Source organism: Stomoxys calcitrans, chromosome 5 (assembly GCF_963082655.1).
Source record: "Stomoxys calcitrans chromosome 5, idStoCalc2.1, whole genome shotgun sequence".
In the NCBI taxonomy this organism is placed as follows: domain Eukaryota; kingdom Metazoa; phylum Arthropoda; class Insecta; order Diptera; family Muscidae; genus Stomoxys; species Stomoxys calcitrans.
Genome location: NC_081556.1, coordinates 39,967,487 through 40,094,359, shown reverse-complemented (window position 1 = coordinate 40,094,359; position 126,873 = coordinate 39,967,487). Strand labels below are relative to the sequence as shown.

Here is a 126,873-nt window from a genome sequence, read left to right as displayed (position 1 = left end):
GCAATCAACCGGAGAATGAGAAACCCGGCCTTAAAATAATTATCACAGGCGTTAATTATATTATGTACAAAATTGCAGGTTAAAATGCTCCGGGCGCTACAAATGTTGGTTCTGGCTGCGAAAGGCTCATATGTGGTCCGATTTTTAAACTTTTTGTTTAATGGTGATTGAAAAACTACAAAAATATTGTTTCAACTCTTCTGGCAAATAAAATTTCATTCTCAAATCATGGTATCCCTTGTCAGAGATGGCATTACACACTACGTTTGCGATAGAATTGTTTAGTAAAACATATGGCAACTATTTGGATTTTGGCAATTTTCTTTTAAAATAATAACGGCACTTTGCAAATTTCCAGAAGTTACTGTTGTCACTGTAGTTGTTAGTGGAAAAAAATAACAAATATACATGAAACAGAAACAAATAATACTAAGCAAACCAAACAAAAAGTTGTCGAATTATTGAATATGTTGCTAAAAGAAACCCTAAAAATTGGTTCAGAAGTAGTAAATGAAAAAATGAGTTAACAAAAGGTAAGCTAGTCGTTATTGTCTGCCTATTCAATGCCCGATTGATTAGTTTATAGTAACAGTCTACAACCTTACAATTAGTCTAACTTACCGAAGAGTTCTGTCCAATTCAAATGGTAACTCAATAAGAGACCACCATTGTATAGCCAATACCAACAGATTGCTACAGATTGACACTATTTAGTGGTAGGTTAAAATTTTTCGAAGTTTAAAGTCATAGGTCATGTTTACCTTTGGCCTCTAAGACAAGTCTTAATAAACAAAACCTTAAGTGAATTTCTGCTAATTGCTTCTAAAGGGCACGCATACAGCAGATGTTCTATAGTTTCTTTGAAGTCCTCACAGTTTTTGCAGCAATCTTTACTTGCAACCTTAAGTCTGCCAGCACATTTTGCAATAAGACAGTGACATGTAATGACGGATACCATAAGTGAGATTTTTGTTCTACTCACCGTAATATAGGAGGATTTACGGCGTGCAGTTCCAATCGGCTTTATCAGTTATATTGCTGCAGTATTTCATAGGTACTCAGATGATTCAGAGACTTTCGGGGCCGATATGTGTGGTTTTCATTGATGTCACGTGAAGCTTAGTCGCGTCCACAGGTTGCGAATAGTGGAATGCTTAATAGGTAGTAGCTGCAACGGCAATCAGCGGTATCGAGCGGAGAGTCATAGTGAGAGGTCGGGTGGCACCGGCTCTTGCACAAATACTGAGTGCCTACGATGCTCAATATGACAAGGCGAGTTATTGGCGCCTTTAAATGACCAATAGTTTCGCGGCGATCGGTCCTGTGGACCGGAACGAGCTTGTTCACCTACAGGAGGTTGACAAGGATCATCACCTCCACACGAAAATGTGGCTACAACAACAACAACATTGCCAGATAAAGTTTGTAAATAAGTCGGTGGCCCAATATGGGGACATGGTGATTTAAATAGGTCGAGACTTTTAATAGTCCAAATGATTCTGATCTCAGTCACCAAACTAGACTAATGCATCTTGTTTGTTATTGTCAGAGTATGTTGTGTCTTCATCCTTAATTCGTTTGCTAAATGTACAGAATCCCCTCCCCTTGTGACTTGAAGGTACAGAGGTATATAGTAGTAAGTCGAGTAGGATTGGCTAGTTGGATAAACAGGTGATAGGTTGTGTGATCTCAGATCACTCACGGAAAACACAACCAACACGTTGGCATAAATTATAGCCCACTAGCCAGAACTACTCTAGCGTTGGAGATTAAGCTCCTCACGTGCTATGGTCAGCTCGGTATATGTTCAACCCTAGCGTATCTTGGTGAATGCTACTTAGGCCTCCCTCATACGCAATCTACAGGTTATCTCTTGAAACGCTTCATTTCTTGGTCTAGATTATATAGATCTTGTTGTTGTCGTTGTGACAGTGCGTCGTGGAGTCCTCCATCGGCAGCCCTTGCAGTGGCTAATCAAGACTCCCAACAGGAATCCAAGGTCACGTTATCCTAGCTCGAGAACAATCGACGTCCTCGTTCCGGAGAACCTCGATCAGCATAACCTGACAGCAGCCTCCAAACGTCCGAGATGCTCCTTGCATCTACCAACAAGCCGCGACCAGCAGCTAGAGCGTTAATGCCACCTTACTATCCACATAAATCGTGATAGTCTGATAGGATCGCCATTCCTGACTTGTATCACATTCGAGGCCCTTACGATCGCGACAGCCGGGCAATGACGTAGGAAATGCCCCAACGTAACCTATGTCATTGCCTGGCTTTCGCGGCTAACAGACACCGGCACTTAGATGGGGACAAGGTGCCACAATGGACATACACCTAGCCAGCAATCGGCTTTTTGTACGCTCTAAATACTAAAAAGTAACCTCGAAAAAGAAAATTTAAGTCAGGAATTCTGTATTGCTAACAAGATCCCTACTTGTTTTCCATACCACGCCCCTTAGTGGGTTTATGTCTGGTATTGTGTACCCTCCTAAGTGCCGGTGTCTGTTAGCCGCGAAAGCCGTGCAATGACATAGGAAATGCTTCAACGTTTCCAATGTCATTGCCTGGCTTTCGCGGCTAACAGACACTGGCACTTAGGTGGGGACACCAGACGAGGTCGGTTGTGATTGTAAATGAGCCATATCGGCCCATGTTTTGATAAAGCTGCCATAGAAACCGATCTGGGATCTTGACTTCTTGAGCCACTAGAGGAAATTCTTATCCGATTTGGCTGAAATTTTGCAAGAGAAGTTTTGTAATGATTTCCAACAACTGCGCCAATAATGGTTCAAATCGGTCCATAACCTGATATAGCTATCATATAAACGGATCTGGGGTCTTGACTTCTTGAGCCTCTAGAGGGCGCAATTCCTATCCGATTTGACTGAAAATTTGCATGACGTGTTTCGTTATGACTTTTAACAACTGTGCCGAATATGGTTCAAATCGGTCTATAACCTGATATAGCTGCTATTTAAACCGATCTGGGATCTTGACTTCTTGAGCCTCAAGAGTGCGCAATTATTATCCGATTTGGCTGAAATTTTGTAGAACGGCTTCTCCCATGACCTCCAACATACGTGTCAAATATGGTCTGAATCGGTCTTTAGCCTGATATAGCTCCCCTATAAACCGCTCTCCCTATTTTTCTTCTTGAGCCACTAAAAGACCCAATTATTATTCGATTTGGCTGAAATTTTACCCATAGACTTCGACTGTGGTCTTCAACATTCAATTCAATTAGCATAGCATTATTTTCTTTTATCATTTGTTTGTCTAATAAGGGATACCGGGAAAGAAGTCGACAAGTGCGATATATGGTGGAGGATATATAGATTCGTCCCGGCCACGATTTTACTTGCTAAATCTCAATTTAGCGCACATTAAGTGATTTTTTAATCCAAAAACTAATGACACAAATAAAAAAAATCAACCCAAAAGTTGTTTTGTGATTTTAAGGTGTATTTTCAGTATAAGGAGGAATTCACATTGCTTTCGCCATAACATATTTAGTAAAATGGTTTCACAGTTTTTTTGGTGAAATCTATCATTGGGTCACCTCATTTCACAAATATTTCACATTAGCCTGCGAAACGAAACCAAGGTCATACCCGATTACAATTTTCGTGATTGAAGCAGTTTCAATTAAAAAATCAATTGGATCAATCAATTTCGTGATTGAAACCGATTTTAATTTTTTCCTGTTTACGTCTGTCTGCACCTTATATCCTGCTATTGTGAACTTATCAAATTGATAACAATAAATTGTTTTAAGGAAAAGGTGAAACTAAAACCCAGAGCACTCCAAATTAATACGAATTAAACTTTGGCTTAACAAGACGTTCCGACAATAAATAAATCAAACTAGAGCTAATTAATTTTTTAATGTATTTTGTGTTTTTTATTATTATTATTATTCATTTTATTCAATATAACTATGTATCTCTAAACATATGTACGTAGTGAATTATTAGTGTGTATGTATGTTATGTGTATCTATATGTGTATCATAGCATTTATACTTTATCATTATTTTTTTATTAATTCATAATACAACGAGTTTCTTTTTTTCAATTGAGAACTTAACAGCTAATTTAATGAAAATAAGAAATCATTTGAGAAGAAAAAATTATTTAAATGTTTACGGTCTTAACGAGTTATCGACGAAGCAAGTAAATCTTATAGATACAGGTGTGAATGAAATAAAATGTATATACAATAGACACGAGACATTTATCATCTTATATATATATATATATATGTGTTTTCTTTTTATGTATATTGCTAAACAAAATATAATTTCAAAAAGACAAAAGAAAAAAAATTCGAGTTGCTATCAACAATCGTCCTACTATGCTCATCTAACTCTTAGCATTATCTCGTTTTGTTAATTTTTTTTTTCATTTCATAATTTCATAATTTTGTTGGTTTCGTGTTGAGTTTTGCAAAAGTGGGGATGTGTGGAGTGGGTGAGTGTGTAATATAACCAATATAAACATTTCTTATGATATAAATGACGAATGGAGTATATATACTATGTCACATTATGAACTTAAATCTAATAAACAAACAATGTCTGATGCCTTAAATCAAGTTCTTAAATCTCCTGCTTAATTTTTTCGTTTTTTTTTTTGTTGTTGTTTTGTGTAGTAAAAGTATGTATTTTGCGTATTGTGTATTGAAAATCTTAAAAATAAATTTCAGAAATTATGAAAAAAAGGAAACATTTCAAAATGTATTTTTTTTTTGTTACTCTTAAACCGAAAGTGTTTCATATATCATCATCACCATCATGTCATCTATTATGATATTTTTATTTTGCAGATTTATATTCCAACATTGTAATTTTGTTTTTAGTTCTTTGAGACAACTACATTAATATGTGTTACTTTACGCTATTTTATAGGTTGTTGTTGTAATTTTGTGTGTTTGTTTTTAAAGCATAGGTACAAATGAGTAGGAAAAAAATAGGTATATTTGAAAACTATAAGGAAAAGGTGATTGATTAGTTTGTAACATTGATGATAACATCAGTTGTTTCGTGAATTTTGCATAAATATGTATGAGGAGCAGGGTTATATTGTAATACATATATTTTGAGAGTATGTTCTTTTAGCATTTTATATTTTTCGAATATTTCTCTTTGATTTTGCAAGGTCAGGGCAAATCAAAAATTTCAAAAAAAAAAAATTTAAACTAAAGATTAATATACAATATAAATTTCTGGTAAAACACAAAATGAAAATAAAATAAAAAGAATTAAATAACAAAAATATTTAAAAGTAATATGAAAAAATAAAAACAAATATCTAAAATTAGAAAAAAAAGAACTAAACTACACTATACATTTATTTTAAATCACTAAATGAAAGAATCTTTTAAATTTACTTAATAAATAATTTTTGTAGGCGGTGTTTCTTTCTACATCGCCCTACATATAGAAAAGCTTAAACTTACTTCAACAAAACAAAAAAATAAAAACATTTTTTTTTTAAATAAATAACTAAGAAAATGTACAAAATAATAAAAATGTTTCATCAAAATATCACGTCTTCATCATACAGCTGCAATTTCTTTTTAATGCTATTTCATGTAGCTGTGCGCGAAATATGAAACATGGAAAATTCGCCATATTACAATGCCTTATTACAATGTGTTACAAGTTGATCTTTGGGCAAAGAAGATATGCTACGCAGCTTCTTTTCAATTTGTATGGTAGATTTAATAAAAAGCTATAACAAAAGTCATAACAAAAGTGAGCAATCCCATGGCAGCCGTTTGTACGTACCGGAATGACCCGATGGAATCCTTCATCGGCAAGGGCTGCCGCCTCGGTGTACAATACACTGCTACAACAACAACAAAAGTGATTGCCATTAAATAAGTCTGGTCAAAAGAGATTGTTAATTAGGTATGGAATTTGTTAAGGTAACTTCTTAGAAGGCCACCGTAGCGCAGAGGTTAGCAAGTCCGCCTATGACGCTGAACGCCTGGGGTTGAATCCTGGCGAGAGCATCAGAAAAAAATTATCAGCGGTGGTTTTTCCCTCCTCCCTCCCAATGCTGGCAACATTTGTTAGGTACTCTGCCATGTAAAACTTCTCTCCACAGAGGTGTCGCACTCGGCTATAAAAAAGTAGGCCTCTTATTATTGAGCTTAAACTTGAATCGGACTGCACTCATTGATATGTGAGAAGTTTGCCCCTGCTCCTTAGTGGAATGTTCATGGGTAAAATTTGTATTTGTAACTTCCCAACCACAAGTACGAATTCTATTAATTTTGCGAAAAAATGTTCGGATTTCAATATAGCTTGCTGAAGGGTCGAATTACCAATGCATCACCCGCAATACGGCACGTGAAAACTATGAGCAACACCAGTTTTTCAGATTAGCGGAAATTTCCCAAAACAGGAGTTTGTTTTCGTAATCGGGGAATATTTGTTCTTATTTGGGGGATTTTGATAAGGAAAAAGTTAATATTTGGGGATTTTTTAGGAGAAATTCCAACAGCATAGCTTTTAAAATAATTTTCTTGAATAAACAATTTTTTCTTTTATGCTGGCCAATTCCCATTGATTTTATGATTTATATTCACTATACTGTAGTTTACTGCAAAAACAAATCTCCCGAGATAAGAAATTGTACATGAATATGATACACATAGGCTTTAGTCCTTAGTACCAGGTTAGGTTAGGTTAGGTTGAAAAGAGGGTGAGCGCTCTAACAACTATAAAGTAACCTTTAAAAATTGTGAGTTAGGAATTCCGTGCTATTTACAAAATCCTTAATTGTTTTCAATACCACTCCCCTAAGGAGGCTACCGTAGCGCAGAGGTTAACATGTCCGCCTATGACGCTGAACGCCCGGGTTCGAATCCTGGCGAGACCACCAGAAAAAAATCCACTGTAGAAGATATACATCGCAAACAAAAGTTTGGTGTGGTTTATGGGCTGAAACACTGCCATTTTAAAAATGTATCATTACATTACGCGGCTCCGGTCTAAATAATACATTTTTAAGTAGGTAAGCGGGCAACATTTGCCTGAAGTTATTTACAACAAGTAAAAGCGTGCTAAGTTCGGCCAGGCCGAATCTTATATACCCCCAAGAAGTCAAGATCCCAGATAGGTTTATTTGACAGCTATGTCAGGTTATGGACCATTTGAACCATACTTAGTACAGTTGTTAGAACTCATAACATAACAAAACATGTCATGCCAAATTTCAGCCAAATTGGATAGGAATTGTGCCCTCTAGAGGATCAAGAAGTCAAGACCCCAGATCGATTTATATGACAGCTATATCAGGTTATGAACCGATCTCCACCATACTTGGCACAGTTGTTAGAACTCATACCGAAACACTTCATGACGAATAGGATAAGAATTGCGCCCTTTAGACGCTCAAGAAATCAAGATCCAAGATCGTTTTATATGACAGATATATGAAAACATGGACCGATATAGCCCATTTACAGTCCCAACCGATCTACACTAATAAGAGTATTTGTACAAAATTTCAAGCGGCTAGCTTTACTCCTTCGAAAGTTAGCGTGTTTTCGACAGACAGACGGACGGACATGACTATATCGACATAAAATGTCATGTCGATCAGGAATATATATACTTTATGGAGTCTTAGACGAATATTTCGAGGAGTTACAAGCAGAATGACGAAATTAGTATACCCTCGTCCTATGGTGGAGGGTACAAAAAGTAAATAGGAAGACCAATTTTTTAGAAAATCACCCTTTAGGTTGATTGGGAATGAAAATGGGCCAAATCGGCCTATGGGAAGATATAGCTCTTATATAAACCGATCTTCCGATTTATCGTAGTGTGCCTTGAGAGGGCGCAATTCTTACTGGACTAGGCTAAAATGTGGAACAACGTTTTATGTTATGGCTTTAATCGTATACAATAAGATTAAGAACTTGGTAAAAAAAGGAATAAATGTGAAATGTTCTTTAAATACCTATATCCTAACTGCCCTGGTGTTGCCATTGGCAGGGACGGTGCTGATCTCTGAGCTAAGCTGAGAGCTACCGTGTGCGTCCAGAGTTAGCTGTGTGTTGGGTGTAACGCCCTAAGACTGAGGGTTCAGACTTCCTGGCATTCCTTGGACTTTTGACATTCTTCTACTTTGCTGGGGGATGGCAATGTGGCGTGTTGTATGCGGAGCTCTTCTATGTTGACAGGTTTAACTTTTTCCCGAAAATGGATTCCTGTCTTTCTCGGGACCTTCTGAAACCAAAAATTGGTCTAAATTAGATAGGGCACCGTCAGTCCAGGGACAGTCAGGCGGCGATGAAGGCTCTTGCGTCGGGCGATGAGAGATCAAGCGTAATTAGAAGATACAAGGACGAATGACAGACAAGCTCTGCTGGGAGGCTGCAGATCTTACTTTGTAATTGGAAAGTAGCACGGACTCACTGGATAACATTACAGATAGTCCTTAGGAGGATCAAATGCAATATCAACGAGCAGAAGAAACATAATTCAATAGAAAAGACGCCTTGTTACAAGCGCTAAGCTGTAACCCCACGGAGCAGCAACGGTGTGCACCAGCTTTTCGCTGAGAGCATTGAAATCCCAACCCCAGAAATCCACAAGGCTATCTATAAGGAAGCTGCTCGGGTAAGGGAATACTTGGAAAGCACGTAGACATGCACGTTGGTAGCAAACACCTCAAGCCGTGGTCCTCAAGAATGAATCTAACGAAATTAAGTTGACTGCGCTCAAATTGAAAGATGGGAATGTTCAAACAATCACAAAAGGGCTGCAGAATGTGTTAGATGAGTAAAACTTGTGGGGATAAATTTTGATAATTGTTGCCGATACAGCAAGTTTGAATACCGGAAAAAGACAGTCGTCGCAGTTCGACTGCAGCAAATGTTCGAAAGAATGTTCAACCCACACCCAAGTTCATCAGTTGCCAGCACCATGTGCTGGATTCGTTCCCGGAAAAAGACAGACGTCGCAGTTCGACTGCAGCAAATGTTCAACCCACACCCAAGTTCATCAGTTGCCAGCACCATGTGCTGGATCTCGTTGTCATGAACGATGAACTCCATGGGTTGAATAATTCACCAAACATCGAGTAATTCTCTGTGCAGGAATTGATTAGCAAGAGATGACATGAGGTTTCTCTTCCACTTCACTCTTGTCTTCCGTCAATTTGATGAGAGAAATGAGATCCGGTAAAGTTTAAGCAAAACCCAAACATCTACAAGGCACACTTGAACTCTAGTGTCATTCTAGCCGTTCTTGCGTTTATTCCGATGCCTGAACAATTTGCGTAAAATCTCTTCATTCATATCTTACTCACGGGCTTATCATTATTTAAGTAGTAAATTTTTCAGCGCTGAAGATTTTGAAGAACTATCTGTAGCTATGAATGACTACCTATACGCCCGGCACGGGGTAGTTGTGAGCACCACACAGGCTGGAATATTGAGGTCCGATCTGTGTGGTGTTCATTGCTGTTACGAGAAGCTTAGCTGCGAGCTACCAGGCGCATCCACAGGTTGCTGATAATAAAATGTACCATCCGGAGTAGCTGTAACTATAGTCGGGGACAATCAGCGATATCGAGTGGATAGTCTCAGTGAGAGGTCGGATGGCACCAGCTCTTGCACAAATACTGAGTGCCTACGATGCTCGATATGACAAGGCGAGTTATTGGCGCCTTTAACTAACCAATGGCCACCCGGTTCTCGCGGTGATCGGTCTTTTGGCCGGAACGAGCTTGCTCACCTACAGGAGCTTGACGAGGATCGCCACCTCCACATGAAAATGTGGTTACAGCAACAACAGCAACCTATACGCGTATTACAAATTTCGTGGATACTATAAAAATTTTGTAGTAAACAACAAAAATAAAAAAATAAAGCGTCTTCAAACTCTACGCAAACAGGCGTTGTGTACTAGGAATTGCCATTAATTTATATACGATATATTTCGTCAAATTAGATGTCAATTTCTAGTTTCGTGATAAAAAATTATGTTTTAGATAACCAAAATACCATATGTTAAAAATTGTCGACTTCGCCTTTGACAAGCGGAATAAGGGTGAGTGTCTTCATATTATGAAAATAAAATTACAGGTAAAGGATTGTTCAGTGCCAAGGTCGCGAAAACAAAAAGTTAATTTCAAATTTCATGCTTATACTGCAATAAATTCAAAAAGAGACATTTTTATCTCATAAACGCATGTATTTTTACCTGAATTCGGCTCAACAGCCTATTCATGTTCATTAAGGCTTCTCAATGATAGGTACAACAATTTTTTTCGGCATAAATATTTCAAATCTTATACCAAAAACATAGTTTGACTGAAAGAGCCTTTGCATAAAAGGTGCAACACAGTCTCTACATACAATAATTTATGTGCCTATACATCATTAGCAGGTATTTCTTTTCGTATGTTGTAGCAAACGTTTTGAAAAATTTTGGCCCCAGATGGCCTATAAGAAGAGCCTTTTGTTCAAAGTGAATATAGAAGGTGAAACGACTTTTAGGTCTTTAAGAAGCTGGGAGATATATGTTTCTAAGCTGAAAGGGCATATTGTGAATATTTATTCATTAGAAAATTGCAGCAAGGTTGGTGGAAGGTCAAACCTGTTCTATGATGCACGCCCTATTCGTGTAGAAATCGTAGGAAGCTTTCTGCATTGGAGTTGTGCACGTGAGTCGTGATTGTCGTGTCACGCGCGAGTCACATGATTCCTGGGTGAGATCCAAATCCAGTCATGGGTAAGCGAGATTGAGTGAAATCCTGCTCACGTCACTTATCACAACTCACGAGAAAATCACGACTAACCGTTAAAAAATAACAAAAAGACTCAATTTCTTACATGCTTCTCAAATCAAATAGGATTTCAACGTACGCACAGGCTGACTTTCAAAATGTATCAATGCAAAGTTTGGTTACCATTCTACTACCGTGCTTAGGGCGCCCCGGTAGCCGAGTTGGTAGCGTGCTTGGATTACAAATGTAGGAGTCGTGGGTTCGATTCCCGCCAGAAGCGTTGGTCTGTCGCTACTGTGATATCACAATGGACTTAAAAGTGTCTAAGTGAGTCTGTAAGGACTTGCACTTTTACCTAACCTAACCTAATGGTGGTTAACACTAGAAAGACCAACCGGGTTTTTTGACCGATTTCTTTTATATGAATACCAGCTGAATTCAATACGCTCCACTGCGCCCTCACGTATTTGGACTAAATTTTATCTTCATATTCGTAATCTACTCCGAAATACCTTTCATTCGAACCCCATATAGCCATGATTGGCTAATTCTTCCATTTGAGAGGTTTTGGGGGTGGGACGTGCTCCATTATTAAAACGTCATTTTTAATGTCACATATGTAACTACTCACCAACACCTTTCATTTGAGTTTCTTATTGACATGATCGTACAATATGCCTATTTGAGGACTTTTGGGGTCGGGTAGCTTCCATAGATGCTTGTACCCAAGTTTTAATATCGTTTTCGTACTTTATTCTCAAATATCTTTCTATGGAGTGAGACGACCCTCTTTTTATGGAGTGAGACGACTCCCAAACACTTGGCCTCAAAGTGCATATCAAATTAGTTTTCTACAATCAAATACCTATTATTTATTGCTGACCCTTAAATAATATCAGCATATCAGCTCAGACACAAAAGAATAAATTTTTATGTCAGATTTGTACTCTACTTTTAAATACCTTTCATTTGATACCCATATTGTTCAAAGCGGTGAAAGAGTCCTTTTAAGGGGTTTTTTGGGGGTGGGGGATCTCCCCCTGGAAAACTTTGGGCGAAATTTGTCTACCAAGTTCGTACTCTACTCGTAAATACCTTTCGTTTGGTACCCATATCGGTATGGTACCCAATCGGTAAACATGTCCGTTCGGAGGAGTTTTGGGGGGTGGGGAGGCCCCTCAGACACCTAGGAATGAATTTTTATGTCAGATTTGTAGTCTTCTTTTAAATACCTTTTACTTGATACCCATATTGCCCAATGCGGTGAAAGTCCTCTTGGGGTGGGGGACTCCCCCCCCACGAACACTTTGGGCGAAATTTGTATACCAAGTTCGTACTCTACTCTAAATATTGTCCCAATCGGTAAACATGTCCGTCCGGGTGGGTTTTGGGATGGGGCATCCCCCAAATTATTTGACGCATAAATTTTTGGCATACACATTTTCGCTTAAATCGGTGCACGCATCTTCGAGATCTGGCGTTTTTGAAAATTGGGGTCTGGGGAAGGGAATAAAAATGAAAAGAGCAAATAAGTCGTTGTGCAGGGGTCATACATTTTATACATTAATATTCGTACGTTAAAATACCGCATGATTTGAGACGCATGAAAAAATAGTATTCGCTTCATGGAAAAATATTCTTTCAACCGTGAGTAGTGATTAATCTTGTGAGTCGTGATTTTCTCGTGAGTTGTGAGTGTCTTGTGGGTCGTGAGACACGATTTTCTCGTGGGCGTGCAAGAACGTGATTTGACATAACAAAATCACGCATAAGCGTGCGTGAGTAAAATTTTTTCTCGTGAGCGTGGGTAAGTAACATGTTTTTATCGTGGGTAAAAATTGGCTCACTGACACATCTCTAATCTACATTCATTTCACTCTTCTGCATACACTCTCTAGATATGAGACGAGTGGGTCTCTAGGTCTGAGACGAATGGGTCTAGGTCTGAGACGACGTGTGTTGTGTGGTCCCAGGTCAGAATCGGGACACACATCCTGCAGGTTGGCATCAATCCTTGCTCTGTAGGAATTAAGGCGGCTGCATCTGCCAGATTGTAATTGGGCCAAAACTACTTTGGTTTGCCGGGGGAGGTCAATTTTCTCAGCTGCAATGGATGACGGTCATTCTTCAAGGACAATATTCACCCGGTAGCTATTCAACCCATCTGCTACGGTGTCTGGATGAATGTTGTGCAGACCCGCTTGGTCTGCCGCTTGATCTAGAGATTATCTCTTGTATCGTTTTAGATCATGAAGATTCACCTTGGATCTAAATTGGATGTTTTGGATGATCACTGCCATAGCAGCCCAGAAGGTATTGCTTAGACAGGATGTGAATATGTTTTCGCACGGGTAGGATCTTTGTCCCCTGATGGATTTGGTCCACGTTAGAACTGAAGAGACAGCCCGTCGCACTTCGAAGAGCGGCATACTGACAGATCTGAATATTATTCCACTGCGTGTGACATAGCCTGCGAGATCACATTGGCACTTCATAACTCACCACTGAGCGGTCAATTGCATCGTACGTGGTCAACAGCACCTCAAGTGTTGCCGCCAAGTGACCTGAGGACCTTGTTTCTATTTCTGTGAATGTGAGGAGAGTGCGTAAGCGCTGTCAAATGTGACACTTAGCATTTTTGGCCACTTGATGTTCGGAATCGTTACTCCATCGAATATGTAGTGAACAATGTGTCTGAAGACTTGGTGGCGGATATCTGCAGATCTCTTGCAGCAAAATAAGACGCTAGTTCGTTGAGGTAGACGTTTAAACTATTGTAGATATCAACAACGTATAAATGTTTCATCCGTGTATAAAACCTGTTGCTCAAACGATTCCAAAGATCCCTATGACCTTTCATAGGAGCATTTTTTTAGTATGGTTTTTAGATATACGTATTCTATTTCATACTTAGACTCGAGTTGTTTTGGATATATACAGCGTGAAATATTTCGCTTGAATCTGTTAATATGTACATTTAAAAGACATGGCTTTTTTCAAATTTGTTGTAGAACTGAGAATATAATCGTCCTGAAGATATTTGAAAATGAGATACGCTAAAGTATCTCAGTATCTCCTAAGTGTCTCATTGAATCTATGACCTGAAAAATGCATAGACAAACAAAAACCGAATGAATAGGAGCTTGACGAGGATTGCTATATGCAAATACTGGTTACAACACAACAAGGAAACTATCTTCATACAGTAAAAGTTTGCAGATGCATAATTATTGAGCTGACATATATGATCCTTCTTTGAATAAATTGCAATGGCAAAAGAGTTTGTATACATCTATATCAACAAACCATTCTACAAAATCAAATTGCAATGTTCGCTGACTTGATTTTGTTTGAATTATTGTAGAAATTAACAATTTTTAGTCTAAAATTTTTTCAGTATATAGTCAAAAATATAAAATCTACCCACCATACAATTTTTTAATTGTAATATTCACAATTCCATTTTTTCTTACCCAAAAACGTCTTGTAACACAGAGTTTGATATTGTAAAAGGATGTTAAACCTTTTTTATGTGAGCGAATACTGTTGTTTTAATAACTGCCATATGCTGCTTTGAGGCGGCCTTTGCATATCTCTAATTCATCTAATCACACAGGAAACACATAGCTTAGAAGAAGATATGCAATCATCATGGCAAAAGGCTCCACATGATTGACATATTACCATGGCGTTTAAAGAACAGGCACAGTTGTTGGGATCTTGCGTTGTGGTATTTGGACTGTTATTGCTATTAACACTGCCTCCATCGTTACACTGTTGATGTGGATTTTGTAGTTGTTGATTTGTTCTTACGCCGCAATTAATTCCACCGCTGGCCACCGTTGATGGCATCGAAGTTGCAGTTGTTGTAGTTACTATGTAATTTCCGCTGCCATCAACCAAACCCGATGTGTCACCAATGCCTTCTATATAGATATTTCCTAAATAGAACAAGGGATAAACATAAAAAATAAGAAACATTTAAAAAATTAGATTTAATCTAAAAATTCTGATCGATAAAAAATATTTTTGGGTGTAAAGATTGCAATGAAAACAAACAAAATCGGGAAATTTCCCCTACATTCTAGGGGAAAACAGAGGGTTTTCAAAGTTTGTAGTCAGGGTTAGTATACTACGTTCCATAGTAGTCTTATTGCAACTTGAGCGCTTTAGCGAGTAACAGCAAATACGCCAGCAAAATGGAACAATGCTACAGAACTTCATATCCCCCTCCACTTGTTGAAGCAACAAATGACGACACTAAAAAGAAACCAAAGAAAAGTAAGGAACCACTGAGGTGGTCTTACATTTTTGGTTTAGCTAGCGGAAGAAAAAAATGTATGCCTTTTAATCTCACAAGAAGGGGTGTGCATGTGAGTTGTCGTGCCACGCCTGAGCCACGGGATTCGTGTGAAAGATCCAAATTATATTATACCATTATTACATTATACCACGGCCCCTTATATATAACCCTAACCGAAGACAAAAGGTCCCCATCTTTTGCGATGAATTTTTGATTGTACATTGATGCAAATGCAAATTTTCCCATAAAAATTTCACTAAGGAACTGGGGCAAACTTCTTAAATACCACTGGTGCTGTCCTATTCAAATTTGAATCTCAAGGTTAGGTTAGGTTGAATGGGTCGCCCACCAGAGGTGAGTTAACCCGGAGGCCAGTTTGGCCCATTGTGGTACCCTTGCGAGAGAAAGGGAAGAAAGAGGAAAATGTAAGACCTCGTACTAGAGGTAATACACAAATAAAAAGAAAAACACAGTAGGAGTGGAGACCCCCGAGCGGGAGGTGAAGAACCGCCCTTCGCTACGCAAGCACTGACCTAACTACGCCGGAGCCTGTGTCACCCTCTTCGGAACCATCCCGTCCTCTCAACAAACCTGAGGAGAGATACCAGAGGTACGTTCGTAAGTTCACCCATATTCACCCAGGTCCATCCTTCTTCAGCATGGCGAGCTCTCTCAGCCTAAGCGCGACCTTGGCGGCGCAGTTCCAAATATAGGCCCCAATAGGCTGCATATACAGCATCGCCTCCAGGCCTTCCTGTGGTGCGGATCTTAGCGCCCCTTTAATCTCAACGCAGGCCAGTCTCTGGACCTTTTCGAATTCCTTCCCACGCGTCCTCTTCCCTACGGCGTCCCACCATACCAGTGCTCCATAGGCCAGTACTGGTATCACGATGGCCGTATACATCCAATAAATCATCTTGGGAGTCAACCCCCACTTCCTACCGAACATCCTCCTGCAGGAGTAAAAAGCGCACAGTGCCTTACGGCTTCTTTCCTCGGTGTTCCTCTTCCAGGACATTTTCGAATGGAGGATTATGCTTAGGTATTTCGCCTTCTTCGACAGCCGCAGGGTGACCCCATCCTAGGACGGGAGTCTGAACTCCGGTATCTTATATCTACGCGTAAAGAACACCAGCTCCGTCTTCCCTGGGTTGGTCCTCAAACCCATTTCTGGTAGCCCATCGCGACAACCTCCTCAGTGACTCTTCCATGATCTCGCTGAGCGTTGATAAAAACTTGCCTCGGAACGTCTTTCGTATAAGCGATAATCCTCGTGCCGTCCCCAACGAGATCCATCAGGATTTCATTGATCACAAGGTTCCACATCGTCGCTGAGAATACCCCTACTTGGGGCGTTCCTCTGCTCACCCGCCTTCTGACTACACAATCTCCCAGGTTTGCATTATAATCCTGCCATAAAGCATATTATTTGTCCATTAGGAGATTAAGCGGTGAATCCCCGTGCGGTCCAGTGCGGCGACTATCGCCCCAAGCTCCACATTATTGAAAGCCCCGGATAAAGACCACCTTGACTTCCCTTCATGCGCTCGGTATGTAGGACGATGCCAGGCTCGCCCTAAAAATCTGCTCTAGCCATGGCTGGGTGACTCCAAGGGACTCCTGCAGCAGTGCCGGGATATCTAAATAAGGGGCCTCATTTTTATGCAGCAGAGTCCGAATGGCGTGCGATAACTCTATGGGGGAAGTTTTAACATGGCATAGTACCTCACAAATGTCGCCAGCAATAGGAGGGGATAAACACCGCTAAACAATTTTTTTTCTGATGTTCTCGCCAGGATTCGAACCCGGGCTTTCAGCGTTATAGGCGGACATGCTAACCTATTTAAATATGAACTGATATTGCCCCTTTAAAATCTCAAACAACCACCATGCGGCAAATTCAACAGTCGGCTGGACATAATTCGATCGAATGACTAACAAGCGAACATTACTATTTTAAAGTGATGGATTTCCTAAAAAAATACTTTTCAGTAAAATATAAAAGCTCGAAAACATCCGAATACTTAAAAAAATTCTTAGTGCATTAAAGGGTACTAAATCAGTCATGGGGGTTTTCGCGGTACTCATCGGGTGGATACTCACAATGTTATCCCCTTTAAAAAAAAATTTAAAATGAGGTGCTTGTTGTCAGCCGCTAATGTGTTGTTGTGTTTGTAGCCGTGTGTTGTACACTGAGACGGCAGGCCTTGCCAATGAAGGACTCCATCGGCTCAAAAAATTCATAAAAAAGTATCAATCAAAAATTAAATGTCGTCAGGCACTAATTTTAAATTTTGGTCCACTTTCCTAACATGAATATTAGATTCTTGATTTGGATCCCTATAAGTAAAAAATTTGCTTGAATTGCCTTAGCCAACTCCAATATCATGTTTGTTTGTATAATTTGTTGCAAATATGAAACACTTTGCAAACTACTATTTTGTACTATTTATAGATCAATCCAATGGCAACCGGTTGTACGTACCGGATTGGCCCGTAGGAGACTTTCATCGGCAAGGGCTGCCGCCTCAGTGTACAATACACTGCTAGAACAACAACTATTTATAGATTGGGTACAAATTAAAATTTCTTACCCGTAGCTATGTTCCGCCGAACAATTTGTGTTGTGGCATTTGATGTCGCAGCACAAACTGTGTTATTATGTATGTCTTGCAGGGAATTCAGCAAATCTACATCTACTGAAGCAGGACGCCCGCGTCCAGAAATACCATTCATACCATGCAATTGGTTCTGTAAAATTTTCAAAGTGTAATAAGTAGTATGGGACTTATTTTTTCAAAAACAATCTAACAATTTAGTCCTAACCTGATTTTGAGGAACTGGTGGAGCGCTGGAAGCACGTGGAGCTTGATTGTCGGCGGCACCAACATTGGCGCGATGTAAGAGAACATATTGGCCATTGCCATTGTGATGAATATCGTGAGTTGCTTGTAGCTGTTGTTGGGTAACACCAACTGGTTGTTGCATTATTGTCACCTTTTGCGCCACACCACCAACATTAGTTACCGGTGTGGCCACGGCTGTAAGATTCGCATTTTGAAGTACCGCAGAACCTTGGTTAGCAAAAATGTGACGTATTAAAGTCGGAGAGGATTTTCGCTGCACGTATTTTTTCCGAGGGAAACCCATGCGTGGTCCAATGACCTATGGAATTAAAAATAGCTCAATAAATAAATAAATACACTCTCATGTTTACTTACCTTATAAACTCCGGGTCTGCCCACGCCCATCACATTTGATGGCATTGTAGCGGCTGCGGGATTATTAGTCGCAGTAAGGGTATTAATAATGACATCTTCTTGAGTCTTAACATTCGCTACAACAGTTGCTGTTGGTGGCGTTTTGGTGGATGTGGCTGCATGTGAGTTTTGTTGATTTTGCTGTTGATGCTGCATTTGTTGCTGCTGCTGCTGTTGACTCATCAAAGCCGATGGAGGTCGTAACTGAGCCTTCAAATTCTCCCGATTGGGACTGTTTTGTATGACAGCCTGACATATTTGATAACTGCGCTCTATATTCACAGCCCCAGGTGGCAATTTGTTGGCGGTTGATTTACGTCCTTTGCCCGTGTTCGAAGCCTTAATTGCTGGTCTCTGTTGAGCAATTGTTGTAGGCACTCCAGATGGCGGTAATGTCTTAAGAACATTTACACTTACATTTGACGCATTTATATTGTTGGTGTTGTACAGCGTATTGGAGGCAGTGGACGGAATGGCAACTGTAGTGGAGGCGGCAATGCCGGCGGGAATTGCAGCATTTCTTGGTGGCATCGAAATAATACTTAGCTGTTTGGAAATAAACTTCGGTGTTATGTTGGGTGGGTGTGATGGTGGCGGCTGTGTTTGGGTATGTTGTGTGGATGCTGATGACTGATTGCTCACATTTGGAAATGCATTTATATGATGATTCTGTTGCAGCTGTTGTAACTGTTGCTGCAAATGTAGTTGTTGTTGATGTTGGTTGGTTAGCATGTTGTTCTGGGGCGTTAAGCTATTGTTTGGCTGCGTGGGAGAGTGACTCAAAAACTGTCTTTGTGTAGTCACATTTTGAGGCAACTGTTGCTGTGTTGGTGGCTGTGGTTGTTGCTGCTGCTGCTGGTGTTGGTGTGTTGATGTTTGTTGCAAAGAAAACTGTTGAATTTGTTGATGCGACGTGGTGTCTATATGTGCTTGCACAGCAGCGCTGGTCAGAAAATGCTGTCCATTAGTGTTCATTTCAAACGATTTTCTTATTACAGGCAGAATTTTTTGGGTCAACTGTTGTTGCCTTTGCTGCTGTTGTTGTCGCGCGGCCGCTGCTGCTGTAAATGCTACCGAATTCGTTGGCTGCTGTGCTGCCAGAACTGCAGCAGCAGTGTTTTGTTGTTGAGCGGCCGCTTGTAATGAGAACTGTTGAGCGGCTTGTTGCAACAAATGTTGCTGTTGGCTCTGTAGGTGTTGCGTATGATGATGCTGGGGTTGAACCAAAAAGTTGCCTATAATTTGTCCATTGGAATCCACTAATATCTGCCTTTGTGGGGGAGTGCTATGTATGGTTTGTGGGCTAGAGATTTGTGTAGGTTGAGCATGGGTTTGGCCCATATTTGCAGTACTTAGACTTCCGCTACCGCTACTGCTACTACTGCTACACATGCTAATATCGTTCATGCTGTCGTTGGAGTTGGTATTGGTTATGACGGTACTTGAAACTTCCATCTCTGTCACCGACATTGGTACTTCGCCCATAACTTCAGCAGATGTAAGCTAAAATAGAAATATTTAAAAATTACCAAAAATTTAAGGAAAAGCGTAAGACTCGTGCTACAATACCTCTCCAACAAATTCATTGATGTGAGACAGCTCCTGTTGTTGTTGCTGATCAAGATGCTGCCTCGGCAAATTTTCATCCAGTTCTAATGAATGCAAATGATGTTGTTGCTGTTGCTGCAATTCGTCAACAATATCCCTCACTGCTTCACTAGCCGCATCCAGCTCTTCTTCATCCTCCTCCTCAACTGTATGTTCCTCAATCGCTTCAGCTAGGACAACATCTTGCAAATCAGATTCTTCTCTAACAGAAGCATCATTTTGTTGATTGCCTCCATCTCCAACGTCTATGCCAGCATTTAACTGAGACTGATGATTAATCGATTGCTGCAGAACATTGCAATAATTACTGGATTGGGGCTGTTCTTCTTGGCCGCCCAACCTTGTATTGGACATTGATGGTGCCTCTAGCTTGAGACCTCCAAAATTCCAATCATGATTTAAATGGTGGAAAACATCACTTGCCGTGGGTCCCAAGGCCATAGACTGTGTTTGTGGGTTCTGTGTTTGTTCCTTGATTATTGGCGCTGCTGGAGCCAATGACACCACGGATGTTATCATTGCTTTTACATTATCCAAAGTATTAGATGAGGATGCCGGCATTGCAAATGACGAAGTTGATGTCATTGGCAGCGAGTCGGCAGACAATGAAGAGGATGTCGTTGTTGTTGAGACAACGGATGACGATGACGTCATGAGATTACTTTCATCAGTAGTTTCATCGGGTACGATAACTAAACGATACATCAAATACACATGAAACAAAACATTATCGGTTTAAATTAATTATCAGCAACAAAGATGGTTGGTTGGTTGGATGTTCCAAAGTGTGATTGTGCAATGTGCTTCAACTTACTGCGAGTGAAAGGTGAGCTTATGATGCAGTATGATACAATTTAGCTTGTTTGTTTTTTTTTTTTAATTTTAACATGCAAATAATTAGTGAATAAAAAAATTTATACAAAATTCAACCTTCCAAGCCTACAAATTATAAAAAACAAACTTAAAAAAAAATTATGTATATATTCCAAAGTCCACGAATTTCCCTTTAATACTTATTAGGGACAGTTTTATTAAAAGCTTAAAACTATTAAAAACAGAAAACCTTCTACATGGAGCAGACAGCAGACTTGTGTTTCAAAGACCACATTAAGTACTGTAACAAGATGATAATCTATTGTTGTTTCTAGGGGCGAAAGGAAACGTGAGACCAGGGTACAACTGAACAACCCCAACTGTAAGAAGAACGTATTTTCCTAATGTCAATGCCAAATATATATGTATGCATGAACGGAAAAGCTATTACATCGCGCAATTACCAAGGGATTATGACACCAAAGGTCCCACCTGTGCTGATATACATATAAACAGTGTGATCAAGGAAGATGGGAACCTTGATATTCAACAAAGAAGGCGCTCTTACACTCAACATTGTAGGCATTCAGTATCTAAGCAAGAGCCGGTGTCGCCCGGCCTCTCACTAAAACTCTCAACTCGATTCCGGTGATTATCCGCGACTACAATTACAGTTACTCCATATGGAGCATTCTACTATGCGCAACCTTTGGACGCCCTACGTCCGTAAGCCTCAGCTAAGCCTCTCGTGATATGTTTGAAGTTTGCCCCTGTTCCTTAGTGGAATGGTCATGGGCAATATGTTGTCGTTTGTTTGTTGTTTTGTAGATGTCACATTGAACTTTGAACACACAGACGAAGAGCGTAGACTACTTGACAGATTTCTTCATAGAATTGGGATTTGTTCACCAACATGAACTGGACACAACACACATTCATAACATTCACTGCTTTACAACTCTGCGTTTGATGCACGAGGGAAGTGGACACGTGGCCATGCTAGCATTCTGGACAAGATCGAACTGAATCATTATTCGATTCTCTAGGGGAAACGAGCGACGCTTGAATGGATTCCTAAATACATATGAACAATAATAACATCAGAGTGAATTAATGGATAAAAGTGGAGTCAACAGCGGTTCACCCAAAAGAGTTTGGTCTCGATAATAAGATAATCTCACAGAGAAATGAGCATATCGCCGAAGATAAATCCTCTATACGGAAAATGGGATAGAAAAACTTCATGTCAAGTACTGGAAAAATGTGGATATAAAAAATAAAGAGAATTGGCCATCCTTGTTTCCAAATCAACAAAAATCGGCCTATTAGTATTAATGCACTACGCATCCACGAAAAGGCGGGGCAAGGTATAACTAGGAACACCATACAGGATGATACTTTAAGCTCCCACCTTTGTGGTGTTCATCGTTATCATGAGAAACTCAGCTGAGAACTGCGTGCCTATGATAATCGATATGAAAAGGCAAGTTATTGGAGAAAGAGAATCGCCTCCTCCACTTCCTCATAGAAATTTTGTGGCTACGACAACAACAACCATTTTATAAAACCAGTAAGGAGAGAAAAAAGTTGGGCGGAGCCGACTATGAAATACCCTACACCTACACTACAATTATAAATTCGGGCAATATACAAATATATATGTGTATGAGAGCTATATATAAATTTGAACCGACTTTCAAACACATCGTTTCAAAATTGCTGTTAGTACGGTCATATAAGTGCCAATCCGGCGATAAAAATGTATGAATGCTACATCCGATTTTGATGAAATATCGCAGATATGTTAAGATCAATAACAAAACAATCCGCGCCAAATTTTGTGCAGATCGGTTTCAAATTGTGTTTATTGCAGCCATATAAGTGCAAATCGGGCGACGCATATATATAGGAAATCTGAACCGATTTTTATGAAATCTTGCAAGCATGTTAAAATCAGTAACAAAACAATTCATGCCAAATTTTGTGCAGATCGGTTGAAAATTGTAGCTGCAACAGCCATTTAAGTGCAAATCGGGCGATACATATATATATGGGAGCTGTATCTAAATCTGAACCGATTTTTATAAAATTTTGCAGATATTTTAAAATCAGCAATAAAACATTCCGAGCCTAATTTGGTGCAGATCGGTTCAAAATTGTAGCTGCTAAGGCCATTTAAGTGCATATCGGGCGATATATGTATATGGGAGCTATACCTAAATCTGAACCGATTTTGACAAAATTTTGCAGGTATGTTAAGATCAGCAACAAAACAGTCCGTGCCATATTTTGTGCAGTTCGGTTGAAAATCACATGGGCGATATATATAATATATATGGGAGCGATATCTAAATCTAAACCGATTCAATAGGGTTCATCCTTGGGCCAAAAAAGTGATATGTGCAAAATTTCGTGATGATTGGACAACAAATACGACCTGTACCTTGATTACAAGAATACATGGACTCACAGACAGACATGGCTTAATCGAATCAGAAAGTGATTCTGAGTCATTCGGTATACTTATCTATGGGTGTAGCTCTTCTCTTAGCGTTTCAAACCCTGTACAACAGTGGTAGTGAAGGGTATAAAAAAATTATTGTATAGATTTAATGTTAATAACGTAACATTGAATATCATAACATGCAGATCACAAAAAGTGTTTTTTTACATCCTTTTAAATAAGGATTTTGTGGAAATGCTATCTTGTTCGTAATTGAAGCAGTTTTAATCAAACAATTATTTTAATCAATTTATTTTGTGGTTCATGCCCTTTTTTATGCATCTTCCCTTGGCGAATTGAACTTTTTTATATATGAAAAATTAAGCAACGCTTAAGTTGACCTATAGCATGCTATTTTTTTAATAAAAAATATTAGTCAAATATATACATAGGATTTGCAAATTTTAATCATTTTAATTACCCACAACCATATGTATAGTTGTGGCAAGTATAACTTTCATAATAAAAACAAAAAATATTCTGGTAGGAAATCGTATAGAGGGCGGCTTAATAAACTAATAAGAAAACAAAAACAGTAACAATTCATGAAAACTCAACAAAAATAAAAAAAAAAATAAAAGAAATTTCAAAGTAATGTGATGTGCTATATACATTTGCAAGCAATTTGTGAAGCAGACAATTTTATAGTCTAGATGGTAAATATGATCTTACCACGATCGAGAGAGTTAGTAAATAAAAAATCATCATCGTTAACAACGCTTTCAGCGGGGGCTGGCGTATCCACCGTTGAATCAGTGTGAGTGTTAGTTTTCACAGGCTTTGAATCTATTGTTTTGCATAGAGGCAAAGTTGAAAAATTAGATTTAAAAAGTAGAGAATGAAAGTCAGCGCACACCCATAGGAATAGGAAACGAATTGTTAGCACACTTACCCGTACCGCTATCATCCGTACTAACTTCGCCGGATTCTAATACATAATTCTCAGCATCGTTAAATTTTTGCTCTATAATATCTTCATCGTCTTCATTGTAGCTATTATCTATAGCTGAATTTTCAAACTGATCTAATTTTAGCGATAATTGTAGAGTTGGGTGTTGCAGCTCTTCCTGTTTGTTTTGTTGAATATCCAAAGAGCTTGCAGGAAATGAGAAATATTGACCATGATCATTGTTTGTCGTCGCAAGGTGGTCAATAGCATGAGTTTCCGTTTCATTAATTTGCTGATTATTATCACAGGTACTATTCACATTTGACATTGTAGCAGAAAAAGATGTTGTGGTGGTGGTGGAGCTGTTTATCAAATCTTTATCGTCATCCTCTTCTACTACCTCCATATGATCAATGTTTTGGAGGGTGGTTGGTTCCTCGTTCTCCACTATTTCATCCACAGTTAGATCATGGTAGACTATGTCTGGTGGTGTTGTTGTCGTCGTCATCGCTGTGGTTTCCATTTTCAACTTTTTGTTACTAGTAGGACCTTCGGTTTCAACATCATTTTCACTATCACTTTTGATTTCTATAGGAACATTGCAGTCATCCAAAATAATTTCACTTCCATCCTCTTCGTCTTCGTCTAAGTTTGTGTTTGTAGCGTCATTACTCTCATCTTTATGTAGAAAATCTTTGTTTGGAGGACTGGCTGAAGGTCGCTTGGTACCACGTCTCTGAGATTCTTGTATTGACCTCATAGCAAACGCAGATGTTGTTGGTAGTTCAGGGGCGCTTGGATTTCTAGTGTCTTCTCTATCATTTCCCTTTAATTGTTTAGACTAAAAAACGAAAAAAAATAAGCATTTTAATGTAAATAAGAATTTTCCTTTTATAACAACTCACATTTTGCAAAAGGGTTTCAGTCTTTACTTCAGGGGTTTCCTGTTTTACACTAGTTTCTAGAGTATCGTTAAGTTTTTGCTTTTTCATCGAAGAAATATTTTCACTTTTCAATAAGGAAATTGCTATAGGATGTGGTGCTGAAGACGCCACCGTAGCAGCTGTTCCCACTTCATATGAAGACGACGACATGGTTGATGATAACGAGCAAGTTGGTGAATTTGAGGATAATGCTTCGGTTTTTGTTGAATTCGAGGCACTGGTGGTTGTGGATGAAATTGATGATGATGTTGTCGGTGTTTCTACTATTTCTATGGTGGAGCATGTTGGTGTTGTTTTATTGTTATTATCCCCTTCATTCTTCAATTTACTACTACTACTACTACTCAAGCAGGTTTCATTTAGACGGTTTGCATTTGACCGATTGAATGATTTCTCGCCCCAAATCGGTTCGAAATGTTTTAGCTTCCAAGGATCTAGTTTATTCTTCTCTCGCTCTGCTTCCGTCTTCAGCTTCATTTGATTTTCAGGTGTAAATTCCCCTTCGGAGAGCCGTTCCCGCCACTCCAAACAGGCACGAGCGAAAAATTCATTATTAAGACTTGAAGGCCCCAGTCTTATGCCCCCTGTTGGCATCGTATTCGCCTGGTTTTTATGCTCCATTTCAATTGCCTCACGATCTACGCTAGGCAATAATTGGATTAAATTGTACTGATACAAAGGTGGGAGCATGGTAAATGTCTGTTTGTTAAGCAGTGCACGCAAATTAGTGGATGCTAATATTGAATCGGGCGTCTCCAGATCAATTTTACCATCTTTGGTTTGTTCGATTTGAGCGGCAGTTGATATTTTCTTTGATGATCGTCTTCGTGGTTTAATGCTGAATCCTGGTATGGAAGCCAAAACTTCTCGCATTGTTGAAGCTTGCGTTATTGCGGTGGCGGGGGCGGTGGTGTTCTGGGTAGCTGCAGCAGCTGCTGCTGCGGCTGCAGCTGCGGCCGCTGCCGCCATGGCAGCTTTAGCTTGCTGTTGTTGTTGAATACGTCGACTGCTAGTGCCACGTCCTGTTGTTGGACTACTGTTGATAGTAGGAGCAGCGCTTCCACTGACACCCGTACATGTTGAGGAGGTATTTACAGATGAACTTGGAGTTACAATTTTCTTATCTGGTAATATAGGTTTAACTGTAATTCGGGGTACATGGCGTCTACAAAAAAAAAAGAATATTTCCACATATAAATATAAACATTTTCGACCATATAAGAATACACATGCATTACCTTAGGCTATGGGAATGCTTTGTTGATGTTGATGGTGCACTGCCGAGAGAATCCTCAGTAGAACTTGTGTCTAGGGCCAATGGATCCTTTTCATCCTCATCGTCGATTATATTGATGTGTGTTGTAGTCGCTTCCATATCGCTAATAGCAGTTAGATAATTGTTCAAATCTGTAGTTCCTGAACTAATATGGGCACTGAATGGATCCACACCCGCATATGAGTTAGTAATTGCTGAATTTATAAACAGTATCCTAGGTGTAGTTTCTATTGATGTGCCTTTACCTGCTGCTGTTGTAGCGGAGTCCCTTTTCATATTTCGCATAATTAGGGGGCGACACACGATTTCATGCTACATATACAATCACTCCTCTGCAAGAAAATTTTCTTCACCTCCAGAACTCTCCGTTGCTGTTGTTGTTGCTTCTGTTATTGTCGTAGTAGTTGTAATCGTCTTTTGTATTAAGTGTCTGTTGTAAACAATAGCTGAAATTAATGAATTTATATTTTTTCCAAGTTAACTAAGCCGCAGATATTACAATTCCAAATAAATTGATTATAAAGAAAGAATTTTGCACATATATACATTCTCGTTATATTGCCGAATTACAAATTTTAGGTTTTCTTTCTCTTAATAGTTTTTCTTTTAACTCTTCTACTTTTATAAAAACTCCTTTACAGTGATGCCATACCGTGCTATAAACTTAAAATCACCACAAGAGTAGAAGAAAAACTTTGTTGAAAATAAGGCATTTCATAAAACTAAGGGCAACACTGCAGGTTGCTTGCGTTAGATATCTACGGCCAATTTGATCAACTTCAACAACTAACTTCTCCTTCAAGGAAAGAGGTCATTCTTAAATCACGAATTTATTTGTATAAATATGGCAGCACTGTTTTAATATTTTTCTTTGTAGCTTGTTTTGCGTTTTTACAACAACAATTATAAAATTACCTCCTTTTCGCTTCTATTTTTCACTTGTTCCTTTCCTTTCATATCATATGCTGCTGCTGCATTTTGTATTAATTTCAGAGTTTTACAAATCTTTTCACAAAGCTTGCTATGTATTATTTTCACTTGGGTTATTAGTTAGTTTTTACATAGCCCTTCTAACAAAAAATAATTTTTTATTCATTTTGTTTCGATTTTATGTTGTATTGCTGTATTGGTTACAACTCTTCTCACTCGTCGTCGATACATATTTATGAGGACTGCTCTTTCATTTATTACTTTTCATAAACATTCCACTTATAGTTGCATTAAATAAACATCAAATACAGTTAGTACACTGTAACTTATTTAATCGCGACATTCCGTGCATTATTTAATTTTATTCCACCTTTAATTTTTTTTATATTATTCGTCGCTTGAGGATAACTATCGGAGCCGTCGAAGAAAACAATTCTATCGCCGTTTAAACTAGGCCGCTCATGTACGACGTCGTAACATCAAATATCAGCAACATTGGTAAATATCTCAGTAACGCCGTTTGCCGCCGACCGAGTGTTAGGGGAATCCTAATATTTAAAACTTAACGCTCGCATCTGGCAAATTGGCACTAGTTACCCCGACTTTTTTTAGGAGATCTCATTTGCTCATTAAATCCGGATTTGAAGCTCTCGTCAGTTGATTTTATAAAGGGAAAACAGATGATCGAGCCATTAAATCCGGGTTTAGAAAGTAGTGTAAACGAGATTTTATATACACGTTGGGATCAGAACACCATATGTTTGTATGCCCTTCGCGTTACAAAAATGCAACTCTGCACACAAATTTCACAGAAGCAACGAGGTAAAGGTTAAAATGGTACGGTATGGTATGTAGCTCAATCCAATGAACGCATGAGGGCGCATCTAATTGCTTAACCACGCATAAGTGCTTCGCGCGGTATGTAACTCCAGATTTATGGCCATAGCAGAAGAGCGCATCGAGTTTTGTTCCTCACGCTTGCCAGTCTTTGGCAACCGATCGTGGCTGTATAATAGGTCAGGTTAGGACACTTATCGAAACCAAAAGTGGAAAGGCCCCATGAGCAGTGAGGATGTCAGAATGTGCTGATTAAATATGTCATATATGGTGAAACGTAAACAAAGAATGGATGTAAAATGGAGTTTATATGGCACATCATGATCGTACTCATCGTGTTGTCGCATTGATTATAGTTTTGGCAAAAACAGTACATAGATTTTTTTCTTTTCTTTGATTTTATTTAATTTTCCATCCATTTGAGGCTGTCTCTTAAATTGTTGATTGTGTTTAGACTCTTAAGGCCAAACCAGATTGAGCGAGTTTAGATTTGGTTTTAAGCGTTGCGTTGAAAAATACAACGCTGCAAACAAATACCACAAAAGCAATGCGCAAAATGAAACAATTTTTAACTTTGACGCCTAAAAAGACTTCTCTAAGTATGGCAAGATGAAATGATGATCGATTTCATTCGTCAAAGTTCTTTAAATTTTGTTCCGTTTGTAGGATTTGTTTGCAGAGTTGCACTTTCCAACGCAACGCTCACGCGCTAGCGTCAGAGGCCAGTGACATGAGAGTCCAATATGAAATGATTCTAAAACCACTTGATGCTGGCTCTTGTCTCTTTGATTGCGTTTAAACTCTAACTTGAATTAAAGGTAGAGGTGGCGCCCGCAAATTTACTTAATGTAACAAACATGCAAGCCAGGATTCGCTAATATTTAAAAGGTTAGGTCACGTGGATAGACCCCATGAACATCATTAAGGATGTCAAATCTACCGATTGCAAATGTCATCAAATAGGAAAAAACGTAAACAAAAAATGAATGTAAAAGGAGAACAAGTTGACATCCGAGGGCGCACTTAAAAGGTGAGGTTATGTGTACAGCTGAGTACAATTTTTTATTTTTGCTTTCATTCTTCAGTTAATCTAAATGTCTTAGGGTGGGTATTCAATTCTGCTTTCGGAATAGCCGCTGAAATTTGTAATTGTTGCGCGAGCGAAATTTGACAGCAATCAAATGTTTTATTTCCATACCAAAACACGTTTCTTTATCTGCACTTATTGTTTTCTCGATTTTATATATTTTTTCTCAAATAAATAAAGGAATGCGAACCATTGAAACCAATGAATTAAACTAAAAACAAATTAAACGCATGCAAGCGAGCAAGCAAGTAACACCACCTTAAGCATCTGTGCTTACTGGGACTATGTACAATAGCAGATGGTGTATGTGGTGCGTCTAGATTTATGGATATCCCAAATAACATTTGTTGTTGGATTACATTTGTTTGTTTTGTTGGCTTATACTGTTTGGGGAATATAGGAATATAGTTAGTTCCAAGTATGTTCTCCATATGTAAACAGTCTCATCCTGCCACAGCAGTGGAATTTGCAATAACCTGCCGGTTTTTCAACAACATCGACGAAAATTTAGTGGTGGCGGGTGCTAATGTGCTGAAAGTTTATAGAATATTTCCGAATTTGGATACATCTCAGCGGCAGCAAAAAATAAATCCAAATGATTTACGTACACCACCCAAGATGCGGCTGGAGTGCCTGGCATCGTATACGCTGTATGGTAATGTAATGTCCTTGCAAAGTGTTACACTAACCGGCTCAATGCGAGATGCTTTATTGATTAGCTTCAAGGATGCTAAGTTATCTGTTGTACAACATGATCCTGATACGTATGCCCTAAAAACACTTTCCCTTCATTATTTTGAGGAGGATGACATACGGGATGGCTGGACAGGTCGTTATTATGTGCCCATGGTGCGCGTGGATCCAGATGCGCGCTGTGCAATTATGCTGGTTTACGGTAAGCGCTTGGTTGTACTTCCCTTTCGCAAAGAGAATGGTATCGATGAAATAGAGTTGGCCGATGTGAAGCCTATAAAGAAAGCACCCACTGCCATTATGTCCCGCACCCCCATATTAGCTTCATATTTAATAGCGCTACGAGATCTTGATGAGAAAATTGACAATGTGTTAGATATACAATTCCTGCATGGCTATTATGAACCGACATTGCTCATTCTGTACGAGCCAGTGCGTACTTTTGCAGGTCGTGTGGCTGTTCGTTCCGACACATGTGTCTTGGTGGCAATTTCTTTAAACATCCAACAACGTGTTCATCCAATTATATGGACAGTGACAGGACTTCCATTTGATTGTTTGCAGGTTTTTCCAATTCAAAAACCCATAGGAGGTTGTTTGGTAACATCGGTAAATGCCATAATGTATCTGAATCAAAGTGTGCCTCCCTATGGTGTATCATTAAACAGTTCTGCGGATCATAGCACTAATTTCCCGCTCAAACCGCAGGATGGCGTTCGCATTAGTTTGGATGCTGCCAATATAGCTTTTATTGATGTCGACAAATTGGTGGTTTCCTTGCGGACCGGAGATCTTTATGTGGTTACTTTATGTGTTGATTCCATGCGAACAGTTCGTAATTTTCACTTCCATAAGGCCGCCGCCAGTGTGCTGACAAGTTGCATGTGTGTTTGCCAAAGTGAATATCTGTTTTTGGGTTCGCGTCTGGGCAATTCCCTTCTGCTGCACTTTACTGAAGAGGACCAAAGCACTGTCATAACCTTGGATGAATACGATACTAATGAGACAACTAGTGGCAATGTAACCACACCCGATGAAACCCGCAAAGCCCGTCGAATTGAAGATGAAGAACTCGAAGTGTATGGCTCGGGAGCAAAGACATCGGTACAGTTAAGAAAATACATATTTGAAGTTTGCGATAGCTTGCTGAATGTTGGCCCCATCAATTTCATGTGTGCAGGCGAGCGTGTCGAATTTGAGGAAGGTGGCACGACAATGCGCCCCCAAGCCAATCAGCTATCAGAGTTAAAAATTGACATTGTGGCATCAATTGGCCATAATAAGAATGGAGCTTTGTGTGTTTTTGCCAACTGCATTGATCCTCAAGTGATAACATCGTTTGAGCTGGATGGGTGTTTGGATGTTTGGACTGTCTTTGATGATGTGAGCAAGAAATCCAACCACCAGGATCACCATGATTTCATGATACTGTCCCAGAGAACTTCGACATTGGTCCTGCAGACAGGAGAAGAAATCAATGAAATTGATAACACTGGCTTTAGCTATAACCAGCCCACAATTTTCGTGGGAAATTTGGGCCAAAATCGTTTCATTGTCCAGGTTACTACTCGTTCGGTGCGGCTGCTGCAAGGAAAACGTCTGATACAAAATGTACCCATCGACGAGGGAGCTCCTGTTGTGCAAGTGTCCACTGCTGATCCATATGTTTGCCTTCGAGTGTTGCACGGCAAGGTCATCACTTTGGCATTGAGAGAAACAAAAGGTACACCGCGATTGGCCATTAACAAAAATACCATCAGCAGTGTTCCAGCGGTTATATCCTTAGCGGCTTACAAAGACCTTTCCGGATTATTTACCACGAAATCTGATGATGTTCTGAATCTAACAGGCAGCAGTGGGAATTCACTTTACAGCGGTTTGGGATATATGAAAGCAGAGCCGAATATGAAAATAGAAGACGAGGAAGATCTTTTGTACGGCGAAACAGGCAATGCCTTCAAAATGAACAGCATGGCTGATTTGGCAAAACAGTCAAGGCAAAAAAATTCTGATTGGTGGCGTCGTCTTCTGATGCAAGTGAAGTCAACCTATTGGTTGGTGGTAGGCAGAGAAAGTGGTACCCTTGAGATATATTCCATGCCCGATATGAAGCTGGTATATTTGGTCAATGATGTAGGTAACGGTGACACCGTGCTGACAGATTCCATGGAATTCGTGCCAGCCAACCTAAACCAGACCGACAATAAACAGGGAATACTGCTGAATTGTATGCCACAGCATGCAAATTCTCCTTTGCCCATTGAATTGTCGTTGGTGGGTCTTGGCTATCAAGGAAACCGACCATTGCTTATGATACGTACCCGCTCGGAATTGTTAATCTACCAAGTGTATCGATATGCCAAGGGCCACATGAAGATACGTTTCCGTAAAATAAACACCATTAACGTACGTGACGACGATGACAAAATGATGGAAGTTGATGACGACGACAACTCGGAATTTGAATCATACAACCTACAAGATCGTTATATTAGCAAACTGAGATTTTTCACCAATATATCGGGCTTGAATGGGGTAGTGGTTTGTGGACCCAATCCTTGCTTTATATTCCTCACCGGCAAGGGCGAACTAAGGGTGCATAAATATACGAATGGCTATTTGAGAAGTTTTTCAGCGTTTAATAACGTCAACTGCCCGCAGGGATTTCTAAGTTTCGATACTACGTTCGATTTGAAGATTTGTGTGCTACCACCATACCTCACCTACGACTCTGCCTGGCCTGCGCGAAAAGTCCCACTGCGTTGTACCCCCAAACAGATTGTTTATCACCGTGAAAATCGAGTGTATTGCCTCATCACCCAAACCGAGGAAATCACTAACAAATATTATCGATTCAATGGCGAAGACAAAGAATTGACGGAGGAAAACAAGGGTGAGCGCTTTATATATCCTACCATGTCGAAATTTACTATGGTACTTGTGAGCCCCGAAACATGGGAAATTGTTCCGGATGCCTCAATTGAATTTGAAAACTGGGAGCATGTGACTGCATTTAAAATAGTCAAACTGGCCTACGAGGGTACACGATCGGGACTCAAGGAGTACCTGTGCATTGGCACCAATTTCAACTACAGCGAAGATATTACATCACGTGGTAATATACATATTTACGATATAATCGAAGTGGTTCCGGAGCCGGGAAAGCCATTAACAAAGTTCAAGTTAAAGGAGATTTTCAAAAAAGAACAAAAGGGGCCCGTCTCTGCCATAGCGGACGTTCTTGGGTTTCTTGTAACGGCATTTGGACAAAAGATATACCTTTGGCAACTTACGGACGACGATCTCATAGGCGTGGCGTTTATTGATACCAACATATATGTACATGAAATTATTTCAATCAAATCGCTGATACTTATTGCCGATGTCTACAAGTCCGTGAGTGTTTTACGCTTTCAAGAGGAATTCCGCACATTGTCGCTGGCTTCAAGAGATTTTTACCCATTGGAGGTTTTCGGCATAGAGTTTATGGTGGACAACACAAATTTGGCTTTTCTGGTATCGGATGCCGAGAAGAACTTTATTGTGTACATGTATCAGCCCGAGGTTCGCGAATCTATAGGCGGTCAAAAGCTTTTGCGCAAAGGGGACTATCACCTGGGCCAAACCGTCAACACAATGTTTCGAGTACAATGCCATCAGCGGGGGCCTATGCAAAGGCAACCGTTCATGTATGAGAATAAACATTTCGCCGTCTTTGGTACCCTGGATGGCGGTATAGGCTACTGTATGCCATTGCCAGAAAAAGTTTACCGACGCTTTTTAATGTTGCAGAATGTGCTGCTTTCGTACCAGGAGCATCTATGTGGCTTAAATCCCAAAGAATTTCGTACCATAAAGATGGCAAAGAAACTCTCAATCAATCCTAGCCGCTGTATAATCGATGGTGATTTAATTTGGTCCTTTGCCAATATGACTGTTGCTGAGCGCAATGAGGTCGCCAAGAAAATCGGTACCAAAACTGAGGACATACTAAGTGATCTTTTGGAAATAGAAAGGCTAACCGCTGTGTTTTAAAACAAAATAGATTGTGCGCACTGCACGATCCACACAATTTTTTGAATTTTACTTTATCGTAACTGGCAATTGATTGCTGCCAATAAAAATAGAATTATATATTGTACCATTATATACAATGTGTTTGATTTCTTCTAGAGGATTAATGTATAATAAAGACAAGCAGATGTATGTGTAACTATAACTAAAGAATTTTACTGCCTTGTTGATTGAGATGTTGATTTTGTTTCACGTGTATTTGTCGCTTCTTTTCCTCCTTAAAGGCTTCAGCGTTAGCCTTCTTCTCAATGCGGCGTTCCAAGCGATATTCCTTAAGTAAGCGTTTACGCTCCCGTTTCTCTTCGGGCGTCTCGTCCTTTGGACGTATTGATAATACACTAAGTGTGGATAGCACCGATTTTGCACAGAGGGACTTGGGGCCGGATGCATTAGCATCTGTGCCATTTTCAAGTTTCGCCAAGGCTTTGGCTGTCAATTGATTGTTGTCACCATGCAAAACATTCATTGGCATTCCAGTTTTGGGATCGATTTCAATTTTATTTCCCGCTAATGAATTCGAGTTTTGGCGACTTCTATGTTTCTTGGGTTCATCAATAAGTTTTGGATGATTGTATATGTTCGAACAAGTTGTCAAAATAGATTCACAATCCCATTTTTTCTCCTTTGGATCTTCTACTTCATACTCTATCAGTTCTTCATTCGGGTCTTGATCACCTTCTACAACATTTTCATATTTTTCTATGCGTTTCTTATCCCATTCTTTGTTATATTCTAAAATTTCATCGGATTTTTTAAATTGTTTATAACAACCCATCACATACGGGTGTTTTTGGCCCCACGATCCTTCGATTTCTTCGGTGGCTAGATCTCCAAGTTCGGGGTCGTCATAAGTGGCATAGAAACGTTCAAAACGGTCATCCAAAAGGGACAACTGTTCGTTGCGACGAATGACACTAGATGACATGGAGTATTCTGTGAACTGGGACTTGGTTTCCTCGTTTGCAAAACGTTTGTTTCTCATGAGCGGTCCCAAACGATCCATAAGTTCATCGTCATCTTCTTCATCGGAACCATCTAGGTCATCAGAGTCGAAATCTTGCTCATCGTCCTCTTCCTCCTCCTCATCTTCATCGTAATCTTCTTCCTCATCACTATTTCCCTCCATGGCCTTCATAACAAAATCATCATCCAACATATTTTCTTCATTGTCAAAATCAAAATCATCATCTAGAGCAGCAACTACATCTGGATCCCAATCGGGACGTGGTCCAGGGTGTGGAGCAGCTTTGTTTAGCATACCCTCGTCCTCTTCAAATTCGCTAGCAAATACAGAACTGGGCAAATTCAATTTCGGTGCTGTGGTTAAACGATTTTCATCAACTCGTTTCTTGGCTTGATTGGGATTCTCCACATACTCCCATACTGTCTCCATTTCGGGCTTTTTCAAGTGCTGCAAGTAATCATAATCATCATCATAGTGAATGCCATATTTCTTTTGCTCTTCTCGACGTTTTTCCAAATCGGCTGGATCGAGATTTGCCTGCTTTTGCGGCTGACGGGCACCAGCTTCTACCAAAACATGTTGAGGAGCATCCGCATCAGTGACCAGAGGGTCGTGTTGACTGCGATGCACCAGATGAAAAGTCACAGCATTTTTACGATCAATGAACGCCTTTTTGCCTTTACCCTGCAAATAAAAATTTATAATTAGAGTTATACAAAAGATAATAGCTATATTACGCTTCAGAATTACCATTTTTCTAATATTTATAATTAAATTTTTCGATTAAACAAAAACAAACACATGTGCTAATGTCAAGTTACGACTTTTAAAGGGTTGCCGTTGCAGTTTAATCTTATGCAAATAGGGGAAGTCAGGCGTATTGAAATTCATTGAAAGGTTCATAAGCAACTTATAAAGGGTGATTTTTAAGCTATTATCTTTTTGGCAACATTTGTTTAAACAGCTCACACATGTTTCGTGTTATGTTTCACTGTCTAACATTTTCAGCTTGGTCTATTATTTATTCATGAATCGTCTTACAAACGAATAACGCTTGCAAATTATTAAATTGCATTAACAAAATGTGTGCTCTGTTAAGAAAGTTCATTGCGCGCTTCTTTGTGTTCAGCGACGAAGCTCAGTTTTGGCTCAATTGGTACGTAAAAAAGCAGATCTGTTTATGGGCTGGTGGCATCACATAGCGAAACAATTAAAGGTGGTTTCATTTCTACAACAAATCATATGTTGCAATCCACCATTTTGCCATCAAGCTGGGCGACGGTTTGCCTATGCATACAAAGACATTTGTGTGCGTGTTTGCATACGTGTGATGATTATATTTTGTGCATTTTTCTGAATTATATGTATTGCTTTTTTTCTTTGAAAAACTTCCCCATCGCTCTTAAAAAATTACCCTTTATAAGTATTAAGAAGGTATTAAACCGAGACAACATATAAATATTTGATCTTATTACAGATATATAAATATGTATATTCCCAATGGTATATATCTTTCATTTGCATTCATTTTTTACCATGACTTTATCCATATGTGACGCTGATACCCGCTTTTTAAACAAACAGTGTTACGTTTGGCAATAACTCGAATGGAAACGATAAACAGCTGACCGTCGGTTCACTAGCTAACGTAACGCATCATGTACACTAATTGCTTCAATAATGTTTCAAACAGCTGATTCATTTACTTGAGAAAAGTGAAAATTGTAATTTTCTTAGAACCCACACGAAAATAATGGAAGATAGCGATTTAAAAGCTAACCGCACAACATCTCCTAGTGAGGATGGTCAGGGGTCTTCTAGGAATAACGGTTCTGATCAAAATAATACCAATCCAACTCAAGGTATGCTCCTTCGACATCTCAATGTTTTACTGTTAATTAAATGGAAGCATTTTTCAGATCTCGTTTCCAGAGAAATGTTTCTACAATTAGAAGAAGAAAATCGTAAAATGCAAAATGGTTTCAATGCCCAGAGAGCCAGACTGAAGGAGCTCTTCGTGCAGAAGGAACAGGAATTGGATGCTCTTAAAACTAAATTGGTAGTGGCCGAAATGAAGGCGCAAGAAGAAATTTCTTCTCTGCAACAGCTGGTGCAGGGTAATTATTTTTACGAATTATGATTTAAAAAAAAGTGTTATTAATCAATTTTCTTATAGATACTGTGGAAGAAACTGCAATTTGCAAATCTGAGTTGGAAATTTTGAAAGAAGAGGTCAATCGCCTAAATCAAGAAAATCGACATTTGCAAGAGAACTTGCAAGTTCATTCCACATCACAGGAGCTCAGCAGTTTGGCTCCAGTTCTAAACCAAGTTAAAAAAACAATAGCCAGGAAGCTGGGTGGTGAGAACACAATTACCTCAAGCACTGATGCTGCCTTCGATGATTCCAAAAATAAAGCAGAAGGCGCCGGAAAATATGTAGGACACCGTTTACGGTCATATATACACATTTAATTATTATTTTTTTTACTTTTTAGCATCAGGAGGACCCAGAGGTTCTAGCATCAATAGTGATACAATTACAGGAAGAAATGAAAGTTTTGAAAGAAAAACTTCGACAAGCAGATGACAAACTACAAACATCTCATTGTCAAAACGATGATGGTGCGTGTGGTGAAACCAAGCCAACATTAGCGTGCAATAATTGTGCGAATCTTGAAACTAAAATTGGGGAAATCCATGCCTCTGAGGCTTTAAATAAGGAGAAATTTGATAAATTGAAGAAACAATTGGAAGAGACGCACAAGGACCTGGAAAAAGAAGCCGAGCTTCGGGGTGTATTGGAAAATCAGTGGCAAGAAAAACGAGAGGCCCATAAAAATGAAGTGCATACTCTAAGGGAGCAGGTAAAAAAAATGTACCCTTGACTTTGATAAGTGTCCCCTCATTTTTCTCTATGTTCTAGGTGACAGCAAATGAGCAGCAGCTGCTGAAGTTACAGCAAACGTTTTTAGAAACCAAAGATGAAGTCTCTCGACAATTATCGCGTATTAGCGTAGATCGTGAGAGGGTTAATAAGCATTTGGAAATGCTGCAAGCCGACAATGACTATTTATCTGGTCGTTACTTGGCCACAGCGGAAGAAATTGAAAATCAGTACATCAATTTGCCAAATACCATAGAGGAGTTGCATGAAGTTATTTTGCGTCAACAAAATGAACTTATACAGGCACGTTTGGGTTGTGATTATGAAAAGAAGCGGTGTGTTACCTCATTGGATGAGATACAAATTCTACGCGACCAACTTGATGCTAGCAACAATGACAGAGCAACTTATAAGAAGAAAGTGCAAACGGAAATTAAATCACTTCAGTAGGTTGACTTGTATAAATTGAGATAACATATGGAAACCATAGTTATATGAACATTATTATTTCAGAGAACGAATTACGCAGCATATGAAAATATTGGAGCAATGTCAATCTGCTAAAGTGTCGTTGGAACGTAAAGAAAGCGAATTGAATAGGCAAATTTCTGCCTTTAGGGTAGAAATTATAGAATTGCAGGATCAAAATGTAAATATAAAATCAGTGTTATAAATATCATATGCCTCGCTCTCGTTTTCATAAAAACAAGAGTATTGAACATGCCTTGTTAGCAGGTATTGATTAGTTTCTGTTTGCGTGTTTTTTTTTTCAGGAAAAACTTGTCAAAAATTATGCTGATGCTCAAACTAAAATCAAGAATCTGCAAGATGATCTTACCACAAGTGAGCAAGTACAAAAGGACTTTGTTCAATTATCACAAAGGCTGCAAGTAAGTATTGTAAAATGTTTTTCCTATTACATTTTTCAACCACCTCTAAAGGGTGAGGAATACTGGCTTATGTTAGGTTGGAGGACGCGCCACAAGCAACCTTGGTTGGTAGTTAAGTAAGAGCTGGTGCCGTCCGATACCGATGATTGTCCGCGACTGCCGTAGCAGTTACTCCGTATGGAGCATTACACTATCCGCAACCTGCGTACGCTCGTGCCGGGTCCACCACCAGTGATTATCCGACCTTTTAGCATCGTATGAATCCATCGTATTACCAATAGAAGGGGCCAATATTATGGCACTCGGTTGTACGCACCGGATTGAGCCGATGGCAAGGGCTGGCACCTCAGTGTACAACACGCTGCTACAACAACAACAATAGAGGGGGAATCTCCATGTCCACCAAAGCGCGAACTCCAATTTCACATTATTAAAAGCCATTTCTATGTCCAAGAAGTCAGCCAAAGTGCTTCAATATTCACTAGTCCCATGAATAGTTATCAATTCCTCAATTTGATTTTATTTTTGTAACTTTATTTTTGGTTTATCTTTCATTTTAGATGTGTTTGGAGCGCCTGAGAAAAGCCGATTCCGAGGTACGTTGGCAAGACGATGATGATGTTTCAAATTGTCCCACCTGCGAAGTTTATTTCACAGTCACGGTGCGAAAAATCCATTGTCGTCACTGTGGCAGCATATATTGCGATAAATGTTTATCTAAAACTGTGCAATCTGGCCCCAGAAATAGGCCGGCACGTGTTTGTGATTTGTGCCATACGTTGCTAACACCCAATATAGCTCCTTACTTCAGTCAGGAATCTTCTCAACAGGTGACTTCCAACAACACTTAGTGCACTTTTCGTCACTTGACGTCAAGCTATTTGTAATCATAATAGTAATTTATAACATGTAGCATAATCACAAATTCTAATGAATTTAAATTTAATTTATGGTGATGATACATTCGTTTGAAAGAAAGGCTGCCTACAAATGCAGGCAAGCCTTTTGGCTCCTCTGATTCGTTGGCTATATCGATCTAAAAAAACGGAATAATTGAGTGTTTGAATTTGAAAAAAATTAAATTAAATGAAATCCAAAAAAAATGTTTCGATTCTCTAGAATTTTTCTATGTTATTGCCAAACTAATTTTATACATTTAGATGACAAATTGCCTTGATTGCAAATATAGGGGCATATGTGAAATAGGTACATACGCTTCGAATAAACGTTTATTCTATACTCTGTTTTGAAACTCCATATTAGCTTAAGTTTAACTTTTTCGTTAAAAAAAAAATTTAATAAATTCTATTTGAACCATTCCACAGAAGTTTCAAGCAAATTCAATTGGCATATGATGTAAGTGGTGTAACGCAGACGAAATCGCTATTTAACAAAAAGTATTGGCGGTCCATCATGAACTAAGGTATACCTTATACCACCCACTATAGAGATTAAGCAAAATTCAAATGTTGCCGTTGAAATCCATTCAAATACTCAAATTCCAATTTAAGAAAAGGTAAGTTAGTATAAACACACATTTAAAAGCACATATTATGATTCTCAATCTATAATCTTGGTAATTTCAAATTTCAAAAGTGTTACCAATTCAAACCAATTTTTTTGTGTGAAAATATTTTTATGTAACAACTGCAAAGAAAAATTTTTTTTATTGATTTAAATTTAACAGATTGCAAAGAAACATCTTCGATCATTGAGCTCGTCTCGAAAGATTTAATGATCTTCACAATGATCTAACAGGCAAAAAACTTGAAAATTAAAAAATTCAACAGAGCCCGGCCAGGATTAGAACCTGGCCACACGGAGCAACAGCGAGAGCCGTTGCCATTGTCTAGCGTTCGTAGCTATCAATACAACTTCCAACAGATCTACAGAATCTTGTGTATACCATGGGACAAAAACACATGCATTGGGAGAAGTATTGCTAACAGACAGGTTTGTTGAGCGTGGGTAATGTGATATTTGTATCATAGAGGCGTTTTCGTATTAAATTCGGTACAAATACAATATGCCAAGGTACGGCCCTTGAAGCCTTCACACCTAATATGGCTGATGAGTAGAGATGGGTTTCTACCGGATAACTACCCAACGCTTGGGTATTTATTGGGTAAATACCTTTTTGGGTAAATACCCAATAAATACCTTTTTTTGGGTATTTAAAATTTTGCAGATATCTTGGGTATAAAAACATTTTCTTTGTATATTAACCTGATCTTCTGATTTCATAAAATCGGGTTGTAGTTATATATAGCCGCTATATAGACCGATCTCCAGACTTAAAGTCTTGAGGCAATAAATTGGTAATTTTTCATCCGATTCCGATGAAATTTGGCACAGCGAAGAAATTTCCGTGAAGTGTGGTTCAGAGCGGACTATATTTGCATATAGCTGCCCTAGAGACCGACCGCCCAATCTCCCGATATAGGGTATTGAGGTCATAAAATATCCATTTATTACCCGAATTCGATGAAATTTGGCACAGTGTTTTCTGGTAGATTCCTAACCATTCCTGTAAAATATAGTCCAGATGGGACCTTTGTTTTCATATAGCAGCCATATAGACCGATCTCCCGATATAGAGTATTGAGCTCATAAAAGGAGCATTTTGATGAAATTTGAAACCGTTCGTTTTGATTCACCTCTACACCTTTGTGTCGGTAACATCGTCCAGATCGGACCATATTTGGATATAGCTGCCATATAAACAGATCTCCCGATATATGAGTATTGAACCCATAAAAGGAGCATTTTTCATCCGATTTTGATGAAAAATGCTCATTTTATGGGCTCAATATTTTATATCGAGAGATCGGTCTATATGGCAGCTATATCCAAATATCGTCCGATCTGGACCGCATTTGACAGGATTGGGTAGGGGTCTATCAGAACATACTGTGCCAAATTATATCGAATTCGGGTAATAAATGGATCTTTTATGGCCTCAATACACTATATTGGGTAATCGGGCGGTCGGTATATAGGGCAGCTATATCCAAATATAGTCCGATTTGAACCACACTTCACAGAAATGGGTAGGGGTCTACCAGAATTTACTGTGCCAAACTTCAAGTCGGATGAAAAATTGCCAAATTATTGCCTCAAGACTTTAAGTCTGGAGTTCGATCTATATAGCGGCTATATATAACTAAAATCCGATTTTATGAGATCAGAAGATCAGGGTTTTATACAAAGAATAAGAAATCATCAAAATTGTTTGCAGAATGTTTTTATACCCAAGATATCTGCTTTTGGGTATAAATGGGTAAATACCCGGGTATTTACCCAATTTACCGGGTAAATACCTTCTGGGTATTTACCCATCGCCAATCTCTACTGATGAGTAATTCTAAATCAAATTACGAAATACGTTCCATAGTGGTTGGTGTGTGTTTCGATCTCTGGCTTTCCTTTTCCATTTGCAAAGAAAAATCTCTGATCATTGAGCTCGTCTCGAAAGAGAAACAAATAAAATTTGTGCAGTAATCTAATGTTGTTGCAGTTTTTTTGACAACGCCGGCTTTTGACAATGCCAATAGACGACAGTTCCTGAATGCGATCTGATAACTGATAATTTCGATCTGATAACATTCCTGCATATTTGGTTAAATTGCAAAATTTGCCCATGAACATTCCACTAAGGAACAGGGACAAACTTCTTACATATCAATGAGTGCAGTCCGATTTAAGTTTTAAGCCTAATGATAAGGGGCCTCTTTTTTATAGCCGAGTCCGAACGGCGTGCCACAGTGCTACTTCTTTGGAGTGAAGTTTTTACATGGAATAGTAACTCACAGCATTAGGAGGGGAAACCACTGTTGAATTTTTTTTCTGATGGTCTCGCCAGGATTCGGACCCAGGCGATCAGCGTCATAGGTGGACATGCTAAATGCCTACACAGAGGGGGGGTTCACCATCGGCGACGTTCGCTCAGAGTCCATTCACGAACCAAACCCGGTCAGCTGCTTCGTTACCCGTCACCCCTTGATGGTCCGATACACAGCACAATCTGACAGCAGCTCTCTAAAGTTCCAGACGTTCCTTGAATCTCCCGACAAACCTCGATTTCACGTAACCCGAAGCCAGGTGCTTCAGCGCCGCCTAACTGTCCACATAAATTATGACAGTGTGAGAAGGCCGGCGGTTCTGACTCAGGATCACATCAAAGGTCCTGAGGATCGCATAAACCTCAGCCTGAAAGACACTTCATCCATCCAGAAGTCTATGAGACTCGCTAATTCCTAGGAATTCAGATAAAAAACCCTGCCCCGGCGCTTCCTTCCAGCTTGGACATATCCGTGTAAACAGAGGGGCCTACGAACGGCGAGACGCCCCCAGCCTAAAACTTCTTCCCACGGGAATATAACTTCAGGTTATATTCGGAGAATTATCCTCTCGGTACATAGTCAGCTCCGTCGACAATGACACGTAGTCTTCAAACGCCAGCGGCCTTCCGCAGAACAAATGAATGCCCGAAATCCAAAGAGCACCATGTCTCTGACTTCCTCAGTCTGAGGGCAGTTTTTAAAGTCGCGTACTACACGCATACGTGCTAAAGTTTCACATCAAGTATCGCATTCAGTGCTGCTCTCGCTTCCGGTATTGGCACCGTTGCAACACCCCGCACCATCCCCATCATACTGAGTAGATCCTCCTCTCGAGAGCCCGGTAACTAAGCAGGCACCCATAGGTCAGGATCGGGCGAACCACAGCATTGTATGTCCAGTGTACCATACTTGGCCAAGTTGGGGACTCACACCTATCGAGAGCGGCATTTCCACTCTATCAAGCACCGGACCCTTCTGTATGTTACTAGTTCGCGCCATTTTTCGTTGTGTGTGTGTGTGCTATGGTTCTTAATTATTTTACACACACACAACCAAAACTCGTTAACAGATAGTGCACTTACTCATCTGTTTACGGTACACTAACTGGTAAATATGCCATGACGTCAATATACCGCCTCTGTGGGAAATAAAAAGAAATAGGTTGTGATATCCCGGAACGTGAAAATCCTATGGAGTAGAATCCTTATAAACCTGGGTCTCATAGAGAGCTAGAATAACAGGCCGATGAAAGCGAATGTGGGAATAACACGCGAAAAAAATTCTATCTTCAATAGAGTGTACTATGTGAACGAATTTTGGCATCTTGCAACCGTTGATCATTCCCAATGCCTATTGTTATACCTTAAGCAGAGCGAGTACTTGGCAAGAGAACAAAAGTGATGACATCACTTCAAAACAGGTCAGGTAAAGAGAGAGCAACGAATACACCACGGGAAGAAGGGCATAAAGCCCTTAGTGTAGTGAAAAACACGTGAGAGATGTTGTCAGCTTTTTAATACCCACCACCGAAGCATGGGGGTGTATTCATTTTGTCGTTCCGTTTGCAGCACATCAAAATATTCATTTCCGACCCTATAAAGTATGTATATTCTTGATCGTTGTAAAAATCTAAGATGATCTAGCTATGTCCGTCCGTCTGTCTGTCTGTTGAATCACGCTACAGTCTTTAAAATAGAGATATTGAGGTTGAGGATAAGTTCGACGATGGGCTATATCGGACTGAAATTTGGACAGTGAGTTATGTTAGGCTTTCGAGTGGCCTAACATAACTCCTTGTCATTTATTGTTCGATTTCGGCGAAATTTTCGGACAGTGAGTTGTGTTAGGCCTTTCGACATCTTTTTTCAATTTGGTTCAGATCGGTCTTGATTTGGATATAGCTGCGATATATACCGATCTGCCGATTTAAGGTCTTGGGCACATAAATGGCACATTTATTGCCCGATTTCGCTGAAATTTGGGACAGTGAGTTTTATTAAGCCCTTCGACCTCTTTTTTCAATTTGGTTTAGATCGGTCCAGATTTAGATATAGCTGCGATATATACCGATCTGCCAATTTAAGGTCTTGGGCCCATAAAAGGCGCATTTATTATCCGATTTCAACGACAGGAGCCTCCTTTTTATAATCCAGTCCGAACGGCATGCGGCAGTGCGACACCTCTTTGGAAAGAAGTTTTGATCAGTGACTTGTATTTATTAGACCACTCAATGCCCACGCCGAATTTGGTCCAAATCGGACCATATTTCGATATAAAATTATGCATTTTTCACCGGTGGATTACATACATACCCGAGGTGGTGGGTACCATTTTCTTGTTAGGTTTCTTCTGTTGTTGGCTATTGATTTCTGATGATTTCGTCTGCGAGATTTTCAAGTTGCGACCGACACTTGAACATTTTTACCAGATGTTGGAGGTAAATATTTATTCAATTGCTCAGCTTATCGATATTATCGCCCATCGCCAGTTTAGATCAGACGTCCGCATATTATATTATTTCCAGGCCAGCAGGGATAGAAGGGAGTTAACCGCTGGGGAATTGTCTGTTTAACTTTATGTGCCTTCGACTATGCGTTTTCAAACTCTACGTATGACTGTTGACCGCACAATCGGACTGTCAATCACAACGTTCTTTATTGTCTGTGTGAGTCTGGGATCTCTAACTCTCTAGCCGAAACTATTTAAGAAAACACCACGCGGTAAACATTTTTGTTCACTTCTTTTTTAATTTATTAAAACAATTAAATTTGTATAACATATTTACAAGTCTAGTGTTCATTGTCATTTCCAATATTTGTTTGTTGCGTTTCTTTGTGTCTTATCTAGTTAAAGCATTTACAATTCAATTAAAGTGCAGTTCTTGTTTTGTTTTTTCATAAATTCACAATATTCTAACTAAAACTAGTAGTAATATTAAATGCTAAATTGTAACTAAAGTCATTATATGAATGAAAAAAAAAACTAAATATAAAACAAAAAACAAATACATTTCAAAATGAAACTAAACCGGAAGTAGATAATACTGCACTTCAAAAGGTCAAACGGCATTTCTTGCAATTATCTTGTGTGTATGTGTGTTTTTTTACAGATAGAAGATGCAATTCAAATTAAACTTTGCATTGATTTGATTTTAGCTGGCCAAAAAAAAGCAAAAGTTGAATAATAAATTTTGGTTTAAAAATCCTGCAATAACAAATAAAAAATAAAATAACAATACAAGCAAATAGCTTAGCATATACTTCTGGATAGTATTATGTATATGCTATTTACAATCTACACTTTGCTTTCGGAAGGTCCTTGTGTACAGCAGATTGTAGGTCCTGAGTGTGATAGGGGGAAGGGGCGAAAGATTGGTTATGGATTGTCAAAGGCACAACTGTAAAAAAGTAAGAAAGGGAAAATTAGCTTGTCAATAGTAAAGATGCCAGATGTTGTATATAATTTACTAGCTGAACCGGGCCCTTTTACTTTATATGGAACAAAATTACCCTTTGAATATTTACTTTTGATAATTAAAGAGATTTTAGTGACTAATAGTACAACAATGTAAATGCCTTCATTTGAATCCCATATGATCTTTATTGGTCTATGAATTCGCTCAGATGGTTTGGGATCATTTAGGTTTAGATGTTAGATGTACTCTATTCTTAAAAGTCTTTATTTAAGCCCGATATACTCATGATGTCCGATTTAGGGGTGCTTTGGGGGTGAGGTGGTCGCCCAGACACTTGGCCCTGAAAGATCAACATCGTGCTCTTATCTCAAATACCACATATTTAAACCCCATATAACCATTGGTTTAAGGGTTGAGACGTCCCCCCAAAAACTTGGCCACAAAATTGATTATCTAGTTTTCTTATCCCAAATACATTTCATTTGAGTCACCTATTCCCATAGTTGGTAAACTTGTACTCTTTGGGGGGTGTTTTGGGCAATGGGCGGTGCCCCAAATACATGGTTCCACATTTGAATATCAGATTGGTATTCTACTCTCAAATACCTTTTACAATGATCAATAAATAATTGCTGTTTGTGGTTGTTTTGTGAAAGGGGGTAGACACCCAAAAAAATTGGTCCCGAAAGTGGGTATCAATTTTGTGCTCTACTCCCCAATACCTTTCATTTGAGCCCCACATTGACATGGTCGGTAAGTATGTCCGATTTAGGGGTGTTTTGGGGAGTAGGAGGGCCCCAAGCACTCTGAAAATATATCAGCATCGTGCTCTACACTCAAATATCATTTATTGAAACCCATATTGCCACATGCCTCAAAATCTCAAATACCTTTCATTTAAACCCCTTATTGCAAAAGTCAGCAATAGGTTGTGGGCCCTAAAAACTATCAATATCGAGCTCCACTCTCTTTAAGACCCAAATTGTCGTGGTGAGAAAATACGTCCTATTTGGGGGTTGTTGTGGGGGTGGGACAGTTGGTCTCAAATGTTGACATCAGATTTGTGGTCTACTCCCAAACACCTTTTATTTGAGCCCCATATTTCCATAGTCGGCAAATATTATCGGTTTGGGGGTGTTTTGGAGGATGGAGCGGCCACTCACTGACCTGGCCCTGAAAATACATGTATCAGAATCGTGTTCTACTCTAAAATACCTCTTATTATTGCAATGATCATCAAATGCGTCCTATTTGGGTGGTGTAATGGGGGTAGGGTGGCCCCATAGACACCTTTTCCCGAATGGTGCTCAACTCCCAAAGATTTTTTATTTGAGCCCCATGTTGCCATGGTCAGTAAGTAAGTCCTGTTTGAGGGGTGTTTTGGGGAGGGAGTGGACACCCAGAAACATAGTCCCACATTTGGATATCAGATTCGTATTCTACTCGCAAATACCTCCCATTTGAGTCCCATATTGCCATGGTCAGTAAGTAAGTCCTGTTTGAGGGGAGTGGAGGGGAGTCGCAAATACTTCCCATTTGAGTCCCATATTGCCATGGTCGGTAAATATGTCCGATTTAGGGGGGTTGGGGAGGTCCCCTAAACACTTGGTCCGACAATTGGATATCTGATACGTTTTTTAATAGTAAATGCCTTTCATTTGAGTCCCATATTGTTGTGATTGGTCTATATAAATAATTTGTGGGTTTAATAGTAAATACCTTTCATTTGACTCCCATATTGTTGTGATTGGTCTATATAAATAATTAGTGGGTTTTGGGGATGGGGCGGCCTCACTAGGTACCCCATCCGAAATTTGGATACTAAATTTTAGTTTTTAAATCGCACCACTCATCTCCGAGATCTGGTGTTTCTGAAGATAGGGGTAAGGGGGAGGGCCCGCTAGTGCCTAAGTTTGTCTCAATCTCACGATAAGCCACATGACAATGGTCAATGGTTTTTGAAGAATAACTGATTTTGGACGAGCTTCACGAAGTTCGTCTTGGAGTGGAACTACGATCTCGGTTGAATTCACCATACCATCAATAAACAATGGTCCTGGAGCTACATCGCCAAAAAATTAATTAAGTTCATCGATGCACTGTTGTTGAGTTAATCCACGTCGAAAGTTGATAAAAAATAAACGCACGATGTTCCCGATTTAATTGCATTTTTTGGGCGAGATGAAAATTTTAAGTTACTGTAAAACAACACAAAAAGCGCTCGTATGTCAAAACGTTCTGAGTACGTATAACCTCAAAAATGTCAAGCTTTACGATAGAGTTGGCAGATTGCAACACACGGGTCGTCCGATCCCGAAATATAAAAGACAATCCGTAGTCGTAGTCAGTTGTTGTTTTCATGCGATAGAAAGTTCGTTAAACATTTACTCTAATCCAACTTATTCTAGGCTTTACTTACCTCACCACATAACCCTTCCAACGATTACAGCAACTAGAGCTATGGCTGCTATGCCCATAAGGCTCCACATTTTTAGGTTAGCTATGAAAATCCAAAGAATTTGTAAGGTTAAGAAATTGTGGCAAAAATTTGGAACAACACAGGATACAATAATGAAGCGATCATAGAAAAAGAACACAGTATTAGGACAAAAACTTACATATGAAATTGTTTTTTCTTTCCGGTAAGAAGAGGAGAGGCAATCACAAATGAATTTTAAACACCCACAACACGAATACCGCATAAACAATGTTGAATAAGTTGAATAAACATTTTACTATTGCATATGGTGGTGGTGGTTGATTATATGTCGTTTTTCTATTGGTAAACATGAGTTTGTGGTGTAAATGTCATGAATTGTTCACCTTTTGCTTATATTGTCACTATTAAGTGGATAACCAATCGTTTTCATAATGCTTAACATACTCGTAAATATTTTCTATGCAACTACATAAGGTGATGGTGTATGCTATGTTTTTCTCTGTTGCTGAACATGAGTTTGTGGTTTAAATGTCATGAATTGTTCTCCCTTTACATAGATTGGCACTTTCACATTAATTGACTTTTGTGGTGACAATAATAACAATGCATCACAAGTATAGATGTGAGAAAAACGATGACTCTGGGTGTAGGAGATGAAAGGTTATGTAAAAGGTTCTTCTGAGAATACACAAACACTATGACATGAGTATGCTAGTCGTATCATAACGTCTTTTGCCATGTTTCTCTCTCTCTCTCTCTCCATGCGGTTCTCACTTGACGCCAATAATGGGTTTTGACACGAAAGATTTTTGCAACAAAAACGCATTGCACTGGTGATTCAGAAATAAATATTATAAAATACAATAGTATGTACGTAAATAACAATAACAATAACAATGTTATGAGTTGTGGGTTTTCTTGTTGTTGTTGAAGATCATTTTGTTGTTGTTGTGTTCTGATGTTGTATAATGGATGATTAACTTGTTTGATGTGTTTTGCGAAGTTGTTTAATAGACGGACGAGGCGAGTAACAGAGATTGTGGGATCGGATTTTTGACGTCACAAGATTTAGAAAATATCTGTTGGTTTGGATATACCTCCATTGTCTTCTTTAGATGGCAATGTTATGTCTTTGCCATATTGATTAAGGAACTCGATAATTACACCATTGGTCCAGCCAAAACCTTTTTGCACCTCGTATTCACCGCCACCACCATGGCCTCCAAAACGTTCTGCGTCGTACTATATATGCAAATAGAGAAAATATGAATAAGCATTTTTCAAAATGGTGTATATGTATATCCAATAACAAGATTTTATGAAGAGAGAGAGACATTTTTAAACTCAACATGCACAAATCCATAAATGTCAACCGTGTAAAGTTTGTTTGCTTTGTTCTGCAAAAAAAAAAAATAATAAATACATACAAATCTAATATTCCCAAAGGAAAACTTGGCCAAGATTGTTCATCCATAGAAGACATTGAGGACAATGTTAACATAATTACAACTACAATAGTGGTGTCTTTCAAAGTTAGTTGTCTTCTTCGAGAAAGGTAATCAGCCCAAGAAAAACCCCAAGATGACCAGGGAAATTTCAACATTGGGAAAGGGGTCCGCAGACATTATAACAGAGCACGTCGTAAAAGAGCGGCAGTTTGTTCGGATGTGTATTACACATGACTCATGGAATACAATAAGATGAACAAAGCGGCAAAACGTGCCATCTGGAAGCTGTTATGCGAACAGTTTGATAGTGTAAAATGAGGTCGCCGAGATGAAAAATTTATCTCAAAAACCCGGCGAAATTAGAAAAAAAACCCATATCCAAACTGAAACGTTAGTAAACGATATAGGAGTTAGAGCAGAGTTGAGACTTTTGATGAACGATATTTTCACAGCGGGCATAGTACATTGCATGTACTCCGAAAGCCTGGCAGTAGGAAAGGGTGTTATTTATACTCCAGCTCGGCAAGCGAAGTTATGTTACACCAAGACCTATAAGCCTTAGGTTAGATTAGGTTGAAAAGAGGGTGCAAATATTGATCCTCCCCATGCCACTATGGACATACACCTAAGTCACTAATCGGCATGTTGTGCGCTCTAAAATCTATAAAATAACTCTGAAAAAGAAAATTTTAAGTTATGAATTCCGTGCTACTTAAAAAATCCTTAATTGTTTTAAATACCACTCCCCTAAGATGGTTCATGTCTAGTATTGTGTCTCAATCTAAGTGCCGGTATCTGTTCGACGCGAAAGCCGGGCAATGACGAAGGAAATGCTCCAACGTCTCATCATCTTCCCCGCATGCCCTACACATGCTATTACGTGCCGCACCGATTTTACATTAGTGAGCTCGTAGTCCTCTGTGTCCCGTTATGATACCAAAAGCTATACTGACCTTCTTACTTCCTTTCAGTAATAGCCTCGTCTTCCCACGGATCCCATCTGGATCCCCCCATAGGATTTTCGCCGTCCTACCGACCGTTTCGCTGTTCCACAATGTTGCATTCGCACTCGTCGCCCACTTCCTGAACTCGGACTGCGTCGGCCCGAAAGGCTTCGTGTTAACCAAGTTTATTGAAGGCTGTCCTCTGGCCTTCATCGCCAAATCGTCTGCCCTTTTATTTCCCCTTACTCCGTTATGGCCCGGCACTCAAACGATGCGGATTTTGGCATCCTCAGAGAAGGCGTTAATCTCCTTCTTACACTGCAATACTGTTCGTAACTTTACCGTCCTGATTGTTATTGCCCTTATGGCAATTTTTCTGTCGGTAAAGATGTCCACACCACCTCACGCATTCTGTGATTGCCCGAATCTCCGCCTGCAGGGCCGTATTATGGTCAGGCAGTCTAATAAAAATCTTAGGGTTCTCAATGTAGACCCCAGGCCCATTCTGTCCTCTAGCTTTGATTCTCCGTGTAACATGATCTTCCAGATGGCAATATGAGGCATCAGTGCCTCGCACTCGACTTCAAGGTTCATCCCAAGTATGCGATCGGAAACCTCTTCCCTTCCTTCCAGGTTTCCTATCGTCGCCTCGATTATACCGCGATGGTATGAGCTACTCCCATTCTCAATCCATTTTCCCATCGCTTTAAGTCTCATAGCCGCAGTGGCTGCCTCACACTTAATCTGTATGTCTATGGGTCGGATCTCTAGAATAGTCTCCAGTGCCCTAGTGGGCGTGGTCCTCATCGCTCCGCCTAAGCCAAGACAACAGCAGTCCACCAAACTGCTGAGTCGTACGTAAGTATTGGTCTAAACACGCTCCTGTAGATCCTCGGATTCAGGCCTCATTTCGAGACCACGGCCCGTCTACATAGTGGCCAACATCTATGAGCCTTCTCAGTACGCTCTTCAATGTGACACTTCCAAATCAGTTTCCTGTCCAAGATCACACCTAAGTATTTTGCCTTGTCATATATCGAAATCGTCTTATTGAGGAAACGTGGTGCGTTAAATTGGCCCACCCTTGTGTTCCTCGTGAACAGGCATTTTTTAGTCTTCTCTGGGTTAATATTGAGAGCTCTGGGTCTAGGCCAGTCATATGCCATATGCAAGACCCTTTCGGCCTTCTACATAGCTGGTTCGGATCCTTACCCCTTAGAAGTATTATAACATCGTATGCTTTGCAGACGGGCTCAGTCAGCATCCGTAATTGGTCATTTATCGTGGTCACCCATAGGAGTGGCCATAAAATGCCCCCCAGTGGCGTGCCTTGTGCCACTTTCTCCTTTATATTTATGCCATGGGACACACAATTTATCCACCTGTTCCTTAGCATATGGTTTATCCATATCCAGGGTGTTTAGTTTTTTTTAGCACTCAAAAGTAAACGACAGAATGGGCTTGGGGGTCTACATTGCGAATTCAATGACTGAGTTCTTTTTCCGACTGCCTGACCATAATACGGTTCTACGGGCGGAGATCCGGATAATCACAAAATGGGTGGGGTGGTATGTTGTAAAGATAGGACCAAATTTGTGGCTTCTACAGCTATTAAGGCCATATCGGATGAAAGATATATATGGGAGCTATATCTAAATCTGGACCGATTTTTATGAAATTTCACACACATTTTGGGACGTCAAACAAAGCACCTCATGCTAAATTTTTTAAAGATCGGACAAAAAATATGGCTTCTACAGTCTTAAAAGGCCATATCAGATGAAAAATATATATGGGAGGTATATTTTAAACTGGACCGATTTTAATGGAATTTCGTACACGTGCTGGGACGTCAAACAAAACATGTCATGCAAAATTTTATATAGAGATTGGATCAAAATTGTGGCTTCTACATGCTTAAAAGGCCATCTCAGATGAAATATCCATATATGTATATTGGGGCTATATATAAATCTGATCCGATTTTGTTCTAAACCTATAGCATTCGTCCTTGAACAAAAAAAGTGAAGTAAAAAGTTAGAAAATTTTACAACAATCGGACAACAAATGCGACCTTCACCTTGATCACAAGAATACATGGACAGACAGACGGATAGACGGAGTTAGCTAAACCGAATCAGGACATGATTCTAAGCCGATCGGTATACTTATCAATGGGTCTAGTTCTTCTTCTCCTTCTTAGCGTTTCAAGCAAATGCAAAATTTTATAGTGGTGATGTAGGGTATAATTATGCATGCAGTGGTGGTGTAGGGTATAATTATGCACGCAAATGAGTTTTCAGTCCGAGTGCCGTGTAGAGTAACATTTTTAACCACAATCGATTTGCGCTGTTTGGTATTCTTCCCAAAACGAATACACTACTACTAACACATGCCGATATTTAACCGTTACAGACGAAACCGCACAACTTTAATTCGCTTTAGTGAAAAATACCGCTTAAGTGAAACTTGATGGAAGGTATGGATAGGTATACGTATAAGTAAAAATCGCTTAACTGCAAATTCCCTTAAACTAAACAATTTTTCACCCCAAATTCCGTTGTTTAACAGAATCTGAAAACGCATAAGTGAAAAAGTTATTTCTATGGAAAAAAAATTATGGAGTTTTAAAAATTCTCGTCATCGAAAAAATTCACAAAAACATATTTTGATATATGATTGTATCTGACATTTAAATAATTCTACATATTGCGACCGTAGCGCAGAGGCTAGCATGTCCGCCTATGACGCTGAACGCCTGGAATCCTGGCGAGATCATTATAAAAAATGTTCATGTAAAAACTTCTCCACATAAGATGTGTCGCACTGCGGCACGCCGTTCGGACTCGGTTATAAAAAGGAGGCCCCTTATCATTGAGCTTAAACTTGAAACGGACTGCACTCATTGATATGTGAGAAGTTTGCCCCTGTTCCTTGATGGAATGTTCATGGGCAAATTTGCATTACTGAGCATTGTATGCTTATATCGTTTAACTGGAAACTAATTTCTCTTATCCGAACAACGCTTAACTGAAAATTATGGATAAGTGAAACTAAATTCATGTATTTTTAGTGTTTCACTTATCTGGTTTCGACTGTAAATGGCAAATTACAAACAGCTTCTCTCTTTATACCCCCATGCTCGTTGCTTTGCTAAAAATTGTTCTCTCTAAAAATAAAATGAATTCTCTCACTGAAGTCAATACAAACCTTCTCAAACATTGCTTGTGTTTCACGATATGCCTGGAAATTGGATTTTACCCAACGATGAGCCCATCTGGTGGATAATTCTTTAGATTCGTTGGTACCTAAATTCTCCAAACCCTTGATAAGTAAATACTGCATGGGGGGCCAGACATTTGGGAAATCCCATTGTTCGCCGGTGCGATATAAAGTGTTCGGAACACCACCGGGATATTTGTCCAATTCTAATTTTTCAATATAGTCCAATACCAATTTTGATATGTGCTCCGTTGAGTTTTTATCATATGACATGGTCCATAGTGGTGCTAGATTGGTAGGAACAAAATAATTGCGATGTTTATTGTTGGTCAAATCATAGTCCAACCAAGCACCGACTTCTTCACTCCAATGTACAGCCTCAATTGCCTGAATAAGAAAACAAAAAAAGAAAAGTGAGAAAAAATAAGATTCTATTAAAACCCTGGGTAGTATTTTCAATAAAAATATGTGAATAAATATAATGAAATTAGATCATTTGTAATAGCACGTTTACACTGCTCATTTAATCGGGATTTGTATGACTGAGCCCTTTAAATAGCTATTAATGTTCAGTTTAAACGTGTTTTAAGTACACTAGGGTGAATTTTACTACATTTCGAACGACCCATATTAACAATTTGTGTTTTTTTATTCTATTTCTTACTTTCAAAATATTTGCCGCCTTATTTTCATATTCCTCTGCTTTCGTTGCATTGCCCGCGTTTCTATGAAACTCTGCTATAATTTTGGCACTCCAATGTAGTATGGCATTTAACTCTACAGGTACTATAGCCCTTGTCTTCAGATTGGTTAAATCACCATCTTGCTCTCCCTTATCGTTGATGAACCAACGCGAACTAAAGTCCATGCCCGATTCTGCCCCAGCTTTGAGTTCAGCATAGTGTTCCTGTTTTTCCTCCTCCGTTTTAAATGCCATAGATGTCTCTATGTCTTCACGATATGATTCAGGTCGTGGTCCAGGTGAAATGCCGCCATAGGTGCACACATTGTGTCCTTTAGCTTGTGTCGTATGATTGTTCATCCAATATTCGAATTCATGTTCCAAAACCTCCAAAGCCTTGGTGCCAAAACTAGTGTCATTTGTGAAGTCCACATAGGATTTGATCATGGCCGCCAATAGGGGAGGTTGCGATCTTTGGGCGTAATAAATACGTCCACCATTTGGAATGAAGCCAAATCTTTGCACTATCGACATAAAGTTCTCCAACATACCGCGAGCTGTATCGTACATTTGGGAATAGAGAAGACCTCGAATAATCCAATACGAGTCCCAGTAATAGAATTCAATAAAGCGTCCACCGGGCACAATGACCGGGTTATTCACCGGTATAATGGAATAGAAATGTGGGTTTTTGTGCACATCGTCGATCATCTTGCGGCCCAAGTCTTTCCATATAAGATTTAAATCAGTACCCCATTGTTTCAAATCTGGATCGTTGATGTTATCAAGGAATGCGGGGTGATCTTTCCAATCGACTGGTGTCCAGGGTACAAACTCCTTGCCCAGATCATCAAAGTGAAGCTGCAGGAGGAAAATTAATTAATATATGATGTTTGACTTGATATATTATAAGTACTCACATCAACGAACTCTCTGATTTCATCTCTAGTAGGTTCATTATTTTTCGATGTCATAAATTCTGTGAAATCGTTCATGGTCTCCTGTGGAGTTTTCTTTAGTTTCATGTCAACAAATGTTTTCGAATCAGCAAAAAGGTGGGCCATTTGCACTGTGTGCAGTAATTCGCCATGGCAATAGATTTCACTAAAATTAGAAAAAAAACAAAATTTTTGAATCATAAAACATTTAAAAATTATTTTAAGGAAAATACAAATTTGGACCTAGGCATTAATAAAAAACACACCAAATTGAAGAATTAAAAATAATGACAAAATTTCATATTTTTTTCAAAAATTTTCTTTTACGAAAAAATTTTCTATGAAATTTTCTTCAAAGACAACATTTTTATGAATTTTTCTCTTAAGACAAAATTTCCAGGAAATTTTCTCTAAAGAATTTCAAAATTTCCAAGAAATTGTCTCTAAAGACAAAATTTCCATGAAAATTTCTCTAAGCACAAAATTTCTATAAAACTTTCTCGAAAGACGAAATATCCATAAAATTTTCTCGAAAGACAAAACTTTCAAAAAAATTTTCTCTAAAGGCAAAATTTCCATGGAATTTTCTCTGAAGTCGAAATTTCCATGGAAATTTTTTCTTAAAAAAAGAAACATTTGCGTGACATTTTCTCTAAACAAACATTTCTATGGAGTTTAGGTTAGGTTAGGTTTAAGTGACAGTCTGCCATCAGACTCACTTAGACGTTTTCGTCCATTGTGATACCACAGGAACAGAAGAAGGAAGATGCCCTCTAGTTCCTACCGTTGAACCATCCACATTGCTTTAAAAAGCCCAATAACTTGCGAATGTTCACATCCGCTAAATCAGACAGGTTCTCAAAGGAATGACAACCTAAAGTGGAACTCCTTCTAACTGCTAGTGTTCAGGAGGTGTTCTATAGTATCTTCTTCCTCGATGTCTCTACAGATTCTGCAAAAGTGGTTGCTGGCAACCTTCAGTCTGTCAGCATGTTTTTCGATTTGGCAGTGACCTATGACGAACACAATGACTAAGACGCCATTTCTAGCGGACCTGGTCCTGAAAACTTAGCTTACATGTCGCTTGAGGCATACCCACAGATTCCAGTATCCCTGGAATGTGTAGGGTAGTTCCTAGTCTCGCAAGTTTATCCGCTTTACAATCTCTGGGGCCCGGCACCCAGAACTGGTGAATTTTGAACTGTTCAGCCATCTCGTTGGAAGATCTGCGACAGACGAGGGCGGTTTTTGTGTTCAGAAATACATTTTCCAGGGATATAATGGCTGTCTGGCTGTCTGAGAAGATATTTATACCAATCGTCGTAATGACATTATATCTTAGCCATTACACCACATCCTTAATGGCAAGGATCTCTGCTTGATACACACTGCAGTGGTCGGGTAACCTTTTCGATATGACCGGTTCAAAGCCCACATGGCCGTTTAGTTTGGAACCATCCATATAGAAGTCTATGTAACTTCTGTTACCAGGGATATCGTAGTTCCAATTGATTCTATCAAGAATAGTGGTACAGTAATTTTTATCAAAAAGCGGCTCAGGTAGGATGCAATCAACACTGCCTGGAACATCGGATATTGTATCAATATAACACAGTGTCCGTAGCCGCCACATGACCAATGAGAAAGCTCCCTTAGCCTCAAGGCAGTGGTCGCTGCAATTTGTCTAGCCACAACGTCCAGAGTCATAAAATGTAGCCTCAAATACAATGTATCAGATGGTGTCGTCCTCAGTGCGGCTGTGATGCACAAACAGCCATCCTTTGGATCCGGTTAAGTATTGAGCAGTAGTAAACTTTTGAAGCGCCGTCCACCAGATCACAACACTATATAGCATTATAGGTCTGACAACTGCAGTATATACCCAATGCCAATTGCTCTCTTGCAGGTGTATAGGGCAAGAATTGCATTTCTTGCCCTTTCTAAAATGTTGGATTTGAAGTTCAAATTCCTGTCCAGCCAAACACCAAGGTATTTTGAGTTTTCTGTAAATGGAACATTCTATCAGGGTTCACTGTAGGCAACTTGTATCTCCTGCTGAAAATAACTACTTCCGTCTTGCACGGATTTATCTGATCTAGACCACTTTCGGTAGCCCACTTCGTTGTTGCACGTAGAGCTTCTTGAAGTATATCTCTTAGAGCGCTGGGAAACTTTCCTCTAACCGCAATTGCCAGCATACGCGACCGCTTTTACACATTTTTCTTCCAGCCACAATAATATATTGTTAATGGTTATATTCCAAAGTAGAGGAGACAGTACACCTCCTTGAGGTGTTCCTCCGCTGACCCATCTTTTTAGATCCGCAGATCCCAAGCCTGCCGTAATGCATCTTTTAGTAGGTAAGTTAGTAATAAACTTTCTTACGGTTGAGTTGATGCCTAGAAACTCTAACTCATTCATGATTGACGCCGGTTTTACATTATTGAAATCACCTCCAATGACAAGAAACGTTACCATTGTATATTTCTTGACATCGAAAGAACCCCCTATGTAGCCGACTAGGTCGTGAAGGGCTGCTTTATTTAGGGGATTGGCCTTTACTATGTGCATGCTGCTGCATGTGTGTTTTTATCAACCTCTCATGAGTCTTCAGCATAAAGGATGACAGACTAATAGGACGAAAATCTTTCGCTATCGTGTGGAGGGGTTTTCCTGCTTTCAAAATAAAAATGACCTTCATGTCCCTCCATCTCACAAGTATATATGACAGGCGGATACAAGCAGAGTATATCTCTCTAAGCCAGGGAACCAGTCTATCAGACACAGCTTGTAATTCAACCGGTGATACATCATCAGGGCCTGGCGACTTAAAGGAGTCGAGATTACTTATCACCCAAAGGATTTTCGGCTCATGTATACCATACGAATGCATACCAGGGACAACTTCTTCTGGCGCCACCTTGTCCGTTGGAGAATTTTCCGGGAAATGTGTATCAACGAGTAGCTCTAGTGTTTCCTCACTAGACATTGTCCATACATTCTCTGACTTCTGGATATACCCCACCATATTAGATATCGAGGACAGTCTTAGTCTAGAGGCCTCAAAAGTATCCTCCACGGAGCTGTAAAATTCTACCCACGATTTGTTCTGAGCCTTTCTCCGCTCGCCCTTATATTTTCTTAGCTCAGCCTTATAGATGTCCCAATCGTATGGTGCTCCATGTGGCTTTTGCTCTGTTGAAGAGTTTTCTGCAGTCCTTCCTTAGACCAACCAGCTTTTCGGTCCGCCATGGTGGTCGCTGTTTGCCCCTTGGCTTGGCACTAGGACATGCTGAAACAAGCATTTCATTAAGGACCGCTTGACCACTATGTCTATATCCTCCATAGTTTCCACTTCCTTTTCTGGTCTAGAAGGAATAGAAGTGCAGAATTTGTGCCGAAATTTATCCCAATCCGCCTTTCTTCTGTTTAGCCGAAGGACCACTTCTGCAGTATTTTCTCCAAGGCTGAAACTAATATAACGATGATCAGAGAAGCTTTGGTCATCCAACACATCCCAGCCGCATATTCTTCGACCTATATCTTCCGATACAAAGGTAATATCTATAGTACCTCCTGTCCGTTCCTGGTAATAAAGGTCGGTTTATCCCCTTTATTACAAATTGCCAGATTGCAACTTATAATAAATTCGATTGGGGGAGCCTGTGCAGCGAATTCCCGAGCCCATTTTAGGGAATCTCTCTCCATATTAGTAAGAGTCTTAGGACCATTCGCACCAAGCCTCTCTATATAACTGAGAGCGATGCGTCTTCTATTTTTCCAACCTCTTAAAGAGCGTGTTGGTTTGCCGGGGAAGGCCGATGGCCTAGGCAAGTTATAGCCATGCGAAGAAAGAATAGGCTCGGCCTTGTCCTTAAGACTCGAACCAGGTGTCTTCGTCAAAAACCCCTGCTGAACAGTCGTCTGTCGGTTAGTGGAGCCTGGAGCTGCGGCTTCACCAATCGAGATTTCAGTAGTAGACAACATGTTACGGCCTGATACCACCACCGCAGCTGTTGGGTATTTGGAGTTGATTCTAAGCCTTCTTCCGGCCGCCCCACTGGAAACAGAAGCAGATTATCAACCGCCTAATGGATACCTCTATCGCAAATATCCTTGAGTGACTTAAATTTTTATTCCAAAAATAATGACCTATTACGAGTTACAGGAAAATTCTTGCGGAGCGAACTAACAAAACGTCCGCTCCAGTCAACGGTACAAACAAGAATCTCCGTACAGTAAATAAGTTTAGTTTGTTTTAGAAGTGGGATGGACCCACAGTCCTTTGGTGCCGTATATGCATAATGCATACGTGCTCTTTTCTTGCCAAAGTAGGTAAATATGTTCCGTTTGAGGAGTGTTTCGGAGGTGGGGGGAGTTCAAAATACTTGGCCCTAAAAGTGGAAACCTGATTTGTTTTCTACCGAAAATTACCTTTCATTTGGGTCCCATATTGTACCGATTTTGGTTTGGGGGTGTGGCCCAGATACCACACCCTAAATTTGGATCCCAAATTTTTGTTTTATGGCCCCTAAAAGAGTTACAAAAAAAATTTCGCTTGAATGCCACTACACATTTCTGAGATCTGTCGTTTTTGAACATTAAAGTAAGGGGGAGGGTCCGCCCCCATTCAGATATTGAAAAATGTAGTACCCCAGTTTTCCCACAGGACCATTCTACACCATCTGTAGAAGGAGGAGCATACAAACAAACTTCACGGAACATAAAGGGTGATTTTTTTTAGGTTAGGATTTTCATGCATTAGTATTTGACAGATCACGTGGGATTTCAGACATGGTGTCAAAGAGAAAGATGCTCAGTATGCTTTGACATTTCATCATGAATAGACTTACTAACGAGCAACGCTTGCAAATCATTGAATTTTATTACCAAAATCAGTGTTCGGTTCGAAATGTGTTCATTCACCGTAACGTTGCGTCCAACAGCATCTTTGAAAAAATACGGTCCAATGATTCCACCAGCGTACAAACCACACCAAACAGTGCATTTTTCGGGATGCATGGGCAGTTCTTGAACGGCTTCTGGTTGCTCTTCACTCCAAATGCGGCAATTTTGCTTATTTACGTAGCCATTCAACCAGAAATGAGCCTCATCGCTGAACAAAATTTGTCAAAATTTGAACACATTTCGAACCGAACACTGATTTTGGTAATAAAATTCAATGATTTGCAAGCGTTGCTCGTTAGTAAGTCTATTCATGATGAAATGTCAAAGCATACTGAGCATCTTTCTCTTTGACACCATGTCTGAAATCCCACGTGATCTGTCAAATACTAATGCATGAAAATCCTAACCTAAAAAAAATCACCCTTTACAAATAAACAAATAAACAGACATAGATTGATTGTTATTTAAAAGATTTTTTTTGAGTGTACACATCTTTGTGATTGCTCAATTGCATTATCCACAACCGTTGTGTTCTGTGTGCATATTAACGTAAATAGTTTATACACGTGAAAATCACAAATTACAAGGACGTTCTTTCACAATACACGTACAGACAAATTAACAAACATAATAAATTAATTGAAATAAATTCTTATAGAGGCCAAAGACCCCAAAGCCCACTCTGTAGCATGAGACACGCGGCATGTGCACTTCGCAAAGGCCTGTCATACAGCCTAGGCACATGTTCGTTCATAAATAAATAGTAAATTTATTTAATTATTGTTGTGTATGATTGTTGTTCAATGGTTTGGATGTTTGTGTTATGAGTACACATGCACATAGTGACGTTAAGTTTTGTGTTGGTGCTCTCTGTTTTACATATGTGTGTGTGTGTGTATGTATAAGGAGAGTTTTATGGTTCATGTTATGCATATTACCATTTCCTAGATGCTTGGGCTTCCGCCCCGAATTGATTCCGTTTTACATTTAAGAAGCAAAATATCCTCATTTTCCCGCCAAAAAAATCTAAATGTTGTCACTTTATTCAAAAAAACATTCCTCATTTCATATTTTTAGAACGTATTTTACAGACACTTCCACCTACTTAACATTACCAACGTTGCGCACGTGCTGTCGTATAATGCGACATTTATTGAATGGCTAATAAATAACATTTCGAATTATGGTTTATTGTTTGATTTGAATTGATTTGACGCATCAAAATGTCATAGTGGGATGTTGGTAGTACGCACGTATGCCAGTTTTATCATCATATCAGCTTTAATGTATCTAATGAGTATGAAAGCAGTGTAGTGTGGTTTTGATTTGACAAAACTTCCATGAAAATTTCTCTAAAGACAAAAATTCCATAAAATGTTCACTAATGTTCTTTAAAGACAAAATTTGGCAAAATTTTTCATGAAAATTTCTCGAAAGACAACATTTCCATGAATTTATCTCTAAGGACAAATTTTAATAAAATTAATCTTCAGGTAAAGTTCTCTTGAAATTTTCTCTTAAGACAAAATTCCCATAAAATTTACTCTAAAGACAAAATTTTCCCTCAAGACAATTTTTTCGTTTGTTTCTCTTTCGAGACGAGCTCAATGATCGGGGATTGCAAATGGAAAAGGAAAGCCAAAGACAGCAACACATAATTTTTATGAAATTTTGTCTAAAGACAAAGTTTCATGTCAGTTTCCATGAAATTTTCTTTAAGGACATAATTTTCTCTAAAGACCAATATTTATGAAATTTTCTCTAAAGGTAAAGTTCTTTCAAAATTTTCTCTTAAGACAAAATTTCCATGAACTTTTTTCAAGGACAAAATTTTCATGAAATTTTTTCCAAAGACAAAATTTTTATGAATTTCCCTAAAATTTTTTCTAGACACAAAATTTCCCTAAAATTTTTTCTAGGCACAAAATTTCCCTGAATTTTTTTCTGGAGACAAAATTTCCATAAAATTTTCTCTTAAGGCAAAATTTCCCTGAATTTTTTCTGGAGACAAAATTTCCATGAAATTTTCACTAAATATGAAATTTCCTTTAAAAATCTAATTTTCATTAAATTTTTTCTAAAGACAAAATTTCCATGAAATTTTCTCTAAAGACAAAATTTCCATGAAATTTTCTCTAAAGACAAAATTTCCATGAAATTTTCTCTAAAGACAAAATTTCCATGAAATTTTCTCTAAAGACAAAATTTCCATGAAATTTTCTCTAAAGACAAAATTTCCATGAAATTTTCTCTAAAGACAAAATTTCCATGAAATTTTCTCTAAAGACAAAATTTCCATGAAATTTTCTCTAAAGACAAAATTTCCATGAAATTTTCTCTAAAGACAAAATTTCCATGAAATTTTCTCTAAAGACAAAATTTCCAAAAAATTTTCTCTAAGGACAAAATTTCCATAAAATTTTCTCTAAAGATAAAAAAGTCCATGAAATTTTCTCTAAAGACAAAATTTCCATGAAATTTTCTCTAAAGACAACTTTTCTATGAAATTTTCTCTAAAGGCAAAATTTTTATAAAATTTTCTCTAAAGGCAAAATTTCCATGAAATTTTCACTAAAGGCAAAATTTCCATGAAATTTTCTCTTAAAGAAAAATTTTCATAAAATTTCTCTTAAAGCAAAATTTCCCTAAAATTTTTTCCGGAGACAAAATTTGCATAAGATTTTCACTAAAGACAAAATTGTCATGAAATTTTCTCTTAAACAAAATTTTCCTGAAATTTTTCTGGAGACAAAATTTCCATGAAATTTTTTCTGGAGACAAAATTTCCATTAAATGTTCTCTAAAGACCAAATTTCCATGAAATTTTTTCAAAAGATTTCATGGAAATTGTTTAAGGCAAAATTTTCCTGTGTTTTTCTAAACACAAAATTTCCACGAAATTTTCATGAAAATTTCTCTAAAGGCAAAATTTCTGTGAAATTTTCTCTAAAGAGTAAAAACTTTCTCAAAAGTCCGCCTATTGTTCAATAGTCAACCGTACGGTACCGGATGGCTTGTTTGTGCATCACAGCCGCATTGAGGATGACACCGTCTGATGAACTTAATTTAATGGTACCCTAAATGCCCCTGGACATTGTGGCTAGACAAATTGCTGCGACCACTGCCGTGAGGCTAAGGGAGTTTCTCTTTGGTTATGTGGCGGCTACGGACACTGCGTTATTCTTGATATAATGTCCAATGTTCCAGGCAATGAGGATTACATCCCGCCTGAGCCGCTTTTTGATAAAAAGTACTGTACCACTATTCCTGATAGAACTACGATACGCCTGGTAATAGAAGTTACATAGACTTCTATACGGAAGGTTCCAAACTAGACGACCAGGCGGACTTTGGGGTGTACTCTAAAGATCTAGAACTGGTCATATCGAAAAGGTTACCCAACCTCTGCAGTGTATATCAAGCGGAGATCCTTGCAATTAAGGAAGTGGTTGAATGGCTAAGATATAATGTCATTATGACGATTGGCATATATATCTTCTCAGACAGCAAGGCAGCCATTAAATCCCTAGAGAACATATTTCTGAACACAAAAACTGCCCTTGACTGTCGCACATCTCTCAACGAGATGGCTGAACAGTTTACAATTCATCTGTTTTGGGTGCCGGGCCACAGAGATATCTCTGGGACTTGTAAAGCGGATGAGCATGCGAGACTAGGAACTACCCTACACATTCCAGGGACACTGGAATCTGTGGGTATGCCTCTAACGACATGTAAGCTAAGTTTTCAGGATCAGGCCCGAAGGACAACGAATGATAGATGGTCACAAAGAGGGGACTGTGAGCATTCCAAAACTATGTGACCTAATCTAGCCTTGAAGAGGTCTACCGCTTTGCTGTCACTAGCTAGAACAGACGTCTCAGTCATTGTGTCCCTCATGACAGGTAACTGTCTAATCGAAAAACATGCTTACACACTGAAGGTTGCCAGTAATGACTTTTGCAGAAGCTGTAAGGACATCGAAGAAGAAGAGACTATAAAAACCTTCTGTGTGTGTCCCGCACTAGCAGTCAGAATGAGTTCCACTTTAGTCAAGATCCTAGATGGGTTTATATGGCAGCTATATCAGATTATAGACCGACCATACTCAGCACAGTTGTTGGAAGTCATAACAAAACACTTCATGCAAAATTTCAGCCAAATCGGATGAGAATTGCGCCCTCTATAGGTCTAAGAAGTCAAGATCCCAGATCGGTTTATAAGGCAGTTATATCAAGTTATGGGCTGATTTGAACCATTCTTAGCACAGATGTTAGGAGTCTTCACAAAACATTTCATGCAAAATTTCAGCCAAATCGGATGAGAATTGCGCCCTCTAGTGGCTCAAGAAGTCAAAAAGTCAAGATCCTAGACCGGTTCATATGGCAGCTATATCAGGTTATGGACCGATTTGAACCACACTTTAAATCATAACAAAATACCCCATGCAAAATTTCAGTCAAATCGGATAAGAATCGCGTCCTCTAGTGGCTCAAGAAGTCAAGATCCAAGATTGGTTTATATGGCAGCTATATCAAAACATGAATCGATATGGCCCATTTACAATCCCAACCGACCTACACTGATAGGAAGTATTTGTGCAAAATTTCAAGCGTCTAGCTTTACTCCTTCGAAAGTAAGCGTGCTTTCCACAGACGGACGGACGTACACGGCGAGATCGACTTAAAAAGTCATGACAATCATGAATATATATACTTAGATCAATATTTCGAGGTGTTACAAACGGAATGACGAAATTAGTAAATCCCCTTCTATGGTGGAGGGTATAAAAAGGATTGGGAGTTCCTATATATACCTGGTTGAGGCGTCATATTAATAACTTCCCGTATGTTAAGTAAAATGATGAGCCTTATAACATCATAAAAAAATACCTTAAATGACACTTGTTCTGCTTAGTAGTGCGGGACTAGCACATAGTTATCTCCGCCCTCGAAGGCTTTACATCTTTTGTATGGAAATCGTTTACTTGCAACCTTTAGTCTAGCATCACGTTTTCAATCATACAATGGACTGTAATAACGGACACGGACAAATTTTTGAGCCATAAAAAATTGCTGATATAAAATTTGCTATAAAATTGCTATAAAGAAATTGGGAATACCATTTTCCCACAAAACATAACCTTATATGACGGGAAAAAAATTTATTTAACTGTTTTCATTCGTCCACTTTACGGCAATCAAATATGCTTTGGGACATTTCTTTCCTAACTCAAGCTAGAATTATTCCAAAATAACTGTATTTTCATACCCACCACCATAGGATAGGGGGTATATTCATTTAGTCATTCCGTTTGCAACACATTCAAATATAAATTTCCGACCCTACAAAGTATATTTATTTCGAATCGACGAAAAATTCTAAGACGATTTAACGATGTCCGTGTGTCTGTCCGTCTGTCCTTCTGTCTGTTGTAATCACTCTACATCCTTCAAAAATTGAGATATTGAGCCGAAATTTGGCACAGATACGTCTTTTTAATGCACGCTGCAATATAGACCGATCTCCTGATAAAGGGTCTGAAGCCCATAAAATCTTTATTTTTTATCCGATTTCGGTGAAATTTGAAACAGTTAATTTTCCTTAGCCTCCTGACATCCCCCTCAAATATGGTTCAGATCGGACTATATTTAGATATAGCTGTCATATAACCCGATCAGCCGATAATGGGTCTGAAGCCCATAAAAGCTTTATTTCTTATCCGATTTCGCTGAACTTTGAAACAGTAAGTAGATTTAGGCCTCCCGACAACGGACCCAAAAATAGTTCAGATGGCTGCCATATAGACCGATCTGCCGATAAAGGGTCTGAAGCCCATAAAAGCTTTATTTCTTATCCGATTTCGCTGAAATTTGAAACAGTGAGTAGTTTTAGACCTCCCGACAACGGACCCAAATATAGTTCAGATCGGACTATATTTAGACATAGCTGTCATATAAACCCATCTGTCGATAATGGGTCTGGAACCCATAAAAGTTGAATTTATTGCCCGATCTCGATGAAATTTGAAACAATGAGTTTTTCTTAGCCTTCTGACATCCCCCTTAACTATGGTTTAGATCGGACTATATTTAGATATAGCTGCCATATAGACTGATCTGCCGTTTAAGGGTCTGGAACCCATAAAATTTGCATTTATTGCCCGATTTCGATGAAATTTGAATCAGTGAGTTATTAAAAACCACCCGCTATCTCACACAAATATGGTTCAGATGGGCCTATATTTAGATATAGTTGCCATATAGTCCGATTTCCCGATAAAGGGTCTGAAGCCTATATAAGCTTTATTGATTACCCGATTTCGTTGCAATTTAAAATAGTGAGTTGCTTTAAGCCTTCCAACATCCGACTCAAATATGAGTCAGATCAGACTATATACTTATAGCTGTCATATAGACCGATGTTCCAATTTAGTGTCTTAATCCCATAACAAGCAGATTTATTATCTGAAAATGTTACTTGTATATGAGTTCTCGGGAACTGAATAAAATATGATCGAGACCAGCCCCTATTAAGATATAACTACGGATATAGCAGTGGAGTTATAAAAAAATAAGATGATTATTATATCCTTGTTTAATTTGGTCCACATCTATCAAGATTTGGTTCTAGGTGCCATATAGAATGATCTCTCGATTTGAATCCTTGGCCCTATAAAAAGCGTATTTATTGTCCGATTTCGTTGAAATTTGACACAGTAACTTATGTTACGCTTTTCGACATCCGTGTTCTATTGGGTTGCACAAAAAGTAATTGCGGATTTTTTAAAAGAAAGTAAATGCATTTTTAATAAAACTTAGAATGAACTTTAATCAAATATACTTTTTTTACACTTTTTTTCTAAAGCAAGCCAAAAGTAACAGTAGTAGTAGTAATACTTCTTTATTGAGAAAATTTTTTTGTTTTCATTCATTATACAATTTATACTAAGATTCAAAAAAAAAATCAATTTTAGAAGTAGTTGGAATTTGCGATAATGTAATAATTACGTCTATCGCGTTATATATAAAACAAATTTAAGTTAATCGAATTCATTCATTAAAAAGTTTCTATATTTATAAGTGGTTTCCATATAGTTTGCCAACCTATCCCAGTCTTCTTCTTCTTCGCCATCAAGTACTCTAATCACCTCTTCCTCATTTAATATTGGTCTTTGAAATGATAACATTCTGAATTCTTGAAGTACAGGACATTTTCCCAGAAAGTGTTGTATTGTTTCGATCTCACGCAAATTGCATAGTTTACACTCTCTACTCGATGTATCGGAATCAAATTTATTATACCCCAAAGGAATCATTCCACTGCGTGTTTTGAATATCCATACGATCTTATTGTAAGAATTTTTATCGTTCAGGTAAAGCTGAGCTCGGTTTGGATTCAAATATTTATAAATTCGCAGACTCTGACAGTTCTGTTGTCTCCATAGTCTCTCCTCATGTAGTCGCATTTTTATGCTGCTGAGTAAATTTTTGCAAAATGCCCTCCAGTTAGCTAAACATGAAGTGGATTGGTCCCATTGTATGTTAAAGTTTTGCGACAGGGTAGCTATTTCTTTTGCCCAAAATGTATTTTTCTCCAATATAATATTAGATAATTGTTTCGGGAGCCTGCATGGTTCATGGTGATACAGTGTTTTCTCTATATACTTCAAATGTAATCCCAGAGTATAAATCTGGGTATCTTCTACATCTGTTTCCAGCATCAACACGTAGTTTGGAGTAAAACTTGGTACTCTCAAAATCCGTTTCAAAAGATATCTCTGCAGTGTATTAACTTCTTCAAAATAAGAGTATCCCCAAACTTGAGCAGCATACGTTTGAATGGATCTGCAAACAGCTAAAAATACCTTCCATTTGTTATTCATATTTATATCATTTCTTTCCATAAATTGTTTCCATATAGAATTTATTGCGTTTTTTGCTTCATTATTTCTGTTTTGCACATGTTTATGAAATTTCATTTTGGGTGTAAATACTACTCCTAAATATTTAAATTCGTTGCAGATTTTTATCTCCCTGCCTTTGTATGTCCATTTCTCGTACTTGCTTAGCTTTCCTCCATTTCTGAAAACCATTATTTCCGATTTGCTTATATTCACTTCTAAGCTCCATCTTTTGCAGTATAATTCTAATTTATCTATCATATTCTGTAGGATTTTAATATCATCAGCTAGCAGCACAATATCATCTGCATATAGAAGTAATCTTATATTGATAGATTCCACACATAATCCGCCTTCAATATAATCATGCAAATCATTTATGTAGAGTGTGAATAATAATGGTGATAAAAGGCAACCCTGTTTAACACCCTTCGTTGTTTCAAAATATTCGGATATTTCTTTTCCGTTCCACACAGCTGATTGGGTATTGTTGTACATTTGTTCTACCAATCTAACGAATTTATATGATATACCCATTTGAAAAAGCTTATAAATAAGGGCTTGTCTCGATATATTATCAAATGCTGCCTTGAAATCTACAAAGAAAGCATATACTTTTTTCTTTTCGCTCAATTTTAGGTTAACGATAGATGCTAGATTGTATATATTATCGGTTGTTGCATAATTTTTGCGGAAACCAGATTGAAATTCGGTTAGGATTTTGTTCTGTTCAACCCAGTTGTATAGCTTTTCGTTCATTAATCCCATAAAAATCTTAGCTGCACAGTTCATGAACGAAATGCCTCTATAATTTGATGCTTCATTCAGATCTCCTTTTTTGTGTATTGGGAAAATAATGGTCTTCGAAAATATAGGATCGATTTTTCCATTCGTATACAATCTATTGTATGCATTTAGAAGCAGGTTATGAAATTGATCAGTGGCATTCATGAAGAATTCATAAGGGATTCTATCTTCCCCTGGAGCTTTATTAGTTTTTACACTTGCCAAAATTTTCTTCAGTTCGATCATAGTAAACGGTCCATCTAAATCAGAATCTTCTTTATAAAAAGGGGCATAATAGATAAGGGTGATTTCTTCAGAGTTATTTAATAAACCTTCGTAATAGGATCTAAATACTTCGGGGGTTATGTTAGAGGATACAAGATTGTGTTGGTTGCGCATTTCTCTAGCCGTTTTCCACCATTCCTTGGAGTTCCTTATACAATTGAGGTTATTAGCCATGTTGTTGTAGTACACCTCTTTACTGCTATTACATATGGCTCTATAATGCTTCTGAGCTGATATATACCGGCGTTTGTCTTCTAAAATACCCGTTTTTCTGTAGATTTTCAGCAGCTTGAAGGTATTAATTCTTGCTAAATTGCAATTATTATTATGCCATTTATGCTTTGAATTAAAAGATGGTTTACGGCTGTTTTGTTTTGGGTAAGATTCCTTAATAATTTCACAGATTTCGTTAAGGCTGATTTCATTTATAGCTGCGATTTTGTTAAGATTTGCGCTCATCATTTGTTGATAATTACTCTTATATTTATCCTTCCATATTAACTTTGGTAGGAGCGCCATCTTTTCTTCTATTCTGTTGTCAGTTCCAACATTAATTTGCAACAGTATGGGAAAATGATCCGACCATATCTTATCTTCAACTTTAAATTCATAGGTATATCGTAGTAGTTCCTTAGACACAGCACATATATCATTAACTGAATCTCCAACTGTTGTAACATATGTTAAATTCCCTTCCTCATCACCTTTTGTTATGCCATTTAAAATATACAAGTTGTAGTCGTCACAAAGTTGTAGAAATTGGATCCCCTTTTGATTGACGGTTTTATCTTTTGATTTTCTTAAATCGTATCCGGAGAAAAAGCTTTCTCTGTATATTTCACCCATGTGTTGACTAATTTCCCCAATTCTAACATTAAAATCTCCGATTAAAATAGGATTTTGCATTTCTTCCTCTTGAAAATATTGTTTTAGATTTCGTAAATCATTATCCCAAGTGGCAGGTCTTAAATATTGCGGTATTATAGAGCATGTATATTCTTTGGTGCGCAGTTTTATAAATAATTTTTTGTTCGAATCGATTATTTCCGTTTTAACGCCTATTTCAGGCAACTGTTTGCTTACTCCAATCAATTTCCCACCAATAGCTCTACCGAATCTATGAATGCGTACTGCCGGCTCAAAAAAAAGATCAAATCCGCTAAAGTATGGTATTGCTCTCTTCTCCTTATCAGATTCTAAATGTGTTTCTATTAATATTATTATTTGAAATTGTTTAACATATTGAAAGAAGGCTGGGAACAGATATTTGTTTTCAAGACCATTTATATTGTAGGATAAAATGGAGAGGTTATGTGGCTTCGGTTCATTGATGGCATTTATTGGTTTTTTGGGTAGAGTTCTTCAAAAAATTGATCATAATTCAAGCAGATGTTCTTTTTAACATCCCCATATAGCTTTTCAAATTCTTGCTCACCATCATCATTACCAGAGACAAGTTTATTTTTAGAATTCCATTTAAACCATTGATCTTTTATTTTCATTTTATCTTCTCTTACAACAATTTTATGCTGCTTACTGAGAGATAAGATTTTTTTCTTTAAAATGAGGAAGATTCTTTTATGTAATTGCTTTGTTGGAATCATATCTCGTTCAATAGTTATATTTGACCCCGCCAGTTTTTTGGTATTTCGGAATACTTCCTGTATTGCTTGTTCGTTTTCAAGCTCAATTATTATTGCCATTTTCCCATTGCGATCAAACACCTTTTTTACATATTTAATAGTGGTTGATATATTTAACTTGTCTCTGAATAGATTTTTCGCCTCTTCCATCGGGTTCTTGGAGCTTGTTATTCCTTTAATAAATAGTTTATTAGGCTTTATTTGGTTCTGCAGCCAATTAATATCTTTTTTAAATTGATTATTTTCTTGCTGCACTTTATTTAATTCATCTTTTAGTTCTTGATTTTCCCTTTTCAACGCACTTACATCAGCACCGATACCAACTATTTCGACTTTTAAATCTTCAATGTCCGATTTTGTGGGGAGTGTTTTAAGTTTTTCATCCAAGTTTGAGTTAATAGTTTCTTTTATTATTTTTATTAGATCATTTGGATCCATGTTTGACGTTATACTGGTATTTTCAGGGGATTTTATCTCAGTGTATCTTCTTTTGGGTGTTTGGATGTTGCTTTGCATATTTCCTAACCCTGCAAATTTTCATATATGGCAATGCCGTTTATCGATAGCAGTAATAATTGCATTTATCGGAATTTTGTCATCACCAAACTTGGTTGGACAAGGCCAGCTGATATTATATTTTGTTGTGTCGGTGTTTGTTTACTCGTTGTTTATTTATATTGAGTGATAATATTTTGTATCAAAAGTGATTTATTAAATGTTTATTGTTTGCTCACCGGAACCTTGGAAAGCGGCAAATTAATATGGATGAGATACGTGGTCTGCTGCAGTTGTGTTTAGGCTCCAAATCCTTGCGAAATCTTGGCTTGCTAAGGCGTTTTCTGGCTCATTAATGGGAGCTTCCTTTTACACGTCCGTCCACTTTGCCAATGTATGTATAAGTAACAGCTGATAACTGACAGAAGAAAGAATGCAATTACAGAGTCACAAGCTGTGAATAAATTTGTCAACGCCGACTATATGAAAAATCCGCAATTACTTTTTGGGCAACCCAATATATGGTCCAGATCGGTTTATATTAGGATATAGCTGCCAGAAAGACCAATATTTTGTTCTACAAAAAGGAACAGTGATTTATATTTATTAGACCACTCAATGTCCGTGTCGAATTTGGGTGCATAAGTTGTCCAATTTTTGCCGGATTGTGACGAAAGGGGGTTTCCATATATACCAGAGGTGGTGGGTATCCAAAGTTCGCCCCGGCCGAACTTAATGCCTTTTTACTTTTTGGATATTTTTCTGCCCAATCGCCGTTAATGCTTAAAACACATCCACTACATTAAACGGTAAAAACATGAATCAACCTTAGTTAATTAGTATAAATTTTAAGCAAAATGCATATCGCGTTTTTATTATTTTAATTGTCATGATCGCCAAATCATTTGTGGTTTTTTTGCTGAATGAAATTTTAATTAGTTGAAGATGAATCAATTTGTAAAAAAAAACACACACAACTTGCACCTCTATGTCTTTTGATATAAATATGCCTTATTTTTCATATTTAAAATGTTTTGTTTTATTTTGGTTTCTAATAAATGTTTGAATTTGTTCTCTTTTGGATATATCTTATACTCATTCAACATAATGCATGGCATTTCATTTATGATATTGTGAGATGTTTTTGTATATTTCTTCTTCATTTCTGTTTACACAAAACAAACCAATTGTGTCTTGCACTTACCATGCTTCAGTTTCGTTTTGATAATTGTCTCGTTTCTGTATGGAATTATGGCTCAAAAAAGTCCGGGCGTATATGGTCGTTGGCGCACAGCAAATAAATAACAATAGCAACACTGAAAGCCTTAGCGGCTGTGTATTTGGTAAAAACATTTCACTGGTTTTGTTTCTTATTATTTATTTTTTTTAAGTATTTTGCAAATTGCCGAATCTGCAAAAGCAATATATATATATTTTTTGGTTTGTTGCGTTTGGTTTTCTTGTTTGGCACAGTTTTTTTTGTTATTTTTTTTTAATTTATGTTTAGAGATTATTCATATTAAGATTTTAATTTTTTTTTTGTTTATTACAAAATAATACACTCTTCCCTCCCCAGGGAAATTTTAAATAAAATATAAATAAATTCAAATTTACTATAGCTTCCTTTTTGTAACGACTGACGGCGGCGGTCAGCCGTATAATGTCTCTAATTCTTGAACAATTTGTCTCTTTTATATGCAGTATATATGAGAAAAAAAAGAAAGATATCCACAACCACGAATTGTATCAACAGAGTAAAGTAGTAGAATGAAGTATGATCGTGATTTGTTGTTGTTGTTGTTACAGAAGGTATTTATATGTAGATATGTATGTATATTTATTACACGATTACTTCGTTTATTAAATTTCTTTACACTCAACACAGGGGGCAGCAGAGTCAGTCTGTCACTGGCTATTGTTATGGCTGTACTAAATGTATTGCTAAAATTGTCTCTCAGCTTTAAGTACTTTTTTGTTGTTGTTTAATGCATTGCATTGCGATGGTTATGAGAGAGGTGGGTGGTTGGGTGGTGAGTTCTATTGTGACATTCTGAGCATTCACGAGAGTGTGATTTTGATCTTTTATGTTGTTTAATATTCATTAAAGGAAATCAAAAGTATGTACATATGTATGTAATAAAATTACCTTTACGTAGTTTGTATGTATGTGTGTATGTTTGTACTCGTATGCATATATCTTTAGTTCGAATTTAAATTGCTTGGGTTTGTTGCCTTGTTGTAACTTTTATTAAATGATTATATGCCATTGTTGTCTTAATATGTGCAAATAGGCCACACTTTTGTCATTAAGTCACTAAGTGCAGTTACTCAAGTCAATGATAAAAAAAACCCTTTCACTATCAAATAATGTCAAAGTCAAAACAGTCTGCAGTGACGCGCATAAAAGATGGGCGAATAAGGGAAAATAAACAAATTTATAATAAAGGAAAAATAATTTTTCATATATTTTTATGAAATACTAGCCGAACCGGGGACGCTACGCTGCGCCTTCTTTAACTCTCTAATATCATTTTAGGTTTGGGACTCTTCGCTTTGAATGTGTATATCGAATTCGTGCTACTGTAGCTTATGTCCGCCTGTAACGCTGAACGCCTACATTCAAATCCTGGCGGTAATATCAGACATAATTTAAAGCGGTAGTGATCCCCTGTTAATGCTGGCGACATTTGCCATGCATGGTCATGCAAAAAATTCGAAAAGCCATTCGGACTCGGCTGTAAAAAAGTCCCTTATCATTGAGTTTAAACTTGAATCGAAAAGCTTCACTGATGTGTGAGAAGTGTGCCCCTTCTCGGTTCCTGGGTAAATTTTTACTTCACTCCCAACTACCTTTCTTTTTAGTCCTATATTATTGTAATGCTAAATATTTAGAGAGACACTTGGCCCTTAATGTAAATATTCGCTTCGTGCTCTACTTTCAAATACATTTTATATGAGCCCCATAATGGCATGATCGGTAAAAAACCTTTGTTTGAGGGTGGGATGGATTCCAGGGACTTTGTCCCGAAAATGAGTATCAATTTTCCGAAAATCAATCAACTTAAACAGAAAAATAGCTTTTATATAATTGGGAGGTGTTTTCGGGTGGGGGAGTTCCCCAAACACATGGCTCTTCAATTGGATGTTAAATTCGTTTCTTTTTTCTTAAGCACCTTTTGTTTGAGCTCCATATTGTAGGGGAGGGATGGCAATTTAGACATTTCGACTCAAATATGGATATCAAATTCGTGCTGCACTCCCAAATCCATTTAATGTGAGCCCCATATTGCCATGGTCAGTAAATATGAAATGTTTGGAGGGTGTTTTGGGGCTGGGGCGGCCACCGGCACTTTGCCCTGAAAATAGATATCAAATTCGTTCTTTACTCCCAAATACCGTTGATTTGAGCTCCATATTGCCATAATCGGAAATGAAGTTCAGGTTGGGAGGCGCTTTGCTCCCAAACACTTGGCTCCAAAATTGGATATGAATTCATTTGAGTCCCATATTGTCATAATGGGTCAATCAACCTATTTGACTTATTTTTTGAAAGAAAAGTGCCACCTAGACTTGAACACAAAGTTTAATGTCATATTCGTAATCTACTCCCGAAATCTTTCATTTAAGTCCCATATAGACATGGTCGTCTAATATGCTAATTTGGGGGGCCTTGGGTGTGGGGAGTCCTCCCATTACTTGGACCTAATGTTTTATGCCATATTTGTAATCTACTGTCGAATATTTTTATTTGAGGCCCATATTGTGCCTATCGGTCCACTTTTGGTTTTGGATGGCGTTGTTGAGGTAGGGGCCGCCCCAATCCGATATATAACAATTATGTAACCTATGTTTCGATCTAGACAAACTTATACAATCTGTGAAAATTTTAAGAAAATCGGTTCAGCCGTTTTTGATTCTACGAAAAAACTAAAAACCCGAGTTCCATATAGTCATGATGGGTCATATGCCCATTTAAGGCGTTTTTGGGGGGTAGGGTGACCCTCTATACTTCGATCTAATTTTGTATACCAGATTCGTAATCTACTCCCGAATACCTTTCATTTGAGGCCCATATTGGCATGAACGCCCAATATGTCTGTTTGGGGAATTTTATGGTTTGGGGGCGGCCCGATGGGTACTTAGACCCAAATTTTAATATTCTCTTTTCCAGTACCTTTCATTTGATACCCATTATGTCCCGATCGGTCCACTTTTGATTTCGGAAATCAACAAATTATAAAGCATATTTCTTCTCCCTGACCATATTCAGGCGTTTTTGGGGTAGGGACGGCCCCACAGTTACTTGGACCACATTTTTTATATGAAATTCGTACTTTACTCCTGTATACCTTTCATTTGAGTCCCATTTTGTCCCGATCGGTCCACTTTTATTTTTGGGTAGTTGGGGAAGGTCCGCCCTCCTTCCGATATCAAAAAATTACATAGCCTATGTTAAGGAAAAAACGGGATTCAGTTTATTATAATAAATAAATTACTTTCTTCGACCAAACAACTGTTTTAAGTCAGCATGTCCGCCTATGACGCTGAAAACTTGGATTCGAATCCTGGCAAGGACATCGGAAACATGTTTCAGCGATGGTTATCCCTCCTAATGCTGGCGAAATTTGTGAGGTACTTTGCCATGCAAAAACTTCTCCTAAAAGAGGTGTCGTTCTGCGGTACGCCGTTCGAACTCGACTTTAAAAAGGAGGTCTCTTTTCATTAAGCTTAAGCTTGAATCGGACAGCATTCAGTGATATGTAAGAAGTTTGACCCTGTTTCTTAATGGCATGTTCATGGGCAAAATTTGCAATTTGCCCATAAACATGCCAGATGCTAAATATAGCACCTTTATAGTTGTAGCAACTTTTTGAAACAACGTATGTTGTTCAAGTCACGGCGAAATAAATTAGGTTTTCGAAAATGTAAAAATAAAATTCTCATTCTAAAAATAGATCTTCGGAGATTTGAATTTAAAGAGAAAATTTTAAATTAAGTTATCTCTCTCAAATAAAATTGAGAGAGCATTGTTGTTTTTTTTGTTGTCCTTCACGTTCAAAACCTTCTTCGGCATACGGCCTTCTGCAAATCCTTCTTTTGGCCATAAGAAGGGAAGGCCCTATATTTTTGGACACGCCTTGTTAAATAGCAAGGAGTAGGGAAGGTCTCTGGTATGCAAAATAAGGTCTTTTAGAAGCAGCTTTTACTCCTGAACTTTCCCTCTAAAAGTAGAAAAGACATACGATGCTCATGTTTATTCGTTGCTGTCTCAACAACGATTGAAACAAAGATAATAAGAATTTGCAAATTTGCATCTATGGATAATTTACTTATAATGGAAATTCCATTCTTGGTTTTCGAGAACAAACAAAGATTGACTTGTTGATCACAGTACTATTGAAGTCTATACACTGGAGTGGAAGCAGTGGGAAGTATATATGAAACTGCAACGTCAAGGTTGCCCATAGGTTGCGGAAACCAGGCATGTTAATTCCAAAGACTAGACAGTGATTTGGGAAGACTTATTTTTAGACGCTCAAAAAATCCTTGGCTAGCTACACGTCAGACTAACAAGGTCGCTGAGGTCTTCACCACTAACAGAATGGGAGGCGGTGAGGACTACATGGTAGCGAACACAAAGTGTTATTAAGGTTTATCTGTCTGGCCATATAGTTCCGCTATATGTATATAGCCGATTATGGTCCTATTTAAACCATATTCGGTTTCGATATTGGGAGACCTTCTGCAACTCATAGTTTACGATTTCACCGAAATCGCGTAATAAATGTGACTGTTATAGACTAAGACCCAAAAAAGGCTGATCACTATACCCACTTTCATGCTATGACCTAAAATTATCAACTAGATTCTTTAAAAAGCAGTACACCCAACTTTGGTTCAGATTATCGTTAACCGATCGCCGTTATATTTCGTATTTTGCTTATTTGGAGAAAAAGGAAAAAATGAAGGGTAGCGTTCAAAAAAAGATACGTTTGTTGTTTTATGACACTCTAGTTGTTATTGTAGCTCGGATAACGATCAACACCACAGAGATCGGAGCACAAAGTTCCAGACCTTGTGGTGCTCATAGTTATCTCAAGCCAGGGGACGCTCTAGTGTATATGTTGAGTAGAATGGACTAAAAGTATATTCCAGACCATTCGAAATGGTGATTTTTCCAGTCAATCGGTAAAATATTCTATAAAACTACAATTTCGGAGCATTTTTGGGAAACTTATGGGTCGATTATAGATTGCAACCCAAAATATTATTTACTGAATTTCATAATTTTTTGCAATTTACTGAGTAGATGTCCAAAATACTGATAGTGAATGAAATGGGCCAAAATGTCCAACTATATAAAAATTTTTATAGTTAAGTTGCCACAAGTAATATTCGCCAGTATCTCCAATGCCTGTATCTAAAAATATTCATTTTTATTTTCTCAAGTCAAGTATATGGAACTTTTTGCTGCGAATAATTACTTTTTTTCGAAAGACGTGCCCTTAACAATTAAATTAAATTATTCTCGGTCTCTAATTAAAATGCCAGTATTACTGCTGCCTTAACAATAAAATTGCAATGTCTATGATAAATCTGGAGAAATCCCCTTTCCAGTTTTGACAGTTAAAATTGATTTTTATTAGTTTCCATTTTAAAAGAAATTCAACTAGAATGTGAAAAAAAATTAAACAGCAACTTGTGGATAATTTGCATTTGCACGTGATCTCAAGATGTATCTTAAATAAAACTAAATAGAAAATAGTTTCGGTTTCTACGTATTTTTCAGCAAATAAAGCACGTGAATTGAATGTATTTTTTGTTAATTGATGATGATCATTATTTTATTAAAGGTTTCGGGATGTTGATACTGTGGTGTGTAGTACAATAGCCAAAGATTATCTTAATGAATCTGATTTCAGATTGCCACCATAGTTGTTGGAAGTTAAAACATAACGCTTCCTTCAAAATTTCGGATAATAATTGCGCCCTCTAGCGGCTCAAGAAGTCAAGATCCCAGATCGGTTTATATGAGAACTATATGAGGTTTAAACAGATTTGGACCATACTTAACATAGTTGTTGGAAGTTGAAAAAACACTTCAAGCTAAATTTCAGCCAAATCGGATGATAACTGCGCCCTCTAGCGGCTCAAGAAGTCAAGATCCGAGATCGGTTTATATGGCAGCTATATCAGGTGATGGACCAATTTAGACCATACTTAAAATAGTTGTTGGAAGTTATAACGCAACACCTCATACACAATTTCAGCCAAATCGAATAAAAATTGCGCCCTCTAGTGGCTCAAGAAGTCGAGATCTAAAATCGGTTTATATGGCAGCTATATCAAAACATTGACCGATATGGCCCATTTACAATCCCAACCGACCTACACTAGTAAGAAATATATGTGCAATATTTAAAGCACTTAGCTTTACTCCTTCGAAAGATAGCTTGCTTTCGAAGAGCAGAGCTGTCAGGCTCTGCTGGGTCTTGGATCGTCAAGGTGTGGCGGGGAACGGAGCGGCCGAACAACTGTCCAAAAATACATCGCTTATTGCCGCAGATCTTACTACGGAATCAGGGTGGACGCCTTCCACGTTGGCCGCGTTAATGGGGGCGTAGCCTGGTGCCACCGACGTAGCCACCGTAGGGGTCCCCCTTTCATTTTTGAAAGACTAATTTTAATTTGGAGCCATAGCCTTAACGTTCTGGTTGTTATTGAAAAAATATTGGGTTGCCCAAAAAGTAATTGCGGATTTTTTAAAAGAAAGTTAATGCATTTTTAATAAAACTTAGAATGAACTTTAATCAAATATACTTTTTTTACACTTTTTTTCTAAAGCAAGCTAAAAGTAACAGCTGATAACTGACAGAAGAAAGAATGCAATTACAGAGTCACAAGCTGTGAAAAAAATTGTCAACGCCGACTATATGAAAAATCCGCAATTACTTTTTGGGCAACCCAATACTTTTTATGAGAGAAATTTCGCTTAGTTTCTTAAGGCATGTTTACGTTAAATGGGAGTATGTAAAGAAAAAACCGTCCATCTAGTTAAGATTAGGATTCCGAAAAATATTTCGGTCATAATTCTTCAGATTTAGATATAGCTCCCAAAAATTTAATTTCCTCGATTTACGCTTACAAGGGCGTAGTTACCAGAATTTCCAACCAATTTGCATGCAAAACGACAGACGGATAAACGGTTCAAAAATCATTAGCGGACAGAAGGACATGATTGAACCTAATCAGGAAAAATTTCTGAGACGACACCACAGCCACAGTATTGGGAATGGAACAGTAGAAGTTTCAACCATAAATTCCAACTAAATGTGTAGTTTGCTTTCCTGTTTCATGCTAGAACCTTAAATCCTCAGCTGTATTTCTTAGAAAGTACTACATCCAACTGTGGTCGACCTGGCATCAGGGGTTAACTTTAACTGACCACCATAATATTTTTTAGGTTGCTTATTGGGATCAACAGGACAAAAATGGAAGGTATGGATTTCCTCATTTTGCAAAAAAAAAACCAGTAAGAAAAGGCAAAAATCGGGCGAAGCCGACCATATAATACCCTACACCTACCCTACAATTATAAATTCGGGCAATAGCTATATATGTATATGAGAGCTATATCTAAATCTGAACAGATTTTTTTCGAACAGATCGTTGGAAAATTGTTGTTTCGACGACCACATAAGTGAAAATCCGACGATAAATATATATGGGAGCTATATCCAAATCTGAACCGATTTTGATGAAATCTTGCAGATATGTTAAGATCAGTAACAAAACATTCCGTGTTAAATTTTGCAGATCGGTTGAAAATTGTAGTTACTACGGTCATTTAAGAGCAAATCGAGCAATACATATATATGGGAGCTATATCCAAATCTGAACCGATTTTGATGAAATCTTGCATATAAGTTGAGATCAGTAACAAACCAACCAGTGCCAATTTTTTTGCAGATCAGTAACAAAACAATCCATGCCAAATTTTGTGCAGATCGGTTGAAAATTGTGGTACCCACGGCCATTTAAGTGCAAATCGGGCAATACATATATATGGGAGCCATATCCAAATCTGAACCGATTTTGATGATACCTTGCAGATAAGATAAGATCAATTACAAACCAACCAGTGCCAACTTTTGGGTAGATCGGTTGAAAGTTGTAGGTCCTTAAGCCATAAAAGTGCATATCGGGCAATACATATAGATATGGGAGCTATATCCTAATCTGAACCGATTTTGATCAAATCTTGCAGATACGTTAAGATCAGTTACAAACCAACCAGTGCCAACTTTTGTGTAGATCGGTTGAAAATTGTGGTAACTACGGCCATTTGCAACTCGGGCAATACATATATATGGGAGCTATATCTAAATCTGAACCGATTTTTACCAAAATCAATGGCGTGTGCAAAATTTCGGGACGATTGGAAAACAAATACTTCCTGTACCTGTACGGACAGACGGACATGGCTAAATCGCATCAGAAAGTGATTCTGAGTCGATCGGTATACTTTTTAATGTACCACAGTAGTGGTGGAGGGTATAAAAAATCTTTTTTATAGCGTGGGACGGTCTAATATACATATTTGTGTTAGTCGTTGTTATGATAACTTTTCTGAGTGTTTTACAATATTTAAACTCCTCTTGTTAAAAAGAAATAGTTACGATTGCCATTTGAGATTTTGTTAAGTATGTCAACATTAATTGATTTCAAATTAAGCCACAACAAGGTAATTAGCAAGGTAATTAATACAATCGTTGGTAAACAAACAACAATTAAAATGTCTTATTGATAAACTCAATATCATTTTTAAATGCCTATTTAGTTATTTTTCATTAATGGGTCAGTGATACGCATAATATCCCTTGTCACAATGACAATGCTGCAAACAATCACCTGTATAACCTTTTTTGTGGCATGCATTGTTTGTGCTTCTACGATTTACTTACTCTTGAGGAGCTTCCGATGAACTATAAAAAAGAAAAAGATTGCGAAAAATTAATCGAAATACTATGAAATTTTCTTAAACTACTGGTATTCATCCAAAAAACATGCTTTCCCAGTGTTAGTAAATAATTTTGCATGCAAATAATAGCCAAGGCTACAGAGGCTGTGTAACGGCATTTGTTCGATTCATTCAGTCAAAACATCTGATTTCACTTCACACAATCTGTGAAAGAAATCCATAGATAAAAATTTTTAATAAAAAATTTTCACTTAAGCACATTCAAATGATAATTTCCAAGCTTAAAAGCTTGTCTGGAAAGTGGAAATTAAGAATCTCACTAGAATTTTAGTTATGGAATTTTTAATTTACAATAAAGGCTCATAGAAAGAACACAAACTGCAAACGACGTGTTCAGTGTTTCAACAGCACATGCGAAAACAAACTTTTTGTAGGTGCTTCTTTCTCAGTCATATGCATGTGTGCAGAATGCAATTTCAGGAATTCAACAAATTTACTACGACGAGCACTATTCAATAATTAAAGCAAAGTATGTATGTATGTATGTATGTGTGCGGTATGTCTTGTTTGTTGAAGGAAAAGATCATTGTACTACGGAAATACAATACATATGTATTCATTCATCATGTTTCTCAATAATGCTGTCGCTTACTGTGGCTCTTGCCATTACACACTAAACTACGTATAATTAATATTACACACGTATTTTTATCGCAAACAATTAATTTAAAAAAAAATAATAATAATACAAACAAGTAAAAAAGTGTTAAGTTCGTCCGTGCGGAACTTTGGATACCCAACACCATGGATAAATTAACCATACTCTTTTATAGCAACTCCACTACCATATCCATAGTAATGGTGGCTGGTCTATTTCTTTTTTGATTCCATTCCCCAGAACTGGGAAATTTGGGGTATTAAGACTCTGAATTGAAAGATCGGTCTATATGGCTGCTAGTCTGATAGTTTGATGCGGGCCATATGTTGTTCGAATGACGGAGGCTTAATACAATTCACTGTGTAAAATTCCACCGAAATTGGGTAATAAATTCAGCTTTAATGGGCTGAAGACCCTTAATCAGCAGATCGGTGTATATGGCAACTATATCTGAATAGAGACCGATCTGAAAACCAGTAAGGAAAGGGAAAATTCTAGCGGTGCCGACTTCAAACTACGCTACACCTACACCATAGGTACAAAGTATCAGCTATATCTAATTCTGAACCACTTTTGATGGACCTCGGTGGATGTTTTTAGATGGGTTATTAAACAATCCAAGCAAATCCGATTTCGAGCAAATATATTCAAACTGTTATAAATACGGTGGACAAATTACAACATTATTGCAAATCTGACGACCATATATATGGGAGCTATATCTAAATTTGAACCGATTTCTAGCAAACTTCTTAGATATTATGGAAGTCGTCGGGGAAAGCGCTATACGAAATTTTGGAAAGATTGGTCAATAAATGGGCTTGCAGTATCTCTATTAATGAAAATCGATTTCAATGAAAATCTGGCGATATATACATCGGTCAAAAAAAGTATTCATCATTCAATGTTTTTTTTTTTTAATAAGTCTACAAAAGACAATTGGGATAAAAACATATTAAACTAATGATGCAGTAGTGCTTGTGTGATATATATGTACACAATTTCATTGTTTTTAAAGAAAAAAATAGTATTTATTGGAACAAAAAGGGCCATTTTACAGCTGAACACAAAAAATTAAACAAAAAAAGTATTCATCATTGCAAAAAAACAAAAAAATAAATAACATAATTTAAAAAAATTAATACTTTGTTATTCGACCACCGCGTCTTATAACTTCTTTTAAACGGTTTGACATCGATTGGACTAATTAAGCGGTTATATTTTGGTCTATATTAGTCCATTCCTCCATTATCACCTGTTGCATTTGACTCTTGCTCGAAAAATTGCGCGTTCTCAATTTGCGTTCGAGATGTTCCCAAAGATGTTCAATTGGGTTCAAGTCGGGACTTTGAGGAGGAGTTTTAATGACTTTGGGGCAGTTATACAGCATCCACATCTTGGTATTTAAAACAGAATGTTTGGGGTCATTATCTTGATAATATTGAAAGTTATTACCAAGCCCAAGTTTTACAGCACTATCTTTTAAATTCCTCTTTAAAATGTCAATGTAATACTTATGATCCATTACTCCATTAATAATTTCAAGATTTCCCGCTCCTGAAGCCGCCATACACCCCCAAACCATTAAACCACCTCCACCATGTTTTACAGTAGCAACTGTGTTTCGTTCTTCAAGCTCTGTATTTGGTTTTCTGTACACTATGACCTTTCCATCGCACCCAAAAAGATTAAACTTGCTCTCGTCTGCAAAAATGACTGTTTTCCAAAATGATTCGGGCTGTTTTACATACATTTTTGCGAAGTTTAGCCTTTTCACTCGGTTTATTTTATTTATAAAGGGCTTCTTACGTGCAGTTCTTCCTCTGTAACTATGCCTTTTGAGTGTATTTCGAATTGTTTGTGTAGTAACTTCCTTCCCTAAATATTCCATAGTGTTTTTACGAAGAATGGTCGCATTTGTCTTCGGAGTTTTCTGAACTTGCCGCACTAGCCAACGCACATCTCCAACTGAAAGTGCTTTTGGTCGACCAGATCTTGGTTTATTGTCAACAGTTTTCGTTTCTGTCCACTTTCTGATGATGGATTGTATAGTAGATCGTGGTCTATTCAATATTTCACTGATAGTTTTTTGAGTTAAACCATTCCTGTGGTGTTTTATTATCAAAACTTTTACCTCATCAGAAACCTCGTTTTGCTTAGACCCATTTTGACAAAAACTATATTTTCAATGAAATTAAATATTTGCTGTCAAGGGCAAAGCCTCCTTTACTAAATAAAACAGAAAAGGGGGATTCCCAAATAATATTTGAATTTGACTTTGATGATAGCACATCAATGATGAATACTTTTTTTGTTCTGTTTTTGGTGTTATTATATAAAATTGCATTTTTTGCGCTAATTAAATTTATTTTTTGAATTTATTTTAAAACATATTACGAAAAATAAACTATTGCATAAAACTGCATTATTTGTTTACTTTAAATTTTCTTCAATTACCCAAAATAAGTGAATTTATTATCAATTTTGCTAATGATGAATACTTTTTTTGACCGCTGTATATAAATGGGAGCTATATCTAAATCGATTTCTATGAAATTCACCAGTAATTTTGAGAGTCATTAGAAAATCCTTCCTGCCAAATTTCGAGAGAATCGGTCAAAAATGACCATTTTATTGCATTATTTCTCAAAACCAGACGAACATATACGTAGGAGCTATTTCTAAATCTGAACCGATTTTGACAAAATTTATTAGATATTGTGGAAGTCGTCGAGGAAAGCGTTGTACAAAGTTTTGAGAAGATTGGTCAGTGGCTGTAGGAGTGGAAATCGGGCGATATATATATATATGAGAGCTATATCTAAATCTGAACCGATTTCAATGAAATTCACCAGTAATATCGAGAGTCATTAGAAAATCCTTCCTGTCAAATTTCGAGAGAATCGGTTAACAAATGACCATTTTATTGCATTATTTCTCAAAATCGGACGAACATTTACATGGAAGCTATATCTAAATCTGAACCGATTTTTTCCAATTTGAATAGGCTTCGTCTCTAGGCCGAAAAACATGTCTGTACCAAATTGAAAACTTCGACCTGTAGTTTGTACACAAATTAACATAGACAGACAGACGGACAAACAGACAGACAGACGGACATAGCTAGATCGAATCAGAAAGTGATTCTGAGTCGATCGGTATACTTATCAATGGGTCTATCTCTCTTCCTTTAGGGTGTTACAAACAAATGCACGGGAGGTTTAAAACAACTCACTGAATCAAATTTCAGAGAAATCTGCTAATAATTGCGGCATTTATGGGCTTAAGACCCTTAATGGGCAGATCGGTCTATATCGCAGCTATGTCTTAATATAGTTCGATCTGAACCATATTTGGATTGGATATCGGGAGGCTTTAAGTTATTAAGTATTTCAAATTTTAGCGAAATCGGATAATAAATAAAGCTTTTATCGGCTTCGGTCCCTCTATCGGCAGATCGATCTATATGGAAGCTATATCTAAATATAGTCCGATCTGAACCATATTTGGATCGAATTTCGGAAGGCTTAAAACAACTCACTGATTCAAATTTCAGCGAAATCGGATGATAATTGCTTTTATGGGCTTAATACCCTAAATCGGCAGATCGGTCTTTATGGCAGCTATATCCAAATATGGTCTGATTTGGCCTGTTCAAGAACAAAAATACGTATCTGTGCCAAATTTCAGCTTAATTTTTGAAGGCTGTAGAGTGTATACAACAGACGGACGGACAGACACACGGACATTGTTAAATCGGCTTAGAATTTTACGTAGATCCAAATTATATACATTTTGTAGGGTCGGATATAGAGCTGGCAAACTATCGATAATCGCAACATTTGATAAATAAATATCGATAGTATCGATACTATCGTTAATTTCCCATCACCTATATTTCAAACGAAAATGGGAAGTAAAAATCAGGAGATTAATTTATATACCAAGGTTAATAAAGTCAGTTGGAAGTCATGAGAAAAATCATAGTACGAAATATTAGCCTAATCGGATGAAATTTGCGCCCTCTATAGGCGCTATGTATCTTAAAGGAAACATTAGTGTTGCATTGCTTATTTTTGTTTAGTTTTACAAAAAACTTGACTTTTGCGATAGTATCCATCGGGAAAAGTTCAATCGATCAAAAAATTAAATATCGATAGTGCCATCGATATTTTGCCAGCTCTACCTCTATAGGCGCAATGTATCTACAGTGTCGGAAAAGGATAAAGGATACATTCAGTGTCGGGTTGCTTATTTTAGTTAAGTTTTGCAAAAAAATTAACTTTTGCGATAGTATCCATAGGAGAAATATCTATCGATATTCTGTCAAAAATTTAAATATTGATAGTGCCATCGATATTTTGCCAGCTCTAGTCGGAAACGGATATTTCGATGTGTTGCAAACGGAATGACTAAATGAATATACCCCCTATCCTATGGTGGTGGGTATAAAAAAATAAAATAAAAAACATAAATGGCAAATATAGACTTGCAAATAGAAAATATAAATAACATTAAAAATTCAAATGTTTGTTTTGCCATAATCTGTACTATGAATTTTTGCCAAGAGATTGTCTAGTTTCGGTTTTTTTTGTTCAGGTGTGTTATCGATAATTGGTATCACACATACTCCACTCTTCCGCCAATATAAAGGAAAATGTGACACTTTACAATATGAGTAATTAGTAGATCTCAAATAAAATCAACTGTATTACTTTGATACAAAGATACCGCAATTAGAGCGTCGGTTGTTTTATCAAAACACAAAATTTTATTTTTCTAATTGAGAGAGTAGGTTAGGTTAAAAAGAGGGTTCATATATTAATGCGCCCCATGCCACTATGGACATAAGAGTGTCCCAAAAAACAAAAAGTATTGCTTTTGAAACTCATTCCTTCCATATTGTTTCCTTTTCATCCTAATAAGCGAAATACGAAATATTATGGTGATCGCTTAAACCCGTACCAAATAATGGATGTAGTGCTTTCTAAGGATTCCAGATAAGTACTTAGTTCAATGCAACAAATTGGTAAACCAAGTACACAATTTAAAGTAATTTATTATAAAAATATGATCCACTGTCGTTGCTGTGATAAAATGTATGGTTCGACTGAGAAATTTCTCTTGATTCGGCTCAGCCATGTCCGTCTGTCAGCGTATCCTTTTTGTGCCGCTTCTACGTCTGTCGTTTCTTTTTTGCAGTCAATGTGGAGATCGCATTTGTTGACCAATCATCACAAAATTATGTAAAAATGGTCTTTAACCGATCTCCTTAACATTTAGTGTTTCTGTTGCCTTATTGGTATCAAAAGGAAAATAATGGAGGTTATACTTTTCTCTATTTGCAAAAAATGGTTCTCCTTTATAGTGTGGGACGGAAAAAGTCCATTAACTTTCTCTCCATGACCTAAGCCATTGGTTTGTTGTGGGCCCTAGATACTAAAAAATAACCTTGGAAAAGAAAACTAAGTCAGGAATTCCGTATTACTAACAAAATCCCTAATAGTTCTCCATTCCATGCCCCTAAGTCGGCTCATGTCCGGTGTCCCCACGTAAAAGACGACGTCTTATAGCCGTGAAAGCCGGATAATGACAAGGGAAATGCTCCAACGTCTCATCGTCTTTCCAACATGCCCTACATATGCTATAACTTGCTGCATCTATTCTGCATATGTGCGCTCGTAGTTCTATGTGCCCCGAAAGGGAACACAGTCTGGTAGCCTGGTATTCTCACAATCCGGATCTCCCCATAGAATTTTTGTCGTCCCACCAACCGTTTCACTGTTCGTCGGCCATATCCTTAACTCGGTCTGTGTCGCCCCGAAAGGCTTGGGATTAACCAAGTTTATTGACGAAAATCGCCTTGTGTACACGCTTATTCCGCCATGGGCTGACACCCAAACCATGCGGATCATGTCATCCTTAGAGAAGGTGTTAATCTTCTTCTTGTACTCCAAGACTGTTCGTGACCGTCCTGGTTGTACGTAACAGCCCTGATGGCCTGTTTACTGTGCATGAAGATGTCCGTACTCACGCATTCCATGATCGCCCGGATCTCCGCTTGCAGGACCGTATTATTATGGTCAGACTGTTGTGAACAGATCTCAGTCCCTGGGTTCTCAATGTAGAATCCTCAAGACCACTCTGTCTTCTAGCTTTCATCCATCCGTGTACCATGAACTTCCAGATGGCATCGTTAATCCAAGACTACCAGCAGTGCTTCACACTCGACTTCAAGTGTCATGACAGGTATCGGAACGGAAACGTTTTCTATTCCATCCAAGTCTCAAGTGTAACCTGCAGTTATCCTCTATGTATTCTCTTATCGCCTTAAGTCTTTTAGCCACATTGGCAAATTCACACTTCATCCACATACCTTCGGGTCGGATATCTAGATTAGTCTCCAGTGCTCTAATAGGCGTTGTGGCTACCATAGCGCAGAGCTTAAAATGTCCGCCTACGGCACTAAACGCTTGGGTTCGAATCCTGGCGAGAATATGAGAAAAAAATTTTACCGGTGATTATCTCTTCCTAATGATGGCGACAATAGCGAAGTACGACGTCATGTAAAAACTTCTCTTAGACTTTAATCGGACAGCACTATGTGAGAAGTTCGCCTTAATGTTATGTTCATGGACATATTTGCATTTTGCCCTAGTGGGTGTTGTTTTCATCGTCTCTTTTATGCCAAGACAACATATTCTCTGAACTTGTTGTACGTTGCACTTTTTCTCCATCACAGTCCACAAACTACTGAGGCGTAAGAAAGTATTGGTCTAATCATGCTCCTGAAAAGCCAGAGGACTTTCCTAGGATTCAGGCCCCATTTCTAGCCTACGGTTCATCTACATAATGTCCAACATCTGTGAGCCTTCTCGGTACGCTCCCGAATGCGACACTTCCATTTCAAGAAATCGTCCTATAAAGCAAACGTGCCACGTCACCTTCATCTTTCTCGTAAACAGGCAGATTTCAGTCTTCTCAGGTCTAACCTTGGGGATTTGGTTTCTTCAAGACCCTTTCGGCCTTTCTGCATAGCTGATTTCCATGCCTACCCCTTAGGAGTATTATAACATAGTCCGTGTAGCAGACGGGTTCAAAGCCCTCGTCAAACAGCATCCGTGATAGGTTATTGACCGTGATCACCCATATGAGCTGCGATAAATTTTGTTTGTCTTCCCTTGTTTAAAACCCAATTTGTTGATCCGCACATTGTTTAAAACATCCTTAATGTCAATGCATACCGCCAATATGTACGTCTAGGCATCGAAGGATTCTTCTATTTTATTCACAACCTCCAGACTCCACCGGTCTTCCCTTGACATAGGCATTCTGCTTGAATTTGAGCAGTTGTTCTACTCCTTATCATGGTGTCCACAATACGTTCCATGGTTTTATGTAGAAAAGACGTAAGGTTTATAGGTCTGTAGTAGGCTGTTGGTGTCGCATAACTTGCCTTGCTGGGGTTGTGTATAAATACAACCCCTACCGGGCTCTCGGAGTATATGCAATTCCTAGGCATGCTGCGAAAATAGTGACCAGATAGCACACCAGATAGTCAATCAACTTTGTAGTAACGCCGGAAATATTCGATTAGGTCCGGATGGCTTATTTAGGCTTTCTTAACCATAAAGTCCGTAATGATAAACCTTCGCTCAACTCTATTGGTCGAAGATTCCATTGTCTCTGTGAGTTCTTCGTATACTGTGCGTTTCCATCGAAAACCACAACATGTCCTCCGTTGCTTCTGCCCTCACTCCCATGTCGTCTACTAACGTTTCAGTTTGCACATGGATTTTTGAGAGAAACTTTTTAAACTTGGCAGCGTCATTAATACTATCGAGCTGTTCGCCAAAAAGCTTCCAGAATGCCCGTTTATTCCTTCTGCCGTGTGTAATAAACCCAATCCCAATAAACTGCCGTTCTTTTACGATGTGCTCTGTTATAAAGTCTGCGGTCCTCTTTCCCAATATTTAGTGCCAAAACTTGTTGTGTTTTGTTTTAGTACTAAGTAGACAAGCCGTGAAGGGCAAAAAATGTTTCCATTGCAGTCCAGTTTTTTTTTTGCCATGCGGCTGCACTATATAGTACTAAAATAGTACATAGCTAGTATGTAATAACTTTCTTGCCTAGTTTGATTTAGTTGCTAAATAAAAGAGAACTAGGGTGGCGTATAAGTTAGTCATAGTGAAATTATGTATACGACACATGGACCATATGCCATATCAACTATTCTGGGATCTTGATTTTTGAGCCCTTAACGGGGCAATTCCTTTCCGATTTGGCTGAAATTTTGTATGAGATATTCTGTTTGGCTACCAATAACTGTGCCAAGTATGGGTTAAATCAGTTCGTTACCTGTTATAGCCGCCATATAAACCTGTCTCGGACCTTGACTTATTTAGCTCCTAGAGGGCCCAATTCTTATCTGATATTAATGAAATTTTGTGTGAAGTGTTTTGTATTGACGACCAATAGCTGTGTTAAATATGATTCAAATAGGTCCATAGCCTGATATAGCTCCCATATAAACCGATCGGCCGATTGAGCCTTTAAAAGGCGCAATAACTGTACGATTTGGCTAATATTTTGCACAATGATATCTCCTATGACTTCCAACATACGTGTTATGTATGAGCCCGATTCCGTCTATAATCTGACATAGGTTCCATATAAGCCGATCTCCCGTTTGCACTTCTTGAGCCCCTAGAGGGCTTAATTCTTATCCGATTTGGCTGAAATGACTTCTACTATGGTCATCAACATCCAAACCAAGTATGACCCGAATCGGCCCATAACCTGATATAGCAATTTTTAGCCTTTGTCCATTGTTTGCTTAAAAAAAAATACGAGACAAAGAACTTGACAAATAAGATAAATTCGGCCCGGACGAACTTAGCACGCTTTTCCTTGTTATAATCCTACATCGTTTTTGATATTTTATTGAATAACATTTTTTTTTCTTAATTTTTGCTTTAAAAATAAAAAAGAAGTTGCACATGGAAATGGATTATTTTTAGTAAGTACAAGATTTTTCACTATTGTTGTTGTGACAAAACCGTAATCACAAGAGTGTACAAGAAACGTGTCTACATTAAGTTGTACCACAATTGCAATTTTCAAACAAATATTTACAAAACCAAAACTAAGTCCATCCTAGAAATTACATGAAAGTAATCACAAAAAATATTCAAAGTGTTTTTTTTTGTCAAAGAATGAAAGTAATATGAATTTGATGAAAATATTTTTTTTTTAACTCATAAAATCTCTAAACATTTCCCTTTATAATGTAACATTTCGCTTTACCACTGGCTGGCCACTTGTTACACCCTAATATCAGTTTATTGTCTATTGTGAATTGCGACTGTATAGTTGACACCATAAATTGATTCCACTCAAATCAATGCACGACAATAATAGCATCAACAACAACAATTGCCAGTTGACTGTGCAAAAATTTGCATATCCATGTGTAGCCTTATACGCCAGATATTTTTTTTTACACTTAATGTGATGCTCTGCTCTTTTTTTGGTTCAAATGACTTGAAGTCACGTTTGCGGTATTTACTTTGTATGTATGTTAGTATAATGGGCTACAATTGTAAGCGTTTGAATGTTTTGTATGTGTATGACGTGGTGCTAGTAATTGTTTCTTTTTTATCACTTGTGATCACATTTCATTTTTGTCAGTCTTATCAACTGATGAGCAACAAACAGCTCAATGAGAGAGTGAGCTAAAGGAGAGAGTTTATGTAAATGACTAAATCTAAGTGAAGGGGTTGCAATAGAGTGTCTGTGGTGGACTTTTACAATTACTAAACTAAAAAAAGCACATGTGAAAAAGAAGAAGAAGAATTTGCAGACCACTAACTCAAGGTCATTTCAATGAAGTGTTAGAGGAAAATCACTTCTATTTTGGTATCTTGTTATGATATGTACAGTGTACATTATACACACTGGTTATACGTATCTCGATATTTTAGTCTGCTCTAAACAAACGTCAATAGATTGTTATCTCTCTGTAATAACTATTTAATGTCGTTGGTTGTTGTTATCAAATCAACACCTATTACAATAAAACGACTTAAATATTTATATACCCATGAACATGCATGGTACATACAGCCAACTAATGACGTTAGTTTTCCTAATATAGAGTTAAGTTTTTTCTAAGTATAAGAGGACATGTGTCATAAATAAACCGCGTACACTGTGTTGCATTTTAGCAGAGGTAGTGAGGTTGGCGATTAAGCAAAAGAACTTAAGAATTCTGCAAAATATATATAAAAACACATTGTTGATTCATATTTTCGTTTATGAATTGGCAAAGCGAAAGATTTCCTTAGCCTCATACTCAAAAATTGGTAGCATATTGATGTATGAGGAACATAAAGGGATTTTTTATTTTATTTTCAGAATTTTGTAATTTTAAAGCCCTATTCAATAAAGTTACAATAAGCACTACTCTTAAAAATAAAACTTCTTTAATCAATTATATGAAATATAAAAATAGGTAACTTAAGCTAAATTATAAGATAATTTGCAGTGTGTAAATTTCTATAAAATCTAGTAGTTTTTAACAAGGAGTTATTTAATTTTATTATTATTATGATTATTATTATTTTTTTATTTATTTTTGTTATGAAAATAACGATAATCAGAACCAAAAAGAAAAAACGAAAGGAAAACATGAAAAAAAAAAACGGAGAAAAAAAAAATAAAAGAGAAATCATCCTTCCAAGTTTTTTGCCTGTTAGGGCGAGATCATTTAATTTTACATTTTTTTTTTTTTTGTTTCTCTTTCGGGACGAGCCCAATGATCGGAGATGCAAATGGAAAGCCAATGATAGCAACACACACCAACCACTATGGGACGCGTTTCGTCTTTGGTTAGAAGACTTTTTAACCATATTAGGTGTGATGGCTTCAAGGATCGTGCGTTGATATGTTGTATTTGAAATTGCGAAAACGCTTCTATGATATGATTACCACATTAACCAAGCTCGACAAGCCTGCTAATTAGTTGTACTTCTTCCAATGCATTTATTTTTGTGTAATGGCAGACATTCTGTCTGCGGTAAATTACACTTCTTCCGTATCACAAATGATTTTGATCATCTGTTGGAAGTTGTATTGATGGCTTCAAACGCTAAGACAACGGCTGTTGCTCCGTGTGCCCACGTTCGAATCCTGTCCGGGCTCTGCCAAATTTTTCATTTTCAAGTTTTTTGCCTGTTAGGGCGAGATCATTAAATTTTACATCCTATTGTATCTCATCAAAGTCTCGAAGAAGTTTTTTTCGATATGTATCATTGACATAATTGAAAACACGCAAGGAGTTAGGAAGTAAATTAAATTGACGTGCTACTCTTATAGGAAACATCCCATCCATATGGGGTTGAACTCTTGGTATGAGTATTAGAGTGAGAAAATAAGAACATAATTCCCAGAAATATTGGATCACGGGATTTAAAGATTTTGTAGAACATAATCAGATTTCTTCATTTAACAAAATCATTAAAGGAACTACCAAGAAAACTTGTAACAAACGGGGAAGCATGATCGAATAACCTGCAAGAAAAAATGTAGCGTAATACTCTATTCAAAGCAAGTTTAACTTTCAACATGTTACATGCAGTGGTGCCAGAATATACCTCAAGACAGTACAGGAGATATGGCATTATAATAGCATGAACCAGTCGTTCCTTAATATATCGAGGTAACACCAAGTCTGTCCCATAAAGCTGGCGCAAGTCAAGAGTTATCTTGGCGACAATATTATCAATGTGCAAATCGAATGACAATTTATCATCCAAAAGTATACCCAAGCACTGAATATTAGAGACAAATCCTATTTCGTCCCCATTATATACCAGCCTCACGCCTGGAGTATCATTCGTTCCGAAGAATAGAGCCTAAGTCTTTGGCGCATTCACAGACAAACGATTCGCAGACATCCATGAAGCCAAGGAAGACAAGGCCAAATCAATCTTTGATTGAAGAACGTTCAAGGAGCGACGGTTACCTACAAACCCAATCTGAACATCATCCGCATATGCATATGGGGCACACCAATTCTCTATGGAGTTAAATAAATCGTTCAAAAACAACCGAGTACAGATCCCTGAGGAACTCCGCTTTTAACCGGCAGCGTAGATGAAGTTATGTCACCTATCTGCACAAATTGCTTTCTATCAACCAAATAGGAAAACAAAAGTTAACTCAAGTTGATCGCTTCTACTAAGAACGTAAACTGTGGACAGCTTCTTAATCAGGACGAAGTGATCCACCCGATCGAAGGCCTTCTCTAGATTCAAGGAGAGTAAGATACAGAAATTGTGACCAGTCACGCAATTCCGAATTTGGTCGGTAGGCCCTAAAAGCAACATGAACGTCCCTCAACCCTTCCTGAATCCGCATTGGTAATCATGTAAAAGCGAACTGCGCTCAATGTGGGTCACAAGCTGTTTCTTCAAATCATGTTCCACTACCTTCGAAAGCACCGGCAGTAATACTATAGGTCTATATTCCGATATATTACCAGTGCTGCTCTTTTTCCTTATTGGGTTAATCCTAACAATCTTCCAGTTGTTTGGAAATGTGGAGGTCATGCTTATGTTATTTACCAAAAAAAGAAGAAAATTGGAAATAAATGGGAAAATTATTCTAAAAAACTTCATCGGGAACCCATTACACCCAGCGACATTAGATTTAACTGACATAAAAGCATCAAAACAATTCATCGGGAGTAATGCTGCTAAAAGAAAGGCCATAATTACCAGCGAAACGCAGAAATTCTGACACATCGTCTTGTACATCAGATTAGTTGTCTACAAGTGAACGGTTCATATCATTGAGTACCATGGGAGAGTTGCCAGTAGTAACTGAGGAACTGGTCTTGAGAAGTCCATTATCTCTAATGACTTTCCATAAACCCTTATAAGTACTACAACTATTAAACAGAGCACGATGCACATTCTTCTTGATCCTTCTTTTCACTCTCTTAGCGCGGTTTCTCAGATTGCAGTATGTTCGCCAGTTATCATCGAAGAAAACCTTTATATGCCAAATCCGCCATTGACTGCTGAAACCTGACCTCAGGACACTTGATCCAATTGTCCGAATCGTATTATTTCACAAACATCTTCTTCCTAAAAACGGAATGAATCGTATTTAAGCCGTACTCTAATGACTCAAGTTGATCATTAACATCAGTACTCGAAAACATTCGTTCAAGCCTAGCTTCACCGAATCTGTTATAATCAAAAGAACTCACAAAATTCATCATTTCTCCCCACAGAGATGTTGAGAGAGATATATACAAAGGCATGCTTTGATATATTATGGCAAATAACTTGGCCGGTAAGGCACAAATATTGCGGTTGTGACAGCAAAAAGTAATCAACCAACGAGGTAAATTGATGGAAAACATCAAAATGAGTCGGGTAGCTGTAATGGGAAACAGACACTCCCATTCTGTTGCAGGACTGCCTTATGTAGCAGCGATGGAGGGATCAAAAAGATTTCTGTTGAAATCGCCCATTATCACAATATTCCTATATGGAACAAGAAGGCTGGATATTTCGTATTCAAAACAATCGAAATTGCCATTCGGTAGGTAAACTACACCTACTAAAATTCCTCTTGAAGCAGTAATAACCTCAATAAATAAACTTTCTACCGCTCCATAATTCGACCCCGAGTAAACGACATTGTATTTCAATTTTTTTTAAATAGGCAAGGCCACACCCCCTCCTCTTCTGTCAGGGCGATCGTTCCTAATATTGGAAGAATTAGAGCCGGTTTCTCATACTCAATTTACAGTTTTTATACTTCTTATTAAGGGAATTTGTTGTTCTGAATATATGGTTATTGCTCGCCTTATCGATAAACCTTAACCGGCAGATGAGTGCCGGTTAGTGACTTATCTACCTGATAAATTCAAAGAGATGGTATTATACAATGAGCGTTTTTTTTTTGTTTAGCGATTGCTGCGTAATATAAGGTGTGTTCACGAACTTTAAAAAGGTAAAAATAAATATTTGAAATAGAGTAAGAAATTTCTGCTGGGGGAAACAACTCCAGCAGAAATTTGTAACCTCTCATTTATAAAACTTTCCAAATGTTTTTCGCTCTCCCGTTCCCTCGTACTGGCAAAGGATCAACTTTCACATTTTTGAGTACGCGAATACTCTTATCTTCAAAGTAACCTTAAAAGTGTACGAGAAAACCAAAATTTTTAAATGAAGGTTTAAGCGTTAAGCTTTTTTAGCGTTGCATTGAAAAATGCAGCTCTGTAAACAAATCCCACAAATGCAACTCGCAAAGTTAAACAGAATGAGGCTCGATTACAGTCGTCGTAGTTAAAAATTATTTAACTTTTGTGTGTTGCTAGTAAAATTTAATATAAAAACATGTATTGATTAAAGAGCTTCGAAAAGCTTAGTTTTACAACAAAATATTACCATATTTCCGAAATATTAGATATATATATATTTCGATTTTGCTTAAAAATCCAGACTCTAGTTATCTCCAACTTTATTTTTCCACTTGAAGCCGGCACTTCGAAAACATTAATAAAATAAATTTTTGTGAAGACCATAATGTTCCCCATAAAACATTACGGATTCTCTGAAAAAGAACTATTTTGATGTTGAAATCAGCGTCGGCAGCGTGCATAGATTCGATTCTCAGCAGAGCTTATGTTCATTGATCTACTGCTCACTGCATTTAAAGTTGTGCATTTGCAGGCTGGAAAATGTATTGCATTAAATTAGAGGCGTAACATGATTTGGAGGAAGCAGTTTAGTTATCTCTTATCATTTTTAGTAATTTGTGGGTGTATACCATTTTCAAGAAAAAATGCAAAATACTCTTTGAAAACCTGTGTGCAACAGAGAAAAAAATCTAAAGTAGTAAAAATGTAAATGTGCTAATATCAGCCGTGCCGAATCTTGAGGAGCCATCATCATAGGTTTTACTAAAAATTGACGCATGTGAACATAGTTGAAGGGCACATGTGTTCTTTACGTAAAGATTATATGCCAACTCAGCCAAACCTGATATATTGGGTTGCCCAAAAAGTAATTGCGGATTTTTCATATAGTCGGCGTTGACAAATTTTTTCACAGCTTGTGACTCTGTAATTGCATTCTTTATTCTGTCAGTTATCAGCTGTTACTTTTAGCTTGCTTTAAAAAAAATTGTATAAAAAAAAATATTTGATTAAAGTTCATTCTAAGTTTTATTAAAAATGCATTTACTTTCTTTTAAAAAATCCGCAATTACTTTTTGGGCAACCCAATAGCTACCGATATCCCGATTTTACTTCTTTAGCCCCTTGTGGTCGCAATTCTTGATTGATTTGGATAAATTTTTGGACAATGACTTCTCCTATGACCATCAACATACGTGTCAAATATGGTCTGAATCGGTTTATAACCTGATATAGCTCCCATACAGACCAATCTCACGATTTTAATTCTTTAGCCCTTAAAGAGCTCAATTCTTAACCGATTTGGCTGAAATTTTGCACAATAACTTCTCCCATAACCCTCAACATACATGTCAAATATGGACATGAATCGGTACATAACCGGATATAGCTCCCATATAAACCGATCTCCAAATTATGTTCTTGAGTCTCCGATTTGGCTGACATTTCGCATAATGGCTTCTGCTATGATCTCCAACATATGTGTTTAGTATGGTCTGAATAGGTCTAAAACCTGATAGCTCCCGTACAGCCGATTTCACGATTTTAGTTCATTAGCCCTTAGAGGGGGCACCTGATATAGCTCTCACACAAACCGATCTCCCGATTTTACAATACTTATTGAGCCCCTAGAGAGCTCAATTCTTATCCGATTTGGATGAAATTTTGCGCAATGATTTCTTTTAAGACCTCCAACATATGTGTTTAGTATGGTCTGAATCTGTCTTAAACCGAATATAGCTCCCATATAAACCGATCTCCCGATTATTCTTCTAGGGCCGCTAGAGGGCGCAATTCTTCTCCGATTTGGCTGAAATTTTGCACAAATACTTCTCCTATGATCTTCAACATATAAGGTCAAATGTAGTCTGAATCGGTATTTGACCTGATATATGTAGCTCCCATGTAAACCGATCTTCCGATTTTACTTCTTGAGCCCCTACAAGGAACAATTTTTATCCGATTTGGCTAAAACTGCACAATGACTTCTGCTAAGACCTCCAACATATGTGCTATCTATAATCCAAACCGATTCAGATCATCATAGCAAATATGTTTATATATATGGAGGTCTTAGCAGAAGTCATTGTGCTCCCATACAAACCGATCTCCCGAGTTTTATTCTTAAGTTTTATTCTGGTCGCAATTCTTATCCAATTTGAATAGAAAACTTTGAAACTGTGCACAATGAGGTCCAATATACTCGCTAAGTATGGTATGAATCAGTCCATAACTTGGTATAGCTCTAATAGCATACAAATTCTTATTCATTATTCCTTTTTTATTCCCTACACCACCACTGTGGTACAGGGTATTATAACTTACTGCATTTGTTTGTAACACCCAAAAGGTAGAGAGATAGACCCATTGATAAGTATACTGATCGACTCTAAATCACTTGCTGATTCGATTTAGCTATGTCCGTCTGTCCATACTTATCTGTGTACAAACTACAGGTTGCAATTTTCATCCGATCGTCTTCAATTTTTTTTATATATATTCATCCAATTTGGACTAATATTGCAATAATGTGGTCATTTGTTATCCGATTCTATCGAAATTTGCTAGTAAGGATTTTCTCTTGATTCTCGACTGATTTTCACTCCTAGAGCCACAGCAAGTGCATTTAAGTTATAGTTCCTACTTTGTACTTATAGGGTAGGTGTAGGATATTATACAGTTGGCAACGCCCGACTATTGCCTTTCCTTACTGGTTTGCATATAACACCTCGAAATATTGATCTGCGACCCCATAAACAATATATATTTAATATATATTTTTGATCGCCTTGACATTCTCAGTCGATCTAGCTATGCCCATCCGTCTGTGTAAATCACAATAGCGGTCGAACGAATAAAGATGTCGGCCTGAAATATTTCACAGGAACTTCTTATTGATGAAGGTCTTTGGGGATTGCAAATGGGCCATATCGGTTCAGCTTTGGATATGACCCCATTTTTTCAAATAAATTTTTTCTAAAGACTAAACTTTTAATGAATTTTTTTTTTTTAATATAATAATTTTTTTTGTTCAAACTTTTTTTTCTATTTTTTTTTTGTTCGGGGTCGGAGTCGAGGAAATTTTTTCGACTCTGACTCCAGGGAAAATTGCTCGACTGCTAAAAGGACACATGTGGACTCTACGTACAAAATTTCTGCCAAATCGGATAGCAATTGCGAAGTTCACGGACTCAAGATCTGAAATCGATTGATCGGTTTACATGGAAGCTATATCCAAGTCTGAGGCTCAGGATCTCAAATCGGCAGATCGGTTTATATGGCTGCTATATCAGGTTGTAGACCGACTTAGACCGTAGTTCGTACGGCTGTTGGAAGTCGCAACAAAATACTACATGCAAAATTTCAGCCAAATCGCAATAAGCAATTGCGGAGTCCAAGAACTCAAGATCTGAAATCGAGAGATCTGTTTATATGGAAGCTATATCTAAGTCTGAAGTCTGGCCAATTAGGAATTCCCAAACGACCTACATCCATAAGAAATAACTGTGCGAAATTTCAAGCGGATATCTTTATTCAACCGCTATCAAGGTTTCCACCGACGAGCAGATGGACGGACGGACGGACATGGGTAGATCGACTTAGTTGTTCGTCTCAACAATAGGGACGCAGATCAATATTTTGAGATGCTAAAAACAGAATGATGCGATTAGTATATCCTCCTCCTATGGTGGGGAGTTTCAAAAGAAGAATACATCATTGAGAAACGAAGAAGATGAAAGGGTCTTAGGTCATCAACATCGATCATTATAGCCCCTGTAGTTCAATATTCAGGGTAACGTTCATAAATTGCATTTCTTTCTAATTCCCCAAGCAATAAATATTTTTTTTTTTCAAAAAATACTTGGAATCTCTGCTAACTTCAAATGGTCATTAACTTTAGCTTGTTTGTCAAATAAAATCTGTGTCTGATGCTGTTGTTGTGGTCTTCTTTCTTCACTGAAGTTATATTAATCTCTGTTGATTTTTAACACAATTCAAATGTTTCTTATTTTTCCATAAATATTTCAAATATTGAATTATTTATCATTTTGTTTCAGATCCCAAAAATGTGGGGGGAGGGATTGATTTCAGGCACATATACTGATTTAAGCCATATACAAGATAAACGTAATTTTTCTGTTCACATAATACTCTTAATTAACATTTCAAATGTTGTTGTATTTTTTTTTGCAAAAGTCAATGTTTTTGTTGTTGGTGGGATATCCCGGAGAACAATTGATATGCATTGTAAAAAAAACAAAAACAATAACACAGACATCACTTAGATGAAGAGTAGATGCATAAAATTTTTTTTAGAAAAAAAAAACACTTTTTGTTATTCCATTTTTTTTTTGTTTAGTGTTTTTAATTATTTCATTATTATATTGTAAATACCACGATTTGCTTGTCGTTCTATTTATTTGTTTGTATTTTATTTTTTTTAGAGGGAGTCTTATTGTTATTTGTTCTTCACGGTCTGAAGTCAGGCGTCTAACTAATATTAATATGGCACATTGTTAAAAGGTAAGCGCACGTTTTTGTCTTTTGCTGGCACTGTTTGGTTGTTGTTTTTTTTTTTGTGTTGTATTCTCTGTTCTGTTCTCGGCATTTGATAATCTTTGTTGTTAAACAATAGTTAGTAAGTTTGTAGATTTCAGCGAGAACATTGACTTGTGAAAAAAAACAAGAAACATATTCCAACGCCATCATCACATGCATAGACGCAAGAAAAACAGAAAACATTTTCAAACAAATTTTTCATTTATGGTCTTGAATGGAGTTTTCGCAAATCGAGACATACCCCCTTCAAATGCATTGCAATTGGCCATAATGATCAGAAAGAAAAAAAAAGCACATAACAAACAAAACGAAATACACAAAAGAAGTGATCATCAAGCAAAAACACATTTTTCAGTTTTTTACAGATTAATTAAACCTTTTAAGTAGCATTTAAACAAACAACTTAGGATATATTTAGATACAATGTCCATGCAAAACGAAGTACATGTGAGCTTATGTTTGATTTTGGGTTAAAGTTACTTATCTTTAAAAAAAAATTCTCAAAAAGGGAAAGTCAACAAAACAGGAACGACCCCTGAGTCTTCATGTAAGACTGTGACTTCTAAAAGGACACCTCACTATTTCGGAAGGGGAAGATTTTTCACTGCATACTATGGGACTCATGGAGACACCGGAGTCTTGGAATGATGAGATTGATCGACCGTTTATAATTACTGACTTTATGTTTAAGGAGACCTTGAGAAGCTTCCTACCATTTGAGTCACCCAGACCTGATGGAATATTTTCGGCGTTACTACAGAAGGAAGCGGACCACTTGACACACCCTCTGACCGCTATATACACAACGTTCATAGGACTTCCATATACTGCGAAAGTATGGCAGAAGGAAAAAGTTGCATTTCTACCCAAGCCCAACAAGGCAAGATTTGCGACACCAAAGGTGGTATGTTAAGGTGGTATACTTAAGCCCGTGGAATGTATTGTGAATAGCATGATAAATAGCAGGACAACCAATTCGCTGGGACCGACCTTCCCTTAACATGCTGTTTGTATTGGAGATATACCTGCTCAAGGTTGTGCATAAAATAGAACAAGTAAAAGTGTGCTAAGTTCGGCCGGGCCGAATCTTATATACCCTCCACCATGGATGGCATTTGTCAAAACAGTCATAGAAAAACACCACCTCCAAAATTTGCAGGCAAGTCGAGTAACAATTGCGCACTCCAGAGGCTCAAAAAGTCAATGTGGAAGATCGGTTTATACCGCAGCTATATATCAACTTGGAACAATTGTTGGAAGTCATACCAAAACGACATATGCAAAATTTCAACCATATTGGATAAGAATTGCGCCCTCTAGGAGCCCAAGAAGTCTAATCCGGAGATCGGTTAATATGGCAGCTATATCAGGATATAGGCTGATTTAGACCACACTTGACACAATTGTTGGAAGTCGTAATGAAAAACGTCACGCAAAATTTCAGCCAAATCGGATAGGAATTGTGCCCTCTAGGAGCCCAAGAAGTCTAATCGGGAGATCGGTTAATATGGCACCTATATCAGGATATGGACTGATTTAGACCATACTTGACACAGTTGTTGGAAGTAAAAAAAAAAAAACTTCATGCTAAATATCGACCAAATCGGATCAAAGATCGGTTTATATAGCAGCTATATCAGTTTATATAGCAGCTATATCAGCTATATTTGAACCGATTTGAACCATACTTAGCACAGTTGTTGGAAGTCATGATGAAACACGTCACTCAAAATTTCAGACAAATCAGATAGGAATTGCTCTTCTAGAGGCTCAAGAAGTCTAATCGGGAGATTCGTTTATATGGCGGTGTATATCAGGTTATGGACTGATTTAAACCATACTTAGTACAGTTATTGAGAGTCATACCCGAACACTTCATGCAAAATTGCAGCCAAATTGGATAAGAATTGCGCCCTCTAGAAGTCAAGACCCAAGGTCGGTTTATATGGCAGCTATATCAGATTTTCAACCAATTTAGACCATACTTAGCACAGTTGTCGGTTTAAGTGGCAGTCTGCCATCAGACTCACTTAGACGTTTTCGTCCATTCTGATACCACAGGAACAGAAGAAAGAAGATGCCTTCTAGTTCCTTCCTTTCAACCATCCAGATTGCTTTAAAAAGCCCAATAACTTGCGAATGTTCACATCCGCTAAATCAGACAGGGTCTCAAAGAAATGAGAACCTTAAGTGGAACTCCTTCTAACTGCTAGTGCGAGACAACACACACAGAAGGTGTTCTATAGTCTCTTCTTCTTCGATGTCCTCACAGCTTCTGCAAAAGTCGTTGCTGGCAACCTTCGGTCTGTTAGCATGTTTTCCGATTAGACATTGACCTGTCATGATGGACACAATGACTGAGACGTCTGTTCTAGCCAATGACAGCAAAGCTGTAGACCTCTTCAAGTCTAGATTAGGCCACATAGTTTTGGAATGCTCACAGCCACCTCTTTGTGACCATCTATCATTCTTTGACCTTCGGGCCTGGTTCTGAAGATTTAGCTTACATGTCGCTAGAGGCATACCCACAGATTCCAGTGTCCCTAGAGTGCGTAAGGTAGTTCCTAGTCTCGCAAGCTCGTCAGCTTTAGAATTCCCTGGGATATCTCTGTGGCCCGTCACCCAGAATAGCTTACATGTCGCTAGAGGCATATCCACAGATTCCAGTGTCCCTAGAGTGCGTAAGGTAGTTCCTAGTCTCACAAGCTCGTCAGCTTTAGAATTCCCTGGGATATCTCTGTGGCCCGTCACCCAGAATAGGTGAATTTTGAACTGTTCAGCCATCTCTTTGAGAGATATGCGACAGTCGAGGGCGGTTTTTGTGTTCAGAAATACGTTTTCCAGGGCTGTCTGAGAAAATATTTATGTCAATCATCGTAATGGCATTATATCTAAGCCATTCCACCACTTCCTTAATTGCAAGGATCTCTGCTTAACACACACAGCAGTCGTCGGGTAATCCTTTCGATAAGACCAGCTCAAGATCTTTAGAGTACACCCCAAAGCCCACCTGTTTTTTTATTTTGGAACCATCCGTATAGAAGTCTATATAACTTCTGTTACAGGGATATCATAGTTAAAATCGTTTCTATCAGCAATAGTGGTACAGTCACTTTTATCAAAAAGCGGCTCAGGTAGGGTGTAATCCACACTGCCTGGAAAATCGGGCATTATATAGTGGATAACACAGTGTCCGTAGCCGCCACATGACCAATGAGAAAACTCCCTTAACCTCACGGCAGTGGTCGCTACAATTTGGGTAGCCACAATGTCCAGAGGCATAAGATGTAGCATTAAATTCAGTGTATCAGATGGTGTTATCCTCAGTGCGGCTGTGATGCATAAATAAGCCATCCTTTTGAAGCGCCGTCCAACAGACCACAACACCATATAGCATTATAGGTCTGACAACTGCAGTATATACCCAATGCATGACACGTGGTCTAAACCCCCAAGTTTTGCCAATGGCTCTCTTGCAGGTGTATAAGGCAAGAGTGGCCTTTCTTGCCCTTTCCAAAATTTTGGATTTGAAGTTTAGTTTCCTGTCCAGCAAAACACCCAGGTATTTTGCGCTTTCTGTAAATGGAACATTCTCTCCACCCTAGGAGACAGGTTCCCCTGTAGGCAACTTGTATCTCCTGCTGAAAAGAACTACTGTCTTGCATGATTTATACCCAGACCATATCGGTAGCCCACTTTGCTGTTGCACGCAGAGCTTCCGGAAGTATATCTCTAGCAGTGCCGGGAAACTTTCCTCTAACCGCAATTGCCACGTCTATCAGACACAGCTTGTAATTCAACCGGTCATACATCATCAGGGCCTGGAGACTAAAAGGAGTCGAAACTTCTTATCGCCTAAAGGATTTTCGGGTCAGATACAATTTCCCTAATGGCCTCCGACGAATACATATCAGTGACAGCCTCTTTTGGCGTCACTTTGTCCGTTGGAGAGTATGCCAGGAAATGTGTATCAACAAGTAGTTCCTGTGTTTCCTCACTAGACATTGTCCATACATTCTCTGACTTCTGGGTATACCGCACCGTAATAGGTCTCGAGAACAGAATCTTCCCTAGCCCAGAGGCCTTAGATGTATCCTCCACGGAGCTGCAGAATTCCACCCAGGATTTGTTCTGAGTCTTTCTAAGCTCGCCCTTATATTTTCTTATCTCAGCCTTATAGATGTCCCAATAGTGTGGTGCTCTTGGCTTGGCACTAGGGCATGCTGACACAAGCGATTCATTCAGGGCATTCGTGATCCGCTTGACACTATGTCTATATCCTCCGCAGTTTCCACTCCCTTTTCTAGTTTAGAAGAGATAGTGGTGCCGAGAGATCACTACTTCAGTATTTTCTCCAAGGTTAAAACTAATATAATGATGATCAGAGAAGGTCATCCAACACTTCCCAGTCGCATATTCTTCCACTTATATCTTCCGATGCAAAGGTAATATCTAGTACCTCCTGGAGGGTATAACCACCGCTGAAATTAGTTTTCTGATGTTTCGCTATGATTCGAACCCAGGCGCTCAGCGTCATAGTCGGACATGCCAACCTCTGCGCTACGGTGGCCTCCAGATTTGGCTTCTTGAGCTCCTGATAGCCGAAATTGTTGTCCTATTTGGTTTGCATGTAGTGTTCTGCTATGACTTCCAACAACCATGTCATGATTCGAACCCAGGCTCTCAGCGTCATAGGCGGACATGCCAACCTCTGCGCTACGGTGGTCTCCAGATTTGGCATCTTGAGCTCCTGATAGCCGCATTTGTTGTCCTATTTGGTTTGCATGTAGTGTTCTGCTATGCAACAACCATGCGAAGTACGTTCCAAATCGGTATTTAACCTGATATAGCTCCCATATACACTAATTTCCCGATTTGCCATCTTGAACCTCCGGAAACCGCAATTGTTATCCGATTTGGTAGAAATTATGCACGTAGTGCCCTTTTCGATTTCCATTCAAAATAAGTATGGTCCAAATCCGTCTATAGCCTAATACAGTTCTTATATATCGACCTACCGATTAGTCTTCTATGACCCCAAAAATTTGGCTGATGAAGTATACATGTGCGTTTCAACTTTGTTAATTTATGTCAATTTTAATAGAATCCTTGGTGTTGGTTCCCAAAATTTTATTACTTCTTAATATTTAAATTTCAAAAATTGGATTTTCCAAAACGTTATCTTCAATTTTGTTTATGATTTTGGTTATTCTAAAAATTAATTTATGCAATCATTAAAATAATTAAATACCTCTTAACCAATTGATAACGATTGTACGAAGAAAATGCTCGAAACTTGTTTCGATAAACGCCGACAGCTTTCACCAATCTATGACACTTATCGAAGGCAGTGAGTGTTCTAATCATTGTGTTTCCATATGTAGATTAGCATTTATTGATTTATAATTACTTTTCTTTGGGAATTATGGTCACTTTTATTGGTATATGTCACAATTCAAAATGCGAAGTTTTTAAAAGAAACAAATGTGGTGTTTTGATAATTTGAATAAAATAAAAAATGTGAAAATGTCTTATTTTTTTTTTGCTTGAAGCTGCAAGTAAAAGGCTATAGAGTAGAATATCTCTTTATAGATTTTCTTTTTGCAATTGGCAACCCTGTACTTTTTTATTATTCTCTCACACTACATATGACAGTTTTGACCATTGTCTCTGCTGTGATGTTTTGGTCGTTCTCATGTATTTCTAACTGCACTCAAAGCATTGACGTTCTCCTACAACAACAAGAAGATTTATATCACAGCTGTTTGTTTTACTGCTATCATTGAAGTCATGCAAAATCAACTATCAGTTAATTAAGTATAAAATAAAAAAGATTAAAAAATATATATAAAGTATCAATGACTTGCAAATATGATAAGACATTTCTATTGAATCGCATATTGGTATAAATATTGTTTTAAAGTCAATAAATAACACATGTTTTGAAGTGGCAAAATCAGTGGAGTTGAGTTTTTTTTTAATCCTTACAAAGAATCAATTAAAAGGCCTAACCTTCTTCGAACACTCGCAATTTTTGAATTGTGACAATTTACCTCTTAAACACAGGTGCAATATTTTCACAACTCAGCTGATAAGAAGATGCCTGTTGCACTCACTAACCGAATGACTGTCTGACGTATGAACTGCTGGATTCATTACTGTCGCTAGCATTGTGCTAACAAAATGAATTTACAATTCCCCCGTATTAATGGTTATCTTTTTGAGGGGAATAAAAAACCGGCTTTCATATGTGTACTATTAATACGGTATAAAGTGGCATTTGTCTGTCTATTTAGATGCATTCGGCGACGTCAGGATTTTTTTGTTTGCCTTTTATAAGCATCAGTTACGGGGAAAATGTAGATTTGTGTCAATTCCCTCCAACTCGTACACGAGTTACAACGCCACACCGCCAAACTTCAGCCAATCACAACAGTTTGCAGTTCGCTTCAGACATCAAAACTTAATCGTGTGTTACAACAAACATTGTTGTTGTTGTTATTGCAGGCAGTAACAATTGTTTTATTTTTTTCTTGTCATACAAAATAGTACGTAATTGCGGTGGAATTATAAAAAACCTGTTGGGGAAAAGTGAATTCATGACAATTTGAACAGATGTTAAGTTTTTTTTGCATATGTTATATTATAATGGTTATTATTATTTTTTTATGTAATTGCAATGTGCATATTACCGATTTGGAATTGAATCGCTAATTGAAGTTCTGCCAACGCTTATTTTATGCAAAAGTAATTTTGTTTTGTGAGAACACAAAAATTTCTAATGGTAATGGTGGAAACCACAATAACGTGAGTAGGGATGTCATACGACGATTTTGTTTGTAATATAGGGATTGCCACACATATTTTTCGCGATTACTTTTTTGACACCCTACAAAAATCTCAATGATAACATAATACAAATGAAAATTTGCCCATGAACATTCCATTAAGGAATAATGTACTTTTATTTAAATTGTTTCATAAGTTTAAGGTGGTACTATGTTCGCTTTTAGAGAAATTTTTTCATGATTACTTTTTTTGATAATAGATTTTGAAGCAAAAATACATATGACGATTTAGTTTGTAATATAGGGATTGCCACACATATTTTTTGGGATAACTTTTTTGAAATACTACAAAAATCTCAATGATAACATAATGCAAATGCAAATTTGCCCATGAATATTCCATTAAGGAACAATTTACTTTTATTTAAATTGTTTCATAAGTTTAAGGTGGTACTATGTTCGCTTTTAGCGAAATTTTTTCATGATTACTTTTTTTTGATAATAGATTTTGAAGCAAAAAAACTAGCTGTTTTCATTCTGTAAGACATTCCCTCATTACTTATGAACAAATTTTTATAAAAGTATTATGTTATCATTGTGATTTTTTGTAGTGTTTCAAAAAAGTAACCGTGAAAAACATGTGTTTTCACCGGTGAAAAGCGAACACAGTACCAGCCTTTATGAGGAAATGTCCTACAGAATATAATCAGCAAGATTTTTTGCTTCAAAATCTATTATACAAAAAACAGTAATCACAAAAAATTTCGTTAAAGTCGAAAATAGTACCCATCTTAAGCCTGCAATCGACTTGTTTTGGGCTCTAAATAATAAAATGTAAACTCAAAATGTTTTTGCCAGAAATTCAGGGCTCATCATATAATCTGTAATCGTTTTCATGTCACTTGCTGCACTTATTCTGTACAAGTGTGCTGGCAGTCCTATGCTTCTTACAAAGATAACAAATATGAATAAACATATAAACAAGTATAAACGTTGGGAACGCACCACTGTGGAATCTGATAAATATTTCCAAAAATTAACTTAGTTGGCAATATGTGTACTTAACTTACAAAATTTCTGCCGGATGAGGCAAAAATTGAAGCATCTAGATCCGTAGAAAGAGAATCGGGGATCGGTTTATATGGGAGCTTATCAGGTTATAGACCGATTAGAACAATACTTACCATCATAATAAAACATTACATGAACAATTTCAACCAAATAAGATAACAATTGCGGCTGCCAGGTGTTTAAGATGTCAAATCGGGAGATCATTTTTTTTGTATATGGGAGCTATATCAGGTTATACACCGATTTCAACTGGCACCTAGCACAGTTCTTGGAAACAGAACACCACGTGCAAAATGTTAGCCAATTCAGATAACAAATGCGGTTTCCAGGGGCTCAAGAAGTAAAACCGGGAGATCGATTTATATGGGAGTTATATGAGGTTATAGACCGATTTGGACCATTCATAGAAATTGAGGCTCATAAGGCTCCAAGAAGTCGAATCTGGAGGTCAGTATATCAGGACTGTATCCAAATCTGAGCCGATGTGGCCCCATTTTCTATCCCCAACGACCTACATCAATAAGAAATATCTGTGCAAAATTTCAAACTGATATCTTGTGGCCAGATATCCAAAACCCAGAAGCCTTAAATTGGAGCTACATGATCTAGATCGAGAGGTTCAGCGCTACACGAGAGAAGCTCTAAGCCAAGCGGAATATTATGCCGATGGAAGCTGGATGCTATTGGAAGCTGGAGCCACTGTTTTCCACAAGGTGGATTTCAATGGATCTTAACATGTCATGTGAAAATCACATGCAGGTAAGAACAAGTCAAGAGCCAAGAAGGTCGGTTGGGATTGTAAATAGGCTATATCATTTCATATTTTTATTCAGCTGCCATATAAACCGATTCTGGATCTTGACTCCTTGAGCTTTTAGGGGGCGCAATCATTATCCGATATGGTTAAAAATTTGCAGTGTTTTGTTGTGACTTCCAACAACTGTGTCAAGTTTAGGTTCATAGCCTGATATAGCACCCATATAAACCGATCTCCCGAATATACTTCTTGAGCATCTACAGGGTGCAATTATTATCCGATTTGGCTGAAATTTTGTACAATGACTTCCACTTTAGTCTCCAAGAGCCAAACCAAGTATGACTCCAACGGTTCATAACTTGATATAGCTCCAATAGCATAGCAATTTTTATCCATTATCCTTTGTTTGCCTATGAACATATCTGGCAAATAACTTGACAAATGCGATCCATGGTGGAGGGTATATAAAATTCGGCCCGTCCGAACTTAGCACGCTTTTACTTGTTTTTTGTTCAATTTCGAAAATAGTGGAACTTTAACGATAGTATAGATAGGAAAAATACCAATCGATATTCAGCCAAAAATTAATAAAGGGTGATTTTTTTGAGGTTAGGATTTTCATGCATTAGTATTTGACAGATCACGTGGGATTTCAGACATGGTGTCAAAGAGAAAGATGCTCAGTATGCTTTGACATTTCATCATGCATAGACTTACTAACGAGCAACGCTTGCAAATCATTGAATTTTATTACCAAAATCAGTGTTCGGTTCAAAATGTGTTCATTCACCGTTCAGCGATGAGGCTCATTTCTGGTTGAATGGCTACGTAAATAAGCAAAATTGCCGCATTTGGAGTGAAGAGCAACCAGAAGCCGTTCAAGAACTGTCCATGCATCCCGAAAAATGCACTGTTTGGTGTGGTTTGTACGCTGGTGGAATCATTGGACCGTATTTTTTCAAAGATGCTGTTGGACGCAACGTTACGGTGAATGAACACATTTCGAACCGAACACTGATTTTGGTAATAAAATTCAATGGTTTGCAAGCGTTGCTCGTTAGTAAGTCTATTCATGATGAAATGTCGAAGCATACTGAGCATCTTTCTCTTTGACACCATGTCTGAAATCCCACGTGATCTGTCAAATACTAATGCATGAAAATCCTAACCGCAAAAAAATCACCCTTTATATCGACAGTATCGTTAGTGCCATCGATACTTTGCCAGCTCTACTGTGGTGGGGTTAAAGTACGCGGAATACATAGCCTGACTCTCCGTCTACCAAGAAACCTTGCAATAACCACCCTTTTAACCAATAAAAATTCCTAAAGAAAGCTTAAATTGCAACAACACGTCATGCCTTAAATTGATACAGTAATCTCAATATATTTGTTTGAAATAAAAATCCGTTATAATCACTAAAAATGCTATGAACGACATCTCTAATCAAGAGTTTTTAACACGTAAATAGGTTTAGATTACAGAAAAAAAACTAAAGTGGGTAACTAAAGAAAAAAAAAAACACTGTGTATATGACCTTGAATTTGACATCGTTCGAGTAAACTTTTCACTTCATTCAAGTATTTACAAATAAATTTTTTAAAGCATACCTTAAGGATGTAACATTTAAACAATGTTGCCACTTAATGGCAGTAGTGGATAATAATGAGAAAACAATAAGGTGATACCAATTAGGATTTGTTATAAAGAGCTCATGAAAATGGATACATTTTCGATATTTTTCCGTTTCCACTCGAATAGAGTCATATTTGCAACTATTGCTGTAAAAAAAATGTGAAATTATTCCCTTACTAGACAAATTGAAATGTATCTGTATTTCGTCCAGGCTTTTAATGAAATTGATTTCACAGATTTTTTTCACTATTTTATTTTTTAAATGGAGTTTTACTGTGAAAACTGAATTAAATACTTAACTTAAGGAATATATACTCTGCTTGTAACGACATTGCGTGTGTACTTGTAGAATGCACGATAACAAAGGTTATTTTCATTCAAAAGAAAGCCATATCACACCAAAGCAAAAGATTATGAAAATGTTGATAAATACATATCATAGGAAGAAGATTCCTATGTTATTTCTCCCGTCGTCAAGGATTATACCATGGTATAATTTCAAGGCGCATTTAGGATACTCTAAACAAGCTAGAACCGATGTCATTTGATTAGAGAACTGTATCACTATACCTAATAGAGACCGTTAGAACAAGATTTGTACACGTGAGAAGTATGTCGAGTGGCCAAACACAACTCACTGTCCCAAGTTTCAACAAACTGGGACAATAAATAGGGCTTTTATGATCCTAAGACCTTTAATCAGCAGAACGGTTTATATGGATGCTATATCAAGATGTAGCCCATCGTCGAACTCAACCTGCCTATGGAAAAAAAAAAAGAATATGTGCAAAGTTTTAGCTTAATATCTCTATTTGTATAGCAAACATTTCTGTTTTTTTTAATAACAAATTTTGTTGAGTGTATGAGCGGCATATAATGATTAAGCCTATCTGACGGTTGATAAGAAACTGTAAAAATCTGAGTCATACAACATAGAAACGTAGTAGTTGTAATAAATGTTAGAAAATATTACAACGTCAATATAATCAGGAAATTGTAGTACTTTTTTCGTGGCCAAGTTCAAGGAAATTCATTTACAAATGTGGTGGTGTAGTCTATTGATAATAATAGAAATTTCAATTTCAAATGTTAACAGTTATATATAAGTTTGTACGATTGCAATAACTTTACGTCTTATCTTTTTTCAAAAAACAAAATGAATATGCTTTTTATTTTTATACCCTCCGCCATATCATGGGGTTATACTATGTTAGGTTAGGTTAGGTTGAAAAGAGGGTGCAGATATTAATCCGCCCCATGCCACTATGGACCTACACCTTAGCCAGTAATAGGCTTGTGCGCTCTAAAAACTATAAAGTAACCCCTAAAAAGAAAAATTTAAGTTAGGAATTCCATGCTACTTATAAAATCCTTAATTGTTTTCAATACCACTCCCCTAAGTTGGTTCATGTCTGGTATTGTGTCTCCACCTAAGTGCCGGTATCTGTTAGGCGCGAAAGCAGGGCAATGACAAAGAAAATGCTCCAACGTCTCATCATCTTCCCGCATGCCTTACACATGATATCACTTGCCGCACCGATTTTACCTAAGTGAGCTTGTAGTCCTATGTGTCCCGTGATGATATCAATAGCTATACTGACCTCCTTTTTACTTCTATTCAGTAATAGCCTCGTCTTCTAACGATCTTGATCCCCCCATGGGATTTTCGCCGTCCTACAGACCGTTTCGCTGTTCCACAATGTTGCATGCGCATTCGTCGCCCACTCCCTTAACTCGGACCGTGTCGACCCGAAAGGCTTCGGGTTAACCAAGTTTATTGACGGCAGTCCTCTGGCCTTCACCGCCAAATCGTCTGCTTTTCATTTCCCCTTACTCCGTTATGACCCGGCACCCAAACGATGCGGATTTTGCCATCCTCAGAGAAGGCTTTAATCTCCTTACACTGCAAGACTGTTCGTGACCTTACCGTCCTGGTTGTTATTGCCCTTATTGCTAGTTAACTGTCGGTAAAGATGTTCACACTCAACGTCCTCGCGTTAGCACCACACCACCTCACGCATTCCGTGATCGCACGGATCTCCGTCTAAAACCGATCTCAGTTCCTAGGTTCTCAATGTAAACCCCCAGGCTCACTCTGTCCTCTAGCTTTGATCCATCCGTGTAAAATGATCTTCCAGATGGCGATACAAGAGTTCCGTCAATCCAAGACAGTGCCGATGGCAGCAGTGCCACGCACTCGACTTCAAGGTTCATCTCAGATATCCGATCGGAAGCCTCTTCCCTTCCTATAGTCGCCTCGATTATACCGCGATGGTATGAGCTACTCCCATCCTAAATCCATTCTCCCATCGCCTTAAGTCTCATAGCCGCAATGGCTCCCTCACGCTTAATCTGTATGTCCATAGGTCGGAAATCTAGAATAGTCTCCAGTGCCCTAGTGGGAATGGTCCTCATCGCTCCGCTTATGCCAAGACAACATGTTCTCTGAACCTGTTGTATGGTTCTTATGTTGCACTTTTTCTCCATAGCAGTCCACGAAACTACTGAGGCGTAAGTAAGCATTGGTCTAATCACGCTCATGTAGAGCCAGTGGACTATCCTCGGATTCAGGCCCCATTTCCAGCCTACGTCTGCTGCCCGTCTGCTTAGCGCTCAACATCTGTGAGCTCCTGAATGTGACACTTCCAATTCACATATTTCATTCTTCTCTGGGTTAACGTTGAGACCTCTGGGGCTAGTCCAGTCATATGCAAGACCCTTTCGGCCCTTCTGCATGGCTCGTTCGGATCCTTACCCCTTAGAAGTATTTTAACATTGTTTGCGTAGCAGACGGGTTCAAATCTCTTACAAAATGCGGATAATTTTTCCGACAAATCGGTTCGATTTCTTGAAGAATGTCTTACAACTGATCAAATAAAGCAAAAATTCCAAGACAACAGTTAACGGCATCACACGCAATTCCAAAAAAAGAAACAAAAACAAAATAAACCCCCTCCATCACTTGTGTACATTCCATACACGTGGTAACGAAATGTTGCTATGCAAAAACAAGTAAAAGCGTGCGTAAAAGCAAGTTCGGCTGGGCCCAATCTTGGGAACTCATCAAATCATCACCATGGATTCTGCTAAAAATTTATGGAAGTCATAACAGAACACTATATGTAAAATTTTCGCCAAATCGCGGCTTTTAAGGGCCCAAGAAGACAAATCAGGAGATCGGTTTATATGGGAGCTAAATCATGTTCTTGACCGATTTAACCCGTACTCAGCACAGTGGCTGCAACACTATGTGCAAAATTTCAGCTAAATCGGATGAAAATTGAGGCTTTCAGGGGCTCAAGAAATTAAATCAAGATATCGGCTTATATGAGAACTATATCATGTTCTTAGCCGATTTGGACCTTACTTGGCACAGTTGTTGGAAGTCATAACAGAGCACTTTTTGCCAAATTTCAGCCAAAAAATTGCGGCTTCCAGGGGCTCAAGAAGTCAAATCGGGGACCGATTTGGACCGTACCTGCCACATTGGTTGGAAGTCATAACACAACACTATGTGCAAAATTTCAGCCATATCGGATGATAAGTGAGGCTTTCAGCGGCTCAAGAAGTCAAATCGGGATATCGGTTTATATGGGAGCTATATTCACATCTGAACCGATATGGCCAATTTGCAACCGACCTGATGACCTACATCAATATTAAGTATCTGTGCAAAATTTTAAGCGGCTAGCTTTACGCGTTCGACTGTTATCGTGATTTCGACAGACGGACGGGCGGACATGGCTACATCGAAGAGTCGAAGAGCTAATTCCTCATATTCTTTCGTATACATTTTCACCTGTAATAACTCATTACATTGTGCAATAGTTAATATACCAAAAACAAAGATAAAAAACCAACTAATTTACCAGTTGCTGCTGGTAACTTCTGCATATTTGCCCTCACAACCATATACTTTTCAGAATTTGTGATTCGGTTTTCACCGGCTTGTCGTAATTGGCTGAAACTGTAGCTACTAGTAGTACGAAGTACAGGTATGTGCTCATATTTTTTTATGATGAATTGCAAATCAAAATGACGAAGCACTATTTTAAACAAACGAGAGTGTTTTTAAAGCTCTTGGTATATTTGTCCACAATAAATAATTATTAACACTTAAAAGCTTTTCAACAACTCATTTTGCTACAGACTGCTGCACAAAAGTGCAATTTCAGCAAGACAAATTAAAAAAGTTAAGCTAATTGTTTTTTGTAAACTTTGGATATTGAATAAAATGCATTTTACTTTTGTTGTTGTAGACTAGATCAGATGTCAATAAATGTTCTTTGTTTATTTTCTGATTAGTTATTTAGTTCGTTTAGTTCTCTCGCCTCCTTGATCGTTTAAGGTGTTCTTGCTCCGCCTTGTTAGGTGGTGAGAGAGAAAGAGAATTAAGAATAAGGAAGAGACAAATATGCTGATGCCAAATTATGTTGCTTTTATTGTTGCTGAGTAGATAGATGTCTCTTCCACTCTTTGCAAAGCTGCCAGTTGCAACGTATAGAAATAATCGAGAAAATATGAGCAACAGCGTAATTGTGAATGGATAAAGAAGGAGTTGTGAATGAAGAAAAAATATGATTTAGCCCCAATTAAAACACAAAGCAAGGCGTAGTTATTAAGATGGCCGCATCGGCAAATTGCGACAACAAAGCATCTTTTTTGGGAACTTTTCTTCGCCCTGTTGACAAATTTTTACGTATAATTTGTAAACAGGGTGAAGAAAATTCAATTCGCCTTGCCATTAAAAATGTTTGCCAAATTTGTTTCGACCAATCAGAGCAAGAAGATAGAAGTTTATTATTTTTTGAGTGTCAAGAAAACACATATTTAAAAATTTTCAAAATACCAATTAGCTCCAGAGGCTTTATCCACAAAACTGGCTGGAACATTGAGGTCCATCCCCAGGTTGCTGATAGTAAAATGTTCCATCCGGAGTAGCTGTAACTATAGTCGCGGACAATCAGTGGTATCGAGCGTAGAGTCTCAGTGAGAGGCCGGGCGGCAACGACTCTTGCACAAGTACTAAGTGCCTATGATGCTCGTTATGACAAGGCGAGTTATTGGCGCCTTTAAATAACCAATAGCCGCCCTGTTCCGCGGCAATCGGTACTTTGGACGTTCACATGAAAATGTGACTACAACAACAACAACCCACAAAACCATCAAGATGGCAGGTTTAGCTACCAAGTTAATGCTAATAAATCGCTTAAATAGAAAGATTGTGATTAGAGCTTAATCACCGCAAGAAGGGGTTGTGTACTCCTTTTTGGTTCTTGGATATCTGTCGGATTTTCAGGTCATTTGAAAAGGTCAGTTACAGTTTGTTGGCTACGAGGATGACGTTGCCATCATGGTGTGACCGTTCAGAGTATGCTGCCAAAATACTAGATAACTTGGTATGTTTATGGGACCTCTCCTAGATGTGATGGAGCTGCCGCTCTCACTACTGAATATCCTGAAAAGCCATTGCAATGTCAAGACTATGATGTTGCGATGTTCACATGGCGGACTTATTTTGTGGGGATGTGGAGGAGTCATAGACGGTTGAGACTGCCCTGAAATTGCAAGAGTATTTTCAGAATTATGGCTTCACAAAATCTATTTTCCTGTCTTAATTATTCTTGACTACTATAGCTTCAAACTGCATATTGGAGGGAGCATCTCCAGACTTCCTGGCCGTTTTGTCATACATGTTGGCTCCTAATCTTCTTCCTTTTAATGTCTGGCTTTGTATTGACGTAAATTTTATCAGTGTTCTTCTGTGCTTTTTGAATCTTTCGAGGGCGACACAATAAAACTAAGTTCCCTGAGTGAAACTGATAGTGAATGAGGTTGCTACACGAGTGCCATTATATACCTTAAGTTTAAAAACCATAACAGGAGCTAACACTATTTATAAAATATTTATTTTAAAGTTTATATTTTTGTGCGGCGAATTCAAAAATGAGTTGACATATCGAATTCTCTCAGCTGGGTTGATGCGGCCACCTGATAAATACGCCTTGCAACAAAATATCAAAAAGAAGCCATACCCTATCTTTGCAATCTCAGTAGGCTATGTCGATGGCCGTCCGGCCGTCTGTCGAAAGCACTCTAACTTTCGAAGGAATAAAGCTAGCCGCTTGAAATCTAGCACAAATACTTCTTATTAGTACAGGTCGGTTGGGATTGTAAATGGCTATATCGGTCCATGTTTTGATATAGCTGCCATATAAACCCTTCTGGGGTATTGACTTCTTGAGCGTCTAGGGGGCGCAATTCCTCTCCGATTTGGCTGAAATTTTGCACGACGTGTTTTGTTATGACTTTTAATAACTGTGCTATCGATCCATAACCTGATATAGTTCAAATCGATCCATAACCTGATATAGCATACGTGTTAAATATGGTCTGAATCGGTCTATAACCTGATACAGCTCCTATATAAACTGATCTCTCTATTTTACTTCTTGAGCCCGTTAAGGGCGCAATTGTTACTCGAATTGGCTGAAATTTTACACAATCACTTCGACTATGGTCTCCAACAATCAAATCAATTATGGTCCGATCCAATATTATAGCAATTCTTTTCTTATATCCTTTGTTTGCCTAAAAAGAGATATCGGGAAAAAAAACTCGACAAATGAGGTCTATGGTGAAGGGTACATAAGATTCGGCCCGGCCGAATTTAGCACGCTTTTACTTGTTTGTTTTGCTGTGTATTTACTCATTTTTATACCCTACACCACTACTGTGCTACAGGGTTTAATAACTGAGTGCATTTGTTTGTAACACACAAAGGGAAGAGAGATAGACCCATTGATAAGTATACCGTTCGACTCAGAATCACTTTCTGATTTGATTTAACTAAGTCCGTCTGTCTGTCTGTCTATCTGTCCGTTTGTCTATCTGTCCGTCTGTCTGTCTGTCCGTCCGTTCATGTTAATTTGTGTACAAATCACAGGTCGCAATTTTCATCCGATCGTGTTCAAATTTGGTGTAGGCACGTTTTTAGGCCTAGAGACGAAGCCTATTGAAATTGGAAAAAATCGGTTCAGATTTAGATAAAGCTTTCATATATATTTTCGTCCGATTTTCAGAAATAATGCAATAAAATGGTCATTTGTTTACAGATTCTCTCGAAATTTGCCAGGATGTATTTTCTTCTGACTCTCGAAATTACTGGTGAATTTCATAGAAATTGGTTCAGATTTAGATATAGCTCATATATATATATATATATCGGCTGATTTAAACTTCAAGAGCCACAGCTAGCGCATTGATTGACCAATCTTGCTAAAATTTTGTACAGCGCATTCCCCAACGACTACCATAATATCTAAGAAGTTTGCTAGAAATCGGTTCAGATATAGATATAGCTCCCATATATATGTTTGTCAGATTTGCAATAATGTTGTCATATGTCAACCGTATTTATTGCAGTTTGAATATATTTTCTCGAAATTTGAGAGGGATTGTTTAATAACCCGTCTAAAAACATCCACCGAGGTCCATCGAAATTGGTTCAGAATTAAATATAGCTTCCACTTTGAACCTATAGTGTAGGAAAATATAAAGTCGGCACCGCCCGACTTTTGCCTTTCTTTACTGGTTTTATTTGCCAAATGGCAAAATTCGATGAAAAGCTAAAAGCGAATAGACCAACAGATGTTAGAATTGCTCACAAAACCGGCGAAAGTAAAAACCATGGACGTTGTGCATTCGAAACGAAATGAGAAAAAAAACAAATCTTTATTTTGCCAAATTCTAATTTTAAAATGCAGAGGACAATTGTATCGAAGTAATACACATCTGTTAAGCATTTTTTGTTTCAATTAAATCATCAATAAATTTTAATTTTTAAACATTTTTTTAGGGAAACATTAAATTAAATAAATGAGGCAGCAATAATAAAAAAATTATCCTTAGTCAATAATTTTCTGGAATTAAAATAGTCTTATTCGTTATATAGAAATTAAACTTTGATAATACAATTGTGTTTTAGATGAAGGGCTAAGAAAAAAAAGAAATTTTCCGTAGACTCGGTAAAACTATTGCCAAATCACCGCCGCACATAATTGCCAAATCGAAAAAGAAATAGAATAGAAATAATTCTAGAATTTTTAAACGGATGCTTACCAATAAGTATGGAAATTTGGGGGCCCCTAACGGGTCCAGAGACAAATGCATAAGGCTTGAAAGCCCCACCTCGAGCGTTTCAATTTTTAAATTGCTTGCTAATTATTTATGGCCCCATCAGTTCCCTAGTTCCCTTTTGAAAGAGAGAGCTCCAAAAACTATGCTAAAAAGAACAGTTTATGAGTTGTTTGTCAAGGTATCGTCGATATTTTTGAAATTGTGGTACCGTTTATAAACCGATTGCAAATATGATAACACCGTTGGAAAGGTTACAAAATTCTATGAGTATTAGAAAAAAATGCGCAGGTTGTCGCTTCCTACAAGAGGTTATCCTTTTTAATGGTTTCCAAAAAAAAGTTTACATACCAATTGGAAAACACCTCAACATGAACTATTTTAAGTTTCGTACAAATTTCTATTTGTTAAAAAACCCAAAAAAAGTGAAAGACGTTAAGTTCGGCCGGGCCGAACTGTCCCAAATTTCGGCGTCATCGGAAAATAAATGCGCCTTTTATGGCCCCAAACCTTTAAATCGAGAGATCGGTCTATACGGCAGCTATATCCAAATCTAAACCGATCTGAACCAAATTGAAGAAGGATGTGAAAGGGCCTAACACAACTTACTGTCCCAAATTTCGACGATATCGGACAATAAATTCGCGTTTTTATGGGCCCAAAACCTTAAATCGAGAGATCGGTCTATATGGCAGGTATATCCAAATCTGGACCGATCTGTGCCATATTGCAGAAGTATGTCGAGGGGCTTAACACAACTCACTGTCCCAAATTTCTGCGTCATCGGACAATAAATGCGCCTTGTATGGTCCCAAAACTACATATAAATCTGGACCGATCTGGGCCAAATTGAAGAAGAAAGTCGACTGGCCTATCACAACTCTCCCAAATTTCAGTAAAATCGGATAATAAATGTGGCTTTTATGGGCCTAAGACCCTAAATCGGCGAATCGGTCTATGTGGGGGCTATATCAAGATATAGTCCGATATAGCCCATCTTCGAACTTAACCAGCTTATGGACAAAAAAAGAATCTGTGCAAAGTTTCAGCGTAATATCCCTATTTTTAGAGACCGTAGCGTGATTTCAACAGACAGACGGACGGACATGGCTAGATCGTCTTAGATTTTTACGCTGATCAAGAATATACATACTTTATAGGTTCGAAAATGTGTTGCAAACGGAATGACAAAATGAATATACCCCCATCCTTCGGTGGTAGGTATAAAAAATAATAGCAAAGTCATTCATTCCTAGGGATTCATATTAGAAAATCGATAGTGGAACTTGACTCCAACGCATTCATGGGCAGTATCTTAGTGCACTTCTTTGTTTCAATTAGAATTGCAACTTAAATACAATTACTTTTAAATGACAACGCTGAGAGTTTATTTACAAAACGAGTTGAAAATATTGACAGATAGCAAGCAAAGATATCATGGTACAAGAACTTAGAAGGTAGGGTCATTTGCCCAACAACAAAATTTTTCTGTGCACCTCGGTGGATTGTTTACAACTTGTAATGTCAAATGCCGGCTGGGTAGCGGTGTCTATACCCTCTTAATGTTGGCAACATTTGCGAGGTACAATGCCATGCATGGTCATTTAAAAAATGGTCCCCAAAGAGGTGTCTCACAGCGGGACGCCGTTCGGACTCGGCTATAAAAAAGGTCCCTTATTATTGAGTTTAAGCTTGAATCGGAAAGCACTCATTGATGGGTGAGAATTTGTCCCTTCTCGATTCCTGGTGGTAATGTACTTCCTGAGGGTAATGTTCTCATTAGGAGAGAAATGGCACCTCAGACATTTCTACTCAAATATGGATATCAAATTCGTGCTCCACTTCCAAATCCCTTTAATTTGAGCCCCATATTGCCATGGCCGGTAAATATGAACCGTTTGGAGGGTGTTTTGCCGCTGGGGCACTTTGAACTGAAAATAGATATAAAATTCGTTCTTTATTCCCAACGGAAAGTTCAGTTAAGGGGGTGCTTTAGGGCGTACCCCAAAACACTTGGGTCCAATATTGGATATCAAATTCGTTTTCTACTCTCAAAAACCTTTCATTTAAGTCCCATTTTGTCATAATGGGTCAAATAAACCATTTGACGTATCTTTAAGAGAAAAAGCCCCACCTTGACTTGAACGCAAATTTTAATGTCATATTCGTAATTTACTCTCTAATACCTTGCATTTGAGTCCCATATAGCCATGGTCGGCTAATATGCCCATTTGGGTGTTTTTGGGGGTGGGCGACCTCCCATTACTTGGACTTAATGTTTTATGCCATATTTGTAATCTACCGCCTAATACTTTTCATTTAAGTCCCATATTGACATGAACTTCGAATATATCTGTTTAGAGAAGTTTTGGAGTTTGGGGGGCCGCTGGGTACTTGGACCCAAATTTTTATACCATGTTCGTTTTCTGGTCTCCAATACTTTTCATTTGATTATTGTGCCCATCGGACCACTTTCGGATATCTGCACCGATGAGAGCCAAATTCAAAGTTGAATGAAAAACGTATACCAGCACTTCCTTTCATAAATGAGACTCCACATCAAGAAATAGAAGCAATAAAATACGCATTTGAAAATTGTGATGGTGAAAATATCAAATCTTCCAAGCAGACTGTCATTGCCACGCAATCAACCACAAAGAACCGTAAAGCGACCATGCTTTTTTCCTCTTTTCAATTTCTCGAAACCTTTTTAATTTGCAAAAGCCAAACCTACATAAATAAAAAAAAATTAACCAACGCTCAGTATTTCGTTTTCCAAGTATTTTGCATTCATGTAAACAACACACATACACATGAAAGCACACAGGAAAAAATTTTACTCAACTGTTCGCATGACCATACCTTTAAGTTCTTGTACCATGAAAGATATTTTGAAAACGAAGCCCACTACTACTTGAAACATAAGGAAGAAGATGAAGATATTGACAACATATCCTCATCTTCTACAAAAATCGAATCGCAAACCTGTTTTGTAATTAATAACAAAGGAGAGTGAGTATAAAGTGATAGAGAGAAAGAGAGAATATGAAAGTAGGCCGGCGATCATAAGGGCAAACAAACAATTCAAAACAGAAAGAGGAAAAAAAACACCTTGCGTGGCCAATATGTGTTAAGCAATGCACTGTTCATGAAATTCTAATTTCATTTATGAATTTTTGTTTTTCACAACTATAAACACATTTTGCATAACAATTTACACTTTTTTGCAAATTATGCAACTTGCAAATAGGAGGGCAATCATCAATTTCATATAGCTACTTACTTTAAATTGGATTCCATTGAAATTTTATGTTATGCTTTGATTTGGCGTTTTGTTTTTCTAATATTCCTTTGTTGTATTACACACTTCTTTTAACAGGGATTGCTTTGATGAAAAGTTTGAATTATAGCAAATCCTATTTTTTGAATATTTTTTAAGAATTTCTCTCACTTCTTTCGCTCTTTATTTAGCTTGCTTTTGCCCGTTTCAATAATCACGATTTTATCGCGTTACAATGCTTTACGATAGCTTGCTTGCAACGGAATGATGGCCAAAAACGTTCGTTCTGTTGTAAATAAACAAATAAAACAGCATTCAAATACCAACTACATTTTATTTAGAAAACCCAACACGCCAGCCATGACTTCTCTCACTCGAAATGTGACGTTGAACACATATGCTATATGCATTGCATGCATTGAATACCTGTATAGGTGTGTATATCCAAGTGAATATAGAAATGTTGATGAACCACTTGCACGAATGCATGCTTGCATTTGGAGAGCATAATAAATGTTTAGTTTGCATTAAAGTGAGATATGTCGCATTAAAGTGAGATATGTCGTTTTCCACTACTAAACGTAAACTCGCAACACCACATCAAAATTCCCATTTGTTAGTACCCATTGCACTGAATAATACATTTAAGAAATACATACCTATACTAATGTGTTCTTAATTTGCACCGGTTTGACATATTATTCCCACCATATGCTTTAGTTTTTTTATTTAATTATACAAGGTTAGGTTAAGCTGAGTATTCTGTTCAGTCTTTCGAGCGGAATGCTGTCAAACTCCATATAAAAAAAAACGTCGGCGAAACGTTGGCTGAAAAAAAAGCGCTAAAGTAGTACTCTGTTTATAATAAGGAAAATGGCAAAAAGCTATTATGGTGGCAACACTTGTAACTATTGCCGGCATCATTTTAGTTTGTTTTATTGGTTTCAATGGTTCGTATTTCTTTATTTATTTGAGAAAAAATATAAAAAATAGTGCAGATAAAGAAACGAGTTTTGGTATGGAAACAATCACATTTGATTGCTGTCAAATTTCGCTCGAGAAACAATTACAAATTTCAGCCGCTATTCCGATAGCAGAATAGAATACCAACACTTAGGTTGAAGAGAGGGTGCATATATTAATCTGCCCCATGCCACTATGGACATACAGCTAAGCCAGTAATCGGCTTAGAATTAAAAACTAAAAAGTAACCTCGAAAAAGAAAATTTTTAGCAAGGAATTCCGTGCTACTTAAAAAATCCCTAATAGTTTTCCATTCCACTCCCCTACATTGGTTCATGTCTGATATCATGTCCACACCTAAGAACCAGAACCAATGACATAGGAAATGCTGCAACGTCTCATTATCTTCCCCACAAGCCTTACACATGATATCACCTATGTGTCTCGTTATGACACCAAAAGCTATACTGGTCACCTTCTTACTTCCTTTCAGTAAATTGTGTTAATCTGCTTCTTACACTCGAAGACTGTTCGTTACCTTACCGTCCTGGTTGTTATTGCCCTTATGGCCATTTTGCAAATGAAAACTTTGCCCATGAACATTCCACTAAGGAACAGGAGCAAACTTCGCACATATCAATGAGTGCAGTCCGATTCAAGTTTTAACTCAATGATAAGAGGCTCCTTTTTGTAACCGAGTCCGAACGGCGTGCCACAATGCGACACCTCTTTGAAGAGAAGTTTTACATGGCATAGTGCCCCATAAATGTTGGCAGCATTAGGAGGGGAAAACCACCGCTGAACATTTTTTCTGATGGTCTCGCCAGGATTCGAACCCAGGAGTTCAGCGCTATAGGCGGACATGCTAACCTCTGCGCTACGGTGGCCTCCATTTTACTGTCTGTAAAGATGTTTACACTCGACGTCCCCGCGTTAGCACCGCACCACCTCACGCATTCCGTGATCGCTTGGATCTCTGCCTGCAGGACCGTATTATGGTCAGGCAGTCTAAAACAGATCTTAGTCTCTGGGTTCTCAATGTAGACCCCCAGGTCCACTCTGTCCCCTAGCTTTGATCCAACCGTGTAACATGATCTTCCAGACGGCAATACTAGGGTTCCGTCAGTCCAAGACTGTGCCGATGGCAGCATTGCCTCGCACTCGATCTCAAGTGTCGACTTCGAAAACCTCTTCCATTCTTTCCAGGTCTCCTATCGTCGCCTCGATTATACCGAGATGGTATGAGCTCCTCGTATTATGGTCAGGCAGTCTAAAACAGATCTCAGTCTCTGGGTTCTCAATGTAGATCCCCAGGTCCACTCTGTCCCCTAGCTTTGATGCATCCGTGTAACATGATCTTCCAGACGGCAATACTAGGGTTCCGTCAGTCCAAGGCTGTGCCACTGGAAGTAGTGCCTCGCACTCGATCTCAAGTGTCGTCTTCGGAAACCTCTTCCCTTCCTTCCAGGTTTCCCATCGTCGCCTCGATTATACCGCGATGGCATGAGCTCCTCGTATTATGGTCAGGCAGTCAACAGATCTTAGTCTCTGGGTTCTCAATGTAGACCCCCAGGACCACTCTGTCCCCTAGCTTTGATCCATCCGTGTAAGTGATCTTCCAGGCACGTTTTGCCGCTCTGGTAATCTTATTGTATTCCTTGAGCCGTGTGTAATACACATCCCAATATACATCCGATTTAAAAGTCTGCAGACCTCTTTCCCAATGTTGCGAATCTCCCCAATTTCATCAAAATCGGATGAAAAATGCTCCTTTATGGGTTCAATACACTATATCGGGAGATCGGTATATATGGCAGCTATATCCAAATATGTTTCGATCACATTTGACAGGAATGGGTAGGGGTCTACCAGAACACACTGTGCCAAATTTCATCGAATTCGAGTAATAAATGGATATTTTGTGTCCTCAATACCCTATATCGGGAGATCGGTGGTCGGTTTTTAGGGCAGCTATATCCAAATATAGACCGATCTGAACTGCACTTCACATAAATGAATAGGGGTCTACAAGAACTCACTGTACCAAATTTCATCAAAATCGGATGAAAAATTACCAATTTAAGTCTGGAGATTGGTGTATATAGCGGCCTTATATAACTAAAATACGATTTTATGAGATCAGAAGGTTTGGTTTAAATACAAGTAAAACGAAATCATAAAAAATTGTTTGAAAAATGTCTTCATACGCAAGACGTCAGCAAAATTATAAATACCCAGCTTTTGGGTATAAATGAGTAAATACCTGGGTATTTACGCAATTTACCGGGTAAGTACCTTTTGGGTTTTTACCCATCGCCCATCTCCACTATGTGCGTTAGGCGACATTGAGTTCTCTGTCTCTGCACAGCCTAATGTTTCAAGATCTAAGAATCTCTATCCTTCTATTCTTCCTAATCTCGAAAAAGTCGTTGATGGTTCCGTCGTCGGGTCCTTGTTCGTTAGGCTGTGTTGGGTCTCTCGCACCTGCACTGCCTGATATTTTAGTATTAGGATCTTTGCTTATCCTAGTCTGCTCAATATTGAGAGAGACGGTGATAATCTCGTTGTCGGCCCCCTGTCCGTTATGCGTTATTGAGTAACCCGCATACTTTGTTACAATTGCCATTTCAATTTAAACCTTTTAATACCCCATATATTAACATACATACGAGCGTAGCTTATTTGATATAACTGTCATATATTGCATTCGTCATGCAATTAAGTCTGAACAGACACATAGACGTGTTTTCATTGGACAACCTCATTGAGAGTGAACGAGAGAGAGAGAGAAAGAGAATATTTCAAATAGATAACAGCAAAAAGGAGGCTCGTCTTCTGCCTCTTCACTGAGAGTGCATATCATATGTCAGTGTAATACTGATATACGTAGTTTGCGGTTATTATTATTAATCCACAAGCAAACCACGAAGGCGTAGCAAATAACCATACATATTTACACTTGAAAACAAACAAAATCCTACACAATACTTTTGAAATGCAGAAACCAGATAAAATTCTTATTAATCAATTTTCTTTGCTTTGCGTTAGTTAAAAAATAAACTTGCATAGGTAGGTAATTGCCCAAGTCTTAGGGTTTTCGAATCAATATGCAGTTTTACCCAAAACTAAATAAAAACCTGAATTTCATGCATAAAATGATAAAAT

General features: G+C 38.0%; 5 protein-coding genes and 1 long non-coding RNA gene across 12 annotated transcripts; 2 read left to right on the top strand and 4 right to left on the bottom strand.

The window, feature by feature from the left end:
- Positions 1-11,872: 11,872 nt before the first annotated feature.
- Positions 11,873-27,653, bottom strand: LOC106080932 (polycomb protein Asx). Of its 4 annotated transcripts, none has more exons than XR_001220285.2 (11): positions 27,266-27,653; positions 26,313-26,796; positions 25,036-26,239; positions 24,134-24,971; positions 23,914-24,027; positions 19,887-20,617; positions 18,279-19,820; positions 17,884-18,222; positions 17,652-17,808; positions 14,278-14,695; positions 11,873-13,855 (listed from the first exon to the last, which is right to left on the bottom strand). XR_001220285.2 is itself a non-coding variant. In XM_013242553.2 (11 exons), the coding sequence occupies exons 3-11, from the start codon at positions 26,447-26,449 to the stop codon at positions 14,355-14,357; spliced, it is 5,403 nt and encodes a 1,800-aa protein (XP_013098007.2). In that variant the 5' UTR covers positions 26,450-26,507; positions 26,596-26,796; positions 27,266-27,653; the 3' UTR covers positions 14,086-14,354. The 4 variants fall into 4 exon arrangements, 3 of the variants coding, with proteins under 3 accessions (XP_013098007.2, XP_013098005.2, XP_013098006.2); XM_013242553.2 differs by lacking the exon at positions 11,873-13,855 and having other exon boundaries at positions 14,086-14,695; positions 26,313-26,507; positions 26,596-26,796; XM_013242551.2 differs by lacking the exon at positions 11,873-13,855 and having other exon boundaries at positions 14,086-14,695.
- A 1,896-nt stretch (positions 27,654-29,549) lies between these two features.
- Positions 29,550-34,044, top strand: LOC106080930 (cleavage and polyadenylation specificity factor subunit 1). The gene has a single exon (XM_013242549.2). It carries the CDS (start codon positions 29,625-29,627, stop codon positions 33,930-33,932), a length of 4,308 nt encoding a protein of 1,435 aa, XP_013098003.1. The 5' UTR covers positions 29,550-29,624; the 3' UTR covers positions 33,933-34,044.
- Positions 33,923-35,772, bottom strand: LOC106080931 (protein LTV1 homolog). The gene is made up of 2 exons (XM_013242550.2): positions 35,686-35,772; positions 33,923-35,619 (listed from the first exon to the last, which is right to left on the bottom strand). Exons 1-2 carry the CDS (start codon positions 35,686-35,688, stop codon positions 34,117-34,119), a joined length of 1,506 nt encoding a protein of 501 aa, XP_013098004.2. The 5' UTR covers positions 35,689-35,772; the 3' UTR covers positions 33,923-34,116.
- Positions 35,773-36,623: 851 nt separating this feature from the next.
- LOC106080925 (early endosome antigen 1) lies at positions 36,624-40,039 on the top strand. Its single transcript, XM_013242530.2, has 8 exons — positions 36,624-36,797; positions 36,855-37,052; positions 37,112-37,374; positions 37,434-37,802; positions 37,862-38,268; positions 38,336-38,471; positions 38,596-38,712; positions 39,273-40,039. The coding sequence occupies exons 1-8, from the start codon at positions 36,689-36,691 to the stop codon at positions 39,561-39,563; spliced, it is 1,890 nt and encodes a 629-aa protein (XP_013097984.1). The 5' UTR covers positions 36,624-36,688; the 3' UTR covers positions 39,564-40,039.
- Positions 40,040-45,275: 5,236 nt separating this feature from the next.
- On the bottom strand, positions 45,276-123,024 carry LOC106080926 (trehalase). Of its 4 annotated transcripts, none has more exons than XM_059368442.1 (8): positions 122,749-123,024; positions 81,629-81,649; positions 55,626-55,809; positions 54,688-55,566; positions 54,012-54,410; positions 49,507-49,651; positions 48,389-48,469; positions 45,276-45,951 (listed from the first exon to the last, which is right to left on the bottom strand). In XM_059368442.1, the coding sequence occupies exons 1-7, from the start codon at positions 122,763-122,765 to the stop codon at positions 48,390-48,392; spliced, it is 1,725 nt and encodes a 574-aa protein (XP_059224425.1). In that variant the 5' UTR covers positions 122,766-123,024; the 3' UTR covers positions 45,276-45,951; position 48,389. The 4 variants fall into 4 exon arrangements, with proteins under 4 accessions (XP_059224425.1, XP_059224423.1, XP_059224426.1 ...); XM_059368440.1 differs by lacking the exons at positions 81,629-81,649; positions 122,749-123,024 and adding exons at positions 72,868-73,074; positions 100,914-101,018; XM_059368443.1 differs by lacking the exon at positions 81,629-81,649.
- Positions 96,779-107,612, bottom strand: LOC131997575 (uncharacterized). Its single transcript, XR_009398280.1, has 3 exons — positions 107,132-107,612; positions 106,330-106,437; positions 96,779-97,054 (listed from the first exon to the last, which is right to left on the bottom strand). It is a non-coding gene; the product is annotated as an uncharacterized LOC131997575 (long non-coding RNA).
- Positions 123,025-126,873: the final 3,849 nt, after the last annotated feature.

What these genes read in the sequence shown, in the direction of transcription:
- LOC106080932 (XM_013242551.2), bottom strand. Translation starts at nt 26,635, where the DNA reads ATGCGAAATATGAAAAGGGACTCCGCTACAACAGCAGCAGGTAAAGGC. An exon ending in AAGCATTCCCATAGCCTAAG is followed by an intron (nt 26,240 to 26,312) that starts GTAATGCATGTG and finishes TTTTTTTTGTAG; the next exon opens with ACGCCATGTACCCCGAATTA. An exon ending in TACTAACTCTCTCGATCGTG is followed by an intron (nt 20,618 to 23,913) that starts GTAAGATCATAT and finishes TGTATCGTTTAG; the next exon opens with TTATCGTACCCGATGAAACT.
- LOC106080930 (XM_013242549.2), top strand. Translation starts at nt 29,625, where the DNA reads ATGTTCTCCATATGTAAACAGTCTCATCCTGCCACAGCAGTGGAATTT.
- LOC106080925 (XM_013242530.2), top strand. Translation starts at nt 36,689, where the DNA reads ATGGAAGATAGCGATTTAAAAGCTAACCGCACAACATCTCCTAGTGAG. An exon ending in TCTGCAACAGCTGGTGCAGG is followed by an intron (nt 37,053 to 37,111) that starts GTAATTATTTTT and finishes ATTTTCTTATAG; the next exon opens with ATACTGTGGAAGAAACTGCA. An exon ending in CAGAAGGCGCCGGAAAATAT is followed by an intron (nt 37,375 to 37,433) that starts GTAGGACACCGT and finishes TTTACTTTTTAG; the next exon opens with CATCAGGAGGACCCAGAGGT.
- LOC106080926 (XM_059368440.1), bottom strand. Translation starts at nt 73,016, where the DNA reads ATGTTTTTACCAAATACACAGCCGCTAAGGCTTTCAGTGTTGCTATTG. An exon ending in CAAAACGAAACTGAAGCATG is followed by an intron (nt 55,810 to 72,867) that starts GTAAGTGCAAGA and finishes TTCTAATTTTAG; the next exon opens with TGAAATCTATTGCCATGGCG. An exon ending in CACAAGCAATGTTTGAGAAG is followed by an intron (nt 49,652 to 54,011) that starts GTTTGTATTGAC and finishes TTGCATATATAG; the next exon opens with TACGACGCAGAACGTTTTGG.